This window comes from Cibotium barometz, chromosome 66 (assembly GCF_041138505.1).
Source record: "Cibotium barometz isolate CiBa-2024 chromosome 66, ASM4113850v1, whole genome shotgun sequence".
Taxonomy (NCBI): Eukaryota; Viridiplantae; Streptophyta; class Polypodiopsida; order Cyatheales; family Cibotiaceae; genus Cibotium; species Cibotium barometz.
Genome location: NC_141111.1, coordinates 6,461,118 through 6,605,296, shown reverse-complemented (window position 1 = coordinate 6,605,296; position 144,179 = coordinate 6,461,118). Strand labels below are relative to the sequence as shown.

Here is a 144,179-nt window from a genome sequence, read left to right as displayed (position 1 = left end):
CCTTGGCTTTGTCTTTTGGTGAATGACATATGCTCCCCTAATCATGCTCAACCACATAATCATCAACATACAGCTCTTCGTCAAACATAGAAGATTGATTTTCCTTGGAATGTGAAGATACTCTTTTGGGTTCTCCAAGGTTTGGTTCCAAATGTTTAGACCAAGATGTATATTGCTTTCCATGTAGTTGAGAGGGACTGGCTTGGAAAGATGTAGGCCTCATTTCTCTCATGAGAGGTCTTCTAGCCTCCACCATGAATCCACTTATGGAATTATTTGTAGGATTTTCATGGGTAACCCTTATAAAAGCCTCTTGCATATGTTTCTTACCTTCTCTTTGGTCTTCAAAAGAGATCCCATGAAATGGTTACTTGTCTCCTGAGGACGACCACCATGACCATCATCATGCTTAAGTTAATCCATTGGTTGGGATAACTTTTCTTTCAATAATCCAATTCTTCTAGCCATAGTGTCAAATTTTGCACTCATTTCCACCCTTGTAGCCATGGAATCAATCAAACTTTGCATTGATCTCCATCAAAATTTGGAGAAGAGTGTCATTTGAAATGGTATGTGAAGATTGGGGGGTATGCTTGTGGGCACTTCCAACATTCACTTCTTCTTCAACCTCTCTTAAAGGTTTCCCAAAAGTCTCCTCTAGTGCCTCCTTATTACCATGTTCCACCATCTCTTCACCCTCTATATCCTTTTAGCTCAATGCATTCTTCCTCGGCCTTCCTTTAGGCTTGGGTGCCATGAAAATTTAGTATTTTTGGAAAATTGGCTATAACTTGGGGTAGGGATTTCAAATTGGGGAGATCTAATGCTTGATAGAAAGCTTATGATATGCCCTATCCAATCGTGCAAAGACCCATCTACAATGAGGTGCCCTAATATCCTTTGTTTTTTAGGGTTCATAGGTGTATAGGCTGGAAATAGAAATTAGGCTATAGAATACTCAAAACTCACCGGATTTGGATGAAACTTCGTGTGTGAGTTTTTGATGATGAGTACTAACCATGCCTAATAGGGTTTTACCAAAGTCAAAGTCAAGGTATGCTCTATTTTGACTTTTTGGTCAAAGTCAATCACCTAGGTTTGACTACCCATACAATGTCGAAGTCAAGGTATGCTCTATTTTGACTTTTTGGTCAAAGTCAATCACCTAGGTTTGACTACCCATACAATGTCGAAAAACAGAGAGGGTAAGGGCTTGTTGTGTAGGTCTAAGGGAGTAATATGAGCTCATGTAAGCACCTAAACTTCAGGTCCTAATGTTCTTTGACTAAATTAGGGTTTAGTACCTATGCAAGAATTATCAAGAATGGCTCCATTGGGCTCATATTACACTCCAACTTGCGATGCATTGCCTCTTGCTCTCCCCCAAGTGCAGTGACCATTAAAATCAAATCCATTCACTAATTGTGTTCCATTAATTCACTCCATGCATTAGAATTTTTGGAGAAATTTTGCCATAGTCTCCTTTGTATTATGGACAAAATTTCAATTTCCCAAGAAATCAAAATGGCATTCCTACAATATCCTTTTCATTTGCCAATGCACTTATATCAAGGCATCATTGACCATCATTGTAAAATGCATTTGGCATCATTTCAATTGCAAAACCCCATTGATTGGCAATTGCATTCCAAATCACTTGTATGCATAATCATTGCTCAATTGAGTCGATGTAGCAAGTTGATGGGAGAGCTTTTGCTTTGCTGATATCCCGACCAAGCCTTCTCACCCCCTTACCAAAGTTTGAAATCCAATGGTAGGAGTTGAGGCCATGTCTTCACGCTGGGTACCTACTAATTCTCCGATGTACCACTTTCCCAAGGCGATCATGGCACACTAGATTCATGACACTCTCTCTTTGACCTCTCCACCAATTGCCAAGGTACCCTCACACATACACTCTCACCATGCAACACTAGATTCATGACACTCTCTCTTTGACCTCTCCACCAATTGCCAAGGTACCCTCACACATACATTCTCACCATGCAACACTAGATTCATGACACTCTCTCTTTGACCTCTCCACCAATTGCCAAGGTACCCTCACACATACATTCTCACCATGCAACATAATTGAAGTACAAAATTGATTTGCAAGGGATGGTGTAGGCTACTCACAATATGACACTTATAATTACATGCCTCAATCACTTGATACAAGAGGTTAATGCCGGTGGTGAGGTTTGGGTTAATGTCAAGTCTGCTTCTTCATGATTTTTGTCTCCAACACTTGAAGTTGCTATCTCCAATGGCTTATACACTCTCAAATCTTCACTTGATGCAAGATTAGGTCTTTATTTGATGCAAGCAATCTCCCAAATGTAACCTTAGTGTGGCATATATGCATACAAGATGTAAATGCAACCAAATGCAAAAGCACAATGCCTAAAAATAGAAGCTATACAATTGAAATGGGATTGGAAGAAGCTTGATCACATGCAAGGTATCAAGATTGCTCAAGGCTTAGTGATGAAGGAAACCATTCAAATCTAGATTATGGCCCTCAAAACCCTAATCCTTCAAGAAACCCCCAAAAGTATGAAGAAAATGAAGATTTAAACCAAATTTGATACATAGTGATTGCATATGATCATCATTGAACATGGAATAGCTCCCAATACATGTGAATGACATGAGGAATTGACCAATTATATGAAATTAGGGTTTCTCTTATGATAGCCCCAAATGCCTCACTAGAGATGGAGAAATTAGCTAATGTAGAAACTTGATCAAGCTTTTTCATGATTAGGAACTTAATAAGGAACTAATTAGTCTCCATTATGTTTTCTCATATCCATGGAACCCTAGAAGAAAAAAAAGCACATCCGTTTCCTCCCTTGTGAACAAGAAGTAGAATTAAAACCTTAAGTAGAATCTTACTAAGCTTATAATATGCGATTTAGAAAGCTAAATACCATGATTTATGGATCACAAACTAGAAAAAGAACATCCATGAAGCGATGTTGGGCGCGAATAGTTGTGAGGCTGCAGTCCACAAATTTGGCACTATTTCTCTCCATTGGACCATCAAATCAAGGCTAAATACCTTCCACAAGCCATTACAATCTTCAATGGTAGAGATTAAGCTCCAAGGTGAGAAAATGCATGCAACCGTCTAGCGCCCTCACGTGTAGATGCATTATATAATTTGACTAACATTAAACAAAAGCATGGTATTCAGTATAGTGCAATAAACAAGGTATATAATAATTAAAGCATGAGAAAGAGATCAAGGATGTACTTACTTAAAGGTCACATCCTCATGCATACTCTTGCTCTTCTGTCTCTCCATTTTTTGATGCCTTTGATATTGTCTTATGAAGCCATTCTATATTGGAGAGGTTCTAAGTTGGGTGGAAATGGCAAGCGCGTATTTCCTCTTCTAAAATCTCTTCTCTCATCCTTTCGTCTATTGATTGCATCCTTGTATCTCTAAACACTTCTCCATGATAGGATGCAAAATGCATAATGTATTCACCTTTTGGCATAATGCTTCATCCATTCTTCGTTGCCTTCCTTTCCCATCTCATGAGTCCGATAATAAATCTTGAGGGGAAGAATCTTCTTGATAAGCCTACAACATAACATAAGAAATAATATGTTAAAATAACTACAAGGAGAGTATAAAACAAGAGACATTTCAATTTAAGAGAATATATTGATTGTATCTTGCCTAAGAAGACTTGTAACACTCCATCCATAAGTTGTTTTCAATTTTAATAGCTCCAAGTTTGCTCGGAGTATAGAGTACGAACATCCTTCATACAAATGGGAGCTTACCTCTCTACACAAGGTTTGCTTCTCTTAGGACATTGGAGCTTGCTCTCCATCATCTATGATCTCCTGTTCAAAGAAATCATTCACCATGTCTTTAATGATGAGATCATCTTCCTCCTCATGTGGCAATGGTGGAGGCACCTCATTCATTGGTTGGAGAGGATGATTCTCAACCATGCTTTCCCTATGAAACCTCGCCACCTTTTGCAATCTACCCAATGTCTTGGAATGGTGTGGAATATTGTGTAACACTCTTCTATGGTTCTCCTCCATGTCATCATTTATAATTGGTCATGATAATGTCTTGTGAAGCCCATATGTACAGACATGATCAATTATTGTATAATGTAGCCGTATATATTGGCCCTTGCATCGATCACACATACAACTTATCTTCTCCTTTAACCATGCTTTGGAACCAACCACCAGTCCTTTATCAAAGTGAGAGATAGACATATGTAATTATACCATAAGAGAGTACATGTTAGCACAAACAATTACAAGAGCCTACAGCAGCAAAAAGGGTCTCAGTATGCCCAACAACATTTATAATCGCAAAATTTTGATGTTATCTGGCATTTTTTTGCCTAGTAGCAAAATCAACAGTAAATTTTCACTGCTCAGTAGTAGCGACCTGGGCAAAATGTACTCCCAGACTTGTAGTTATAATAACACTGCTTAAAATGTTGCTATACTATCATTCTATTGTTGTGGAGAATGTATACCCTATTGTATGTTGTTGATTATAATAACATAATTTTTACACTTTTTGAGGCATATCACGTACGTTTTGGGACTTATTTGCTACTATAAGGATTTTATAGATATGCCGGGAGAGTGTTAGTTCAAATTGTCTTTGTTTGATTTTAGGTTTTTTTTTTTCAACTTAGAAACATTTGTTAGTATGCAGACAGGGTTGTCATCATCATTTTACATCACATTTTTAGCTCATCATCATCAACTTCATTATTATTGTTATGGATTTTTATATTCCTACTAGAAATATTTCTGTATTCTACACTCTACCATTTTTCATACACTTTGTAGGTTTCCTTCTTCATTAGTGATCTACTGGGAAGGTCATCTTGGTTTCCTTCTTCATTAGTGATCTACTGGGAAGGTCATCTTGGTTGCATTTAGTGGGGATTGATAGTACTTGTAGTAGGTAATTGGAATATTTACATTTTATGTCAAAGATTCGTTATTTATAGGTTGAAATGGTAAGCAGTGATATATTTGGGATGCTTTCCATTGAGGGTAAGCTTGACGGGACTAACTACCCATTGTGGTCCTATATGATGTGTTATGTATTAGCTGCCAAAGGGATTTGGAATGTCCTTATTAGTATTGTGGCATGCCCTATTGTGGTCCTATATGATGTGTTATGTATTAGCTGCCAAAGGGATTTGGAATGTCCTTATTAGTATTGTGGCATGCCCTATCTTGATAGCACATGATATTGTAAGTACTTTGGATGGTGACACTAGTTTAGATGTAGCTATGGCATTTGCTTCCTCACCTCCCATAGTAGAACAAGCTAGGTGGGATGGCACAGGGATGCACAAGCACATGTATTGGTGGCAGTTTCTAGGAAAAGGAGAAATTATTCCTCATATTCACTCATGTAAAATTGCCAAAAGCAAGCTTGGGATGTACTTCTTTTGCTTTACTAGGTGCGTTAACAAGACACGAGTGGCCTACTTGTGCAGGTAGTTAAAGTCCAAGCATATGGACGAGGGAGATTTAATTAATGAGTTCCTCACAATTTCTCTATTTTGCAAAACTTTCTTCTCTTGAGCTCTTGCCTTATTGCTTGTTGCTTATAGGTTATATTCCTGTGTGTGTTGATGGTGTATGGAGCATGTATGCATGCTTGATTGAGTGAGAGAGTGATTGAGCGTGATTGTAGAAGAGGCTGGTTCACGCTTCCTAGGTTAACCATTACCTTCAAGAAGGATTGCATAGTTGATTAGTGAGTAGAGGAATAATTGCTTAGTTATTTAGTGAGAAGAGGAAGGGCTTAAATAAGAGGGATTAGCAAATCTCTTGGTTTCTTTGGCCTCTAGAGTGCCAAAGGGACTTTCATGATCCAAGATAAGTGGTCTAACCCACTAGCACTATGATTCCTTGTGCTAGAGAGCAAGAAGGTTCTTGGCATGACAACATGTATAAAGAAACTATGAGACTAGATAAAGGTTATAGTAGACACATGATGGTAGAAAGAACTAAGACACCAAACAAAGATTAAATAAAGAGACCAAATAAGATATATGTAGGCATATGCTCACTTATGGTAGTGCTATGTGTGAACAAGGCTTAACCAAGGGCACTTTTTCCCATGTGGTTTTTCTCCTTGGACATCAAGTGTGAAAGGACACTCTAACATATAATATTTTGTACTTCTATATTATATGGATGTGGCACACATGCAAGAGTTGACTTGCATTTTGTGGATACCACACTTTTGGCTCTCCCTCTCTCTCTCTCATTTTCTGTGTGTGAGCTTCTCTACCCTGCACCTAACTCTAATGTGTAGGTTTGTGTGTGTGAGTGTGTGAGTCCAACACCCAACATTTGGTATCAGAGCAGGGGGCTGACCCTGGAGTAGTGCCTGTGGGGAATCTACAGAAAAACCAACCAAATTCCGCCCAATTTTGAGCTTTGGGGCGTTCACTAGTTTTCGCCGCCCAGCCGTCTCGCCGCCGCCCAGCCATGCCAGCTCTTCTGCTGCACAGGGGGCCACCGGTGCTCAGCCCAGCCGACGACGGCAGTAGTGCATAGGCGCTGCTGCTCACGTCGCCCCTCTCGGCCGGCACCTCTGCTGCTCCGCCTCTGCGCAGAGCCGGCACCCGTCGCCGTTCCTGCTCCGACCGTCCTGCGCCGACGACTCCAAGCACCCTGTGCCTCTATTCGTGCCCAACGCTCCCTGCGTCCTCCGTGCTAGCACACGACTACCTCATCGCCTTTGTTTACCGCTAGCGACTCCAGCGCCTACCATTACCGGCTCCCGCCTGCTCGACTAGCCGACTCCAGCGCCGTGCTGCTTCCACCTGCTACTCGCCCGCCTTTGGCTGGGGCGGCCCAACACCTGCACACCTGGGCCCACCTGACTGGCCCGACACCTGCTGTGTCGCCGATAGCCTGCTGGCTCCCTCCAACGCCCGTCAAGCGTATTTGGCTGTATGCACTCCACCTTCACTTCCGCCTGGCTGCTGCCCGTCGACAAAAGCATCAAACTGCTACTGCTGGAACGCCTCTGCATGACCAGTGCCTCCCGTGGCCAGCAACGCTCTCAGCTGACTGTACTACAGGTAGAAATATACAAATTTACGTAGAATTCTGCTCACATAAAATTCTGCAGCCATTTCAGTGCAGGTCATATGCAAGTCAAATTGAAAGGAAAATTGTAGGTGCAATTTGGGGGATTTCTCATTTTCAGGACAAATTGAAAAAATTGGGCATTTTGCTTTGCCTGCAATTTGGAGGTTTTCAAAATTGAGGTCAAAATTAGCAAATTGAACCTCTTTCACTTGCATAAATTTGGGGCTTTTGTGAAAATTGGCCAATTAGATGCACATTGAAGCGATTGGAGTGCATAAAAATTGGGGATTTTTAGATTGGAGCATGTAATTGGACATTACAGCTGCGATTTGTCGCGTATGTATACACATTGTGTGTAATTGGACAATTTCATGCAGGTTTACACTTGCTTTGGTTTGCAAGCATACATTTGCACAGGACATTTGGTTGCCTCGCAGTGCACATTGGTGCTTGTTTTGCTTGCAAATATATTTTGTTGACATGGCACAGAATGCTACAGATGTATTTGGTGTGCTCACCCAGGAGGACAAGCTGGATGGATCTAACTACTCCCTCTGGAGTTTCATGATCCGTAATTTGCTGGTAGCCAAAGGCCTTTGGGGCATCGTGTGTGGTGATGACACACGCCCACTTACCATACAGCCAGCCACCATGCCTCAAAGGGGAGATACTCAAAGAGCTCCTGATGTAGAACCTGCTCCCACACAAGAGCAGAAGAGATGGGACTCCAAAGATGCACAGGCCATGTCATTGATAGCCCTTTCAGTGAAAAGGACTATTATTCCGCACATTCGTTCTTGCAAGACATCGAAGCTTGCATGGGACACATTGGAAGCAATGTATCAGGTACGCAAGGAGGCAAGAGTTGCCTACTTGAAGAGGCAATTGGATCTTCTTTCTATGGATGAGGGTGACTCTATGGCAGATCATCTCACCAAAGTGAAAGATTTGCAGGAACAATTGCTCAACATTGATGAGGTTATCCCAGACAGATAGATGGTCACCAACAGTCTTCATTCTTTACCGCCTTCCTACTTGGGCTTTCACACCTCTCTCAACCTCTCAATGAGAGGAGGTGGTGATCCCGTCACTTTTGAAGAGCTCGTGGGTTTACTCTTGCAAGAAGAGCAAACAAGAGCAAACTTATCGAGCAACTGTAGTGGAGAAAAGGCATTTACAGCTCGTGGGTTTACTCTTGCAAGAAGAGAAAACTTATCGAGCAATTTTGGTGGAGAAAAGGCATTTACAGCCAAGGATAAGGGTAAAGCAAAGAGCTTTAGGCATGGGGGACAACAATCTAGGAAGGCTGGTCATGGACAGCCCTCTTCTACTGGTGAAAAGTCTGACAAAGGGGATGCAAACAAGCCCAAAAAGAAGGGCAAATGTCACTACTGCCATAAGCCTGGACACTACATCAGTGAATGTAGAAAGCGGATTGCAAAAGAGAAAAGGAAAGAAGCAGGCAATGCAGTAGTAGCAGACTCTTCTGATGACAAAGCACAACAATCAGCTAATGTAGTCCAAGAAGAGTATACTTTTTTGGTCACATGCACTAGTGACACACCAAGTGCTTCAGACACTGATATGTCTTGCATTGCATCTGATAGACAGAATGCATCATGGTATTTTGATAGTGGTGCTTTGAGCCACATCACTTCATGCAAAGATGTATTTCAGCACTTGGTTTATGCTTCAAATGGCCGCACTGTATCATGTGCAGATCATACCACATATCCAGTAAAGGGAATTGGTAATTTCATACTTATTGCAGCCAATGGTGCCAATATATGTATGAAAAATGTATTGTATGTTCCAGGGATAAAGAAAAATCTGCTCTCCGTCTCAGCCATAAACGACCAAGGTTTAAAGGTTGAATTTGAAGATGGGAAGTGTTTGGTAAAAGACCCATCAAAGGGTTATGAAATAGTCACTTCTGGAACACAATACAAAGGCTTGTATAAGTTGGATAGCTTTGACAAGTGCACTTATGATGTAAATATAGTGGCTGCCCACACTCCTGCTATGCATGATGCAGAGCTATGGCATGCTCGTTTTGGGCATGTAAATTTTCAGAGTTTGATGCTTTTGCAGAAGCATCATATGGTTGATAATATGCCGCCCTTGAGTCTCCACCAAGACATGTATGTGCGGGGTGTATTTTGGGAAAGATGCAACGAGAACCATTCCCCAAAGATGGAGCTGTTAGAGAGCTGAAAGTAAATTACAGCTCATACATAGTGATGTATGTGGTCCAATGCGGACACCATCCATAGGGGGGCATCTTTACTTCATCACATTCATTGATGACTACTCCAAGTTTGCTTGGGCTTACCCTTTAAAAGCGAAAGCAGATGTGTTTACATGCTTTTGACACTTTGTAGCAATGGCTGAAAATATGTGTGGATGTAAAGTCCAAACACTCCGCTTAGATAGAGGTGGAGAATACATGTCAAATGCATTCAATGATTATATGCTTCAAAAGGGCATCAAACACCAATGTACTGTGCCTTATACACCACAGCAAAATCCGCAGCAGAATGGTGTAGCTGAAAGGAAAAATAGTTCTCTCATGGAGATGGCAAGATGCATGGTGAAAGCACAAAAGTTGCCTCACAAATTTTGGATGGAAGCTATAATGTGTGCAACTCATGTGTTGAACAGGTGTCCAACAAAAGCTTTGAAAACCATAACACCATTTGAGGCTTGGTATAGCCGAAAGCCAACAGTGGATTATATGCGTACATTTGGGTGTTTGGCATATGCACATGTGCCAGAACAACTCCGAACAAAGCTTGATGACAAAGCAATTAAATGCATTTTTGTGGGCTACAGCAATGAAAGCAAAGGATACCGTTTTTATAATCCAACTACACGAAGGATTTTTGTAAGTAGAGATGTGGAATTTGCTGAAAATTCAGAACAGCCCATGGTCAGCTTATATAAAAGCAATGATACAGGCATACAGGACATGTTTGATGGACTTTTACCCATTGCAATTAGGGGGGATTCAGATCAGCCAGTCCCTACACAAGAAAATCCACATGTAGAACATGTGGAACAGCCAGCCATTCAGCCCCCTTCTATGGAAGAAGTGGAAGATCTTGTCAGGGAAGAGCAAACAGCCATAGACACAGCCAAGTCAGTGCCAAGATGGTTGCTGAAAACTTTGCCAAGAAAGCAAACTTGCAGCTCCACTCACAGGTAGAACAAGGGCTAGTTCTAGCCATGCTTTGAATGTACATCGTGGGGAGTCTGCATTCGCAATGGGTGGTCTCTTTGATCCAGAAGAGCCTTCTTCTTATGAAGAAGCACATGAGAATGAGCATTGGTTGCAAGCTATGCAAGCTGAAATTTCTTCTATCATGAAGAACAATACATGGGATCTTGTGGAATTGCCTAAAGGCAAGCATGCCATTGGAACAAAGTGGGTGTACAAAGTCAAAAGAAAGTCTGATGGTACTATTGACAGGTACAAAGCAAGACTTGTGGCTAAAGGCTACTCCCAGAAAAAGGGAATAGATTATGAAGAGACTTTTGCTCCTACTTTGAGAATGACCACAATAAGATCAGTGATTGCATTGGCTACCCATAAAGGATGGAAAGTTCATCAATTGGACATCAAAACTGCATTCTTAAATGGGGATTTACAAGAGGAAGTATATGTAATACAGCCCATTGGTTTTGTAGTTCCTAGTGAGGAACATAAAGTATGTAGGTTGCACAAAGCATTGTATGGGTTAAAGCAAGCTCCAAGAGCTTGGTATGATAAGATACATGCTCATCTAAGGTTATGAGAATAGTCCAACTGAAAGCACATTGTATGTGAAGAAAACCGATGCCAATATTCTCATAGTCATCTTGTATGTAGATGACATGCTCATTATAGGTACAAGCAAAGCACAAATTTCAGATTTCAAAGCTGATTTGAAAGCTGAATTTGATATGTTAGATTTGGGGCCTTTACACTACTATCTCGGCATACAGTTTATGCATACAGATGATGGCATTGTTATGCAGCAAACTAAGTACATAAAAAGTTTGCTAAAAAGGTTTCACATGGATGAATGTAAGCCCATTTCTACTCCGGTAGAACCAAGTGTACGGCTTACTATGCATGATATTGGAGAGCCTTTTGAGGCCGGCATTTACAACCAGGCAGTGGAATGCCTCATTTACTTGTGTAACACGAGGCCAGACATATCTTTTGGGGTGTCTTTGTTGAGTAAATTCATGCACAGCCCAGGCACAAAGCATTGGCAAGCAGTCAAACGCATTTTTTGTTATCTTAAGGGTACCCTGGATCTTGGTTTGTTCTATCCCAGGGGGGCAGCTTGCAGCTTTATGCATACAGTGATTCAGATTGGGTTGGTGATTATGATACCAGACAATCCACCAGTGGGAATTGTTTTTTTCTTGGCAGTTCATGCATATCTTGGTTGAGTAAAAAGCAACCCACTGTTGCTACATCTACTTGTGAGGCTGAGTACAGGGCAATCTTTACAGCTACAGTAAATTGTGTATGGTTGAGGAGACTATTGGGAGCTGATCTTCTTGAGTGTCAGTAGACACCCACCACCATTCTCACTGATAGCCAGAGTGCTATGGCCGTGGCACAAAATCGAGTATTTCATGCACGTACCAAGCACATAGAGATTCATTATCACTACGTCAAAGAGAGGCTACATGCAGGGGAGATCAATTTATTTTATTGCCCTACACAGGATAATGTTGCAGATCTATTCACAAAGGCTTTACCTTGAGAAAAGTTTGAGGCTTTCCGCAAAGCTTTGGGCTTACTCTCATACAGAGAGTGATCTTCTACCTTGTACACGTTTGTACTTCCACTACAGGGGGGATTTGTAGGCATATGCTCACTTGTGGTAGTGCTATGTGAACAGGGCTTAACCAAGGGCACTTTTTCCCATGTGGTTTTTCCCCTTGGACATCAAGTGTGAAAGGACACTCTAACATATAATATTTTATACTTCTATATTATATGGATGTGGCACACATGCAAGAGTTGACTTGCATTTTGTGGATACCACACTTTTGGCTCTCCCTCTCTCTCTCTCTCTCTCTCATTTTCTGTGTGTGAGCTTCTCTACCCTGTACCTAACCCTAATGTGTAGGTTTGTGTGTGTGAGTGTGTGAGTCCAACACCCAACAATATGTACATGGTACATATAAGGAGATCAAAACTAAGTACACATAGATGAAACAATGTAAGTGCATCCATGGTGTACACATACAGTATGTGGATGGTAGTACACATGTAGATGCTGTTGAGATATCGAGCTCGTCTAGTGAGGCAGTGGACACTGATGACCCTGGGGGATAGGCCCCACACTTACACCACTGGCATGGTTGGTGAGATCTTGGGTGATATGCGGCCAGTGGGATGACAGGCTGTGTGACAGCCATTCTAGAGACTGGCATAGTTATAGCGCCAGCTCATTTAGTCGGGTTCACACTATAGAGAACCCGTGTATGTATTTGGTTGAGACCTTTCATATTATTGTGTACTCTTATCTTGTATATGGTGTGTTGAGTGTTGGGTAGAGAAGAAGAAGATTTTCAGCCTCTCACCTTGTGTGTTCTCTATTAGAGTTTTGTGAGTGTGTGTGTGTGCTTGCAAGAGCTCAAGCTCTCTTCCCCCCTGCATCTTTTCATGGTATCAGAGCCTGGTTCGTGCTAAGGGCTGAGCTGCAAGCAAGAGAACCACAGGAAGCGGTTACGTTGGATGTAGACATGCCTGAGATGAGTGCTACGATGTTTGCAAATGGTTCAGGAATTGTTGCAGACACAGACATTTGGCATAAAAGGATTGGACATGTAAATGTGCAGAGATTGAAGTCTATGCAGACAAAAGGAATTGTGACAGGGCTGCCAAAATTTAAAGTGGAAGGTATGCAGAAAATATGTGAAGCATGCCAATTTGGGAAGCAAACAAAGCATGTGTTTCCACGTAACAGATATTTGAGCAGAAATGCACTAGATGTTATGCATTCAGATGTATGGGGTCCTACGAAGACCATATCTATGGGAGGCTGCAGGTATTATGTGACTTTCATTGATGACCACACAAGGAAAGTGTGGGTATATTTCATGAAGGAGAAGAGTGAGGTGTTCACTCACTTTCAGAATTTCAGAGTTTTGGTTGAAAAGCAAACAAGGAAATATGTAAAGTGCCTAAGGTCAGATGGAGGGGGAGAGTACTTCTCCAATGAGTTCTCTGAATTTTTGAAGAAGAATGGTATTCGGAGACAGTTCACATGCAGATACACTCCGCAGCAAAATGGAGTTGCTGAGCGGAAAAACAGGCACATTGCTGAGATTGCGCGAGCATTGATGGAAGAGAAGAATATGCCGCATTGCTATTGGGCTGAGGCTGTTTCTACAGCAGTATACATCATGAACAGGACTCCAACTGCAGCCATACATGATGTAACTCTAGAGGAGAGGTTTACTGGCAGAAAACCAGATTTGTCTCATCTGAAAGTCTTTGGATGCATTGCATATGTGCATGTGCCAGATGAGCTGAGAACTAAGCTGGATCCGAAAGCTGAAAAATGTGTGTTTATTGGATATTCCCTTGAGCAAAAGGGATACAGGTGTTATAACCCTGCTACACGTGAGTTGAGGGTAAGCATGGATGTTGTCTTTGATGAGATGAGCAGCTGGTATGCTGCTGAAAAAGAAGCTGTCGGGGCTGATGTGAGTGGAAGTGTGGTTGCACAGAATGCAGGTCAGCAATCACAGTCTTTGAGTGGACTAGGAGAGTCCTCATCTAGTGGGTCTGTTGATAGACCATGGAGTGGCAGGCTGCGTCATAATACCAGTCCTGCAAATGTGATTACTACATCACGTAAAGGAAAAGAGAAAATGGTTGAGCCCCTTGGTATGCCTGACATTTCTGCAGGGCATTCTCATGTTGATGGAGAGTCTAGTGGCTCAGATATGAGCCTTGATGAGGAGCTTGGGATCCCAGCTATGAGAACACCTGGTGTAAAGAAGACTATGGAAGCCATGAATGAAAAGCTGCGAAGATCTGGTAGAGTGAAGAACCCTGTGGGTGCAGAGGTTTACTTATGATGGTTATGTGGCACATCACTATGCATATATGGCAAAGGTTGTGCAGGTTGTTGAGCCCACATGCATTGATGAGGCTATTGGAAAGGTGTGTTGGGAGAAAGCTATGGATGAGGAGATGGATGCACTATATGGAAATGAAACTTGGGATTTAGTGCAATTGCATGAAGGCAAGAAAGCCATTGGATGCAAGTGGGTGTACAAAGTTAAACATAACAGTGATGGAAGCATAAACAGGTACAAGGCTAGATTGGTAGCCAAAGGATATGCGCAGACATATGGGATTGATTATGAGGAAACTTTCAGCCCAGTTGCCAAAGATGGCAACGGTGAGAGTTGTGATAGCAGTGGGGCTGCGTCAAAGCAATGGTCTTTATATCAGATGGATGTAAAGAATGCATTCTTGCATGGGGATTTGCAAGAAGAGGTGTATATGTTGCAGCCACCTGGTTATGAGGATGTGGGTCACCCCGAGCATGTTTGCAGGTTGAAGAAAGCCTTGTATGGCTTAAAGCAAGCACCAAGAGCATGGTCTGACAAGATTTCTGAATATCTTGTCACTATTGGCTTTCATGTAGCCAATGCAGATTTCTCATTGTATGTGAGACATGGTGATAGAGGGGTTGTGCTTGTTGTCATCTATGTAGATGACTTGATCATTATGGGGGACCATGATGCAGAGATCTTTGATGTAAAGATCTTGCTTAGACAGAAGTTCGAGATGAAGGATCTGGGGGAGCTCAGATATTTCTTGGGCATTGAGGTGATTAGGTCACCACATGGTATTGGATTACTGCAGAGACAGTATGGCTTGGACATGTTGTCCAAGTATGGTATGACAGGCTGTAAGCCTATTTCGGTGCCATTAGATCAGAATGGCAAGTTGAGTGCAGATTCAGGAGAGATCTTGGAGGATCCTACTATGTACACACGCATAGTAGGAAGTTTGATCTACATGACGATCACCAGACCAGATTTGAGCTATGCTGTTGGGTTGGTGAGTCAGTTTATGCAGGTTCCACGGAAACCGCATTTGGATGCAGTGAGACGCATACTGAGGTATGTGAAGTCTACTTTGCATTGTGGACTATTCTATGAGACTGGGACAGAGATATGTGTACATGGGTACACAGATGCTGATTGGGCTGGTAGTATCTCAGACAGAAGATCTACTAGTGGCTTCATGTTTTCTTTGGGGAGTGCTGCTGTGACTTGGAGCAGTAAGAAGCAGCCTACGGTTGCTCTATCGAGTACAGAGGCCGAGTACAGAGGAGCTGCTATGGCAGCATGTGAGGTAGCTTGGTTGAGAAAGCTACTTGCAGATTTGGGTCTATCAGTGGATAGACAAGTTGTCATTTTCTGTGACAACATTAGCAGTATACAGTTGGCCAGGAACCCAGTCTTTCATGCTCGTACGAAGCACATAGAGGTCCACTGCCACTTCGTCAGAGAGAGAAGGTCTTGGCAGGAGATCTTGACCTTGTTTATGTCAGCACAGAGGATCAGGTAGCTGACATCTTCACCAAAGCATTGGGTACAGAGAAGCTCCGCAGATTCAGGGCTTCCCTTGGTGTACATGAGATGGAGTTGAGCTCGAGGGGGAGTGTTGAGATATCGAGCTCGTCTAGTGAGGCGGTGGACACTAATGACCCGCCTGGGGGATAGGCCCCACACTTACACCACTGGCATGGTTGGTGAGATCTTGGGTGATATGCGGCCAGTGGGATGACAGGCTGTGTGACAGCCATTCTAGAGACTGGCATAGTTATAGTGCCAGCTCATTTAGTCAGCTTCACACTATAGAGAACCCGTGTATGTATTTGGTTGAGTACCTTTCATATTATTGTGTACTCTTATCTTGTATATGGTGTGTTGAGTGTTGAGTAGAGAAGAAGAAGATTTTCAGCCTCTCACCTTGTGTGTTCTCTATTAGGGTTTTGTGAGTGTGTGTGTGTGCTTGCAAGAGCTCAAGCTCTCTTCCCCCCTGCATCTTTTCAGATGCATAGGATACACAATAATATATATACCAATGGTGCATAATCTAGTAAAAAACTAAAGAGTTTGGGTAGATTCTACCTCATAGCCATCAAGAAGAAGATCTTCAACATTTATACCATGATTCTTCTAATTTTTTGCTTCCATTATTAAATAATGTAGATGTTGATGAAGTTAATTGTTCCAAATATAGTAAACATGCTTATTTTGTTCATGTGTATGTGAGTGGGTGTTATCCACTCAGTAGGTTAACATGGTTTCACCTACTCAACCTACCGTAAGACACTTTGTGGTGCTTTGCCATCTTACCAGCTCAAACATGCACTTATCTTTTGTAGTGTTGGAACACATAAAGCGGCCTTACCTTGTGCTTAATGTCAAATAAGAAAAGTCTAAGGACTTCGCGTGTACAAACTTGCTTAAGATTAGTAATAGAAGTTGGTTCATTTTTTAGTTTGGTTGGCCTATGATTGCACTGCTATTGGAGCATTTTGAATGTAAGGGTATGTTATAAAAAATTCTATATTTACCATATCTTCAAATTTTGTTGGGAGGCAACAAAGATAAAGGTAGTAATATAACATGACCACTTCACTGGGCTCAATTTGTGTTGAGTTAAAGAATTTTGGAGTCATGGGCCTCGCAATGTTCCTTGGGGATTGGTCTCTTAGTGCCCCAATCAACTTCATGAATATGCTAAAATAGCTACTACCACCATTGGATTGGGTTATCCAAGCTCCAATTTAAAGGAGAATTTTATACCTCTATGTGGGCTAGCTAAAAGTAAAAGAAAATTATAAGAGAAATGTAAAACCTTTGCTTTTCCCCCCTAGAAAATTCTAGTGGTGTGTACCTTCTAACACATTCATTCTCTATACATCTCCTTACCAAGTCATCTTCACCAAGTTTATACAATTTTTTGGTTATCAATTGGTAAGGTGTAGCTAACTTAACAAGCCAACACATCTTATCCTTATTTAATGAGCATTTGCAAAAAACTATATGCAAGGTATTCTGATATCTCAACACTCCATTTAGGCTCCAAATCCAACTTGTATAAACAACATGAATACATAAGCATTTGGAAGATCTTCATCAACACCTATGGTGGGTTCACCATTAGTATGGTTAGTTAAATCATATTGAGATCCTTTTCTTACTATGGTCATAAATCCAAACTCAAAAAAGCAACCAGCATGTTAGGAGTCTATACAACGGTCTTGCAATTTTTACACATAATATAATGAACCTTTGATAATTCCCAAAATGGTCCATGAATGTTTGTATATCTTTGTAGTTTGTTGGGGGTGGTAATTCCAAGATAAGCTAGACTTTTTTTGATATGTGGAAATTCTATTCTTAGACACAATGAGTCCTAAAATGATCAAATACTTTACCAAAAAATGGCATTTCAATGTGTTTAAGGATATACGATACAATTGATACCTTAGAAACACCTTTCTTAGGCATGCCAAATGATCTTTCCATCTAGAGTAAACACGTAAGTTGTCTATGAAGACCTCCAACGACTTTTGCAAGTAGCCTTGAATACTATACTACACATTAATCATTGAAAAGTGACAAGAGCATTTGTTTAGTCCAAAGGGCATGTGACCTCATAGGTAAATGTTCCCCACTTTGTGGTAAATGTGGTATTGTGTTGGTATTTTGGGGCATTGGATCCTTGATTATAGCCTTAGAAACATCCAAGAAGGTATAATCTTCTTCTCTAGCAAATCATTCTAGGACACGTTCTGTGTAGGGCAAAGAATAATGTTATTGACGTGTTGTGACATTGACCTTATTCAATCTTTTTTTCCTCTCCAACTTGGTGATTCGATGTTTTATTTTTTCTTGGATTTGGCTATCATTAGTTACCCACCATCGGAACTTGGCTTGTTCACTTCTTCACCCCATTTATGAGGAATTACTAATGTACTTCAGTGGCTTCAATGTATGTTAACCACATTGATAAGAATTGGTAAAATTTGTCTATACAGTGTCATTGCACCTAGCATGATAGCACCTTTTCCTTCAACCATTTTCTGAGACACAAACCTTTGCGTTATGCCCCTCAATATTTTAATTGCTTGATCACACACTTTTGGAATCATCAATAAAGGTTCCAACACATCGCATGAATAATACTGAGGTCAAAGGACCTAGGTTAGCTCCATCCATTTCTGTGTATTCTATTCCTCATTGGCATCACATCAATAGTAGCAAGCATATGAATCCAATTTTCACTAAAATTTGGAGAGGGAGAGATGTGTAATTTTGGTTCAGACACTAGCTCATCAAAATCTAAGAAACACTACCATTATCCTATGGTGGGGTGGAACTTTAATTTTGTGCATAAAACCTATCATCATCTGCTTGATTCTACCTCTTGACTCCACATTGTTTAAGAGATTGTAGCACACATATCATTTCTACATTTTGGTGATGCTAGGTAACATTACACTTTGTTCTAATCATGCATTTTGTTGTAATAGGATTAGTTAATAGATGATCTTAGAGTATGATAAATAATTAATGGTCAGATTATGCTACATGTCAATAAATAAGCCCATGGTTCAAATGACGTGGAATTCGTTTGGTTCTAACCATGGCAAAACAATATGGATGTGGCATTGTAGTAAAATGGCCTCTCGGTAGGGGCTCAATCAATGTATAGCAAGAAGAGCCAAACAAATGGCTCAATACACAAAGTATTCCATAAGGTGAAAGGGGATGAGGTAGTAAGGAGAAACATATATGTGACATCATTCATGGAGGAACTTGAACTTTACATAGCATATGGAGCTTCTCAAATAACAACACCTAGACCTCAAACCATGACATCTTTTGTGTTTTTGTAGTATGTGCATCATAGGAGATCAGGACATGTGCAAGGAAATCAACATAGTGAAGCAATGGGGGTTGTGCCATATCTTCCTTGTCAATGGGGGTGAAGAAGTGGGAGCTGTGTCATATCTTCCTTGTCAATAGTGATACAATGGAATATGTTCTACATCTTCCATATTTTTAGGGGGATGTGTTCAATTACATTGGAAGTGGGGGACAAATCTATAGTCCTTACTACGCCTGAGGAGAATAGAAGGATAAGCCATACTTTGTGCTACAATGTACAAACATGAAACATAACTGTGAAGATGTTAACCCCATTAGTTTAGGTTAACAAGGTACTCTCTGCCACACATGAGAGTACTAGTAACTATCATGAAAAGGCACTATAAAGCTATAATCTTTATGAGAAAGCTATCCATGGCCAAGCTCAATTAGGTAGCTTATGAGTTTTGGACACGCAAGTGTGAATAAGGGCCAGTTGTATATAAAGTGTTTTCTCATACTGAAAGGACACAATCCCCCTTTGTGCTAATCAAGTTATATAGTTATCTATTTGAACTTTACTCTTTGTGTGTGTGTGTGTGTGTGTGTGTGTGTGTGTGTGTGTGTGAGAGAGAGAGAGAGAGAGAGAGAGAGAGAGAGAGAGAGAGAGAGAGAGAGAGAGAGGGAGAGAGAGTTTGGAATAGAGGCTAGATTAATTTTTAGTACATGTTCCTATCTATTTCGTATATATGAGAGAGACAGAGTAGATAGTGAGAGGAGAGTGAGTCCTTGTGAAGCAACTTTCTTGGAGATAGCTTGGAGGAGAAAGCTCAAAGGAGAGGAGCTAGCAACCACTAGGTAAGATTGGCTTCAAGAAATCCAATCGTAGAGGAAAAGTAAGTTCCCCCCATGATGATATTTGTTTCTTGTTTTAGTTATTAGTGTGAATGAGAGAGAGAGTTTTGGAGAGAGCCAAATCTGGCTATAAGATTTTTGGTGCCATTTTTAGGGAGGCAATCTTGGTTCCTCCACTTTTTTAGAGCCTCGCTCCCTAATGTAAGTAACTTTTCCATTAGCCATTGTTATATGAATAGTGTTGTGGTGGGTTGAAAAGTGGATAAGGTTGGTTGTGCTAAGTGAAAACGAAAGGTAAAATAGCTGTTTTTGTGTGTGAGTACTTAGGAGACCTTAAAGAAAGGAACTCAATTATTTTTGCTTTCATTATATGTTTTTTTGCACTAAAGTTTACAAAATGAAAGTGCACGATTTTGTTCTTTACAATCATAAAAAGGTGTAAAATTGAGTCTTTTTGATAGCAAAATTATAGAAGTCATGCTTAGGAGACTTGGTCTAGAAATTTTGTTAGGAGAAATTATGTGCTTATTGTCCTGATGTGCACTTTGTATTCTTTCTGCGCCCTATTTTTGATGCTAAACAACAACTCCTAAGATCACCAATTCCTTGCCAAGCCTTCTAGGGTTCAAGTACATCAATTATATTGCCCATTCCCTACTTCATTGGCCACCAATATGGCATTCTACACATAGCTCAAAACAGCCTTCACAAGCTTGCAAATTCTGATTTTTTTTCAACTTCCAAGTGTTTAATGCATGCCAAATCAAGTATTTGATTGACAAGTTCACTCCCAATGCTCATACATCAAGTACATATGACTCAGCTTCCAAACATGTGTATATACTTGCATCCAACTTCAATGGAAAGCTTCAAAAACCAGATTTTTCCTTTGCTTGGGTAGCCATTCTTTGGTTCCAATCTCATTGAAAACACTTGCAATCCGTAGAGGGAGGCTAGATCTTCTTACTAGATGTGCCAAGCTCTCAAATTTGATGCCGATGTGTGTGCTCCATCGCTTCTCTTTGATCCAAGCTCTAATGGTTTTCTTCTTCATAGCCTTTTTTTTCCTCCTCTCACTCACTCACAAAACCCAAATAGAGTATGCAAGGAGTCAAGATCTGGGGCCTTAGAGTTCAAACGAGCTCAACTCCTTTCAAAGCCATCAATAGCAGTTAGTCTAGTAGAGGATTAAGCCAAGAAACACAAGATTTGACCAAACATTGAATGCTTAATCTCTGTTTTATCAAAGTCACCTGCAGATTTGATGCAGAGCTTAATTCCACTTCTCCTTGACAAATTTCACAAATTTCACATCACCAACATGTAGAGCACCCTTGAAAACCCCTAGGGCCAAGAGGAATTAGACCAATTTCTTCAAGTGGAGAGAAGATCTCAGTTTGCTTCCAGAAATAGGCGCTTGAAAAATCGCAAAAATCTACAGTTGCAACCGGTTGTTTGACAATTTGAGAAGATGGGCTTATGCGTGGGGAGTATGGCTAGGTGGGGTTATAGGCTTGAAGCCTATTGTTAAGTCTGGAGGGAGATCAAGCCCCTCCACCAGCTGGGGGTACAGAAGCTATTTGAAAAAAGAGGTAAAAACTTGATTATTTCCTAGTCCCAATTAACTAGGTGATTAGTAAGATAATGAGCTCATAAATTTGATGGATTCTAAGCTAGGCTCTAATACCATGTTAAATTTACAGCAATGTGATGAGCTATGGTGGATCAAATGCAAGAATCAACATCATTAACAAAGAGATTAGACGATGATTAAGATGTAATTAGTGTTGATAGCTTAATGTAGGCATGGATAATAAAAAACCAACAAATTCTCATTAGGCCAATGCCTCAATTTATAGAGTTTACATCCAAGCATCTAATCCCACTGATCTCTCCTTGATTCACTCCACCTCTTTTCCTTGATTCTCTCCACCTCTTCCCAAAATATCTCCACACATCCTAAATCTTCTCATGCTACCCTTTATTCTCTCCCAGTAGATACCTCTCACCTTTTCACAGCTTCTCACTCTTATAGATTCTCTTTTTAGCCTCTTGCTAAGGGCTTGTTCTCGCACACACACCCTATTCACTTGTATATTTCAACGCATGATGCCATTGAAGTCCAATATCATTGAGAAGAAGCTTTCAAATGACCTGTAGAATTTCTCCAGAAAACTCCAACATGTATACTTCCTCATGAAACCCTTGTAAACCCAAAGAAAAGCATGCTACATGGTCAAGAAACACCCTCTATATATAAACCTTGTTTTTGCACATAATAGAGTGGTTGCTATATAGCCTCATCCAAGGGTAAGTGCCTCCATTTGATGAGGAATTATTCAATGCTCCTATTCCTTAATTCTCTTGTTCTCCTCCCAATAATCCTCTCTAGCTCATATATGATCTCCCCTTCTTCATCCATGGGTGGAAGCGCGTCCTTATCTTGAGGTATAGACCCCACAAATTTCAAGCTTGTAGGCCAAGTCGTCAACCTTCTTGAGCACCAAGTATGGCCCATAATATCTATGAGCAAAATTTGGGTTGGTAGAGCCTTTGAGAATGTTATGAAAGCTCTTTGGAAGCTTTGACAATACATAGTCACCCTCTTTACATTGAGTCTATGCTCATCCGCATTAGCCTTCATGACATCTTGAGCCTTCTTCATGTTGTCCTTGTTTGCAAAGTTGAAGAAGTTGTCTCATCCTTTCCAATTCATCTTTGGACAAATGATTAACAACCTTGTCCTCTTGAAAGGCTATGGATAGCATATGCACTTAATACCCATAAAGAGCCTCGAAATGCTTGCTTGAATTCTGATAAAATTTAGCAAGATGCAACCATTCATCCCATGACGCTTGTATATTAGGACAATAATGCCTTAAGTACACCTCAAGCCACCGACACGCTGTAGATGGAGTGATTTGTGTGCCCATGTTTGCATAAAAAGATCTCCAAAAAGTTCCCATAAACTTGGTGTGTCTATCACACACTATGTTGAGTGGCAACCCATGTAACTTGAATTCATGCTCCATGAATTGTTTGGAAATTTGAGATGCTCCATATGTGACCTTGGAAGAAATGAAATGGGCTGAAATAAAGACAAACAAGAATGGGGGCCAATGTAAAAAAATCTTTGAGCTCATTGAAGCTTTTGTCGAAAATAGAATCCCAAAATAAATCTTCCCCTTGAGAAGATTGGTAAGAGGTGCCGCTATTGATGCATAATGCTCCATGAGTCTTCTATAGAAAGAAGATAACTCCAAAAATCCTCTCAATTGAGTTGAATTGCTTGATGTTGGCCACCTTATTTGGATCCACTCTTATGCCATTCTCCCCCACCAAATTCCCAAGATATTCCACTTCATTGACCATGAGTGAGCATTTGCTCTCTTTTGCAAATAGCTTGTACTCCCTCATCACTTCAAACACTTGCTTCACATGAGATATGTGTTATTATTTTCTCTTGCTATATATCAATATATCATCGAAGAACACTAGCACAAACTTGAATAGAAAAGGTGCTAATACCCTATTCATCAATGCTTGGAAAGTGGCCAGTGCATTTGTAAGACCAAAGGGCATGACCATAAAGTGAAACAACCCTCTTTTAGTTCTAAATGTAGTCTTATCTTCATCACCCTCCTTCATCCTTATTTGATGGTGAAAAATCTTGCTCCCTTGATCTCATCTAGGAGATCATTGATGGTATCTTGATCTTAAATAAATCTTGGTGAAAAATCTTGCTCCCTTGATCTCATCTAGGAGATCATTGATGGTATCTTGATCTTAAATAAATCTTGGTGAAAAATCTTGCTCCCTTGATCTCATCTAGGAGATCATTAATGGGGTATGTATTCTTGATGGTGGTGACTTTGTTTAAGTCATGATAATCAATGCACATGCAAAAGGACCCATCCTTTTTCTTCACCAATAGTACGGGAGGAGTAAATGTAGATTGTTGTGAGGGTTGAATAAGACCCATGGAAATAAAATTTTAGACTTGCTTTGCCACTTCCTCTTTTTCCACCTTGGACAACGTCTTGTTGATAGCCTTTGCATTCGGTTCAAGTACAATAGCATGATCAATCTCTCTCTTAGGAGGAGGCAAACTCTTTGGCACATGAAAAATGTCTTTAAACTATTAAGAAGGGCTACCATATCTTTGTCCATATGCTATCCATTGCTTTCCATCCCTTCTTGAGCAAGATGCAACACATAAATAGTATAGCAAGAGTCTTGAGTTCCCCCTTAAGCTACTTTGGGGTGATCAAAAGAGAGCTTCTTTGAATGATTTCTAGCCAATAACACTTGTTGTCCATGATGCATGAAATTCATAATCCCTTGTTTAAGGTTCATGTGGAAATCCCCAAGTGATAATAACCATCACACCCCAAAATCACATCAATAGGATCCATCTCCAACACTACCAAGTCACCCTTCCAAGTTTGTGAAGGAGATAAAATCATTTCAATAGAAGGACATGCCAAGCTAGTCTTTTCATTTTCTCCATTGGCTACTTGCACTTGAAAGGTTATGGGTAGTTCCACTGAAGTAACCTCCTTGAGAGAGTTAATGGATTTGGAATTGATGAAGCTATGGGTAATTCTGGAATCCACTAATATATGCACAACTCTCCCATTGATGGATCCAACCAAACATAGGGTGTTTGGGGGCTCTTGCAACCCGCCATTAACTCTTGAGAAATAGAGCATACACTCACTGAAATTTTTACATTTTTGGATGTAACTTCATCTAACACATTCCCTTTGTCTCCTCCACTGGGATCAAAAGGATGTTGGGATAAAGGGCAGTGCCCAGTGTAGTGCCCGTGCTCGCCCTTAAGGGCTGGGCTGTACATGCATTATATACCTATCTAAAAGCTTATTAAGGTACTCTTTAGTACCACCAAATACTGTGTCTTTGTCTCTCCTCTCTCTCAACCTGCATCAACAATAACTTCACTCCATTGATCCTTGCTCTCAACAAAGTGGTATCAGAGCGCGGGTCTCGGGAGCTGGAGCTTGGCATTGTGAAGCTAGAACTTGGCAACAGGAAGAACAAGTCTATTTGAAACTTCACAAGTTGTGGTCAGCCATAGCTCATACTTCTTGGAGCTTTTCTCTCCCTATCTTACCTCTGCAACCTATCAAAGCTTGTTTAGGCTTTGTATGGGCCTTCTTTGGCCACCTCTGGTGCCTTCCTTGAGCCCCCCATCTTCAACACATGCAGCAGGACCCAGGACAGCATCACGCTGTTTGCGCCTACTGCTGTAGGCATCTGAACAGCAACATCTAATCATTGTCAGCATCATACTCCTTCAAGAAGCATCATTGGCATCATGTTTGGGCTCCCGAAACTACACCAAATGTCTGGCATTGAGCATTGAGGTGTTACATCTTCATTGGAGCTACTGAATATTCAGTACAGTGGCTGAAATACATTGTTCAATCACAAGTCTGAAATTACAGGGCAGCACATACCTCTATGGGGTTGATGCTTATGTGATGGTCTTTTGGATGTATTTTGATGCTGGATGTCTTAGGGATCATGTGGCATTGTCTCAAGGATCATGTGGCATTGTCTTGAGGCCATTTGGAGCTAATCTTGGCAAAGATTTGGCTCAGTTTGTAGACATATGTGTGGCTAGAATTGATTACAGCCTGCAATTTTACAGGGATTTGTTGGCTATAATGAATAGGGATGAATGCCATTTTGAGGATTTATGCATTATGTCCTGCTTCCAAACTTGATCTCGGGCATTTTAAATTATGTATTGATGCTGGACCTTGATGTCACATACCTGGAAATAACATTGGGAATGTCTTGTGCTTGTTTTGGGGGATTGAAATCTTGCTTCTAACTGTCATAAAATTACAGGTCACAGGGACAAATCTGAGAGAGTTTTACTTGAACTCTATGCTTCTCGATTGAGTCGGTTGACACTGTTTTGGTACTCGATCACCCGCATACACTCTGGGCAGTGATTGGACATGCTTTATGTGTCATCTTTGGTCTAAAATGCATCAGTTCTTGCAGACATTTTGAAGTTGTAAACAGTTGATAGCAGGTCTTGTCTGCAGACAGGTCATACATGAAACTGTCAAATGCTTGTTGGATATACACTGATGTATGTAACTGAGTCCATATGCCATTGATATGCTGGGATATGATCAGTAAACTGAATTGAATCAAAGACTTTGGAATCTCTTGCTGGTTGAAATTTACAGCTCTTCTTGGTCACTTGTCTTGACATTTTTTTGGCTTGAATCTATGTCATTTTGGGCTGCAACTATGGCTGGTAGCAGTGATAGCAGCAATCTACTGTACATCAAGAAGCTTGAAGGGGCACATAACTTTGCAATTTGGCAAAAGCAGTGCTACAACATCCTGGTGCAGAAGAAGCAGGTGAAGCCTATTAAGGTGAAGGGAATATGACCAGCCGACATAGCACAAGACGATTGGGATGATTTGGATGAGCTTGCATGCTCTACCATTGAACTGTCAGTTGTTGTTATTACATAGAGGGATTGGACACTGCCTATGCTATGTGGACGAGACTGGAAGAGTTGTATGCTCAGAAGAGTGCTAGAACAAGTAAAGTCTATTGGCTGAAGAAACTCATGGATTTGTGCATGAAAGAGGGCACTACCATGTCTACTCATCTCAGTGAGTTTAATTCTATTTTCAGCCAGCTGGCTGCCTTCTTGTTTGAAGTTCAATATCGATGATGAGTTCAAGGCTACCTTTCTGTTATGCACTCTACCTGAAGGCTAGGATACTTTCAGGACAGCTATGAGCAACTCAAATGCTATGCTGCTGTACTCTGATGTAGAGAGTTCTCTGCTCATGGAAGAAATGAATCGGCAGAACAATGCATCTAGTAAGTCTTCCAGTGCTTTGCATACTAGAGGCAGATCACAGCAGAAAGGAAAATCTGATAGCAAGGGACGCAGTAAATCTCGTGTGGTAAGGATGTTGAATGCCATCACTGTGGCAAGAAGGGTCACTTCAAACGTGACTGCTATAGATGGAAGAAAGAGAAAGGAAAGGGCAAGTAGACAGATGACAGCAAGGAAGAGAAGAAAGAGAGTCAGCCTGCTAAGAAGAGTAGTGTAAAGATCGAAGAAGTGAATGTAGTCAGCCATGAGAGCGACAGTGGGCGTGATGTACTCTTTGTCTCTTCTTGCTTTAGTGCACATGCCTTGATTGCAGATACGGATGATGACATGCACACTTGGATTTTAGATTCAGGTGCCTCTTTTCATGTCACCCCTCATCGTGAGTGGTTTTCAGACTACACTGGGGGGACAGACATGGTGTTGTCCATTTGGGGGACAATTATGCATGTGACATTGCAGGCATTGGCAGTGTGCAACTGCAGTTTCAGCATGGATCCGTCTTCACTCTTCAGCATGTAAGGCATGTACCACAGCTCAAGAAGAGCTTGATTAGTATTGGGCAGCTAGATGATGATGGTTTTCATACCACCTTTAGCAATGGGAAATGGAAGATCTGTAAGGGATCTAGGGTTATTGCCAGAGGTTGCAAGAGTGATACCTTATATCCACTTCATGTATCTAGTGTGCGTGACCATGTTGTTGCCGTGACCGAGTAGCCAAGTGTTTCCTTGTGGCATGGCAGGTTGGGACATATGAGTTAGACAGGAATGAAAGTACTTTCTCGTTTGGGTTACTTGCCTTGTCTTCGTTATGCTGCTTTTGAGCATTGTGATCATTGTGTTTATGGTAAGCATGCACAGACGTCTCATAAAAAGTCTCTTTCATTGAAATCTTTGCCTCTAGAGTTAGTACATTCAGATGTATGTCAGATGCTAGGGTTATCTCTAGGGGGAAAGAAATACTTTGTCACCTTTGTCGATGATGCTACACGGAAGGTATGGGTTTACCCTATTTGTAGCAAGAACAAAGTGCTTGACAAGTTTCAGAAATTCCTCGCATTGGTTGAGAACGAGAATGATAAGACACTTAAGTGTCTTCGCTTTGCATTAGGAAAATTCTGGACTCAAAAGAGGGCTGTTTCAACAATAATATAATAATAGACTCATAGATTGAGTGACATGTAATCTACGAACGAGATTCGCCGGTGGTGGGACCTCTGTACAAACCCACCCAAAACGTGGAGAAACTCTTATCTTCATGAAATATTAAAAAAAACCATCACCTTGTCTTAAAATATTTAAAACCATTTTTTTGTCAGAACCTAACACAATAAAAGAATGTTTTCCACATTCCTGTGTTAGGCGTGGAGCACTAAAAAATTCTTTCCACCACCCCTAGAACTAATGAAGCTTGAATGCTTGGAATAGATAGATACACATTCTCCTGGTTATTCCCTCAACTTGGTTCCACTTTTGAATTCGAAACATCTTTGGCGCCCAAAAGAACACACCGTTCCTCATTTCTTCTTCTCTCCTTGATCCACAAAAGCGGTTAGCTCAGTCATCCACTTTCTGCTACTTCTTCTTTCTCATACATCTGTTAATCTATCATGGCACCCGAAAGTGGACTGAAATGAGCAAGGAGCAGTATCTCATCTGTTGTGTTGTATAACATAAAAGATGAGAACGAAGAATGGATTCCCCAAGTATACAGGAAGTACTCTTGGGTCACTATGCAGCCAGGAAAACAAGGCCACTACCGAGTGAAGGGAAAGGCATCTGAAGACTTGGCCAAACATTGGAAAGGAAGGATCCTTGACTTTAAGATGGCACTAGGAGGGAAAACTGTCAAAGAAGTGTTGATCCAGCATGTATTCATGCAAAAGGAGATCAACGTGGGACCATTGGAAGGACTTCCAAGACATAGACCACATTGCAAGTGCTTGTGTTTTGTATTTCAATGTTGCAAATAAGGTGATTGATATACATTTTTCTACCTTGCACAGATTTGTACCCATATAATCTTCAGGAGTGGGAGCCTGCACAATGCTTGACGGGATTCTTGAATGTCGTACATGGTGAGGTGGGGGAACTTCAATACGAAGGTCGTGCACTAAGTGATCTCGCAAGAAGTAGAACATATTTCTATGACTCATTTTATACCTTGCCCACTCAATCGAGTCGACATGGAAAGTTGGAACGTATTCCGTTGCCCGCACTTGATAGTCCTGAGTGGCCATTGCTTGACATAGAAGTGATAGAGTCATACAAGACCAAAATGCTTAATGATATTAAATGTGCTATGAAGCCTAGCATTGGTGCAAGAAATGTCCACTTAAGTTTGTTTGTTCCAATTGCATGCTTTGTTCATTTATTTTTTGATTGTAAACAATTGAGAAAAACTAGAACAACTTTTGTGTGCAAAGATATAGATGAAGCTAGCTTGATCATTTGTTTGACAAAGGTTGGAGAGTGAAATCATCAAAGGGAGATGATTTGATCGAATGTCGATTGAACACCTCCGACATTGCATTTCGGTGAGTGTTATGACATTATAATGTATTTTTGTGAAACAGCTACAACGCTTATTTGATTATACTCGAAAAATTATCCTAATGATATTTTGGAATCAGATACTATATTGCCAGGCAACATCTGTGCATGTCATTTGCTTATAGAAGGTGGCGATGGATCAACAACAACTGGGAAAGCATGGACCAAGATACAAGAGATGGCAGCCACTCTTGCTTGATAGATATAGTTATGATTCGACAGGGTCACCCATCTTTGACATTGGAAGTGGAAGAGAATTGGACTCTCGAATATGTTAGGAAGGAATTAGAAGTAGCTATTCAGAATCCTCCAGATCAATTTTGCTTCAAGCTCGATGGTCGGAAGCTCAGTAAAAGAAGAGAGCATCAGATCATTTGTAAAGATGTTGCAGTCCCACATGAATTGGAGGCACTAGAAGATATATGATGTGACCATGTATATGGTGACAATGTATTTTCCATATGCAATAAACTTATCTATTCAGAACATTGCTTTTGTAATGCTTTATTGTCTAAAACAATGTAATGAAGGCAAAAATTTCCCAATTGAATTTTTATGTACACAAAAAAAGGCTTAAAGTAAGAAAACAAGCAGTGAGAAGGAACACAGTAGCAAATTTGATCCTCTGATTTTCAAATTAAAAGTGCATTTACAATTGATGTTCTCTCTCCAATAACACTAGATATGTGCAAAAAAATATAAATGTACATGTATAGCTGCATATTTACAAACGTACATTTGTTGGAAGAAGGAAAAAACTATTTATTACTAGAACCCATAGGTATCGGCTTCAAGATGGAGCCATGGCTCTTCTCCCAAGTATGGAGCCCATGTAAGAGGCTCAGGGGGGCCTATCCCCCCTCGTGGATTGGGCGAGATGAAGTCCACTGGGCCGTCTGGAGGCATAACTTCAGCGGCCTCGATCAATTTCGCAATCGTTTCCTCCCTAAACGTTTGGACGTCTAGGTCCACGTAGCGAGACATTGATGGAAACTGCCATCACAATTCATCAAGGCATAAATAAGATCAACATGACAATATACAAGAAGATAAACAAGAGTACGCATGCGTATGGGAGCTGAAAAATGCTTACATCCTCTGAAGGGAGCTGAAAAATGCTTTGTAGCAGCAACATTGCATTAAGTGCAACCCTCCACCCATAGCTGTAGCCATCTTCTTGTTTGGGGACACTAACCCTTCGGATGGTCGATCGATCCAGGGTGTCGATGTCCATGCTGAGGCTCTCGTAAGCTGCCATTAGTTTCTTGACACCACTGTAAACAAAGACCAATCATTATCCTGATCAATCCGGACTTCTAACTCAAACAATAATATGTATCTTAATGATTTTTACTTACAGCAAAACATTGCCATGGACACCAGATGTCGAATTTGCAAGGTAAATGACATTTTCTTGCACGTCGACTAGTACAAGACTCCAATGGGAACTGCATCACATCCAAATAGATTTCTATTAGTTTCAATCCAAAGGAAGCACTATATAACTCGTGTACGGTGATTCCTATAAACATCATGCAAGAGAGATAGAGAGACAAACTCACTTTTCATGATATGCCAAAAAAATACTCGAGCATCGTCCAGCTAGACCTCCCGAAACCAGTTCAGCACATCGAGGTACGGAACTGACTCTACTAGCAACAGTGTTGAGACCAGTGAATCAATCTGGAACACTCGTTTTGCTGTACATCCTCGGGCAATTGCGAAATAACAAAACTTCACAAGGAAACATATCAAGAGTGAGGCATAAACTTTAAGAGCCAAGAATGAAAAATTGTGGGAGGACAGAGAAAAGAGTATACCTTAAAACACATCTGAGCACTTTGTCATTGACTTCAGTTTTAGGATCAAACAAAATGTTGATTTCTTCAGCATGAATCGGGAAATAACATCTATGCCCTCTAATATTAAAGGGTACATAGAACTCCAGCAACAAAAATTGCAGCGCCTCCCGATTCATGGCGTGGAGTGTGCGAACATTTTTCCTTTTTGTTTGCAATGCAAGCATTGCAGCTTGATGTTCCCTTTGAGCGCTTGTCATTAAATTTGCCCGAGTCTGATGTTCATGATCTGGACCTCCCTCGGTCACCTCTTCAATTCTCACTTTTTGTATAGGATGGACATCCAAAATTTGTAACATTCGTTCATCAGTAAACGTAACTGGTCTAACTTATCGTATCTGAAACGAAGGGCTACTAGGCTGAAAAAATCTTTGTTCATTACTGTCACCCTGTGTGCATGGGCAACAAGAACGTAACTATCCAAAAAAAATTCGATCATCCAATCTTCTGTGGCCTCCTGCAAGCAAAACAGGGCCGATGCCTTCCACCTAAACAAAATTCCATTCTGCTCACAAATTCTCCTGGCAAGCCTCTAGAAAGGCAATCTGGGAATAGCAGCTGTCGGGTGCTTCATAAACTTTGTGATTTCTCGCAGAGCTGACGAATACTCTGCGAAACACCTTAGTCTAGGCTGCATTTTGGACAATCAGGAAGGACTGCTTGATTTCTTGGATCTTGAGGCTTTCAGAATGCCCATCTTCTTCCCAGTAGTAGATGAGGGAGCTGCATTGTCAATGGATCTAGTTGTATGTCTTACCACGAGCCATCTGAAAATGCAAGAAAGTGCAGAAAACTTAGCTATTCAGTAGTACACGATTAACAATTCACCATAAAGCGAGAGAGGGTGGCCAAGAAAGCAATATGCACGTCCTCGCGTTATGGTGAATCCATTCACCATAACGTGAGATGAAGGCCCACAGAAACACAATAATCCTCCTTGCATTATGGTGAATTAATTGACACCAATAAGAGGCGGATTATCGTGCATCCTTTGAGCTTTGATCTTGCGTTATAGTGATTTGATTCACCATAACGCGAGACTAAGAGCCAGTCAAAGCAAAACAATCCTCCTCGCGTTATAGTGAATCGATTTACTACAACGGGAGGAGGATTCTCGCGAATCTCTTACCATTCTGTCTTGCATTTTGGTGATTCGATTCACCATAACACATAGAGCAGTATTGAGATTCTAATGACTCGTCGTCTGCTTTACGGTGAATCGAATCACCATGACAGAGGGCAAACAGTCGAAGAGAAAACAATGGCAGAGGGCAAACACTCGAAGGAAAAACAAAACAATCAAGGATTATACAAGAAACTCACAAAACAATCAAGTAATACACTTTCATCACATTCTATGAGTGGGAATGGATGGAGACTCTCGTGTAGGAGGTGAATTAATTGACACCAATAAGAGGTGGATTATCGTGAATCCTTTGCCCTTTGGTCTTGCGTTATGGTAAATCGATTCACCATAACGTGAGACTAAGGGCCAGTCAAAGCAAAACAATCCTCCTCGCGTTATAGTGAATCGATTTACTACAACGGGAGGAGGATTATCGCGTGAATCTCTTACGTTTGCCTTCTGCCATGGTGATTCAATTCACCATAAGACATGGAGCGTATTGAGATTCTAATGGCCCGTCGTGTGCTTTAAGGTGAATCGAATCACCATGGCAGAAGGCAAACAGTCGAAGAAAAAACAATGGCACAGGGCAAACAGTCGAAGAAAAAACAAAACAAACAAGCAGTATACAAGAAACTTACAAAACAATCAAGTAATATACAAAAACTTACATTTCTTGCGTGAGAATGGATGGAGACAGTCATGCAGGAGGTGGAATATTGGTTCAGTACTGTGGCGGTAGTCGAAAGTCACCTGGAGGCAAGCAGGAGGACGGACAAGGCAAAATCGATAAGAGGACGAAAAGGTGGTGTGATTAATGGCTTTGATTAGTCTTTAGAGCGAACACACGTGCTGGTGCGCTGCCAGGGCAACTAGGCGACGCTGACGTGTTGCATAGCATTAAAAAGGGCTTTGATTAAACTTTATAGCTTGTACACATGCTAGGTACATGGCGGGCTGTCACGTGGCATTCATGGAATGGCGGGTGAAAACGTGGCGCTGACGTGTCGCATAGCATTAAAAACGGATTTTCTAGGATACTCATCTCATTTATTGCCTCTCTTGGAGTTCTTATTCTCATTTATCTCCCCACCAACGGCCTTCATCTCCATCAACGACTGACTATCTCCTCCAACCCTCCTTCATCAATCATCCTCCTTCATCCTCCTGTATCCAACGTCAAAGACAAACCTCCAACCTCCTTCATCTCCATCTCCTGCGACGTTTGTATACAATTCGTTTTCTTGGTATTTTTATCTCTTTTGTGCTTCCTTCTTCTTTTGTTATTTCGTTCTTTTGGTTTCATTCGTGCAGAACTCCTTGCTTTGTCTTTTCATCGCGTTAAGGTGAATTGAAAACCTATGACTCCTCGCCTTATGGTGAATTGACTGCGAAGAAGAGTATTTTAATTCGTTTGACACCTCCTCTCTCAGTATGGGTACTTGAGAACTATCTTTATTTGTAATTCACCATAACGTAAGAGGCGTTGCCAAAGGATGATAAAGTCATCATGTTGCGGTGAATCAATTCACCATACGCGAGCGAAGGTCCCATAGGAAGCACAATATTCCTCCTCGCATTATGGTGAATCGATTCACCACAACGCGAGAAGAGGTCCTTGACTAAGCTGCAATTTTATTTACGTTAGGGAAAATAGATTCACTACAACGCGAGGAGGAATACCTGGATTCCTCTGGCATCTCCTCTCGCGTTATGTTGAATCCATTCACACCACACAGAGATTTGTTGTTTAAGATCGACTATCTCTTGATTCATTGCATGAACTAATATTTTCCATGTCTTATCTACACCCTTGAATTCAGCCATGGCGCAAGTTCAAGTCGAGTTTGATGTGGACGAAGAGATTAAAGAAACTCCTGCAACTCTGTTGTATGACTTCCTCTACAAATGTCGACGTCATGATTTGCACCCTGCAATTTCGTTGATGTTCAATTGCGATTTTTCTCTGGAGGATACATTTTCTAGCCATCATGGATACTTTGAAGAGGCAAAGCAAGAGTTTGACGAGCTCACAAATGAAGAACCAATGATGATTGATGGGAAAAATCACATTCATTTTAATCTCAAGGTGTCGTCGGAGAAGAAGCAGAGGTTAAACAGGGATTGGCACCAGGTACCATGTGATAAGAAGAGAGCTTTGCTATGCCCTTTTCACAAAAGAAAATGTCGCTTGATGGAATACTCTTATGCCTTCTTATGCTTCTTGCACATGAACGTGCAATTAACAGATGAAGAATGTACAGAGCCGCATGCAACAAATGAAAGTGAAGACACGATTTCTCATCAGGCTAGTCCCACCGTTGAGGATGTTGCTGAAGAGGAGGACACTCCTCATGTGATTGAGGAGTTCAATGTTGAAGAAGAGAGGAAGCTTAGTTCGGCGGTTGATATTGAGGCAGTTAGAGAACAAAACAATGATACAGGTCAGCTTGTGATTGAATCAGATGACTCCTCCCCCATTCCAACGCCATTACTCCCCTCCTACCAAGTAGGAGATTCAGAGTATATATTGCTGACAGACATACAACATGTATTTAACTTAAGGGAGGACCATTGCATAGCTTTCATAGCCCAAAATCTGGAGGTCGATGATAATTTTGTAGATGATGATGGGATAGATAAGTACTTACTAGTGGATAGCCATGTGAAAGACACCGAGTTCCTATCTGCTGTAGCAACACTAAAGATGATCTATGCTGATGCCCTTAAATATGAAGGAAAAGATGCCACAGAGGAAGAGCTACAAGAAGCAAGGGAAGGACTGAATATTACCAACATGGGAGGGTTTAGGGATGTGCCAAATAAGTCAGTGGAAACCGTTCCTAGTTCGAGCACTAATTTATGGCAAGACGCCTTACTTGAAGCAGATGAGAACCAAGAGGTTAGTTTTTTTTTTTTTTGTTGTGGATTTGGCTTTATCAACTTTGTCCTGAAATGTTTGGTGATGTTGTTTCTAGCTAATGCTCCTTTATTTTTTCAGTTGGAAATATATGAAGACACATTCCTCAAACGTGCTTCAAGCAAGCGTATGGTGGGATTGGGCCACGATTCGACACTAGGAACATATATACATCGCCTAAAATTCCCTCAAATTGTGATATTTCATGCTAGCTTCTCCAAGGACAATGCAAGTTTTCCTCTGATGGCGATAAAGACTCTATCCAGGTATTTAGGTGGCTATCACTTAAGGCTAAATGCAAACAAGGAAAATTCCCTCAAATTGTGATATTTCATGCTAGCTTCTCCAAGGACAATGCAAGTTTTCCTCTGATGGCGATAAAGACTCTATCCAGGTATTTAGGTGGCTATCACTTAAGGCTAAATGCAAACAAGGCAATACTTCTGGAGCGGCAAGCAGCTGTTCAAATTTTTGGAGAGGGACCTGGAGTATATTCGTTGAGATGTAAATATTATTTAACAGATGCTGCTTATGGGTTGGCATGTGGAATCACAGATCCTAATCTATTGAGTGATTGCGGGAAGAAGCATCTTCTTAGAACAGCAAGGCCAAAGGTCCCTGTTGTGCCATTGATAGAGGATGAAGAAGATGATGCAGAAACTTCATCAAAAAAGGCTCGGTTGTTGGGGGAAGTCTACACTCCAGATTAACAGATTTAGATTGTTCCAGTTGCTAAGAAGTTTCTTCATATTTCTCAATACTCTTCTTGCTTACAATTAAAAACTATGAAATGTATATATATTGAAAACATTTATATGGGACATAGATGAAAGCCCTTGTTCTTTTAAAATCTTTCACAGTTACATCATTGTTTTATAATATGTATTTCAATGATCAATTTTCTTCCACACTCTGCCCTGTCTTTGTCGTTGTCTTAGCCATTCAACATGATTCTGCTTTCCCTGTGAGGAGACATATATTGAACGTCTCCGTTCAGCCTGAACCTTTCTTATTGCAAATGACACAGCTGATTCAGACTGTTTGATCTTCACACGAGCCCTCACTTGAATCCGCCTATACCACCACTGACATAGTTGCTTCATGGGATTACTTATTCCTCCTCCATGTTGAGTGGCCCTTTTGATAGGCACAACGTGCTTGCCAATGAGATCTTTCCATGCCTTGGGTAGACCAAATCCCAAGGCTTCCAAACTCTTCCGCAAAAAAGGTTCCATGTGCATGCAAAATGTGCTACAAATGCTTAACAACAACAAGACATTTAGTATCGTACAATATTTTTTGAACAACAAAAAAAACTCAAAGCTGTAGGTTTTCAAGTAATAACCATGTATTGTGTCAAGTTTGTCGCACCCCATGCCTTTTCATAGCTAGTGTAGAACTTTATCACAACTGCCTCAAATTTCTCAACATCCCCATCTTTAAACCTTGCTTTTTGCAATATAGGTGCTAGGCGATCAAGTGCCAACCACGCTTTGGCCTTTGCCACCCTTGCTTGTCCTGAAGAGGCTCGATCAGGTACAGCTGCATGAAGCTTCCTCCACACCTCAAAATCTGTACCCAGATGACCTCTCTGGGTATGATTAGATAAGAACTTTCTGGCTTTTGCACCTCCAAAACATGGTTTGCTAGGAACATTTCTGGTCTTCCCTGATCTTCTCAAGTCCTTCTCAATCTTCACTTGACCACAATGTAAACCTGCATCTGAAAGCACTTGCTCTATTTTTTTAATAGTTCTTTCACTCTCTACTGCTGGTTTCATATTCCATGAAAATTCGATGTACATGTAGACTAGTTTCTCAATTATTCTAACCAGCGCATGCAAAACACAAATATGAACTCTGATCAAAGGGATAGGAAGAATTGGATCCCAATTAGGATCCACTCCTGGAGCATCACGATTTGGGGCTTCACGCCTATTACTGATTGCATTTAGGCATTTCCATTCTCTCTCTTTTCCTCCTTTGGAGACACCTCGTTCGGTCATGCAATACAGGCAAGGATACTTGGCCATTGCTCCTTGGGAAATACCAAACATGCATTTCAAGGTTTTAAGATTTGCAGCCAGGTGCCATTCAACCTCATATTCACCATATCCTTCTACATAAAGCTTTTTGCCATTCGACTGCTGCTGGATAGTGGAAGGAAGCTCAGTCTGGTTGAAGTACCACTTTAGAATTTCATGGGTCTCTGTTGGAACCTGTTAACAACAACAGTTAAATTGTCTACAACATCATAACAAGAGGATAGCAACATAATATTCTTTTTTTAAAAATGGATAGCACGTCACCTCAAATGCAGCCAGCCACCAAATCTCATTTTCGGATTGTACACTAAAGTGCTTCTCATCAGCATTACTGATACTGGCATCCAAAGCTCTATTCATTAAAGTAATGCTAACCCTTTCCAGCTTCTGTCCTTTGATCACCTCACTCTCATCAAGTTTTAAAACAAATTTCAGCCTTCCATTGCACTCATGTGTGTACACTGATGTCATAAAATTTCACCATAGCCATTTGTAATTTCTGAACATCCATGATGAAATTTTTGAACTCTGTAAGCTCTATGATTTTCTGTTCCCCACTCTTTTTAGTCACTGTCAATGTACTAGACACGTGACAAGGCTCTCCAACAAGTTCGACCATTCCCAAGTTGAGAATATTTTGAGCTTTGTTCACGTGAAATGGTTTTGGAATGGGAATTACTGTTTTTTTTCCAAGCTTACAATTGAAACCCTCTTTAACTTTATTAAACAACATCCTGTAAGACTTTGTGCTTATACCAGCCATGTCACATATACCTTGTGCATCTGCAGGCGTGAATGCTTCACTCACCTCCTGCAAGGATTGCTTTGCTATGTCTGATCAAAGTCTTGCAAACTTAGGATGCTGTATTGCTGACTCCACAATGTCTTTTGTTAGAACTTTGCCAAATATATCAGAACCTTGCTCTTTTGGACCCACAACATCTGTGACCATCCTGAAGCAACAACGATAGCTATTTCAGTCCATCATTCATCTAACTATACCACCCCCACACCCAATCCCCCATCTCCAAAAAAGGAACTAAAGATGAAAATGAAAAGTGAGTGCTCAAAGAAATTTAAGCTCAAAGAAATTATAGATCCCAATACCTGCAAGCTTTTACACGACGTTTCCATTGGCCACCTCTAACATTGAGTTCTTCCAATGGTTTGATCTGTCTCTTGCGTAATCGAGCACCCAATGGCGTGTCTTTCAAATATTACAATTTTTTGTTGAACTTTTCAAGTTGTTTTCGAAGGTGTGCATTCTCACTCTCTAATGTGAAATTGTTGATTTCTCGAACTGCCAAAATTTCATTCTTCTCCTTAATAGTGTCCTGCATCTTACAAATAGTCTGCTGCAAATGATCAAACTCTTTTTATAACCCAGCACAAACTTTTGCTTTGTCCTCGTTTGAAGCTTGCAAAGCTGTTGTGATCGATGCCAAGTAAAAATTCGCACCTTCAAGCATTTTTATTTTGGCATCTCTATCACTCAAATGTCTTTCAAAGATACTTTGACATTGGCCAAACAGTCTTTTGCAATATCCAAGCAATCCATTTTCACCCTCACACACAAACTTGAAGAAACTTGTCAACCCAAAGAATGATGGAGATTGAGAGGAGGTTGGATCTGGTGGGTAAATACTACCATCCAACCATAGGTCCATATTTTTCTTTCCTTCATTTTGAAGCTCAGTAATGTGGGCTTCGCATGTTGGCCTAGACCAATTTCTCTTATAGCAGGGAGCATAATCGGGTTCTACTTGGAAGTGGATGTCCACCTTTTTCTTCTTTTGCTTCACAGGTTCCATTGCATTGTTTTGTGCTTTAACAACACCAAAAAGCATCATGAACTCACACTTTAACCAAAAAAAACCAAAGATATTACACTTATCTCCCGTGAAGAAGATTGCTTCATTAAAACCAAAAGACAACATCACTAAATAATACCTCCTTGTCCATCAAACAAACTTGTTGGTATCCTGGATGAACCAAAATGTACAGAGTACTTGTAAGCACAACCCTCACTTGAAAAAGGTAAGAAATGGGATTGTTATTCATGCACAAGCAGGTATGGCGCATGAAGAACAAATACTTTTCCATCCTTTTTCAAAACTTGCCGCCTTGAGAAGAAGAGAAAATCAAAAACCTCCCGCTCAAAACAATTCGAATTTGGAGTGGTTGTGGTTGTGGTTGTGGAGTCGGGAAGACAATGAGGGAGACAATGCAAGATGATGGGTTGCAGCGCAGGGACGAAGTTCGGTTAGCAAAGTTGGCTTTGTTACATTCAAAAGTGTAATGAAGAAAGAGAGTGGTGTCTTTTTTCAATAAAATAAGGCACCATAGTGGGAATAAAAAACTATACTTAAGAGGCATTGTTTTGAATTAAAAAGCACCCTACATGTCAGTTAATGGAATAAAGAACTCAAAAATGATGCACGTACCCTCCAATATTATATGTGGGTTTATTGGCTTGCTTTGTCCACATCACCATCCCAAGGGATCTCTTACAAGGCCCCTTTTTGAGTCCAAATTTTCCCTAATGACAATGGTGGGGAGTATGTGTCCAAAGCCTTTCAGGCATTTTGTGATAGTAAGGGGATAAAGAGGGAGCTCACTGCCCCTCTTAATCCACCCCAAAACAGAGTTGCAGAGCGCATGAATCAGACCATATAGGATAAGGTCCGTACGATGCTGTCTCATGCTACATTACCCCATGGCTTTTGGACAGAGGCTGTTATGACAACCGCCGTTCATCTGATCAATAGGTCACTGAACAGGTCTTTAGGGGGGAGAGTCCCTCAGGAAGAGTGGTCGGGAAAGCCACCTTCTTATGCTCATTGAGAGTTTTTGCTGCTGTGAGGCTTTTGTGCACATACGGAAAGAACGCAGCAAACTGGAACCAATCTTCAATCTTCGGTTCATCTACTCTTTGAGTTTTACTAAAGGTTTGGGGAGGCTTCTTGTTAAAGTTTTCCCCTTTATTTGCATCATAATAGGCTCCGCTCTTGGGTTTTCCACCCCCATAAACTATAGGAAAACTTGGAATGGATGATTGGGTTGAAGGAAGGGAACTTTTGCCAAAGTAGGAAGGAGTGATGGTTGGCTTAGAAGAGTCCTTTATGGTACCATAGGTTGGGATCTCCTATATTTGGGTTTATAGAGCTCTGCCAATCTCATGGCCTCTTTGATAGTACTTGGTCTTTGGGTTGAAACATCCACCTTGATATTGAAATCCAAACCATGCACAAACTTTTTCATCTTCATGTCTTCATTGAATCCTTCCACAATCATTGAAAGCTTCATAAAATTCTTGATATAGTCTCTCACCAATATCCCCTTTGGAGTTAGCTCATAACCACTCCTCATATGGTGCAATGAATGCCAAATTCATTTCCCTCTTCAACTCATCCCATGAGTGTGGCATCTTCCCTTGTTTGACCATGTGGGTCCACCATTGATGAGCATAGTCCTCCATATGTAATGATGCAAATTAAAGTTTGTCTTGCTCATCTTTTGGGTAGATATGAATGTATGTCTCCAATTTAGCAATCCATTTCTCCAAATTGTATAGGTTTGATCCATCACCTTTGAACTTTGAGATTGTGATCTTGTCTTTAACATCCTTCAAAGTATGGATTGAGTTCCCATGATGTGGTGAAGGCTTGAATTTATACATTTTGGAGTAAGATTCCAAGAATTGAGAAAAATCCTTGTACTCCAACTTGATGAGATTAGGTAGTTCCATCCATCTATCATGTGCATCCTCTTGCCTCTCTATGAAGGACATATGATCCCAATTTTTGAAAAGATGCAAGGGGGAAGAGAGCTTGAGCTCTTGCAAGCACACACACACACTCACAAAACCCTAATAGAGAACACACAAGGTGAGAGGCTGAAAATCTTCTTCTTCTCTACTCAACACTCAACACACCATATACGAGAATGAGAGTACACACAATATGAAAGGTACTCAACCAAATACATACACGGGTTCTCTATAGTGTGAACCCGACTAAATGAGCTGGCGCTATAACTATGCCAGTCTCTAGAGTGGCTGTCACACAGCCTGTCATCCCACTGGCCGCATATCACCCAAGATCTCACCAACCATGCCAGTGGTGTAAGTGCGGGGCCTATCCCCCAGGCGGGTCATCAGTGTCCACCGCCTCACTAGAGCTCGATATCTCAACACTCCCCCTCGAGCTCAACTCCATCTCATGTACACCAAGCAAAGCCCTGAATCTGCGGAGCTTTTCTGTACCCAATGCTTTGGTGAAGATGTCAGCTACCTGATCCTCTGTGCTGACATAAACAAGGTCAAGGTCTCCTGCCAAGACCTTCTCTCTGACGAAGTGGTAGTGGACCTCTATGTGCTTCGTACGAGCATGAAAGACTGGGTTCCTGGCCAACTGTATACTGCTAATGTTGTCACAGAAAATGACAACTTGTCTATCCACTGATAGACCCAAATCTCCAAGTAGCTTTCTCAACCAAGCTACCTCACATGCTGCCATAGCAGCTCCTCTGTACTCGGCCTCTGTACTCGATAGAGCAACCGTAGGCTGCTTCTTGCTGCTCCAAGTCACAGCAGCACTCCCCAAAGAAAACATGAATCCACTGGTAGATCTTCTGTCTGAGATAATACCAGCCCAATCAGCATCTGTGTACCCATGCACACATATCTCTGTCCCAGTCTCATAGAATAGTCCACAATGCAAAGTAGACCTCACATACCTCAGTATGCGTCTCACTGCATCCAAATGCGGTTTCCGTGGAACCTGCATAAACTGACTCACCAACCCAACAGCATAGCTCAAATCTGGTCTGGTGATCGTCATGTAGATCAAACTTCCTACTATGCTCCTGTACATAGTAGGATCCTCCAAGATCTCTCCTGAATCTGCACTCAACTTGCCATTCTGATCCAATGGCACAGAAATAGGCTTACAGCCTGTCATACCATACTTGGACAACATGTCCAAGCCATACTGTCTCTGCAGTAATCCAATACCATGTGGTGACCTAATCACCTCAATGCCCAAGAAATATCTGAGCTCCCCCAGATCCTTCATCTCAAACTTCTGTCTTAGCAAGGTCTTTACATCAAAGATCTCTGCATCATGGTCCCCCGTAATGATCAAGTCATCTACATAGATGACAACAAGCACAACCCCTCTATCACCATGTCTCACATACAATGAGAAATCTGCATTGGCTACATGAAAGCCAATAGTGCAAGATATTCAGAAATCTTGTCAGACCATGCTCTTGGTGCTTGCTTTAAGCCATACAAGGCTTTCTTCAACCTGCAAACATGCTCGGGGTGACCCACATCCTCATATCCAGGTGGCTGCAACATATACACCTCTTCTTGCAAATCCCCATGCAAGAATGCATTCTTTACATCCATCTGATGTAAAGACCATTTCTTTGACGCAGCCACTGCTATCACAACTCTCACCGTTGCCATCTTGGCAACTGGGCTGAAAGTTTCCTCATAATCAATCCCATATGTCTGCGCATATCCTTTGGCTACCAATCTAGCCTTGTACCTGTTTATGCTTCCATCACTGTTATGTTTAACTTTGTACACCCACTTGCATCCAATGGCTTTCTTGCCTTCTGGCAATTGCACTAAATCCCAAGTTTCATTTCCATATAGTGCATCCATCTCCTCATCCATGGCTTTCTCCCAATGCACATTTCCAACAGCCTCATCAATGCATGTGGGCTCAACAACCTGCACAACCTTTGCCATATATGCATAGTGATGTGCCACATAACCATCATAGGTGAATCTCTGCACAGGATTTCTCACTCTCCCAGATCTTCGCAGCTTCTCATTCATGGCTTCCATAGCCTTCTTTACACCAGGTGTTCTCATAGCTGGGATCCCAAGCTCCTCATCAAGGCTCATATCTGAGCCACTAGACTCTCCATCAACATGAGAATGCCCTGCAGAAATGTCAGGCATACCAAGGGGCTCAACCACTTTCTCTTTTCCTTTACATGATGTACTAATCACATTTGCAGGACTGGTATTATGACGCAGCCTGCCACTCCATGGTCTATCAACAGACCCACTAGATGAGGACTCTCCTGGTCCACTCAAAGACTGTGATTGCTGACCTGCATTCTGTGCAACCACACTTCCACTCAAATCAGCCCCAACAGCTTCTTTTTCAGCAGCATACCAACTGCTCATCTCATCAAAGACAACATCCCTACTTACCCTCAACTCACGTGTAGTAGGGTTATAACACCTGTATCCCTTTTGCTCAAGGGAATATCCAATAAACACACATTTTTCAGCTTTCGGATCCAGCTTGGTTCTCAGCTCATCTGGCACATGCACATATGCAATGCATCCAAAGACTTTCAGATGAGACAAATCTGGTTTCCTGCCAGTAAACCTCTCCTCTGGAGTTACATCATGTATGGCTGCAGTTGGAGTCCTGTTCATGATGTATACTGCTGTAGAAACAGCCTCAGCCCAATAGCAATGCGGCATATTCTTCTCTTCCATCAATGCTCGCGCAATCTCAGCAATGTGCCTGTTTTTCCGCTCAGCAACTCCATTTTGCTGTGGAGTGTATCTGCATGTATACTGTCTCCGAATACCATTCTTCTTCAAATATTCAGAGAACTCATTGGAGAAGTACTCTCCCCCTCCATCTGACCTTAGGCACTTGACATATTTTCCTGTTTGCTTTTCAACCAAAACTCTGAAATTCTGAAAGTGAGTGAACACCTCACTCTTCTCCTTCATGAAATATACCCACACTTTCCTTGTGTGGTCTTCAATGAAAGTCACATAGTACCTGCAGCCTCCCATAGATATGGTCTTCGTAGGACCCCATACATCTGAATGCACAACATCTAGTGCATTTCTGCTCACATATCTGTTACGTGGAAACACATGCTTTGTTTGCTTCCCAAATTGGCATGCTTCACATATTTTCTGCATACCTTCCACTTTAAATTTTGGCAGCCCTGTCACAATTCCTTTTGTTTGCATAGACTTCAATCTCTGCACATTCACATGACCAATCCTTTTATGCCATATGTCTGTGTCTGCAACAACTCCTGAACCATTTGCAAACATTGCAGCACTCATTTCAGGCATGTCTACATCCAACGTAAACATTCTGCCCACTCTGTTGCCTTTTGCAACCAACCTGCACTTGTCTTTAAAATCTTCAACATAACATCCATCAGGGTTAAACCGAACCTGCAAACCCTGCTCAATCATCTGGCCAACTGAAACCAGATTCTTTGTTATGTTTGGTACATGAAGTACATCTGCAAGGTACTTCACTTTGCCATCCTGCATAGACAATGGCACATCTCCAACGTGGGCAATTGGATGAGCAGTGTCATCCCCTGTTTCCACAAAACCTGGTCTTTCCGGGTTTTTCATCTCCTTGAACCACTCCCCATGACTTGTCATGTGGTTCGAAGCGCCTGAATCCACATACCAAACATTATCTTTTTGTGCTGCATCAACATTTTCAGACATGGCATTCACGACATGCTGCATAACAAACAACCTCTCATTATCCTCATTATTTCTGCTTGAGGATGCATAGTTGTTTTGCTGCACTTTCCCATTTTGCATGTCAGCCTGCTTTTTATAACATTCTGCCTGCACATGTCCAGGCTTACCACAATAATAGCATTCACGTGCATCATTGTACTGCCTTTGCCAATTTCCACGGCCTCTTTGGCTCCCCCTGCCTCTGAATTTGCCTCTTCCACCTGCGTGTTGTTGTTCTTGTTGATTCTGGGACTGTTGTTGCTGCTGTTGCTGCTTGTCATAATTTTGATTACCTGTTCGGCCACCTCCTTGACCGCGTCCACGGCCTCCTCTACCTCGTCCTCTTCCTGAACTCGTGTAGAAGGCCTGTTGCTCCGAACTGTTTTTGCTTTGTGAAGACTGTTGGTCTTCACCCAAGTTCTTCTCTTCGATAATCAGCATAGACACCAAATCTGTAAAGTTGGGAATGTTTTCCCGAGTCTGAATAGACGTCTTAAACGCCTTGTATTGTGGCCCGAGACCACGTAGACAGACTTCCACCTTGTCATCATCATCTACTGACACACCAATAGATGCAAGGGATTCCACAATGCCCTTTATCTTCAACGCATAGTCATTCACAGACATGCTCTTTTTCTCCACAGTATGAAGTTCATTCTTCAACTGTATCTTACGTGCCTTGGTATTTGTTTCATAAAGCTTTACCAAGGTGTCCCACGCCTCCTTGGGGGACTTGGCATCCTGAATGTGCCCAATCATGGTGTCCTGTATACTAATGGAAAGCCAATACATTACTTTCCTAGCTCCTTGGTTCCAGTCTTTAAACTCTTTCACATCTGCAGCAGTCGGATTTATATCCGGTATCTCCGGTGCCTCTTCATGCTCACCTTCTATGTAGTCCCAATAACCTTTTCCCATCAGGAAATTCGTCAACCTGAACCTCCAAGCATGGAAGTTATTCTTATCCAGCTTCTTAGCCACAATCTGTGTTATGCCATCATTAGACATCTTGCCAAACACACAATTTTACCAGAACCTGCACTCTGGTTTTTTCTGCACAAATGCTGTATTTTCTGCACAGCGGTACTGCAGTACTCTCAAATGTCACAACCAGTGACTTCAATGCACATACATACACCCAATGGCAACTGTAGACCTCTTTGCAGCACCCACAGTGTCTGCACAGTCAATCTGTCTTCCTGCAGTTCTTAAAACAGAGTTCTGCAGAGAATCGATGACTTACCCGCAGTGCTCGAAATCGCCTGCTTTCTGAAAAACGGAGGTCCAGACGCGCCCGAAACGCGTTTTCGGCCCGAAAATAAAGTCCGTAGGACTCAGTCCGTAGGACTGCAGTCCGTAGGACTGTATAGTTGCCCTATAGCTTCACTCCCGCGAAGAAAGCTCCTCAATCGGAGATCGTTTGCCGGTGCCTCCCGTAGAGCTCCCGACAAGGGTGTAGTCACCAACACAATAGAGAAGAGTAGTTGTAGCTCTTACCCTCGTACCGCTTCTTGTGGTTCTCTTGCTTGCAGCTCAGCCCTTAGCACGAACCAGGCTCTGATACCATGAAAAGATGCAAGGGGGAAGAGAGCTTGAGCTCTTGCAAGCACACACACACACTCACAAAACCCTAATAGAGAACACACAAGGTGAGAGGCTGAAAATCTTCTTCTTCTCTACTCAACACTCAACACACCATATACGAGAATGAGAGTACACACAATATGAAAGGTACTCAACCAAATACATACACGGGTTCTCTATAGTGTGAACCCGACTAAATGAGCTGGCGCTATAACTATGCCAGTCTCTAGAGTGGCTGTCACACAGCCTGTCATCCCACTGGCCGCATATCACCCAAGATCTCACCAACCATGCCAGTGGTGTAAGTGCGGGGCCTATCCCCCAGGCGGGTCATCAGTGTCCACCACCTCACTAGAGCTCGATATCTCAACAATTTTGTGTGTCATGCATTACCTCTTCTTCATCCAATACATCTCCTCTTCTGCAAAATCATAGATTGATTTACCTTTTGTTGGGTAAACACCCTCTTGGCATCACCATAAGATGTATCCATAGGTTTGAATGGTACTTGTGGTGCTTTCCCATTCAATTGAGATGAACTAGCATGGAATGAAGCTGGTCCCATATCCTTCAAAAATGGTTTTCTGTCTGGTTCAGGGAGCCTTAATGTTTGAATCATGGGTAACCTTCAAGGAAGCCTCTTGCCTAGCTTGATTTACTTCCCTATTGATTTCAACATAGATTTCTTGGAAGGTTTACTTACTAATGCCATCTTGATATCCACCATTCCTCCCTTGACGATCTTGAGGTTGACTTATGGGTTGGGTTGTTAAACCACTCTGGTTAACATGACCTATCACGACGTGGCTACACCCCTTGTGCTTTATCATTTTGTAACCACGCAATGCTCTGATTGTATATGAGACATGGGATGACTGAGCTTACTTTTGTAACGCCGGTCATCATGAGGAATTGATGTACATAGAGCTAGAGAACTAGGAAGACTAGTTTTGGGCCCCCACTTGTAAATGGGTAGCCGAACATTGTAAATACGAGCTTATGTATATAAGACATTTTATGGAATATGAAAGGGGGCAATCCCATTTGTCTCACTTGAGTTTGATCTCTCTCTCTCTCTCTCTCTCTCTCTCTCTCTCTCTCTCTCTCTCATTGTTGTGAGCTTGTGGTTGCATGCTTACTTGTATTCTTGCTTACTTTTATGTTTGATTGTTGGTGTATGTGAGTAGGAATGGTAATGCTCTCCTTTCTCTCCTTCTCTACCTTCTCTTTGCTATCTACCATGTCCTTTTTGCATACTTGTGGCATGAGGTAGAGGTTGATCTCTCTATAGATTCTTCCCTCTTACTCTCTACCTAGCATTGGATCTCTTCTTGGGTGACATAAGGAGAGGTGGAGTGAGCCCCTAGCGGCTTCACATATCGAGGAGTTAACCCTCGTTTGTAAGATTCCTCCTCAGCCTGAATAATGAATAAGATTTTACTTCAATCCCTTGTAATCGTTCCCTGTTTCTGAATATAAGAAAATATTATTTTTTCTTGTTTTTGTTTAGAGAGAAGAAAATTTCTAGAGAGTGGTAATTCAATATTGAGATATTTTTTGATATAAAAATTCTACAAATATCAAAAATATGTTTCCCTGAAATAAAAATTCAAAATAAATTCTCCAAGGTGCATTAGGAATTGATTAAAAATGATTTAAAAGGCCTTAGCCTAAGGGTCAAGATTTTCAAAAAAATTTGGATTATGGTCCAATTAAGGTTCCTATGGGCCAATAGGCTTAATCCAAGTGTTGGGATGAGATAAATCCAATGAATAAAAGAAAATACCAAAAAAGAGTAAATGCTCACATAAGATGAAGAGTTGAATGAGTACAAAGTTTATTAATTAAAAATTATGAGATATTACTAAAAAATGAGATATTTTGGAGGAATGATGAATTTTTGACACCTTGGTAAGGAAGGGGAGACCCTTGAGGTAGGCGCCTCCTTCACATGTGTGGGAGCGTTTTTAATTAAAAAATATTAAGATATTTTTATCTCTCCTCTCTCCAGAATCAAACTAGATCAAAATGGGAGCTAAACTGGTCCAAATCTTGTCCAAATTCAACCAAACTGAAGCTGGAAAATTCTAGAATGTAGTTGGACTCAGTTAGTGGCCTCCCTCAACTATAAATAGACCCTCATTCTTTTGTATTCTCATTTGTGATCTAGACCATGCCAGTATTATATTAAAATAAGCATATTTTCTATTATCCCTTAAAAATCCTCTACATTTTGGAGAGATTGGAGCTTCTCTCTCTCTTCAACCAACCTTGGAGATTTCCTCTCAACACACTAACCAATTGATTGGTTGGGGGCTTCTTCTAGGATAGAGAAGCAAGTAAAATCAAGAGGTAAGATGTAATTTAATGTTTTCACTTCTCAACCCCTCTCAAGCTTGAGAAGTTTCAATTGGATTGTTTTTCAATGCAAATTAAGATTTCTAAAGAATTCTAATGATTAATCACAAAAAGTTTATATTTATGCTTAATTTAGGATGTTTTTATGTATATCTCTCTCTCCCCAAAAGAATGGTCATTCCTATGACCAATTCTCTATTCAAATGATGCTTCTCATTGATAAATTCTCAATTCAAAAATCAAACTCTATGCTAGTTAAGCTAGAGGTTAAAGAAATGGCTTGCTTGTATGCTAGTAAAATTATGATTTAATTCCATAAATTGGATCTAGGTCCAAATGTAGTTATTCTATCATAAGAGTACTACAAAGTCTTATTCTTTCCAAAAATATTAAAAATTATCAGTAAAGCAGCAGAAGCAGCAGAGCGGAGCTATGGCAAAATTTTTAGAAATTAATACATAAATCATTTTTAGGACTTCCTACCATATTCTAGGATTAGTCATCCTATGTTAAAAGAATGATTTTCATCACATCCATGGAAAATTAATTTTTAGTGTTTATGCATAAATAATTAATTAGAGAAAAAGAGAAATTTTTGGTAATTTTATTTTTATGCAAAAAGAGGAATTCCCATGATAATGGAGATCCATGTAATTAAATGGAAAAAGAGAAATTTTGATATATTAAAATAATGAATATTTTTCTTTAAAATTAAAGAGAAATTTTAGATAAATTTATTTTTATGCATGATAAAATTTAAATGATAAAAGAGGAATTCCCATGACATTTGAAATTCAATCATTTAAATGGTAAAAGTGGAATTCTTGGCATAATTGAATTAATGGATATTTTTATTTAAAATTAAAAAGAAATTTTAGATAAATTTATTTTTATGCTTGAGAAAATTTATATGATAAAAGAGGAATTCCCATGACATTTGGAATTCAATCATTTAAATGGTAAAAGTGGATTTCTTGGCATAATTGAATTAATGGATATTTTTACTTAAAATTAAAGAGGAATTTTAGATAAATTTATTTTATGATAAAAGAGGAATTCCCATGACAATTAGAATCCAATCATTAAATGAGAAAAAGAGGAATTCTATCATTTAAATGGTAAAAGTGGAATTCTTGGCATAATTGAATTAATGGATATTTTTATTTAAAATTAAAGAGAAATTTTAGATAAATTTATTTTTATGCTTGAGATAATTTAAATGATAAAAGACGAATTCCCATGACATTTGGAATTCAATCATTTAAATGGTAAAAGTGGAATTCTTAGCATAATTAAATTAATGGATATTTTTATTCAAAATTAAAGAGAAATTTTAGATAAATTTATTTTATGATAAAAGAGGAATTCCCATGACAATTGGAATCCAATCATTAAATGAGAAAAAGAGGAATTTTAAGCTTATTAAAAAAAAGGATATTTGTATTTAGTTAAAAGAAGAATTTTAATGGTATTTAAGTAGAGAAAGAATTGAATTAATTTTTGGTGACAAAAGAGAAATTTTCACCATAATTCCACGTAGAGAAGTAGGGTTGATAAATTAAGTGGTAGAAAGAATATCTTTAGATATTTTATGTGGTTAAATCACTAAATTGGTATTTATCCAAAATTAGATTAAATGGAAGAAGAGTATTTTCATTAAAATCTGATATTCTTATATAAAACCAATTCTTAATCTATTATAGTTAAGAAGGAATGAAATTCACAAAGTTGGAATTTTCTTACGGTTAAAAGTTCAGTAGATGTTTATCTGAAGAAAATCCTTGGAATCAAAGCTAGAACTAAACCGAATGATTTTGGTTAGACCACGACTATGAGAGGGACAGTTAGTAAACTACTTGTCCATCTCTCGATCTAAATCAAGCAAAAACCTCGTGGACCGATTCTAGTTATTAATACAAAGAATAGACTACCATTGAATTAGCTAGTTTTTCCTTGACCGAAACCACCAAGAATCTAGTTAGACAGTCAGTCAAATGATGGGTAGATTACCCTAATGAGGGATCAAAGATTCTCATTATGAAATTATGGATTAAGGAAAAAGGGCTTTGTGGAACCAATCTCAAACTGGGAATTTTACTTGCATAGAACCTCTGTTTTCTTTTAAAGGACTGTTTTACGCCAGAATGCTGGAGGAAGCATTTGGTATGTGTTTAAATTAAGAAGAGGCTCGTTACAACAGTTGGCGGGGAGTTGTCGAGGGACGTCGCTCGTGGCAAAGCCTGCCGAGGTCTTGACCAGCCTCGGTATGGTTAAAATGGTGCACTTCTGGTATAATGGGCTAGGACCGACGAAGCGATTCCTAAGTGGAGTGCTAGGATACCTAAGTAGGATCCTAGAGGGTTCTGACTAGGTGATGCACGGGCTCAGGGTTGCTAGGACACCCATGCGTGCATCGAGGAAGATTCGAATGGACTAAAAAGAATGACTTTTGTGAATCAAATTTTGATATTGGATCTCGTTGGTTGGCCAGCTGGTCTTCAACAACGGAGAGTCCAGATGACATATTTTATAATACAATGGACTTAGAATTTTAGAGGATGATGATCAGTAATATTATGATTTTTAGTGAAGGATTGTTTTAAAGACAATCGAATCTATTATAAATGGCAATTTCATATTGGGTATGTGCGTGGTATGCCTACCTTAATTTTTGCATGAAACGCTGGCTAGGGGATCTGGGAACTCTTTTCCTCGGTACCTGGGCAAAACACAACCAAGTCTTTATAAATTAATCCCACCAATACAGTGGTCGGGCGGTTAAGATAAGATTAGTTGCATTAGTTAGATTAAGTCCTGAAAAGATCCTTGTTCTATGGAAGGGAATCAGTGGCGGCTGTGCCTCGTTAAAGGAGAAAAAAAGTAGTGATTCTATGGACCAAGTGCAAGTCTCTTCTTTGATATGACCATGTGACTTCAGGTTCGGTCGGATCAGTTTGAATAGTTAAGACTTTGACTCGTTAGATTAATTCTCCCGTTTCGAAGATTTTCCCTAGAGGAATCGTCCGTGCTCTTTCGGGCGAGGGAAGTTTTTTCGGGCTCGATTTCGGAGGAATCGCCGGGCTAGTCTCTTGTTTGGATATCTGCAGGCGAGGCCCCGAGTGTGGATCCTTGCCCCCCACGTGAGAGGCTAATGCTACTTCTGTCGCCAGCGCCCTCCTTGGAGGGGGCAACGCGCAGAGGGGGCGGGGGTCTCACAGCTGGTATCAGAGCTTTGTTGAAAGCTAATAAGGAGAAATGAATTCCTATCAGAAAATTGTAATAAAAACCAGAAAAGCATTTACATATTGTATTTTCATTCCTTAAGCTTCATTAATGAAGATTTTTAATCAAAGAATTTGATTTTATAGATGAAAGTTTCACACTTATCTGGTGTTCCTGACCTCACCCAGTCGCAAGACATGACTACGTTTGCCTTCGAGCATCTCATCTCTTCCGCTACAACTTGAACGAGTCGAGCTAGACTCGTAGGCCATTTTGAGGATCTATATTTCCCTACCAGCGGAGAGACGATAGCACAAGTGGTTTGTAGGGCAGTATGTCCACGCCTCTTACAACCAGCGTGCGATGCTGAGGCAGAATCTCTCATTAAACATGATTTTGATGAGGTTGAAAGTGATACATGGTGTTATTTCATATCACCCGATGTCTCAAAATTTCAGACTTTCCTGCCATATCTACAGACTCCTTAGTCGTTTTATTCCTAAGGAGAAGATAGTAGCTCCCTTGGCAGTAAGGGAATATTTGATTCAGGGCATGTCTATAGCCCAATATCGTTGTCTTATGCGTCTCCTGAGGAGATTTTGACTTCAGGAGCCGAACTGTCTATGTACATATTGCAACTTTTATATAAATAAAGAAATGTTTAGTGGAAAAATTTCCTGTTATATAAATGATTGTTTATTGACAAATTGATAAAGAAAAATCTGTTACCGGACATATGTCATAGATCTCCAATAAGATCATTTATCTTGTTTATGAAATTATTTTCCGAACCTCTTAAGTCTTAGGATCTCATCATGGACGATATCAAAATAAAAATTTAATAATATATCATAATTGGCAGAATCATGAGGCGAGGGAACCGTGGCCGTCAGCCAGACCCTCTCACTGATGAAGAAGAGCTTGACCCTGACGTTCGCAAGGCTCTTCATAGAACTTAGCCAAGACCCTTCAAAGGTGAAGGGGAGAACTTGGGTGAGGCTATAGAGAAATGGGTCGAGGCTATAGAGAAATGGGTCGAGGCAATGGAGGAGTATTTTGATGTCACCGGATACAACGAGAGGAGCAAAATGGCTCTTGCTAGGCTGAAAATTGTGGAAACAACCAGGGTGGCATGGAGAAACCATTGTGACACCAACCATCTTGACAGGAATACCCTGTCTTAGAATGATCTTAAAGCCTATCTAAGGAAAAGATTTTGTCCCCCGGATTTTTAAAAACCAAGATGAATGAATTCTTAGAGCTAAATTAGGGGAGAAAAACCATTGAAGAATATCACCAGGCATTTGCTCTTCTCCTCAAGTATTCACCACCTTTAGATGAAGAGCAACTTATGGCCAGGTTCATTCAGGGAGGAATGAACGAACTCTTAGACACACTGGTCAAGAATGCCAAGCTAGTGTCCATGGCAGAAGCGTCAGAATGGCAAAGGACTTCGCCAAATCTTTCATCCCCCAAAAGTCTTGCCAAAGCCAGCTCCCTCATCCTTCAAGAGATTTCAGACATTGGGAAGTTCTTCCAACTTTCCGCCTCCAAAGAGACACCAAGGTCCCAACCAGAATCTGGAGATGGGAAGCTTCAGGAATGAAGGAAGACCTTTCCCTCGAAGTACTTTATCAAGAACTCCGGCTCTCTCAAGAATGCAAAGGGAAGAGCTTCGAAACGAGAATAAATGCTTTGGATGTCGGGTTTGGGCACCAGCTCAAGGATTGCCCATCTCCTTCTTTGGGCCAAGGAAACCGAGGTCCCAGAATTTAGAGACAGACTCCTTTGTATGAGTCCCCAATCAGGGTCCCCCGTGTCAAAATCAGGGCAACCCCAGAAGAGTGCTAGCTCAGCCTGCAGCCTCCATGCAAAGTAGTCTCTGAACTCCCTCCCAGAATTTGGGTAACCAAAGAGAGAGAGTTCCACCTCAGACTGCAGCAGCTAGAGCCGTCACTATAGCTGAGGAAGTGGAGGAAGAAAAAGGACAGATCTATGCCACAATATAGAGCATCAAGGGAATAACCGTCAATTTTCAGTCCTCTAGACTCCAGCAGAGTACCAGGGTAAGAAATTCAAGCTTTTGATTGATTCAGGCAGTACTCATTCTTTTATTTCCCCAGGATGTCTGCGTAATTTAGTTCTAAATAAAAAATCAAGAAAACATATGCAAGTGGAATTGGCCAGTGGAAAGATTCTTTTCACACACCTTGAGACATACCTTATTCAGTTTAGTCTAGATGGGAATGTAACAGAGTGCCAGTTTAGAGTCCTACCCTTAGGAGTCTATGATGGAATCCTTGGAATGGACTTGCTCCATAAAAATTAGGCTGACATTCATTTTCTCACAAAGGAACCATCTCTTTCCTTGACCTTCACGGGAAGAAAGTTCAAGGAACTGGAATTTCCAGATCCCCAGTGCTGCAATTAGTCAAGGCTTCTAAATTGTTAAAAGGGCTTAGAAAGAGGCAAGTTGTTTATGTCGTTAAGATGAATCCAATAGACATAAAATGCAAGGCCGAAGAACTAGAGTGGTTAAGTGAGTATGCAAATGTGTTCCCTGAAGAGCTGACTGAGATGCCTCCATCTTGCGTGAAGTAGATCATGAGATCGAGTTAACCCCCGGAGCTCAGCCAGTAGCCCAACATGCATACAAAATGCCAGTCCCTGAAGCCATAGAACTTAAGGAGTAGTTAAGATAACTATTAGAGCAGGGATTTGTCAGACCCAGTGTCTCACCTTGGGGAGACTCTGTATTGAGTACACAGGATTGAATCAATTAACAATTGAAAATAAGTATCCTATCCCTAGGATTGATGAACTTCTAGATTGGTTAAGTGGGACCCAAATGTTCACAAAGATAGATCTCAAATCCGGGTACTACCAGATTAGAATCAAGGAGAAGGACATCCCAAAGACAGATTCAATACTCGCTATGGGTATTATGAGTTCACAGTCATGCCGTTTGGATTGACTAATGCCTCGGCGGCGATGTTTAATCGTCTTATGCAGGATATTCTCAGAGAATACTTGGATGATTTTGTTATTGTCTTCTTTGATGATATCTTGGTATACTCAAAGAATGCTGCACATCATTAAGATCATGTGCGCAAGGTCTTGGAAATCCCAAGGAAAAACCAACTCTTTGCAGAAAAGAGCAAGTGTTCTTTCTCTGTTGACCATGTGGAACACTTGGGATTCATAGTGTCAAAAGATGGGATTTCTCCTGACCTCGTAAAGATCCAAGCAGTCGTAGAATGGCCGAAACCCAAGATAGTAAAGGAAGTCAGAGGATTCCTAGGATTAATCGGATAGTATAGGATCTTTATACCTAGGTATGCTTAGATAGCATCCCCTTTAACTGACCTTCTCAAGAAGAGTACCCTTTTTCAGTGGACTGCAATGTGTCAGAGTGCCTTTGATAAACTGAAGATAGCCTTAGTAACCAACCTTGTCCTTAAGTTGCTAAATTTTACCAAACCCTTTGAGGTAGTTACTCATGCCAATGGGTTTGCCTTAGGCGGTGCTCTTATGCAGGAGGTCATGCAGTGGCCTATGAATCCAGAAAACTCAGAACACATGAGAGAAATTATGCCGTCCATGACTTGGAGTTACTCTCAGTAGTTTATACTCTAAAGTTATGGAGATATTATCTTTTGGGATAGAGGTTCACCTTGATGATAGATCATCAAAGTTTGAAGTGGATCTTCACCCAAAGGGATCGCAACATGCGTCAAAGGAGATGGATGCAGACCCTGCAAGAATTGGATTTTGAAATTAAGTATCGACTGGGGAAAGAAAATGTGGCGGCAGATGGGCTCAGCAAAAAAGCCTCCTTGCTTGTAATTACAGTGGTGTCAAATCCATTGATCAGTGAAGCAAAGGAGAAAATCATGCAGGACAAATTCTTTGCCCCTATTGCTACCCTTCTGATGTAGAAAAGCAAGACTCCTCAGGAAATGAGTCGAGTTCTTGGATACAAATTGGATGAAGGATGCATGTATTATAATAATCAGCTATGTATTCCCAATGATGAGGGAATAAAGGGAAGAATTCTGAGAGAAGCCCATGATAGCTTGATAGATGGACATCCAGGGTTTATAAAAACCTATATGTCTGTGAAGAAAAGCTTCTTCTGGCCAGGACTCAAAAAGGATGTACTTGATCATGTGCGAAAATGCTTAATGTGTTAGAGAGTCAAGGCAGAGAGAGTCAAGATGCCAGGGAAACTCTAGTCTCTAGACATTCCTCGGATGAAGTGGGAATGTATCAGTATGGACTTTGTCACACTGGATTACCTTCAGTGTAATCAGGTTACAACTCCATTTTTGTAGTAGTGACAGACTAACCAAAGTTGCCCATCTGCAGTGAAAGAAACATACACTACAGTGGATGTTGCTAGAGTTTTGCTTAAAGAGATCTTCAGATTGCATGGCTTACCCAAGAGGATAGTAAGTGACAGAGATCCCAAATTCACATCAAAATTCTAGACTGCATTCTTCAAAGTAATAGGAACTTTCTTGGATCTCAGCATAGCCTATCACCTCGAAATAGATGGCCAGACTGAAAGAGTGAACCAGGTAATAGAAGATATCCTTTGGTCATGCTGTGGTGGCAGGGAACCCAAGAAGTGGTTAAGCCATTTGCATTTGGTTGAATTTGCTTACAATGTTTCTTATCATTGAAGCATTGGGATGAGTCCTTTCAAAGCTTTGTATGGACAAGATTGCCTTACACCATTGACTTGGTCTTGACCCATTGATCAGAGTCGAGATGTCCAGACAAATGCTTGATGACATGGACTAGCAAATGCAATCAATCCGTAAAGATATAAAGGCAACCCAAGATAGGCAAAAGCAGTATGCAGATAAAACGAGTAGCCAAAAGCATAGGCATAGAGGATCCTCAAGAAATAGCCCAATCACTCCTCGGAGCACACTCTGCCCAATATTATGAATACAATACAGTTTTTACAAACTTATTTTCATCAAGTATATCATTGTTTTTTCTAGTTTGTACCATTAATTTTTTTGTAAATGCAACAGAAATGACCCTGGGAGCCTGGGGGAGCAGTGCCAGAACAGTGCGAATTTTGAGCCTGCACCGCTGCTGTAGAGCCTAAATTTGCACTGTTTTGGCATAGCTTTCCCAACCCTTCAGGAGCAATTCTGATGCATTCGATGAAAAATAATGTATTTTTACACATGATTAAAGGTGTTTTTATCTTGTAAATTACTGTTTTTCATAATCAATGTACTCAACTTCATTTATAAATGCATCAGAAATGATCTTGAGTGGCTGGGGGAGCAGTGCCAGAACAGTGCAAATTTTGAGCATGCAATGCATCAGAAATGATCTTGAGTGGCTAGGGAAGAAGTGCCAGAACAGCTTGCACCGCGGTTGTAGAGCCTGAATTCGCACTGTTCTGGCATAGCTTCCTCAATCCTCCAGGAGCAATTTTGATGCATTGGATGATAAACAATGTATTTTTACATATGATTAAAGGTGTTTTTATTTTTTAAACTACTGTTTCTCACAATTAGTGTACTCAACTTCATTATAAATGCATTAGAAATGATCCTGAGTGGGTAGGGGAGAAGTGCCAGAACACTGCAGATTTTTAGCCTACATCGCTTGCAGCAGAGACCAATTTTGCACTGTTCTGGCATAGCGTCCTTAGTCCTCCAGGAGCATTTCTGATGCCTTGGGTGATAAACTGGCACATTATAGACACTCCATGTTAAACAAACATGATGATACCGAGACATTGTAAGAGAAACTTAAAATTTTAATTATCAGAAGGTTACAAATAAAAGCCATATAGGCTTGTTTACAAAGGGGGGGTTTGAAACAAAAGAGTTGCTTCAAAAAGAAGGTTAACATCTAAGATCTCTAGATCGTGTCTCGCTCGCCTTGAATACGCTAAGCTAGTTGCATGTCCTTGGCAAAAATGGTAATCCTCTTTGCATGTATTGAAAGGAGGTTGGTGTCTTCAAAAAGCCCAACAAGGTAAGCCTCGGAGGCTTCTTGCAACGCTTCAAGGGTAATCCCTTGCACACGGAACTCTGTTCTATATTGTTGGAGAATCTCCTCCACTTTGCAAGCGAAAGGGGCTCTTCTTATCAGCAACTCAGTGTTCCTCTGATAAAACTTGATTTCTTGTAGAGCCCTAGGCGCATCCTTCTTCTAGGTTAAAACACCAGTTTATTTTTTTATTGTACAACTTACCATATAGTGTGTCACTTTACTCTCTCCCCAAGCACCTAGGACACTTTTGGTGAATTCTACGATATGTTGTTGGAATGATGCTCGTTCTTGGGCAGTTGTGCTACTTTGATTCATAATGCGAACCATGTTATTGAAATTTATCCAAAGTTGTTTGCGCATATTTACAAGAGCTGGCATTGGACAATCTACATTTGTGGTGATTGCACGCATGTCTCTCCAGAGTCCCCAAGTCTTCTTTGAATTCTCTATGTTTGCTGGCTTCTCCAAAAATCTCCTTGCCTTTGCTCCAGTCATGGAGACCTTTTGAGCAACCTCATATGACATACTAGAAGCCTGCTTATTCACTTCAATTTTCACGTTTCTGCCATGGCAGCTCAGAGAATTCAAAAGATGCTCTAATTTACCAAAGACTGTAACTTTCCTCTCTTGTGTAGGCATTGTGGTGAATGCATGATTGATATGGCACTTAAGCAATTGATCAAAGATTCTCATGAATCCTGTTTGATTCTCCTAACAAAATAGGAGTCATGACACCTTCCACCCATCTTGCATTTGGTTGTTCCTCATCTTCATCACTCATTTGTTGACTCGATTGGATCTATTGCATCTTCCTATTGCTTCTTCCCTTTCTTGGGACCTTTCGAGGCATCCTTCCCAATAGAACCAACCTTCTGCATACCTTTTCCATTTGTCTTTTTCTGCCTAGGAATATCAATCTGAGCATTGCAGTATTATGGACAAGGCCATCTTGATGTCGCGCCTTGAGCACAACCCATCATGCATTTAATTGTCTTCAAATCTCCCCCAAGATGCCAATCCACCTTGAACTTTCCTATGTTTTCTACATCTAAAAGTTGACCATCAATTTGCTTTTTGATTACATCTGTTATCCAAGGAGTCCTTTTAAACATCCATGTCAATACCTCATGTGTCTCCTTCGGTACCTCGAATAATGCACCAAGCCACCAGACCTCTTTCTTAGATTGCACACTAAAACTTGGTTTAGTTGTCTTTTCCCATGCACATATCATGGCCTCATTCATGAGCGTAATGCTCATACGTTCCAGCTTCCGACCTTTCACAATTTGGCACTCATCTAGCTTGAGCACAAATGAAAGTGTGCTCCCCAAAACTGCAAATAAACGGTAATTTACAATATTCAAAACAAAATAGTCGTCTTCATTTTCTATTAAAAAACATGAATAGTAGCAATTGCAAGTTCTCACCTTCTGTGAAAGACCATAGAACTTCACCATAGCTTGTTGTAGTCTCTCACTATGAACAAAGATGTTATTGTAAACATCATAGTGAAATTCTATACTTGTTGTCTTGATTTTCTTTTTGCTTGACCCTGTGTCTAATGTTAGTTTGTCCTCAACGTGATAAAACTGTCCATAGCTCGCTGCACATCATCATTATTGATATGCTTGACATTTTGAATCACCTTGAGTGTAGGAAATAAAGTGCCAGTGATTCCTTGTCTTAGAAATGCATCTTTTACAACCCGACCGGATTGCTTGTTGGTACCCTTTCATGCTGATTCCAGCCGCATCACAAGCATGTTGAATTAATGAAGAATCGATGGAGGTGGTAATCTCGCTCACCACATTGCTGACAATAGCTTGGCGTATTTTAGGAGGATGAGGGTCAGTAATAATTGAGAGAATATCCTTGGTATTCAGAATGGATATGACCAAATCCTTCCATCCCTCTTCGTTAGAACCACACACCTCTTGCAGAAAATTCCTAGTAGAACACAAATCATGACTATTTTGTTTGCTGCATAATGAAAGTTTATGTTGCTTACTTTGTTGTACGAATCCTTTTCTTCAATTCTCCACCTTTAAATGCAAGAGATTCTATACCAGCCAATGTCTTTTTGCATTCACGAGCACCATTTGGCGTTGCTTTGAGTCGTTCCTCTAGTCTTTGAATGTTTGCATCCTTCTCCACATTCTCTGCGAGGATCTCTTTCATTTTATCTGATGATGTTTTAAGTCCTTCTTGACATTGTAAAAGGCTGAATTGTGATGCTTGCGATTGAGATTGGAGAATATGGGTTTGCTAAGCTCCACTTGTAGTCAATCTTCTGCAGTATCCTGACAAGCCAAGACTCTCCTTCACCAACAAATTGCATAAAAGATGATAAATCACGGAAAGGAGGGTTTGCTCTTAATGGAGGGTCAAGCCCATCAACTCAAAGATCTACATTTTTCTCCTTAGCGCTATCCTACGAGCTTGGACAAATTGTGCATCAGTAGGACGGGTTTTTTTGGAGCTGCCATACTCTTCAGGTTTATGAATCTGTAAATCAACCTTTCGTTTTCTAGCTTCACAAGGGGCTACACACAGAGCTTGCAAAGGCTCCATAGCTAAGTAGAGGAAGAAGCTAAAGCAGAGAGATCCTTAGAGGGAGAGAGGAAGAGAGAGAGAGAGAGAGAGAGAGAGAGAGAGTGAGTGAGAGAGACTGTTAAAACTTTACTGTTGGAGGTTTAACACAAATCCGTTTTTCTAAGTATAAAATGATATTTTTGATATACAAATATACTAACATGGAGTTTTTCATCAATAAATTACATTTATGAGAAAAATTAAAAAATAATAATTTTTGGGGTCCCCACAATTTTGGGATCTTATGGATGTAGTGGTTCCTGACAGTTAGTTATGTTTATGGGGTTGTGGGGACATGACAATTAGTTATGGATGTATTGGTTCCTGACAGTTAGTTATGTTTATGGGGTTGTGGGGACATGACAGTTAGTTATGGATGTATTGGCTCCTGACAGGCTTCTGACGTGACCCTTGAATTACAAGCTTTTTGGAGGGAAAATTTTATTTTCATCATACATATTGGTTGGGTGGTATTATTTCCACCTCAAAATGTAAAAAATTAAAAATTAAAAATTTTCACTTTTTAGAGCCCACCTAAATACGAGAATGTTTTGCTGATGTGGAAGGGAGATATGGTGGGAGTTAATGAGAAAGGAGATTTCAAACTGACAAGAAAGATTCAATTTGTAGAGAGTGAAGATAAAAAATTCATACATATTGGTTGGGTGGTGTTTTTTCCACCTCAAAATGTAAAAAAATAAAAAATGTTCACTTTTTGGAGCCCACCTAAATACGAGAATGTTTTGCTGATGTGGAAGGGAGAAATGGTGGGAGTTAATGAGAAAGGATATTTCAAAGTGACAAGAAAGATTCAATTTGTAGAGAGTGAAGATAAAAAATTCAAAAAGTAAGTATGAGAAAAGTCAAAAAGTAAGAGAGAGAGTATGAGAATATTCCCTTTAAAAAGTGAAACTAGGGGGGTATGGCTGATGTGGCAAGGCAAAAAATAGGGGTCATCATAGCCTTTGTCTCCCTTAAGCCCAGCTTTTTTAGCTCTAATCCCTTAAAATTAGGAATCCTAAGGAGGCCCTTTTTGGGTCCAAAAAATTCCTAATGGAGTTCTAGCAAGAGCCAAATGGGATCTTTATTTCTTACAGAAAGCATTCATAGAGACATCATGAAGGCATTTGTCATGGCTAAGTACATTAGTGGTTGAATCCATGGAGGTTGATGTAAAGATATCTATGTGGAAGATTCCTAGACACCACCTGCAGATATGAAGAAGTATAAGAAGTTGGTGAAGATTTTGATCTTAATATGTAATACACGCCCTGACATCAGCTTTTGTAGTTGGTGTCCTTTTAGCAAGTTCTCAAATTAGCCTCAAGAGAACCACTAGAAGAGTGGGATGCATGTATTAAAGTATATCAAAGATATAATTGGTGATGGCATCACTTACACATCAAGCATATTAGCCTCAAGAGAACCACTAGAAGAGTTCTCAAATTAGCCTCAAGAGAACCACTAGAAGAGTGGGATGCATGTATTAAAGAGAACCACTAGAAGAGTGGGATGCATGTATTAAAGTATATCAAAGATATAATTGGTGATGGCATCACTTACACATCAAGCATATTGGATGCATACATGCATATTGGAGAGATCCTCTAGAGTTATTGGGAGGGATCCTGAGGAGCATTGACATCGACATATCTACATTGACCTTCACAACAACTATTGAGATGATAGAGGGTGTTGGATTTATTGCAAAATCTATGCGATGCACCTCATAGATCTGATACCCTTATGATAAATATCTAGATCCGCGTAGAAGGAGTGCCTAGGAGAGCATCTCCATACAACCAATGGAGAGCTGGAGAGCCTTGTCTTTTTAAGGAGCATTTCTTCTACCGATCTGATACCCTTATGATAAATATCTAGATCCGCGTAGAAGGAGTGCCTAGGAGAGCATCTCCATACAACCAATGGAGAGCTGGAGAGCCTTGTCTTTTTAAGGAGCATCTCCATACGGTTGCTTGACGGAGAGATAGAATAGTCAAAAGAACTGAGCTTAAGCATGATAAGCTTTGTGAATGAACCCTTCTACAACCATGACAATAGGACTCTTCAAAGATCAATTGCTAACGGAGCGGCATTGTTGACCTTGATACCATAAAAGTATTACAAAGTACTTTATGCAATTAAAAGAGACAACATATACAAGTTGGTGCCACTTGTTGGTGGATGTGTTCAAGCCTTTACATTTGTGACATTTGACTATAAGGTCGTGATCCTTGAATATTGACACAATAATTTAATTTATTTCTATTATGTCACTATGAGTGACAACAATGAGATTAAAATTAAGAAGGTCTAAAATTTGGCGGTTGCAGTGTGGGTTTCCAAGCCATTTTAACCTTGAAAAGAAAGCCACAATAAATTTCGGGTTTGACAAAAAGCCACCTCATTACTTGCCCCTTTATCACCATTGTACCAAGTCAGTGGGGAGATTGGATTTTAGGGAGATGGGCAGCTAGTGATGGAGCTTCTGATTTAATCTTCAACATAATCAGGTTGTGTTGTCTATGGGAGATATGGAAAAGCAGACACTATATAGTCTTTCAAAAAGAAACCAATCTAGGGTTTGATGAGGGTTTGATGTGACAGAGTTTGATCTGCACAAATGTATATACATGTGTTGGTCTGTATACTATGCGAATAAGCTAAATAACGATGAGATAGTACAGATAATTCAAGCATTGCAAGTTGGCATAGCTTGACCCCTATATCTCCTTGGGTGACTTTCATGCATATACTAGGTAAAACCTAACAGGCTCTCCTTATGTTTTAGGGATTTATAGGCCTAGATCTGAAGTGTAAAGCTGTGAAGTTTGGGCCAAAGACCAAAAGGTGGCACCCCAAAGAGAAGAAAATTGTATACACTTATGTGGCCTTCATTGAGAACCCTGTTGGAACCAGACTAGTGGTTAAAATATGGACCAATAAAGGGGAAGTCTTGGAGAAACAGTCTCCCAAAGGTTGCACAACTGAAGCTATGATTGAGGCTTGCATTCAGCTGGGATACCAGATTTCCTAGGGGCAGTCTTCCTTTGTGTTAGAAGATGATAGGTGGACTTTAATATGAAATTTGTCAACATGGAGATGCAGAATTTGAAGAGTTTTTTGGAGTTGGGTCTGAATGTAAAGATGTAAAGCTGTTTTCGGAAATAAATATATATATATCAAAATTGTTTCCAAAAAAAGCCACCTCATTATTGGGTTGGGCAAGGAACTATATTGTAGGCCTTCCGTCGCATTGAAGTCCAAGTTAAGGCAGGGTTGCAAATTTCAGCCTTAATTTAACGTGCTACCAGAGTGGAGTCGACTCGAACCCGCTACCCCACTTTGCGTGCGTAGTATAGCCGAGGAGGCGCCTATTTAATTTTCGCTGTTCAATTTTTTAAGTGGAAAAATATTAGTATTTGGTTTCAACCATATTCAAACAAAACTTATTGAAGAAATTAAGTACTGGCTCATGGTGCTCTAATTTGATTGTTGTGTATAACATGAATAACAAAAGTAATTACCATCTCAAAAGCATGGTTTTATTGATTTCCATGCAACAATCGCCATTACAATGCTCGTATAATGCTTGCATAGATCAGGGAGCAAGTGCTCTTATTCTTCCATAGGATTATCCATGAATATAATACTAATTGGCCCAGCACACTAAAATATTGAGTTCACAAAACAGTTATTGGAAATGGCAAGTTGATTCTGGGTGCAGGACTGAAATACACCATTTCTGAATATATAAAAACGTGCTCTGTCTTTGTTTGCCTCAGCTGCAGTCCATCGGTTTATGTTTGAGTGAGCCATATCTCACCGTTGATAAAACCAGTGTGAAGGAAAGGCTGAGCTTGTTTGGCGGTCAATACCCTTGACCAAGAAACCCGCCCAATTCTGTTAGCTCCAGGTCCAAAGCACTTGTACTCGGCATAGAACACCGTCCTGCTCACACCACGTTAATTTTATTAGATGAACAGTTTATCATATTTGCAAGTTATAATAATGAAGTGGAGTACACTGTATGAATTAATGACTCATGTTCCCAATACTCTTCACACCTTTGTAAGCCGGTTGGTGATGCAAGAAATGTTATGTGTCAAGATGAATATAGCTAATGGGGGTCTTTACACATGTTCAGTACTCTGCCTCTTACTTTTCACGCTGCGAAAGAATTAAATATAATGGTCCTTCCATCTTCTTGATCCAAGGACTCTCTCAACCGTGTCCATGAGCTGCGTTGTTTTATAACAGTACGCCCCTAACACATTTACACTTTACCTAATTGGGAACAAAAGGAAAAACATGTGTGTGCGCGCCTACCTTGATCATGTCAGGTGATAATCAAAATGCAAGGTGTAAACAAAGTGACCGTTTCTGAGTGTCTTGGTCGTTAATATATGAGAAGGCCAAAATGTTGTACTAGTGCATCTATCTGCACTAGCCCTAGACTATATACTGAAGAGTTTTCCCCGTGAGTATGCTTTTCCATTTTCTGTGTTTGCTTATCATGCACCATTTTGGTTACTGATACGTGGTAGTGTTTAACCTTTGCATGCAACAAGTAATAAAATTTGGACTCGTCTTGTTTAGGTGGTTTGGTATTCTTAACACTAGACGACTTACATCCTCTTTTTTCCTTTATGGGATTAAGTACAAAGTTGGTTGATACTTGCCTTTCTATTAGTAGATAAGGCGTACACTCTTATATGATGCAGCGTCACCTTACTTTGCACCCCCCCCCCCTCTTTTTGGCATTTTTTTCTTTTCTGTAGTTCATACATGGGGAGGTAATTAATTATATATCTCCCCTTGTTGGGATGGTTGATGCAACTAGTTTCACTTGTGAATAATTATAACAATAACACATGGGTTCTTCCATGGAGGTAGCACAATTAATTGCTTGCTTGCATGCATGCATGCTGGGGTGGGTGATCTCAGAACTAGTCTGGTACTTACTTTTGTCTGTTGGAGTCGCCCCAGTCGAACCATCCTTGGGGAAGGATGATGTCATCGAAGTAGGTCATGGAGAAGACGACACGCGATGCGGGGCCCCATGCGCGACCCAGGTAGATGGAGCCAGACCCCGTCACCACGCACTTCACGAAAGAGAAGCCCGTGTCTTCCGACGTGCTCATCCGCTTCTGCGCCGTTAGAGACCCAATCGGATTCGCAATCGAATGAAGCCGGCATTGCTGTTATACGTAGAAGTACAATTCAAGCAATATTATTACAAAACTACTCCACACCGCTTAATCAGATGAACGTCTGCATGATGAAGATGCAGCTCCTTACCAGAAACCCAATTCTTAATACTGGATGATGATGCATTATTATTACGATTAGACGTTTCGATACACATAAAGTATTCAAATGATCGTTCTAACTCGAATAAGTCTTGGTGAAGCTGACTTATCGTGCAGTATTAGTTGCCACACAGACGAAATAGTGATCCTAGTGCATCTATATCTATATATATTAAAACTATTAGTTGCCACACGTTATCAGATGCAATAGTCCTAGTGCACCTAGATACATTAAAACTGTATCATGGCGATGCACAATTTTATTGTGAAGCAGTGATGAACGTCAATTGAAACGACCCTTTAATATAGAACGTAATGCTACGTGTACTTATAACATTCTCATGATTTAAGGATTTGTGATCATTATAATCTGCAAGTATATTTATCATCCTGTGATCATCCATGAGTCGCTCTGGAGCCCATTGGTTGATTTGACATACATAATATTGCAGTGAGTGTTTGATAATAAGATGATGATACGTACCAGGTAGAAAGAACGGCCATTCCCGAAGATGAAATCGATGGAGCCCTCAATATAGCAGCGGTAGAAGTAGTGGCGTCCTTTGTGGTCGTATAGGGTGTCCTGCGCACCGTAGATGTTGACGTTGAAGAAGGCCTCGAAATCCCCGCTCACGCGCAGCGCCACCGCTTGCCTCCCTACAGCCCCACCGGGAGGAGGGGGTGCAGTGTTCTGCAAAATAAATCGTCTGTAAGTTGAGCTTAATTATTGTTGAGAGGAACAAGACATTAATTATATATATGGTCCAATACAAAGAAATGTAGACGCTGACGATCATGATTAAGGTTTATCCACGACGCAGGCTGCCCGACTAGCTAGGGTTGTTACCCTGAAGGAGATGTCTTTGGCTGTGAAGTGATCCCCATTGATGGCAACGGATGCGGAGCCGAAGGTGCTTAACTGCTTGCCGTCGGGTCCCTTGGTGGATGCCGTGTCACCCCATTGGATCTCTGTGAGCCTCGGGCCAGCTCCTTGGAATGTGATCCAAGGTGCGTCCACCTTCACCTTCTCTCTGCACACAATTTCACACATTTCCATATTTATTTAGGCATTTTAATCGACCCCAAGGAGGTAGAACCTATAGAGACGAGACTATGTATTAAGATAATAAGATCCAAATAGATTTTTAAAGATTCTATAAACAATTTTGTATTCATTTCCATTGTCATCTAGTGATGGTAGATCCGGGTTAGATTGTCACTAAAATGAGGGAGACTTGCCTATTTTAGGCGTTCATTCACGAATAAGAAATGAGTTAATATTTTAAATCGACTCATTGGAATCCTTCTGACAATTGGATCTGATTTCTAATGGGGCAATAACTATTGATATTAATAATCTGGGGAAGGATTTATCACTATAATGTATGTATGGATGTATTCTATAGAGCGTACACGTCACACATATACAAATGCATTGTATATAATTCACTCACTTGTAGATTCCTTCCTTGATGTAGATGATGACACGCTTTTTGTTGGTCTTGGGGATGCTATTCACAGCAGCTTGGACGGTTTTGAAGTTGCCGGATCCATCCTTGGCCACAACTATTTTGGCAGGGGTGCTCGCAGCAGCAGCAGCACTGATCATAGTTACAATATCAATATCCTCTTCCTCTAAAGCATGGCGGCCATGCGCCTGCTTATGATGAGTTTTGTGTTTGGGGTGGGATTTCTTCTTCCCATTCATATTGTACTCTCCTGGCTGAACGTCATAAGGACTCGAGCTTTTGTACACGTTGTCCAGCCATGCGTCGTAGCTATCATCCACCTCTCCTTCGACTGCTGATACCACTCTTGTATCCAGAGGATTCAATTCCAACAACACCAGTACTATGCTTACTAGCTGGAGAAAGCTGGCTAAGGACCTCATCTTCGGAAAGAAACCTCAGTCTAGTTGGGTGACCACGCTGTAATGGTGGATACGTTCTCCGACTCCAGCAATACAATTACTATATCTCTCACACACCCCCCAATGGAATTTCTTAAAACTCCACTATAGCATGATTAGCCGCCATGAAGGCTAACCCACACCCTTTAATTGCAGCTTGAAGCTCCTCCTCCTCTTGCAGCAGGCTTCGGTATGAAGGCCTCTCTCCTTGAGAGAGATCCCACATATATATATATATATACACATATGCAAGCTATAGCTATTATCATGGGATGTGCTTATTCGCATGCACTAATAATATACCTGACACTCACAAAAGTCCACGGTTGGGGGGGAGACACACGGTCTGATCTCTTCCTAAGCGAGAGCTACATACATACATCAGCTAAGGAAGGACACACACACCACTATAATATTACAGCTAGCATGAGTGTTATAATCGCTGATCGCGAGTGGCTCAACACGAAACCCGAAGCTGCGGCACGAAGCTAGCAAAGAATATATTTATATTGGAGGAGTTATTGATAAAGGGGGGGGGGGGGGGGGGGGGCAAATCAAAATCAATAGTAAAATGGAATGTTGTTATATATCAACTGTAGCAGTCATAGTTGTATAAGAAATTAATCAATCACAGAGTCAGCCGGATCAAGATATTTCCAGTAGTCGGTGGAGGGGGGTGGGTTGTGAATAATCTACTGGCGTCGTCCAACATGAGCGGGGGTTAACTTTTTCCCCCGAGAGCTCGAGCCAGCTGGCCATATATAGAGCGCGCTGCTGGTGCGGGGTTGCCTGCTGCACGTAGGACGTGCGGGTGACGTGGTCGTCGCCTCTTTTGATTCTTGAGCAGTAATGTAGCGTAATTTGCATACACGTCGTCGTAGTACTGGTTTCATATCTCATTAGATAATCCTAATCAAGGAGACCGTTCAAAGTCGTCAACGTTACACATCAGGTGGTATACAATAGAATTGGGCCATATCCTTTTTCGTCCAAGCTGGCTATCGAGCATCCTTACTAAATACAAGAGTTTCACAATTTTAATCGTAGGATCACGAAGGTAAAACTTATTATTATGTTTTGATTAACGTCGTGGTGGTGGTCACGTGTGGTGGTTTGATTAAAATTATGTAAGGAATTCAACAAGGAGAGCCTTTTATTTTTCATAGAATTACAACAATGTACAAACAATAAGGATATTTAAGGAATTTCAAAAACAGCTATACCTACAGAAAGGGATACTTTTATTGGCATTAAATCCACCAAAGAAGGCGTCTTTCAAATCTTAAGGTCTTGCACTAAAAACGATTTTTAGATACCCCTCGAATGCATGTAGCAATATGCAAGGTTTCTATTTAGTGGGCCCCTTGTTGCGACTAGCTTCTATAAGAGGGTCAACACTTCTCTTGTACACTTTTTGTGCGTTTACAAGCTTTTTAAGAGAATTATCAATGCAGCTTATAAACTAATAGTTTGAAATAAAATCCTTGTACAAAAATATTCTTGACTTGGGATAGTGGTTAATTAGACCTTGCCATGCCTAGCTAAGCGTAATCAAGAAACCTTTGGTTCAATTAGCTTAGAGCTTGCTTTTGATAAATTTGTAAATATGTTTTGAGTCATTTAGTTCGAAGATGAAGCTAATATATTATATTACATGAACTAGCAGATTGCATAAAACTAATAAACGATGAACTACTTTTTGTAGATATTTTCAAATGAACAATGCTTAAGAAAATGCCATTAGTATTTGATGTTAATAATAATTTTTAGCTTGTTGAAATACTTCTCTGCATTGCCAAATGAATAGTGCTCAAGGAAATAACATTAGTATTTCAGGTTAATAATTTTTAACTTGTCGCAATACTTAATTGCATTGCCAAATAAATTAGCATATGAGAACCATGAAACTCCAAACCACTAGTTATGAATTTTTCAACACACCCAAAAAAGTGTGCTAATAATTAATCTAAAAGCTATACTTAGTTATTACGAGATTTGTTACTACTATTATGGATAACAACTATACCACATACAAATCATGTAAATAGATATACGAACTAGAAAGAAGAAAGAAGAAAGAAGAACCAACAAGATGTTTCTCAATTTGAAAAGATGGTATAGAAATAAGTAGGCTTGTCTAGTTTGTATAATAAAAACTAAAATGTAGAGTTACAATGCCCTTACCTTGCTTTGGAAATTCCTTATGATTAAAAACTCTTTTTTTTAATGAATGTGTGTACTACCAATCTAGCTTAGTCAGCTAGAGGGAAGCTCTAGCTAACTAAGGTATTATTACTTTGGATGTTACTTATGATTAGAAACTATTAAATATTTTAAATGAGTGTGAGCACTAGAAATCTCAATTTCTCAATTCGGATGTTACTTATGATTAGAAACTATTAAATATTTTAAGTGAGTGTGAGCACTAGAAATCTAGCTTAGTTAGCTAGAGGAGAGCTCTCTCTCTCTCTCTCTCTCTCTCTCTCTCTCTCTCTCTCTCTCTCTCATATTGAAAGCATGATTATGTAATCCTACAAAGATGGGGAATGTAAATGGTTTTAGAAGAAAATATATATGAGGCCTTGAATCCTAAGGTTTCTTATTTAGTTGGGGAATGTAAATGGAAGAAGTTGAAGATGACATTTACGAGGCACATGTTTGGTGCTGAGCACATGGTGTGTATGTGCAGTCACATGATTTGTATTTGTCACATGAGTTGTATAATGGAGTGCAAAAATCATTATTTCTCTATTGGATTTAGTGTTGTTCTTGTGCGTCACTTTGGTAAAAGAAATGATGTAATGCATGACTTGATTTTGAGTCTCTTTATTGTCTGTTAAACATTGTTTTTATGATTAGTTATTGATTATATTACTTGATCAATCATGTGTTTAATCATGATTTTCAACTCTCCTTAGGTTTTTTTAAACCTCTCTCTGTGTGTGGTTGCAAGATCAACGTGCTCAACTTTGGAGACTCTCTCAAAAAATCGGATAAGCATTGGAAATCATAACTTGTGGGCAAGCTACCTCAGTCAAGGTATGTGGTGGGGCTGAATGTGAATCTCATACCTGTCCATCAAACCTTGGGCACATGTAACTCGATCGAGGTCTAGTGTCCACCTAAAATGGCTTCTTGGACCTTGATCGAGGTCCATAGAAGCACCACGATAGACCTCAATCAAGGTCTATGTGTCGTACCCTATGGCATGCATGGATGGAGCTGATCAATTTAAGACATTCTCAAATACCCAAAAGATCTATGTTGCATACGTACCTCAATCGAGGTACATTGATGGAATCTACACCATCCATACATCAATCGAGGCCTTGATTGAGATATATGCATATCACATCTACATGGCCCATACCTCAATCGAGGCACCATCCATACCTGGATCGAGTCAGATCACATTTATAGCATACATACCTTGATCGAGGTATGGAGATCTCAACTCTACTGTAGATACCTGGATTAAGGTTAGCTAAGATCATCGTCTATATTTAAGAGATCTCAGTAGAGAGGAAAAAACCCTAACACTAAACCTTGATCGAGGTAGTATAAAATTTTCTCACACTTTGTTTTCACCATTTCACTTCTAGAGCTCTCTTGTTTAGTGGATTTATCAGTTCTCTATCTTATTTAGGCAATTGCTTAAGCCTAATTATCATACTTCAACAAACACCCAAAAAGTGTGCTGATAATTAATCTAAAAGCTATACTTAGTTACGAGATTTATTACTACTATTATGGATAACAACTATACCACATACAAATCATGTAAATAGATATATGAACTAGAAAGAAGAAAGAAGAACCAACAAGATGTTTCTCAATTTGAAAAGATGGTATAGAAATAAGTAGGCTTGTCTAGTCTGTATAATAAAAACTAAAATGTAGAGTTACAATGCCCTTACCTTGCTTTGGAAATTCCTTATGATTAAAAACTCTTTTTTTTAATGAATGTGTGTACTACCAATCGGGCTTAGTTAGCTAGGGAAGCTCTAGCTAACTAAGGTATTATTACTTTGGATGTTCCTTATGATTAGAAACTATTAAATATTTTAAATGAGTGTGAGCACTAGAAATCTAGCTTAGTTAGCTAGAGGGGAGCTCTCTCTCTCTCTCTCTCTCTCTCTCTCTCTCTCTCTCTCTCTCTCTCTCTCATATTGAAAGCATGATCATGTAATCCTACAAAGATGAGGAATGTAAATGGTTTTAGAAGAAAATATATATGAGGCCTTGAATCCTAAGGTTTCTTATCTAGTTGGGGAATGTAAATGGAAGAAGTTGAACATGACATTTACGAGGCATGTGTTTGGTGCTAAGCACATGGTGTGTATGTGCGGTCACATGATTTGTATTCATCACATGAGTTGTATAATGGAGTGCAAAAGTCATTATTTCTCTATTGGATTTAGTGTTGTTCTTGTGCGTCACTTTGGCAAAAGAAATGATGTAATGCATGACTTGATTTTGAGTCTCTTTATTGTCTGTTAAACATTGTTTTTATGATTAGTTATTATTGATTATATTACTTGATCAATCATGTCTCTAATCATGATTTTCGACTCTCCTCCTTAGGTTTAATTTTTAACCCCTCTCTCTCTTTCTCTCTGCGTGGTTGCAAGATCAACGTGCTCAACTTTGGAGACTCTTCTCACAAAAAATCGGGTAAGCATCGGGAAACCACAACTTGTGGTGGGCCATGTGGTGGAGCTGAATGTGAATCGAACCTCATGTGGCTCAATCGAGTTCTGGTGTCCACCGAACAACAGCTTCTTGGTCCACAGAAGCATTACATCACGATAGACCTCAATTGAGGTCTATGCATCATGCCCTATGACATGCAAAGCGCCGCAGACCCGCATGCACAAAAATAACACGTCAAATCCAATTAATATATAATATGTAGAGTAATTTGCATACACATCATCGTAGTACTAGTTCCATCATTATATAATCCGAACTAATAGTAATACTAATCAAGGAGCTTCAATGACCATTCAAAGTCAATGTACACATCAGACAATAAAATGGGGACCGGATGACCAAGCTATATCCTTTTTTGTCCAAGTATGCTATTGAGCATCCTTACTAATACTATATTTTCACTCTAAGAAAATCTCACACAATTTTAATTGAATTAACGTAAGATAAAAAAGGTAAAATTTATTATTATATTTTTCAAAGGGATCTCAAATAAGATGGGGGAAGGTGAAAGGCACGTGGTGGTCACGTGTGGTGGTTTGATTAAATTATGTAGGTATAGAAGTTCAACAATATACAAATATAAGGATATTTAAGGAATTTTAAAAACATCTACAAAAGGGATACTTTTATTGACATTAAATTGCAAATGTCTTTGAAATCTTACAGTCTTGCATTTTTTTAAGAAGACTTTTTTTATACCCCTTGAATCCATATGCTATATGTAAGGTTTCTATTTAGTATTACATGAACTAGCAGATTGCATAAAACCACAAAACTATGCACTACTTTTTGTGAAAATTTTCAAATTAATAGTGCTCAAGAAAATGGCATTAGTATTTAATGTTAATAATTTTTAACTTGTTGCAATACTTAAGTGCATTGACAAATGAGCTAGCATGAGAACCATGCATGAAATTGCAAACCACTAATTACATGAATTTTTCAACAAACACCCAAGAGAGTGTGCCGATAATTAATTTAAAGTTTTACCTCATTACTATACTTAGTTATAAGATTTGTTACTGCTATGGACATAAACTATACCACATACAAATCATATAAATAGATATATGAACTAGAAAGAAGAAAGAAGAACCAACAAGATTTTTCTCAATTTGAAAAGATGGTATAGAAATAAGTAGGCGTGTCTAATTTGTATAGTAAAAATTAAAATGTAGAGTTACAATACCCTATCTTACTTTGGACATTCCTTATGATTAAAAACTATTATTTTAAATGAATGTGTGCACTACCAATCTAGCTCAGTTAGCTAGAGGGGAGCTCTAGCTAACTAAGCTATTATTACTTTGGATGTTCCTTATGATTCAAACTATTATTTTAAATGAATGTGTGGACTAGCAATCTAGCTTAGTTAGCAAGAGGGGAGCTCTCTCTCTCTCTCTCTCTCTCTCTCTCTCTCTCTCTCTCTCTCTCTCACACACACACACACACACACACACATTAAAAACGTGATCTTTTAATCCTAAAAAGATGAAAGGAGAGAACAACTCTTGGTGTAATGATTGTAGAAACAATATATATATATAAGGCATTGAATCCTAAGGTTGTTTATTTAGTTAGTGAATGTAAATGGAAGAAGGTGAAGATAACATTTACAAGGCACATGTGTATGTGCGGTCACATGCGTTTTTATCACATCAGTTGTATATAATGGAGTGCAAAAATCATTATTGCTCTATTACACTTAATGTTGTACTTGTACATCACTTTGGCAAGAGAAATGATGTAATGCATCACTTGATTTTGAGTCTCTTTATTGTCTATTAAACATTGTTTTATGATCATGATTTTTGACCCTCCTAAGGTTTAATTTTCAACCATTCTCTAGGTGGTTGCAAGATCAGTGTGCTCAACTTTGGAGACTCTCCAAAAAAATGGGATAGACATTGGGAACCACAACTTGTGGGTAGGGTACCTCGATCTAGGTACATGGTGGCTGAATGTGAATCTCATACATGTCCATCGAACCTCAGGCTCATGTAACTCAATCGAGGTCTAGGTACCTCGATCTAGGTACATGGTGGCTGAATGTGAATCTCATACAAGTCCATCGAACCTCGAGCTCATGTAACTCAATCGAGGTCTAGTTTCCACCAAACTTGGCTTCTCAAACCTCGATCGAGGTCTATGCGTTGTGCCCTAGACATGCATAAGTGCATGCATGGATGGGCCTTGATCAATGTATGCAAGTGGTAAACATTCTCAAATAGTTGAAAGATCTACGCTCCATCCATACCTCAATCGAGGTATGGCAATGGCATCTAAACCATCCATACCTCCATTGAGGCCTTGATCGAGGTATGCAAATCACATCTACATCATCCATACCTCGATCGAGGCACCATCCAAACCCTAATCAAGTCAGATCACATTTACAGTATACATACGCAAGCATGCAAGCATCACAAGAAAGCAAGAAAACTACCATAAGCTCAAGAGAGAGTGAGAGGGACAATCCCATTTATCTCAAATGGGATTGTCCCTCTCACTCTCTCTTGAGCTTATGGTGGTTTGCTTGCTTGTGATGCTTGCATGCTTGTGATTGTTGGTGTATGTGAATAGGAATGGTGTTGCTCTCCCTTCTCTCCTTTCTCATTGCTCTCCTCCTTGTCTTGTTTGCATATACGATTGGCATGAGAGGCAGAGGTAGAGCTCTCCATAGCTCCTTCCCTCTTGCTCCTACCTAGCTTACTTGGATCTCTCTTTGGGTGACACAAAGAGAGTGTAGAGTAAGCCCCTAGTGGCCTCACATTATTGGGGAGTTAACCCTCATAGGGTTGGCCAAGTGCAAATCACTGGATTCGACCCTTGCGAGCACTCTCTTCTTCTTCTCTCTTGTGTTTGTGAGGTAGCATGTTAAACCATTAACACCTTTGGCACCGCTGCCGGGGATTGGTATTTGTCTTAGGGTTCTCTACTTGATTTAGCTAGAGCTTGATTTTGCCCGGTTGGGATGCAAATCCACCGGTTAGTTGATTAACATTGTTTGTTTTGTGTTTTGTTGGAGATTACCCAAAGGCCGGATCGTTGATTGAGCATCGGAGCATTCGAGTCTTCACAAGTAAGTGCCCCTAATTTCCCTCAACATTCAAAATTTTTTTAATTTATGTGTTTTTCATCATGTTTGCATCTTTATTTAATCATTCAATTAATCTCAATCCATTAGCTTAAACCATGCATTGTAGTTATCAATAAGTAGCTAGAGACTAGCTCTAGCTCTCCTTGTAAAAACAAAAAAATCAAAAGATCCTAGGAAGGTGCCTGAATCAGCCTGCTGATTGGAGAGGTTCTCAGACAAAAATCCATTCTGTCAAGCATCTCTGAGAGTCAAACGTCCATGGGTGTGGCAAGTTCAGGGAACGCCCATTCCAACTCTCCCATGCTCATTCCTTTTGCTGCCTGTAACCTAAATCTGGTAGATTTGCTGCCTAAATATGGTAGGAGCATTAAAATTAGTTTAATTGCATTTAATTAGGCCTTATGTGCATTGAAGTGCAATTAAATAAGAAGAATTTTGTGCTGTCAGGTTGGCTATCAGACCTGCAAAAGCCAGTCCAATTTGAAAAAATCTTTGTCTAACAATGCCACGGTCGTATGCTTGTGAGCGTACGTCCGTTCCAAGCCTTGCCACGCTCGTTCGCCCCTTAGCTTTGAGCAAACACCCGTTCGAGTTCCTTTTTCCACCTTGCCATCATGTCCATTTCTAATCGGCTCTTAAACTCGCATGGCTATTCCTTCTCTCACCAGAAGCGAACGCCCGTGCTGTGTTGACCTTGAAGTGAACCCTGCGGCACTAGCTTGCCACACAATCGGATTCATTCAAAGCGCCCGTTCCATTTGGAATTCCTCTCGGAGCGCACGCCGTGCGCCAGTAGAGAAGTAATACCTTCTTTTTTAGCAGCATACCAGCTGCTCATCTCATCAAAAACAACATCCCTGCTTACCCTTAACTCACGTGTAACAAGGTTATAACACCTGTATCCCTTTTGCTCAAGATGGGAGCGCTTGCCAAGGCTTTGTTCAGAGGGTATCGTATGCCTTTTGGCACTCCTCTTTCCATTCAAAGATTATTAGGAGTCCATAGAGGGATGTTCAAGAAAGGAGATGTGGACCTCACTAGTCTTCACCAACAGAATGAACTTCTTGATGAGGTACTGAAAGGGAGAATCACTTAAAAATGTTGGATGGATTTCCTAACCTTTTTGCAAACAGCTACTCACAAGTATGCCAAGCTACCCTAGTAGAAGTGAACGTCCGTTCCTTCTCTCACTAAGGAGTGTACCCCCGTTTGCTCATAAGCGTACGACCATTCTATAAAAAAAAACTTCTTCTTTTAAGGGGGTTCAGAGCAGTGAGTCTATATTCTCATGCACCTACGCTCTAGTTGGTTGGTGAGAAATAACCCTCTCTTCGACGAAGTGAGATCTTTAGACGTCCCTTGGCAAAAATCAGATAGGACCCATGGATAAATATCACATGGAGTCAAACGGTGCTTGTCTTTGACAGAACTAGCGAGAGTGAAGACCTCCATAATCGTGGATGAGGGACCTAAGACCCAAAGGCAAGAGCCTGAACCACAGTGCATGGACAGACCATCTGTCTAGGAACCTGCTCCTATCTCTCCAACTCACTCTTAGGCAAAGCCTTGCATCAAAGCTTCGCAATTTTATCTTGGGAAACACACAGTCCGTAGAACCGCAACCCAGGGTGAGAAATATGGATCAACCTCAAGAAAGTGGGCCCACTCTAGCTCTAGACCATAGAGTGAAAGACGGACAAGGCGGGGGCCATCAAACCCATGTCCAACTACTAGACTGGAGAGCTATACCCATCGCGGGGGCAACAGACTCATTCAGAGCTCCAAAAACCTTGACAAAGCAAGAACCAGGTCCATCTTCCCCAGAGGGCTGAGATATTATACTAGAGAGAATGGGTCTACCTAGGCCCATCACCATAACAGGGCCCTCTAGCCTATCAGGAGTACTCACCTCAAGGGGCACACCCAGTGTACCATGCAGGACCTCGTGGGCCACAACTTGGTCCTCCTAGAGGGCAAGGACCCCCGCCCGGTCCCGCTCCTCCACAACCTTTTACCCAAGCTACACCACCTGCACTTACAATGATAGGGCTAACACCTAAAATGTTAAGGATTGCCATGGAAATAGGGAGGGGGATAGCCGTTGGCATTAATCAATCCCCTTGCACCAATTCAACCTCGGCAAAACAAACCAAACATCTCGAAGCGGATCGCAAAGTTTGATGGGACAGGTGATCCCATTACTCACCTGGAGATGTTTAATCAGATCTTTGAAGCATTTGGCCACATAGATGATCAGACCAAGATAAGCGCCTTTGGCCTCACCTTGGATAGCAAAGCTGGCCAATGGTTCAGATCTCTGAAAGAGAAAGATAAAGCTTCCTTCGAGGCTCTAAAAGAAGCTTTCAAGGTAGGGTACTCACGTCAAGGTACACGATGGAGTCTTGTTGAACAGCTCAATAATGTCAAATAAAATGAGGGCAAAACCATCAAAGATTACATAAACAGAGTCAAATATCTCCACTCACGTTGTAATACTGCAGACAAGTTCTCTGATGAGAGACTAATTGAGATATTTTTGGAGGGACTCAAAGATATTCCCCTGCACAACTCCTTATTTTCTTTAGGTCACACCTCCTTTGAACAATGCTGCAGGAGTGCTCTGAAGTTTGAGGATAACTTCAAGGGAACACATTTTCTCGACAACTCCACAAAGGTGCATTAGGAGTAGAAGCCTCCTTCTTCAAGACCACAAGCACAAAGCCTCATAAAAAGGGTAAGGAGTCCACGTCTAGATAAAGTGTAGAGCAACTGGCCGCTGCCCTAATGCAATAGATGACCCAGTAATGGAGAATCAACCAAGGCCGGGATCGAGGGGGGCATCCACATCTTTATCCTAGAAGGGAACTTGTATGGTGCCCGACCTATCAAGAAAACCATAGTGGAACCGAATGTCCTCATCTGAGACCCCTTCCAAGCCTCTATTGTACCTACTGTGTAAAATGGGGCAATCACGAGATCTCTAACTATTACCATCACAAGGTTGCCTTGGCTCAAGCTATGCCTCAGGTACTACCTGTAAACCCCAGGTAACCGCTAGCTTTGCTAGCTCCTGCGCATCACAATGCTCCCCAACCTAGCCAAGAAGTGGCCCAAAGAGGAATCCTTAGGGTCCCTGAGATGCCCCTACCACCCCCAATTCTCCCACACAGCCCTTGTTACCCAGAGTCGCACTAGTTCATCAAATAACCCTGACAGAACTCTCGAGGATAGGAATGACGGAGAAATCCTGGATACTCCCACTTATGAAACCCAAGAGCCCCCATGAGCCTGCCCTCACAAATTCTCAGTCACACTATGTTATGGAGGGTGATCAAATGTACCCTGTGTACTTACCAGCCCGGTGTCACGGGCTAGGGATATGAATCAAACAAAAAAAAAGACTGCCCATACAGTGTTATGATTGTGGTGGACCTCACCGAGTGGCTAAGTGTCCCAACAGGCATGGAGCGGCGAGCGCCGTCCCAGCAGGTGCTCTAGCCTTGACTCCACTGTGCATTAGATGTGGCATCAACCATATGTACAAAGACTTCTCGAAGACCAGGAACAATTGGAAGAAAGGCTCACAAAGCTAATCCCAGTACCAGCCTTAACCTACTAAGTATTAGAGATGGTTTTATTCAAGCAGTCCCCCTCAACGTGGTAACCAGGCACTACAGAACAGGAAAAGGGCCACGCCGCATACTGCTACAGAGGCATCACCCTCTCAAAACCAAGATCAAGCAAGAGACTCTGAACAAGCCCGAATAACTCGGCGCTCATGAAAGAAACCCACCAAGGTTGGGAAGGGAGAAAGCCGAGTGATTATCAAAAAGGCAATTTTGATTCAGGCGCACAACAACTCATCCTTCGACTTCTTCATCTAAAGAAGAAGATATGCTATGCATAGTCGCCCACACACCCAAGCACCCATTGACCCCCGTCAGCTAACTAAAAAGCTTAAGGAATATCCAAATCCTATTGAGGAAAAAGAGAGGCTCCTAGCCGCCTAAAAGTTAGTTCGTGAGTGCCAAGCTCGGATGGAAGATGATCTTCCTACTGAACCATGCCCGTCAGTCTCAAACCAAAGACATGCGCATGATGCTCAGCCACCATAAGGGACCACTATCCTTTACCATCATTCACTGAACACGGTTAGAAAGAGTAGCAGGAAAGGAAGCCTACAACTTCCTAGATGGATTCTTAGGATACAACTAGGTGCTGTGATTGACCCTAAGGACTAGCACAAAACTACTTTTGCTACTGAATGGAGTACTTACGCATACAAATTCATGCCCTTTGGGTTGACCAATGCCTCGAAACCTTCCAATGCTTAAGTGTACGGCCTTCAAGGAATATCTTCAAAAATTCCTAGAAGTCTTCATGGATGACCTATGTGTCAATTCTTCTTGGAAGGAGCACCTCGCATGTTTGTGTAAGGTGTTAGAGGAGCGATGTAGACTATATCGCATCTCGCTAAACCCTCTAAAATGCCAATTTTGGGTTCAAGACGGAGTGATCTTGGGACACATCATCTCCAGGCAAGGAATATCAACTAACGACAGCAAAGTGCAACTTATTCTCAAGATGTCGTCACTTACCAACTTCAAGGGTGTCCAGCGCTTGATGGGGCATGTTGGCAATTATTGGCGATTCATTTTTATGTATGATGATATTGCTAGACCCCTTTACGGACTCCTTATAGTTTTCAAGTGGACAAAAGAATGCCACACAAAGCTTACACTACACTCAAAAAAGCCTTGGCAAGCGCTCCAATCCTTAGATCCCCCAACTGGGATCTCATCTTCCATGTCCATATTTACGCCTCAGCATTTTCTATAGGATGCGTGCTGGCCCAGCCCGGCAAACACTAGACGGACTTTCACATTAGTTTTACTAGCCACCAACTCAACGAAGCTAAGAGGAATTACACCACAATTGAGAGAAAAGGATTAGCTATGGTTTACACGGTTGAGAAGTTTCGCCCCATTATCTTTTGGCGACCAAGTTCGTCTTCTTCGTAGACCATCATGCCCTCTTGTACCTGGTTAATAAGCCCTACATGACATGCAGAATCACTAGGTGGCTGCTTATCTTGCTAGAGTTTAATTTCACTATTTTACGATGAGAAAAGGCTCTCAGCATGTTCTAGTAGACCACATGTCAAGGATCCCTAATGGCGAACTGCCAATGGGAGTAGACAATGATTTACCAGATGCTTCGGTGTTCCAACTTTGCCTATTCCTAAGAATGGGACGAAGAAGTGGCTCACTTTTTAGCCTGGCTTACCAATTAATTCTCTCCTCAACAAGGATCGCGCCCGCCGCGCTTAATCAAAAAAACCAGCCCCATACCAGGTCAACTTAACAAGCAGGGCAAGGACAAAATCCTAAGACGTGTTCGGGAAGACAAATATGTATTCCTCCTTGAACAAGCTCACTCTTCCTATGCTAGCGGGGTTGGAGACATTAGTGCTCATAAGGTTCTCACAGTTGGGTTATGGTGGCCCACTTTAATGGCTGACGCTACTGAGTATGTCAAACGATGTCACGAATGCCAGCGCATATCAATCCCTCATTTCAAGGATCACATGCCCCTCAACCCCATCATGTCCTTACAACCATTTGAAAAATGGGGCATAAACTTCATAGGACCCACCATCAATCCGGCAACCAAATACACTCAAGAGCCAGATATATAGTTGCCTGCCATGAACTACTGCACCAATTGGGTAGAAGCTCGCACAACCTCCAAAGCTGATGCTCGATCAACGGTCAAACTCCTCTATGAGTCTGTAATCACACACTTTGGGTGTCCTCTCGAGATTGTCAGTGATTGATAATGGAACACATTTCATCGACAAAGTAATCAAATTTCTTTTACAAGAATTTCTTGTCACTCCCACAGGAAGTTCTCCCCTTACTATCCTCAAGCAAATGGCCAAGCCGAAAGTACAAACAAAATCCTCTGTGCCGTAACAACTAGGAACAGAAATTATCGGATGCACTTTGGGCTTATAGAACTTCATATAATGCAGCAACTACCGCTACCCCCTTTAGTTTAACCTATGGCACTAAAGCAGTCATGCCCAAGGAGTTCTTAGTTCCCAAGCCTACGTGTCGCGGTGCACGAAAAACTCACCAAAAGTGCTTTAAGTTGTCACCTATTCAAACTTGAAAAGCTCGATGAAACCCGCCTCCTTGTAGTCTACAGCATGATTGTCGAAAAGCTAAGGCGTAAACAGTGGTTTGATGACCAACTCAAGGACAAACACACGAATGAGGGTGACATGGTCCTCTTATTCAGCACAAAAACACATAAGAAAAATCTTAAACTCCATGGGTTAGGATGTTTTCTGGTATCTAAAATCACACAAGGCATTGTGCGCATCGAAACCCTTGATGGTGTCAAGATGGAAGGATATTTCAACAGTAGCAAACTTAAGTTCGTCTTAGTTGTGCCATGATATTAGCCACTTTGGATTGATTTGAACCGAAGATAATAAGATCGTCGACATACAACACTAGGTAGCACACCATCCCCTTATCTGTATGGATATAGATATTGGGATCACAGTGGGATGGTTGAAAACCTTGGCTACGTAGAAATTTGTCGATGCGATGATACCACCCTCGGGGGGCTTGCTTAAGCCCGTAGAGAGCTTTATGCAGGCAGAAGACTTTGTCCTCATGCATGGGGAACGGGAATCCTGGAGCTTGGTCAACATAGACTTCCTCCTCCAGAATGTCATTTAGGAAGGCACTCTTGACATCCATCTAGTAAACTGGCGTGCCGCCAGATTGAGTAAGCAATGGAGTAAGCAACGGATGGTCATCATTCGAGCTGTAAGTGAGAAGGTCTGGTCGAAATCAATGCCTTTTTTTGGCAAAATCTTTGTACTACAAGCTGGGCTTTGTACTTGTCCAAGGTACCATCGGCTTTAAATTTGTTGTGGAAAATCCATCTGGTTACAATGAACACCATATTAGTGAATTTGGGAATTTCCCAATTCCCATTTTTGAATACTTAAAAAAGGGGACATGGATAACATGTTTGTAAGTTTCTCAAAACCCTATCATATGACCTATCGTTGGAAAGCACTTGAAAAATGGAATCTAAAGAGCTATAAAGCACTCATTTTGGATTAGTGGTGTTCAAGTTATGGTTAATCCAAACTTTTGACCACGTGTCCCAAACTTATGGGAAATTCCCATATTCCCCAATATGGTGTTAATGACCTTATGACGAGGGCAAACCACCAGGGACCACGTGCCATTACGGTCAATGCTTTCAAGTTCGTGTTCCATAGCCTGTTTCTAGGCTGTTGGGCTATTTGATTGCCTCTTTCCACGATGTTGTCTCATCATGCTTCACAAAGTCTACTGAAAAAACAGAGGCAAATGAGGCACGAGGATTGAGCCTGGTGGACTGACAAGGATAGTCCAAGGGGGTATCGCAGGAGGGAAGCATGCCTGAATCCCGCATGGTATGTTGGTACTAGCGAGGTAAAGGGACCCTAGGTGGCTAATCAGGAGGAGGAAGGCTCCTCAAGTGATGGAGTATTTAATAGTCGACCGATTAGGTTCATGTGGCACAGTCAGAGATTCTTGCTCAGGTGGTATGGGAAACGAAAGGCAAAGTCCCGTTCATCAAAGAGAATGTCTCGACGAACGAAGACTTCGTTCGATCTTGGATCAAAAACTTTGTAAGCCTTTGATTCAAAAGAGTAGCCCATAAAAATGACCAACTCACTCCTTGGCTCAAGCTTGCCCCTTGTGTCCTTTAGAGTGTGTGTAAGCACGACACCGAAAGACGCGAAGATAGAAAACAGTCGATTTTTCGCCGTAAAATGCCTCAAAAAAAATCATGTGAAGGGACACCAATGGTAGGACACCGATTCAGAAGGTACACCACCGTAGTGTTGACCGATTATGGCCAAAGGTGTTCATGCTCAACTACAAAGAACATGGAGCATGCCATATCCATAATGGTATAGTTATTACGCTCAACTACTCCATTTTGTGAGGGAGAGTTGGTGGAGGTGAGCTGGCATCATTGAATGCCCTGATCTTGCAAGAACTCAACGAATTGATGGGAGAGAAACTCACCACCGTTATCTCACTACAAGAAATCCTTATCAAGATGCCCTTTTGGTTAGTGACTAACCGAAACCAAGTGGTAACGTATCTAATTTATGCTTCAACAAATACACCCATATGTACCTCAAATAGTCATTTATAATCAACATGTAATAGAGTGATCTATTCAAGGAGGGGGTTGGGCATTGCCCACTCAAATCGAAGTGAATCAACTCGAGAATACCCTAAGCACGATGAGTCACATGCCATGGGAACGGTGTAAGATGTTGCTTACCCGTTTGACATGGCTGGTAGATATCCTTGGTCAGTTTAAGGTGGGGTATGCCTTCAACCAACTGGTCCCTAGACAACTCATAGAGCATGTCATAGGCAAGGTGACCATAGCGATATTACCATAGTCGTTTAGTGTCTAAAGGAGGTCGGATCACATAGGTTGGTAGTTTTCCTTGGTCAGTTTAAGGTGGGGTATGCCTTCAACCAATTGGTCCCTAGACAACTCATAGAGCATGTCATAGGCAAGGTGACCATAGCGATATTACCATAGTCGTTTAGTGTCTAAAGGAGGTCTAATCACATAGGCACAAACCTTATGAAACTTAGAACCCTCGAAAGATGGCTCAGATAAAAAGGTGGACATCCAATATAAACCATCCTTCTGTGCTTGACCTTGGGCAGTAGCAACAACGAGACCGATAGTCTCATCAATCACCTTGACAACTTTCTTGCTGAAGCACACTCTACGATCGAGTTGGGTCAGCTAGGATACAAAAAGTAGGTTGAGGCCCAAGTTAGGAACAAGATAGACATTGTCCAAATTTGCCTCATTGGAACCTGTGTTTGTGTCAAATAAGATAGTGCCAACAGATTTAATGGGCATCAATGTATTGTTGCCACATCAAACTTTACCCTTAGCAAGACACTGAGAGATGAAAATGATGGTATTGCATGCCATATGGTGAGTAGCTCCACTGTCAAAACTATCCAAGTGACCGAATGGCCACAGGGAAGAGTTGGGTGGGCTTCAAGGATTGGCACAGATGGATTATCAAGTAATTGATAGATCTAAACAAGGGTAGAAGCTTCCGCAGGCACTGACTGCCTCATCTAGCCTGATGTTTCTTCTTCCTTTCAGAAGAGTGGCCAGAGTCAAACTCAGATATGGCTTGCGCGACATTGGCCGAGGGGCCGAGATGTGGTGTAAGAGAAGACCAATCAAACATCCCTTCCGAGGTGGCAAAGGATATTAAAAGGGGAGTGGACCTTGAGCAACCTGATCAATGGTGCGCCACTGAGAAGATCTAGGCCAATTTGTACCAGTGCCCTATGCTGCTGGTTCCCTGGTGGGGAACCCTACAAAGTAGGTGCTTGAGAATTACCCCCTTCAACCGCCAACTTGGGGCATTGCTGCCACCTTGGTTGTTTTGGCAATTCAAGTTGGTGGTGTTGGGGTTGTTAACTCTGTTTTCTCTGGCTTTAATGCCACACTCACCATCAACATGTCCAGACATCTAGCAATGAGTGCAGTGTCTATTCTTTTTGGGAATATTTTGCCAATAGCGGTGAGTGTCAAGGAAAAGTTAATGGATCATTGTTGTTACCTTGGGGTTTGTCTTAATTACCTAGATTTATGCTCCCCTTCCGGGTTGTTGCAAGATCAGGATGTCCAGTTTTGTCCAGTTTATGCTAGACTCGGACAATGCTTGGAGAGTAAATTTGGAGGGGCCAGGTACTTCAAATGAGATCAAGAAGCTAATAGAAAATACATATGCACTCAAATTAATCCAATATAACTTAAATTAATATAAATTAGTCTAATTAACCAAAACTAATAAAAAATATGATGAAATGATTAAAAAATGATCTTTCCATACTTAGAGTGATCCAAATTTTTTTCCATCGATGCACCATTACAAGTACACTAGTCCCTATAGGTTTTAGATGATTTACATCAAAAATATAATTTTACTAATTAGATTATTAATATTTGCAGACCTTTTGACAGCTTGGAAGAATTTCGGAAAAGAGATCATTAAAAATCCAACCATTGGATTTGTAATTTTGACTAACCACCACATTCTACTAATGTCTCACTATCTACCACTCTTTTTATCTACAAGATTGGGCATTTTAAGTGGTAGTTATTGTGGGTACAACGGATGACTTCAGGAGGTGCTAGTGAGGAGTGGGGTTTCGGTTCAAGTCCCTTCACTAAGTTCCAAGAACCTTGGGAAGTGAAAACGTATTCCATAAGGTTAACCTAGGTGGTGTAATTAGACCCATTGAAACAAGTCTTTTCTATGAAAGCATTTCTGGACATAGAAATATGAAGAGGAGGTGGTGGAGTCCAAGATGGCTAATACCCATATCTGGAGTGTAGAGGGTTAGGTGGAACTCCAGAATAACCACTAATACCTGGCACATGTGTAGGACCTGGCAAGGATACTCCATAAGATGGGATAGGAATATACAGCTGAGGCAAAAATCCTTGAGTAGGCACATAGGCTAGTATTTGTGTGGTGCCGATGATGGGTTGGTAAACTACGTGATACCTTTGAATGTTGGGTGGCAACATAGTGCATGTGGGCATAGTGCCAAGATATCCATGTGTTGGGTAAAACCCATACGCATGTCTCTATGGAGGTGCAACCGAAAATGGTTGCATGCTAATGCCAGCAGGAAGAAACATGGGTTGCGTGGGAGGGTTTTGTGCTTGTGATTGTGCAGTATTCCAAAACACATTAGGAGCAGGAATAGAAGGTGAACCAGAACAGAAAACAGGGTTGCCTCCTTGTACACCAATAGTCTAGGAGCATACTCTGCTCCTAGACCCTCCTCTATTCGGATTCACATTACTCTAGGGAGGATCGAGGATAATTGTTGGTACGATATGCTAAATGTGTGCTGCAGAAGAAGACACCCAGGTAATCTTAGGCACATAAGCACTCAAAGGTACATACGATATGCTAAACGTGTGCTGCAGAAGAAGACACCCAGGTAATCTTAGGCACATAAGCACATAAGCACTCAAAGGTACATACGAACCTAACACGATCTCTGACTGAGTTGTCTAGACGACCATGGTGGTACCTGTCATCCTTGAGAGAAAGTCCCAAACCAAAGACCAGGCTGTCGGCTAGACTACGCAGCAGGGCTCGCCAAATGAGGCTAGATACCCGGGTCGAGTACTGGCACAGTAGTTGTAGGCATGTATCCCCCTCTGGAAGCGAAGTCTGATAAGCTCGGAGAGGAAGGACGAGATGCCAAAGGTGTAGAGGGTGAGTAGGTGTAGATAGGCTGGTCGTCTCCCAATGTAAGACCTCGAACGGGGTTCTCCAATGAGTAAAAGTCCCATCCTCCGTGTGGTCTAGATTTGAGTAAGGAGAATCAACATCTAGTGACAAAGGATGGTCCTCCAGAATCATGGGTAGACGATCCATGTTGTGTGCTCTCAAGGTCTTCGTTGCCTATGCTCATGATAGCTTTGATACCATGTGAGGGAAAAAGGATGAAAGAACCAAATGTACAAGAGATCAGAGCAAATCAACACAACATGAAATGTATGAATGAGTATGTATAATGGTGAAGTAATCCAATACAAGAGGCCCTCTGATGTGAGGTGACTCTGAGAAAGTCGACCAGCAAAGGAGCAAGGACGAAGTCCAGGAAAAAAGCATGGTCGATGACAAAGGCTCCCGTTGAAGACAGTGGTGGCACTCCGTGAGAAAGTAGAGGCTGGTTGTGTGTTGCTGAATACAGAGGGAGCAGACACGCTGCAGTGGTAGAGCCGTTGAAGAAGATGTTTGTGTTTGATGAGGTACAACCGAGCGACTGCAGTGTGCAAGGGGTAGAGCCGATAGCGGGTTAGTGTGGATGATAAAGGAGGGTTGCTGTACGTTGCTAACCAGGGAGTAGACCAGATGAAAATGATGTGTGTTGCACAGGTGGTAGAGGCGCTGACTGAATGCAGGTTGATGTAGCCAGGCTGCTGGAGGTGTGCCGGCTAGTTGACGTGTTGGTTGATAATACACGATGATGAAACGCTGCAGTTGGATGATGAAGCACCGGCTGGTGTATATTGATGCACAATGATGGCCGGGCTGCTGTGAGTACTGGAGCCGACGACTGCTTGTGTACGCAAGTAGTAGAGCGACAACTGGATGGTGTTGTTGAAGAAGCACCGCTGGTGCTGTGAGGATTGGTTGATGATCATGTACTGAAGGCGGCTGCGCTGCAGTCCTGGAGTCGATGCCTACTGTTTGACGTTGAGTTGGTGAACACGATGGTTGACGTGTGTTGATGCTGTGTGGCACGTTTATATAATGCTTGGAGCAGTAATCGGCCCAGCATAAACCAACCAGTAAAAAAGGTTGTTTAGGTAATAAAATGGGCGCCCTTTTGAGCACCCCTTGGGGCTGGTTGTCACACATGCTTCCCTACTAGTAGCAGAAAAACGGAGGCTTTAATAAAAGAGTGAAAGAAGAACGAATACACCGTGGTAGCAAAGGTTATGACCTATTTTTACCCTCTCCAGAAGTCTCAACCATTCTCGGAGAAATGCATAAACAAGCAACAACAATCGTGGGGTATCCAAGGCTAACTGCCCGGTGGTTGCCTTACCCTCTCTTCTTCTTTGTCACAAAGAAAGCTACTTCACCTTGCGAGAAAGACTCACGCACCTCTCACTATCTACTCTCGCTCACACACATTGAATGGATAGGAACATGTGCATAGTACTAACCTAAGTTTTCTCTTTCTCTCCCCTCACACACACCAAGCAACAAAGACCAAGTAGGAAACTAGTAGATATGTTTAACATAAATGGGGATTGTCTCTACTCATTCTGAGATAATGCATTATATACAATTTATTTAGCCCTTATTTTTATTAAGATCTCCTATTTGGAGCCTCATATTTGGAGCATAAGAGTTCATGTTCCATCGGCAAGTTCTTATTGTAACAATACATATTCTAGATTGTATTCTTATGTTTCTACCAACTTTTCCTTGCCCTTGGAGCAAGCTCCTATTAGGATTCACTGTTTTAAACCATGTTTGTGAGGCCAGTACGATTTTTCCTAAGAAGGTTCTTGTGGCTTCATCATTGGTTCTTTTGGCTTCTTACAGATATTACACACACACACACACACACACACACACACACACACACGTGTGTGTATACATACATATATACATACATATATATAACAAAATAAATGAAAGAATTCAAATACTATGAACAGAACATTAAACCTTACACCAAGCGTAAACACATAAGATAATAACCAAATACATGAGATTGAGTTCAATCTCTCTCTCTCTCTCTCTCTCTCTCTCAAAGTACATTCCCATTAGGAAAAATGAAAGCTCATTTTGGGGCCCTGTAAGAAATTCACTATTTTCTCTTTTCTCTCTCTACAAAAGCAAGAAAATATGGATACTTGCGTCAGAAATGTCAGTGTGAAAAGGAATAAATATATTCTTTCACATGCTTTACATTCAATGTTCATATAAGAGCAACACTTTTCTGTGCAAAATTTGGTGATTCTGACAACGCAAACACGTCCGGAACGGCCCAAAACCCCAAAAACGGCACTGGAAACGCTGGAATCGTACATCCGGAGGCCCGAAATCGGCCAAAAAAGGTCCCAAAAGTGGATTTGTTGAAAAACGCGATTTGGTACCTTCTTCCCGGAGAGGGAAGAAGGTACCAAATCGCGTTTTTCAGCAAATCCAAAAGGTACCAAATCGCATTTTTTAGCAAATTCACTTTTGGGGCCTTTTTTGGCCATTTCCAAGCCTCCGGATGTACGATTCCAGCGTTTCTAGTGCCGTCATCATCCAAGACTACATCTGTGTATATCTATCCTCAACTTTGAACTCACAAATTGGTATAGTCACAAAATCTCTAACAAAAGGGCCATACACATGAGCACCCATAGTTGACCAACTAGATACTCATGCACATGATCAAACTGAACCCACATTTTTTGCAATTCTTCTTTTTGGCCTCATCTTGTTCACCAAATCCAAACCACTTCCACATCCCAAAACACACATCTTAAATACATGAGGCTGATGCTTTGCCTCAAGCTAACCAGGGAAAATAATACTATGAACAAATGGGTATTTTAGTTTGTTCTTGAGGTCGAGTATGACCTCGAGACCCTTTGCACTATATCGTGGACATCTCTTTGCCTCTTCCATACATCTCTAGATGCTTTTTCTATTAGATAATGGCATGAACAACTTCAAAAGATCCAACATCTCCATGTCACCAAATTCAGATGCACAGTTCTCTGATTCTTTAAGGAGCATGTCCATCACCAATTCCTGGGCCACTAATACTTCAACCTACTTGGGTGTCGCAAAGGGTGTAGCTCTAGTAGTATGAGACATTACCTTATCCTCCACCATTCTTTTGATCTCCCGAGATGTTCCCTCTCTAAGAGGGTGATCATGGCTCCCCAAATAAATGGCAAATCTTGTAGTGAAGTCATGACTTGGAATGTAGTATTAAATAACCGCACGCATTGACATACACACTCTGGTGTTTGCTTGCAATGTATCCACACAAGGTTTCCATTTCAAATCTAATAACCCTAGTTGGTGGTTTTTTTCTGAGCTTTTCAACCCACTATTACCATAGAGGCACAAGTGAAATAAGGGTATTCAAGATTATAACATCTCAAAAGACCATGTCTACTAAGACGCACTATTCCTAGAAAGCAGTCAAAAGAGCAACTAACATAATCAGCCCATACACGCCATCATTCTTGTGCTTCATTCCCACCATTGGGAACTCAACTCACCCCTACAAGGAGGGAACACAACAAAAACATAGCCATCAAGGTTGTAGGGAGTTGTTCAACCTTTGTTATCTGTTGTGAACATTTGCCAAAGCTGTGTGTAGGCTACTGTCCATTTTCCATCATCGACAACCTATACTCGTAAAATCCACAGTGTTAAAGCACAATTAAATTGAAATCACTCAACAAAATAATACTAATATGTGGTAGCAATTAATTAGACTAACTCACAAGTAATTAATATGTGGTAGCAATTAATTAGACTCACTCACAAGTAATTACTCTTATGTGAACACATAATTGTTTGGACTTGCTCAACAAATCAACGACACATTGTATAAGCACAAACATAACCACCTAAATCCATGCAAGTACATATTCAACCTCAAGTATTAATTAAAATCACCCACGATACTAAGCTAAATATAACAACACACCGACCGTCCGCAGTGCATCACATGTAACATTTTCTCTTGCTTGGATTACAAATGACCTCAATTGCATGTTTGCTATAATATGAGCAAATAAGATCAGGATATTGACGAAAAAACCATTAAGACATCTACCTAGCATCTTCAATTGGATAGTTCTTGAAAGTCATAAGATACTTGATATGTACATCACATGTTCTTGTGGTAGTGTGCTGATAGTCACTAATAATAAAGATTAGAACCAGAGTTGACAAACAAGATGAACAAGGGTAACGAGAAAGTTTGTACTCATCGTAGAAAGCAGCTAGTCTAGGGCCTTACCAGTCCCAACTCGGGTCCTCTAGTTTGGCTTGCGTGAGGCCAAGATTAGCAACCTAGGAGTACTCAAGCTCACTGGCAAGATGCCCTCATGCGAACTGTCCCCATGGTGATGATGTTTCCTAGCTAGGTTGACCCCATAGTCCAAGCATCGTGGAGTAAGACATGAATAAGGGAGCACGATGGCTGACGTATTGGCCTACAGTTGGGTGGGCCGAATGAGTCTAGCGCTTTCCTTTTCCAAATTATATGATATTTCAAAGTTCTCATAAGAACCTTACATGAGCATGTTATACAAAATATAGCATACTTGCATCGTTGTTTGATTTTTCCTGTTTGTATTCTATTGTATAATGAGAATGAATGAAATCAATGCTATCTAAGTTTTTGGATATATGTCCATGAAAGTTCTTACACACTGTGTTACCCCCTTGGATTTGGTAATGAAATTTTGAGACCCAAGTGGAAGCAACCCACACATCCCAAGTGGTTGTGGATCCAAGGGAAAGCAAGTAAGAGCCTCGCTATTTAGTAACATATAGGGGTATGTCAAGTGAAGAGGATCTCTCTTCTCCTCTCTACTGCTTTGTGTCAATTTTACGCATGTGATTAGCGTTATCTTTGTAGCTTTACGTTAATTAAATCTCCACACAAGTATGCATACTTATGTTGGTACATGGCATTTAGGTAAATCATAAGTCGCAATTATGCACATTGACTTAGGATTTTTTAAATTGGAGTTTATATTTTAGGGTTTTGTAAACCAAGTGTAGGGCTTGTGTTTTCGGGTTTGCAAACCAAAATTAGGGTTTCTATATGTTGCATTAACACAAACCTTGCATGAATGGTTTCACCTATCGTTTCAACTTGCATAGCAAATTAGGGTTTGCATATTAGCGCACACAACCAAATTACAATTTACGAATTTGCATCTTCAATTAGCTTTGGACTTGTACAATAGGATTCTATGCACAGGTCACAATAGTTCTACATGTAGATTTAGTCAAGTGTAGGTCTTAGTAGGTAATCAACCCATCACATCTTTTTTTCATGACAACTTGGGGAATTCCAAGTTTCCACAGCAAAATGCCAAATTTTGTATTGCTCCAATTCACGAAATGAAAAAGCAAGGAATCAACCAGGATGCTTTCTTCTGGGTGAGCCAACTAGCAATTAAAAATACAAGTATGAGGAGCCAAGTTGATGACCAAAGAGCTTGTGGTTGGAGAAAGGCACGAAAGCGAAAAATTTACCATAGCAAAAACTTGTCAAAAGAAAGGAGAGCTTTCAAGAGCGAAAATGGCTAAGGAGACAATTTCCTCACGTAAGGAATGTAGACCGATGGAAGATCATGAGGATGTGCCAATGTCAATGGTAGAAGAGTAAAACAAAGTACCAAAGCTCATCTTACATTCCCAAGGAGGCAATAACGCTAAGCACTCATGTAGATCTCACTAAAGAGGGGGATGAGACAAGTGATGCAAAGGTGCTAGCAATAATAGAGCAATTTACCATGTTGAAAGAGAAGAAGCCAAAAGAAGAGCCAATAGTTCCAATGGAGGTAACAATGATAGAGATGCTGGTGATAATGGAGGAGAATCCCATATCAAAAGATCAACCATTGGTAAAGAAGCCAAAAGAGCTAGTAGTTCCAATGGAGGCAAGGAGCCAAAGAGTTGAAAGATGAGCCTGTCGAAAGACGAAGTCAAGAAAGGAGCCATGGTGCATGGTGTGTCCTAAAGCTCCAAGTTTAGCAAGAGGAAATGTCATGTGCACACCTTAATTTCATGTCACATAGACATGATTATTCTTTGTAACCGCCTAAAGAGCAAAGTTAGGCGCATATGGACAATTTAGAGTTGTTTTGACAATCCTATAGATGGCCAAGACCTCCACCAATGGTAGGGACAAGTATTAAGTACAATATAATACATTTTATAACATTAATGCTAACTTTTTATGAGGTTGTCTGACCTCCTACAAAATCCCCTATATAAAGGCAAGTCATGGGTCATTTGTAAGCATTCAAAGATAAAGGTTAGAGAGCCAAGACCAAGACAAGAAAGCCAAAACTAAGGGCATGCAACCACAGCATTTGGATCAACATTTTTCATAAACATACATGTAAGGACGGTAAGCTTCAATTCACGCATAACATTCAAGGCAAAGATCTCATATGAATCTTTACCAATCAAAAGTAATCACGATTCCTGATAGATATACATGTCACATACACACACACACACATTATCTGTATATATACAATATGTGTGTGTGTGCACGCATGCGCACGAGCGCGTGTAGCTATATATGTATGTATGTAATTTTTATATACATATTTGTATGTACATACATACATAAAAATACATATATTTATATATGTATGTATGTATGTATGTATATATGTGTGTGTGTATGTGTGTGTGTGTGTGTGTGTACATATGTTGGAACCAAGTCTACGGATCACCCTCGAAGCTTGAGGCTAGCCAAGCACCAAGCCATGTCCTCAGCCATGACCACTACATACATACCAAAAGGGTCCACCAAGCCAAGCATTCGGCTGGACTAGGCATAGGCCTGCTCTAGGTCCCGGTGTCCCAACAATTTACTCTAGTGGGAACCCTCCAAATGAGCTAATAACTCGTATATATAGACCCACCTGAGGTGTCCCACACTGATGGGTGTTTCACATTGGTTTGAACTATAAAGTCACTTTAGACAATTGATAAAATGTCCATGCTTGAACCTAGCCTCATCATAATGCCAACATCAGTTAGCAATACTCTAACAGCACATAGAGCAATGTCTGTTGTAGTGTGAAAACACGTGACAATTGTTTTCAATACCAAAGCATGTTTGATTTTCAAGGGCATACAAGTACTATTTACAGGCTTTCATCATGGGCTATCTTGCTTCTATCCCATGTTACTCTTTGATGAGACAGCTTGTGAAAGGTTTGAACAAGGGCCATGAGGGGGGGAAAAAAAAAATCAAACCACGCATTTGAGAATTTAGCCCATCACGCAAGTAGTACGCTTCGGATGGTAATACACTAGAGAATTCTCTAAAGTCTTAAGGGTTTTTTGTCTTACCATCGCTATTTATATCCAGCTTTAATGCAGCCAATAACCTAGACCACGTTTGGGGTATGCCACCAGCCACATCAAAATCCAACAGCTTACCTTGCCGCCTATAATAATCCTCCACTGGCTTGCTCTGTAAATGTAATCAGCCAAAGTAAGACATGGTAGCTTCCTTTCAAAGCTCGCAGCAAGCAAATCATGGACTTACCTCTTGAGCATAAATACGAAGTCTTTCCCTTACAACCTCTTCTGTGTCATCTTCACGGACCATTAGCTTTGATAGACATGCAGGGGGAGGTAGCATAGCCGGCATTAGAACCCTTGGGCTACAATCTGTGCCTTTTAGATCTATGTCTGCAAGGTTGAAGTTGTTGCCGCATCCACTACAAATCCTTCTCCCCAAGCATTTTAGGATCAATACATCCTCCCTCAACCGCAAATTCAAAACAAGGTCAATTTCAGTGAGCTGATCCAGAATCTCCTACACAAAAACTTCAATACCTCAATATAAGAGGCAGAAAGCCTAGTAGTGTACTGAAAATCCTGAAAGCCCCACACACTTACTTGTACATGTAAAACTTACCGCCTGACTGCAATTGCGAGGAAACCCATCCAAGATGAACCCTTTCTCCTCGTTTTCTGATGCTTTCAAAAGCCGGCTAGACAAGAGGTCAAGTACAATATCATCTGAAACTAGTTTGCCTTGATTCACTGTATTTTTCAACTGATTAAACCAAGAAGGCAAGGTTGAAAAATAAGGCCCACTTAGTTCAGGCACCATAGCATGGAGATCATGTGAAATCAAGTTATGCTATGAAGTGGAGAGAATCAAGGTATACCTTTTGTGCCACCGGAGTTGACTTAGAAAGCTCCTCCCTTACAAGATCACCCATGGCAATGTGGGGGACACCCAGGCGTGTCGACAGCATGCTGGCATATGTTCCCTTGCCAACACCAGGGCAGCCTAGGAAGACCAATTTTGCACACTTTAGCTCACGCTCCAAAGGCCCTGTCACACGTGAGATGTTCCAGGACTCTCCAGAAATGCCAGCCGATGACTTCAGAGTCCCACGGTGCCACCACACCGTGCGGGTGACGGCAGCACCCACTACCCTCATTTCTCCCCAAGGTTATCTAGGGTTTCAAGTAAGGGAGATTTAGCGTTTGCTATGATATTTCATACAGGTTCTGGAACGCAATAAGGATGATGGTGTCAGGGTTTCAGAGGAGAAAATTTTTAAAAACAGCTGAGATTCTAGGGCTGCAAATGGGCAGCCTTAATTATCAAAACGAATCTAGGCTTTTAGTCTCTTTAATCATGAAAAATCGAAAGCTAAATATATCTCTACCAGGACGATATGGTATTGAGCAAAAGTTTGGGCATCACGGATTGAATCGACCTCACCACCACTGTCGTTGTTGTTGGTCTTTGACGACAGCAGCAGCAGCGGCGGACAAAGCAAATTACATCCCAGGTCACTTGGTGGTGGCCTGCTTGTACCCACTGTCCACCTTCCATCACGTCCGGGCGAGGCCAGTTCACACGGTGCCGCCTGTATTCCTGCAATGTTAAAATCAAAAAATACACTACAAACTCTAGTTTTGATTGAGCAAGCCCCAAAAAGTACGAAAAGAGATTGAGTGAAAACCCCACTTTTTTTTATGTGAGTGGGTAATACCGAAATAGCCGCCATTCAAGTAGATTCAACCCATTGACTCTTGTTTGAGAGGCGTGGGCGCTACCCCAATTCTTATGAAGCGTACTACAAATAGTCAGTCTTTGGACTTATCGACCGCCGGTGGCGGGCAGGGGGGGGAGGGAGGGCCAAGCTTTGTGGACACACAAAATAGTCAATAATGGCTATGAACTGAAGGTCGCATGGTAGATTTATTAGGAGATAAATGGGTTATCATTCAAAAAATGAGAGTAAAGCCTTTGCCTATGTTGGAGAGAGAGAGAGAGTAAGCTTGCCTTTCATGGTAGGCATGTGTGTGTGTGTGTGTGTGTCCACTTGTTGAAAACGACAAGCTACATGACTGGAAAGTGAAAGGGCAAACTAACAATGCTCGAGGATTACATTTAGATAAGATAACTGCAACTAGCATCGATGGTAAATGCTATGCAGCAGATTTTCACATGAGCAGTGCCCTCATGGGGTTTTCACTGACTCGTGCACCCTTTTACAACAATGATAAATGATCTAAACGGTGAGGATGGTCAGATGCGCAGGTTGATGGTGGAGGACCAAACCCGTAATGGGGTGCTAGCTACATAGCCTTAGGGTACAAAACCTGTTTACAGGGTGCCCAAAAAAAAATTTGTGATGAAGACACAGCCGTACCATCACGATGCCACGGCTATTCACTCATGAAGATAAGGTCTTACCCTCACGAAGCCACAACCATACCTTCTTCCTCTGCTAAGACATGGTTGTTCTCTTGTCAAAGGCAAATCCACGGCCGTTCCTTTTCAACTGAGAAGTCACGGCCGTTCTCTTGTCAAAAATCTAAGACACGCCCGTACGCTCCCAAAGCCACGGTCATACCTTCCTCACTATGCTTAGCCACAACCGTACCTTCCTAAAGCCATGGCCATACTTTCCTAAAGCCACGGCCATTCCTTTCTTGGAAATCTATAAGGGACCCACCATTTCCATTTCACTCACTTTTCTCTCTCTCCCCTAGCCAAACTATTGTAGTTTTTTCTCCCGAGCTTTCACCCTTGCCTACCAGCCTTCTACCCTTCTCTGAAACCCTAGGCCCAAACCTCCTTTAGCTGCCTATACTTCACCGAAATGTATGATGCCAACGAGGCTACAGGTAGGTACTCAACAAAGAGGGCCACTCCCAGATGATCCACCTTATTCTGCATCTCATTCGGGAGGCAATTCATCTCCTGCACATGGAGTAACCACATGTTCAACTAGCCACCTAATGCAGCACCTACCAGGAGTCCACCACCAAGGACGGGGTGGAGTGGCAAAACATTTTCCAGTTGGAGCTCATCATGCCAGCTTGCGCTCTGTCCTTCCTCCTCACCACCCGTCCCACCACCCGCTGGACTTCAATTGGTGCCACGTGTCCACCCCCGCTCGTGTCCATCAAGGGGTACAAGTTAACTGGGTCGAATATCTCCATAAAGAGCTCCATGTGTTCTACGCAAATCCCCAGGGCAAACTTGCGGGGTAGCCTCTCTCCTCACTAAGGTCTTATACCATGCGCCGCCCCCATTCCCACACCTCTGCCCAACACCCTGCCCTCTCCAACCTCTCCACCCCCCAAACGCCATCATCCTGACACCCACGAACAGGCACCTTCGAAACCAGTGAATCTAACTCCAGTGGAATTGTACTGCCTGCACACATTCTGTCCCCCATAGATGAATAACTCAGATGGGATGCTAAAGATGCGTAGGCACATGCCTTGATTGCTCTTTCCTGTAAGGGCAAGTCATTCCTCACATTTGTTCATGTACTTTTGCTAAGGGTGCATGGGATATACGTGCCTCTCTGTATCAAATCCACAATGAAGCTCGAATTGCCTATCTCTGGAAAGAGCTTGACTTAGAGCATCTAACTGAGAGTGAATCTATGTATGCATTTTTAACCCATGTCAAGGACCTGAGAGAGTGGTTGATCAATATTGATGAACTCATTCCCGATAGTCTGCTTGTCTCTATAGTTCTCAATGGCCTGCTTGAATTATATCAAGGATTTACTAGCACTCTTTGCCTCCTTACACAAAGGAATTCAGATTTGTATACCTTTTGATGATTTGGTAGCTCTCTTGTTGCCCCAGAAGAGCAGTCTTGCTCCAATCAAAACAACATTCTTGCTTTTGATCAGGCTTTTGTTGTCTCTCCCACTATGGCAAAGGGAAATATAGGGCTCCTTCTCGTGCTAAACCTAAGGGTAAGGCACCAGCCCATTCAGATTCTTCTGATTGCGAAGGGGAGAAAATTGAGAAGAAGAGATGCAACTATTGCCGGAAACTTGGTCATGTCATTGAGGACTGCTGGAATCTGAAAAAGAGTGAGGAGAAAAAGAAGCCGCAAGGTCTTGCTGGTACCACCACAACTAATAATGCAGAGGAGGCCAATTTCGCATGTGATGGCTATGCTTTAAAAGTGCAGTGATTTGCCTCCTTGCCCTTATCAAATATCATTGATACCTCGAGTTTAAATCAGGATTGTTAGCTGGTGCAATACCTGACATTGATCTTGATGATGATCAGTCCTTAGCAGCAACAGCTGACTATGCTTTATAGCAATGAGGGAGGACACCCGTTGATGGATATATGTGGTCACTTATGCATTCGACCCCTTAGTTATGCTATGTCTTGGATATATACTTGTATACAATGATGTTTTACTTGTTGTTGAGAGGCTGAATTAGCTCCTTGTTTGACTCACCTCACCTTTGCACCTCATTGACATGGATGCTAATGGAGTCAGACTGTTACATTGTCTTCAGCTTGGTTGCCTTATCACTATGCATAATTCAGGGTTCCTCTACCTCAATCTATGTGGGTGAGGATAATGAAAGGTTGTTTGTTATGCAGCATGTCGTGAATGCCATGTCTGAAAATGTTGATGCAGCACAAAAAGATAATGTATGGTATGTGGATTCAGGCGCTTCGAACCACATGACGAGTCATGGGGAGTGGTTCAAGGAGATGAAAAACCCGGAAAGACCAGGTTTTGTGGAAACAGGGGATGACACTGCTCATCCAATTGCCCATGTTGGAGATGTGCTATTGTCTATGCAGGATGGCAAAGTGAAATACCTTGCAGATGTACTTCATGTACCAAACATAACAAAGAATCTGGTTTCAGTTGGCCAGATGATTGAGCAGGGTTTGCAGGTTCGGTTTAACCCTGATGGTTGTTATGTTGAAGACTTTAAAGACAAGTGCAGGTTGGTTGCAAAAGGTAACAGAGTGGGCAGAATGTTTACATTGAATGTAGACATGCCTGAAATGAGTGCTGAGATGTTTGCAAATGGTTCAGGAATTGTTGCAAACACAGACATTTGGCATAAAAGGATTGGACATGTAAATGTGCAGAGATTGAAGTCTATGCAGACAAAAGGAATTGTGACAGGGCTGCCAAAATTCAAAGTGGAAGGTATGCAGAAAATATGTGAAGCATGCCAATTTGGGAAGCAAACAAAGCATGTTATTCCACGTAACAGATATGTGAGCAGAAATGCACTAGATGTTGTGCATTCAGATGTATGGGGTCCTACGAAGACCATATCTATGGGAGGCTGCAGGTATTATGTGACTTTCATTGATGACCACACAAGGAAAGTGTGGGTATATTTCATGAAGGAGAAGAGTGAGGTGTTCACTCACTTTCAGAATTTCAGAGTTTTGGTTGAAAAGCAAACAGGGAAATATGTAAAGTGCCTGAGGTCAGATGGAGGGGGAGAGTACTTCTCCAATGAGTTCTCTGATTTTTTGAAGAAGAATGGTATTCGGAGACAGTTTACATGCAGATACACTCCGCAGCAAAATGGAGTTGCTGAGCGGAAAAACAGGCACATTGCTGAGATTGCGCGAGCATTGATGGAAGAGAAGAATATGCCGCATAGCTATTGGGCTGAGGCTGTTTCTACAGCAGTATATATCATGAACAAGACTCCAACTGCAGCCATACATGATGTAACTCCAGAGGAGAGGTTTACTGGCAGAAAACTAGATTTGTCTCATTTGAAAGTCTTTGGATGCATTGCATATGTGCATGTGCCAGATGAGCTGAGAACTAAGCTGGATCCAAAAGCTGAAAAATGTGTGTTTATTGGATACTCCCTTGAGCAAAAGGGATACAGGTGTTATAACCCTGCTACACGTGAGTTGAGGGTAAGCAGGGATGTTGTCTTTGATGAGATGAGCAGCTGGTATGCTGCTGAAAAAGAAGCTGTTGGGGCTGATGTGAGTGGAAGTGTGGTTGCACAGAATGCAGGTCAGCAATCACAGTCTTTGAGTGGACCAAGAGAGTCCTCTTCTAGTGGGTCTATTGATAGACCATGGAGTGGCAGGCTGCGTCAGAATACCAGTCCTGCAAATGTGATTAGTACATCATGTAAAGGAAAAGAGAAAGTGGTTGAGCCCCTTGGTATGCCTGACATTTCTGCAAGGCATTCTCATGTCGATAGAGAATCTAGTGGCTCAGATATGAGCCTTGATGAGGAGCTTGGGATCCCAGCTATGAGAACACCTGGTGTAAAGAAGGCTATGGAAGCCATGAATGAAAAGCTGCGAAGATCAGGGAGAGTGAAGAACCCTGTGCAGAGATTTACATATGATGGTTATGTGGCACATCACTATGCATATATGACAAAGGTTGTGCAGGTTGTAGAGCCCACATGCATTGATGAGGCTGTTGGAAATGTGTGTTGGGAGAAAGCTATGGATGAGGAAATGGATGCACTATATGGAAATGAAACTTGGGATTTAGTGCAATTGCCTGAAGGCAAGAAAGCCATTGGATGCAAGTGGGTGTACAAAGTTAAACATAACAGTGATGGAAGCATAAACAGGTACAAGGCTAGATTGGTAGCCAAAGGATATGCGCAGACATATGGGATTGATTATGAGGAAACTTTCAGCCCAGTTGCCAAGATGGCAACGGTGAGAGTTGTGATAGCAGTGGCTGCGTCAAAGCAATGGTCTTTACATCAGATGGATGTAAAGAATGCATTCTTGCATGGGGATTTGCAAGAAGAGGTGTATATGTTGCAGCCACCTGGTTATGAGGATGTGGGTCACCCCGAGCATGTTTGCAGGTTGAAGAAAGCCTTGTATGGCTTAAAGCAAGCACCAAGAGCATGGTCTGACAAGATTTTTGAATATCTTGTCACTATTGGCTTTCATGTAGCCAATGCAGATTTCTCGTTGTATGTGAGACATGGTGATAGAGGAGTTGTGCTTGTTGTCATCTATGTAGATGACTTGATCATTACGGGGGACCATGATGCAGAGATCTTTGATGTAAAGATCTTGCTTAGACAGAAGTTTGAGATGAAGGGTCTGGGGGAGCTCAGATATTTCTTGGGCATTGAGGTGATTAGGTCACCACATGGTATTGGATTACTGCAGAGACAGTATGGCTTGGACATGTTGTCCAAGTATGGTATGACAGGCTGTAAGCCTATTTCCGTGCCATTGGATCAGAATGGCAAGTTGAGTGCAGATTTAGGAGACATCTTGGAGGATCCTACTATGTACAGGCGCATAGTAGGAAGTTTGATCTACATGACGATCACCAGACCAGATTTGAGCTATGCTGTTGGGTTGGTGAGTCAGTTTATGCAGGTTCCACGGAAACCGCATTTGGATGCAGTGAGACGCATACTGAGGTATGTGAAGTCTACTTTGCATTGTGGACTATTCTATGAGACTGGGACAGAGATATGTGTACATGGGTACACAGATGCTGATTGGGCTGGTAGTATCTCAGATAGAAGATCTACCAGTGGATTCATGTTTTCTTTGGGGAGTGCTGCTGTGACTTGGAGCAGCAAGAAGCAGCCTACGGTTGCTCTATCGAGTACAGAGGAGCTGCTATGGCAGCATGTGAGGTAGCTTGGTTGAGAAAGCTACTTGCAGATTTGGGTCTATCAGTGGATAGAGAAGTTGTCATTTTCTGTGACAACATTAGCAGTATACAGTTGGCCAGGAACCCAGTCTTTCATGCTCGTACGAAGCATATAGAGGTCCACTACCATTTCGTCAGAGAGAAGGTCTTGGCAGGAGATCTTGACCTTGTTTATGTCAGCACAGAGGATCAGGTAGCTGACATCTTCACCAAAGCATTGGGTACAGAGAAGCTCCGCAGATTCAGGGCTTCGCTTGGTGTACATGAGATGGAGTTGAGCTCGAGGGGGAGTGTTGAGATATCGAGCTCGTCTAGTGAGGCGGTGGACACTGATGACCCGCCTGGGGGATAGGCCCCACACTTACACCACTGGCATGGTTGGTGAGATCTTGGGTGATATGCGGCCAGTGGGATGACAGGCTGTGTGACAGCCATTCTAGAGACTGGCATAGTTATAGCGCCAGCTCATTTAGTCGGGTTCACACTATAGAGAACCCGTGTATGTATTTGGTTAAGTACCTTTCATATTGTGTGTACTCTTATTCTTGTATATGGTGTGTTGAGTGTTGAGTAAAGGAGAAGAAGATTTCAGTCTCTCACCTTGTGTGTTCTCTATTAGGGTTTTGTGAGTGTGTGTGTGCTTGCAAGAGCTCAAGCTCTCTTCCCCCCTGCATCTTTTCAGTATTGCGAGAGCAAGAAGGGCTATAATAGCCAAATGAGATGCATGTCCAGAGGCAGTGTGTGTCCAAATGCTGTCAGAGCAGGAAATAACAATGGCTACATGATCTTCAAGTAATGCATGATCCATGGCAATAGAGCAATATGGGTCAGCAGAGGACTGATTTAGAGCCAAAATAGGCTCAGCTCAGTCAGAGCAATAAACAGAGAATGTGAGCACTACAAATAATAATAATGTATAAATTGTCAAGGTCCATTGAATGTCAATATATATAAAGAATAACATGTGTCAATATATATAAAGAATAACATGTGTCAATAGACAAGCCAACAAGGTGGAATCAGCAATGAAAGTGGGCTGATTTAGTAAATCTAGCTAAAAATGCTAATATAACAATATGTCAATTGGGAGCAGCAATGCACACATCTAGCCAGACAATGAGAGTGTAACGCAACCTCTCAGTATGGCATTTTGCTGCAGCCATCAAGCTCGCACTCAAAGGTGACAGTGTGCTCCATAGGGAAGGCAATACGAAGATGCAAAAAGTACAGGAGAGACGAAAATGTGAAATGAAAATATAAAAACGAAGGAACAGGTGGAGCAATCACGATTGAGAATGTAGGCAGTTGAAATGATAAAACAAGGTGGAACAATCACAATTGAGAATGTAGGCGGTTGAAATGATAAAACAAGGTGGAGCAATCACGATTGAGAATGGTCACGATAAATTTTTTTTATAAAAAATATACAAATATATAAAAAATATATATATAAATATTTATTGGTTCTAAGTATTATTTTTATAAAAGGCTAGTCTATTTGTAAATACACACACACACACATGTCTATATTTATATATTATATTGTATATATTTTAGGCTAAGAATCTATTAGGATATATGTATTTTAGTGTGTGTGTGTGTGTGTGTTTACAAAGAGACTAGCCTTTTATCTATTTTAGGATCTATAGATATATTAGACTATATATCTATTAGGCTACACACACACACACCACACACATTTATTAAAATACATATAGCTTAATATATGTGTGTGTGTGTGTGTGTGTGTAACCTAATAAATACCTAGACTAATATATATATATATATATACACCAATATATATATATATATATGTACATATATACATAGTCTAAACTATATTCTCTCTCTCTTTTGAGCCTAAATGTTTTAAAAAGTTTTAAAAGATCATGAGTTTTCTCTTTTTTGTAAATCACATATTCTTCTACAGACCTCTCTCTTATGAACAACTAGAAGCCCTCCACCTAAAAGTTCTACAGACCTCTCTCTTATGAACAACTAGAAGCCATCCACCTAAACGTTCTACAGACCTCTCTCTTATGAACAACTAGAAGCCAGCCACCTAGCTGAGGACAAAAGAAAAAAGGAATTTAAAATGAAGAAACAAGCTCAGCAAAAAGCCAAGACTCACGAGGAAAAAGCTAAACATAGTAGAGAGGCATTCAACCTATACACATGGCTATAGTAAACAATGACAACAAAGAAGAAGAACCCTTGCACTGGTGGTGGATCCGTGTCCACTTCTGCTAGAAAGATGGTATCAATCACTTCAGGATGCAAGGACAACCCTGTACAAAAATCGGCCTCTGGAGAAGGTGGTAGAGGAAGGAGTGCTTCCTCGCTAAAATATGGCATTGGTTCTATGGGAAGGCTAAGTAGACAATTCCAATTTTGGAACTGCTCAATATAGGTACTCATAGTGATCCAAAATTGACATGTTGAGGCTGGGGGAAGGAGGGCTTGCAAGATAGGTGGTTGCAAGTCATTTATGCATGTATCCCTCCATTGTTGTGCTTGAACCTCCTCAGGTAATCTACGTATTCAAAAAAACAAGTAAATATGAAAAACATAAAATACACCAAACATCTTCTACAAGAGGTCCCATATCCTTTGCAATATTGGAAACATCTCCTTCCCCAAAATATTTAGATGTTCCATTCTCTCACATGAAAGTGGTGTGTAGCTTGAAACAGAGCCCCCAACTCAAGAAGACTCTAGAATACCTTCCCCGCAGCCAACAAACTTGACCCAGTCTCCAGTAGTTGGATCCTCGCGCGTGGCCCCAAAACCATCCACACCACTGTCACGAGTGCCACAATCACACCAAGAGCATACATCTACATCATCTCAAGTGCAACGTGAGAGGCAAACAAAGAGACGTCTTGACATTATGCATGATGTTCAAGAGGGAGACCCCACAAATGAAGATCAAGAGAGAGACCCTCCAGAGCATCTTCAAGAGGGGGAGGTGTCAGGACAACGTGACATCATGGACATGACTAGTAAGAGTACTTTCCATCGCAAATTTATTTTGAGAAGTGTGTGCTTTCGAAATGCATCTCATTTTTTGTCTTGTTTACTTTTGCAGGTGAGAGATGTTTTTCACACATATTGCTGGTAGACATCCACACTCTTTTGGAGGGCTCAGATAGGTAAAAAGAATAATTTCACCATATAATTAGTTTTCCAAGTTATACTTACCAAAACCAAACATCATAAATCTTTTATGTAGTGTGGAAGAATTCTTGATGAAGATTCCCAAGGCTCTATCTCATAGAGGTGCTCCCTCAGATACAGTGGCTCACCTCGTATGGGCTGACTTTCCTACAGGTTTACAGGTTGTTGATGTAGATACAGATAGGTGTCCCTCATGGAATCAAGTTTCTTCATCATTGATATGTACCACACTCAGCTTTGTTGGTTTGTTTGGCTGATGAGGGTTGGTTTGTGTGTTTGAGTCTAATGGATCAACTTCCTAAAATATATTCCATGGGAAAGAAAGTTGGATTGGTCATGCATTGAACAATGTCTGTTCATGTGGAATCAAGTTATTTGTATGAGAATGGAGAACGGGTAAGTCATAATCTCTCAAATATGTCCCTTTATGTATACATGTTATGTGGTATGGATATCCAAACATAATGTTTTCTCGTTATGGTAGGTGGATACATTGGCGCTTAGTATGTTCTATCGAGTAAATTGCCATGTCCCTATTATTGATCGTGAGGCTCGGCAAAATGTTTCAAAGAAGTTATTCAACGCTCAACAAAATTTCATTTTTGAGAAGAATAAGAAGCATCCATTCCAACACATGATGGTCTTGGAGCGCTACATTCAAGGTGGTGCAGAAAGATCTCCTATGTTCTTTAGGTGAGATAATTTTCATTCTATTCATTTTCATAGCTACTTTTTCAAAATACTTAGATGCACGTTTATGATTGTATTTCATTGTAGGTGGCTAGTGGAGACCTTCTCAAGTGAAGGAGATGGTGTCTTGGACGTTTTTGCGGGATGTGGAGGCTTGGGACGTGCATGCCACCAAGAGTTAAAAAGGCACTATATGGGGATAGAGAATGACATGGAGGTAGCCAAAGCATGTCTGGGAGATTTCTCACTCATTAGGTCGGGATGACACGTAGAAGAATGCTATAATTTGTGGATCAAAAGACTTTGTAATCGAGATTGTCATGGTTTGGAAGTTTAAAGATCAATATATACATTTTTGATCTTTAAAAGATTGTGTTATATATTTAAGTAAGTAAGAAAGTATGTATGTAATGTATGTATATATGTTAGTGCTGCGTAGGTAGCTCTTGTATGTATGTATGTATATGTATATGTATGAGGTGTATGAATTTAGGTAGATATATAAATATATATAATTATATCAATAAGTATGATGTGGATCAAAAGACTTTGTAATCGAGATTTTCATGGTTTGGAACTTTAAAGTTCGATATATACATTTTTTATCTTTAAAGGATTGTTTTTTATATTTAAATAAGAAAGTATGTATGTATGTATGTATGTATATATGTTAGTATGTAGGTAGCTCTTGCATGTATGCATGTATATGTATATTTTGTATGTATATATGTATGATGTGCATGAATTTAGATAGGTATATGAATATATGTAATTATATCAATAAGTATGATGTGGATCAAAAGACTGAAATTTATATTGTTGATCTTTCAAAGCTTGTTATTTATATGTAAGTAAGTTCTTGGTCCTTTACAAAGCTCATAGTAAGTTCATGGTCCTTTGCAAAGCTCGGACTCCTTGTTCATCATTGCTCCAAAAAGCTCGCAAAAAAAATCCCCCAAACTATTGAAGTGCATCACTAAGCGTTCACTCTCCTCCCCAAATACTCGCCACCGCTGGATGAAGAACAGCTGCTGGTGGCCAGGTTCATTCGGGGACTGAAAAAACCTTTGAATGCCAAGCCAGTTTCCATGGCCAAAGCAGTGCGGATGGCGAAGGATTTCACCAAGGCCTTTGATGTCAAGGTCTCACCGAAGCCAGCACCATCATCTTTCAAAAGATTTCTAACTCCAGAAGGTGATTCCAACCTTCCCGCCTAAGAGACAACAAGGTCAGGCTCAGAATATGGAAAGTTCCAGAATGGAAGAAATGTCCTTTTCCCGGAACTCAATCCCCTAGAATTCAACTTCAGAAGTTCCACCCTTGAAACAAGAAAGTGAAATGCTATAACTGTCAAGGATTTGGCCATCGCAGTATGGATTTCCCAACTCCTTTTGGATCAAGGTTTTTAGGGCAGGGAAATTAGGGACCAAGATTCTAAACTCTAGCTCCTTCCTTCCAGAGTAATCAGGTTCCTTTTTGCCAAAATCAAGGAAATCCTAGAGGTAGACCCTCTAACTAACCTGCAGTTTCAATTCAAAGTAATGCAAGACCTCCGCCTCAGAATAGGGGAAGTCAAAGAGAGATGTTCCCAAATCAGCTATCCACTTCCAAGGCACTAACGCTGGAAGCGATTGAAGAAGAAGAAGAAGATGAAAGAGATCATACCCCACCTGCGAGATGAGGACATCTTGCGTTTTTTAAGTGGGGTAGGATGTAAGATTCCTCCCTCCAGCTTTGAGGTGTAAAGGTGTAAGAACCTGCCCTTCTATTCTTGTAATTATTCCCCTATCTAAAATAAAAGAAAGATCTTGTTTTACCCTGTTTTGGCTTGGAGAGATAAAATGTCTAGCGAGAGGTAATCCAAAATTGAGATATTTTTGGATATAAAAATCATCCTAGTGTCTAAAATGGTTTCCCTTGAAACAAAAATTCAAAAAGAACTTTCCAATGTGCAATTGGAATAAATTAAAAATGTGTATAAAGGACCTTAGCCTAAGGGTCAAGATTTTCAAAAAAAATTAGATTATGGTCTAATTAAGGTTCCTATGGACCAATAAGATTAATCCAAGTGTGGGGATAAGATAAATCCAAAGAATAAAAGAAAATACCCAAAAATGAGTAAGTGCTCACATAAGATGAAGAGTTGATTGAGTACAAGGTTTATTAGTTAAAAACTATGAGATATTACTAAAAAAATGAGATATTTTGGTGTAATGATACATTTTTGACACCTTGGTAAGGAGGGGGGGAGACTTCAAGGAGGCACCTATTTCACACATGTGAATGAGTTTTTAATTCCAAAATATTAAGATATTTTTATCTCTCCTCTCTCCTAGATCAAACCAAATCAAAAGGGACCCAAACTAGGTCCAAATCTTGTCCAAATTCAGGTAAACTGAACCTGGAAAATTCTAGAACCCAGTTGGACTTGGTTAGAGGCCTCCCTCACCTATAAATAGATCCTTAGTCTTTTGTAAAAAAATCTGTGAACTATACCATGCCAGTATTACATTAAAATAATGATATTCTCTATTATCGCTTAAAAATCCTCTACATTTTGGAGAGATTGGAGCTTCTCTCTCTCTCTTCAACCTTCTTTGGAGCTTTCCTCTCAACACACTAACCAATTAATTGGTTGGGGGATTCTTCTAAGAGAGAAGCAAGCAAGCAAAATCAAGAGGTAAGGTGTAATTTTATGGTTTTTCTCTACTATTCTCAATGATTGCACTTCTCAACTCCTCTCAAGCTTGAGAAGTTTATAAATTAAGTGTTTATAATGCAAATCAAGCTTTTCTTAAGAGTTGTAATGAATAGTTAAGAAAAGTTTACATTTATGCTTAATTAGGATGCTTTTTATGCTTATCTCTCTCTCCCCAAAAGAATGGTGATTCCTATGACCAATTCTCTATTCAAATGATGCTTCTCATTGATAAATTCTCAATTCACAAATCAAACTCTAGGCTTGTGAAGCTAGAGGTTAAGAAAGTGGCTTTTTATACTTTTATGCTTCTAAAATTATGATAATCTTATGATTTAAATCCATAAATTGGATTTAAGTTTAGAAGATAGTTATACTATCATAATTGTATTACTAAGTTTATTCTTTTCAAAAATATTAAAAATTATCAGTAATAGCAGCGAAGCTATGGCAAAATTTTGAAGAAATTTATACATAATTTATTCTTATGCATAACATGAAAAGAGGACTTCCTACCATATTCTAGGATTGGTCATCCTATGTTAAAAGAATGATTTTCATCACATTCAATGGAAAACTAATTTTTAAGGTTTATGCATAATTAAATAATTAAGAAAAGAGAAAATCATGGGGGATAATGATGAGAAAAAGGCACCTATTCTCAATCCAAATGAAGCTTTTCATAAAGCTTTTCCTTAATCCAAGATTAATCTATGCTTGAGGCCAAATTAATGGCTTTTTTCTATGCTTTTAGTTTATGTATTCCATGAATATTGATGATTCAATCCATTATGGGTTAATGATCCAATTAGGGATCATTCTAATCATTCCCTTAATGATAAGCTTTATCCTTTAAAATAATTGAGATTTATCAGTCATAGCAGCGGAGCTATGGCAAAAATTTCTGTAAAAATTACACATAAAATAATTTCATTCAAAGCATGAAAAGAGGACTTCCTACCATATTTTAGGAATTATCATCCTAGATTAATTGAAAGAACTTCATTGTAATCATGGAGAATTTGATTTTTATGTTATGCATAATTGATGAATTAAGAAAAAGAGGATTTCAAGTAATTAAATTTTATGTTAAAAAGAGTAATCTCCATCGTATGAGTATTCTTAAAGGGTTATTTTCATTCTAGACATAGAAAAATGTATACTATAAATATTTATTTATAAAAGTGTGATTTTCATCATAATTGATTTTTATGCATAAGTAGATGCATAAAAGAATTTTAAGATGCATAAAGAAATTATTTTAACCCAAAAGTGTTATTCTCATCAATTTTGATTTTATGCATAGAAAGATGCATAAAGAATTTTATTTTTAATTCAAAAGAGTTATTCTTATCAATTTTGATTTTATGCATAGAAAGATGCATAAAGAATTTTATTTTTAATTCAAAAGAGTTATTCTTATCAATTTTGATTTAATGCATAGATAGATGCATAAAAGATTTATTCTAAAAGTGTTAATTTCATTAAGATGGAAATTTATGCCTTGAAAGATGTATAAAAGATTTATTTTTATTTTGAAAGTATTATTCTCATTAAATTAGAATTTATGCATAGTAAAATGCATAAAAGGATTATTATAAAAGTGTTATTCCTACTAAAGTTGTCTTTATGCCTAATAAGATGCGTATGAGAAGTGATAGGATTTGATAAGATGTGTATGAGATGTGCTAGGATGTGATAAGATGTGTATGAGAAGTGATAGGATGTGATAGGATGTGTATGAGAAGTGATAGGATGTGATAAGATGCGTATGAGATGTGCTAGGATGTGATAAGATGTGTATGAGAAGTGATAGGATGTGATAAGATGCGTATGGAATGTGGATATGGATGTATGAATATGGATGTGTATGTATGGAAGTGGATGTATGAATGTAAAAGTGGATGTATGAATGTAGATATGGAATGTGGATAAGGATATGGATGTGGATATGGATGTAAGAATGTGGATGTATGTGAATGTGAATGTGGATATGGATGTACGGATGTGGATGTATGAATGTGAACGCGGATGTGAATGTATGATATAGATGTATGGATGTGGATGTATTGATGTATATGTGAATGTGGATGTAGATGTGAAAATGGATGTATGGGTGTAGATGTGGATGGATGTGAATGTGGATATGGATGTATGAATATGGATGTATATGTATGGAAGTGGATGTATGAATGTAGATATGGAATGTGGATAAGGGTATGGATGTGGATATGGATGTAAGAATGTGGATGTATGTGAATGTGAATGTGGATATGGATGTATGGATGTGGATGTATGAATGTGAATGCGGATGTGAATGTATGATATAGATGTATGGATGTGGATATGGATGTGGATGTATGGATGTAGATGTGAATGTGGATGTATGAATGTGGATGTAGATGTGAAAATGGATGTATGGATGTAGATGTGGATGTGGATGTGAATGTGGATGTGGATGGATGTGGATGTGGATGTGGAAATGGATGCATGGATGTAGATGTGGATGTGGATGTGGATGTATGAATATGGATGTGGATGTATGAATATGGATGTGGAAATGGATGTATGGATGTGGATGTGGATGTATGAATGTGAATGGCGATGTGGATATATGAATGTGGATGTAGATATGGATGTATGAATGTGGATGTGGATGTGGATGTATGAATATAGATGTGGATGTATGGATGTGGATATAGATGTGTATGTATGAATGTGGATGTAAGAATGTGGATGTAGATGTGAAAATGGATGTATGGATGTAGATGTGGATGTGGAGGTGGATGTATGAATATGGATGTGGAAATGGATGGATCGATGTGGATGTGAAAATGGATGTATGGATGTAGATGTGAATGTGGATGTACAAATGTGGATGTGTATGTGGAATAATGAATGTAAAAATGTATGTGAATGGATATGAAGTCGATATGAGCGAATGGATGAGATGAGATGTCATGTGAATCAGAATGTGAATGAATAATATAAGATGTGAACGAATGAGATGTAATGATAAATGGATGTGATGAGACGTAATGTAAATTAAGAAAGATAGGAATGGATGTTATGTGAAGTGAATGAATCTGATGTGATGGGATGGAAAATGATGTATTTGGTCAAGAATGGATACACATATGATTTGGAATTGGGTTAAGTGATATGGATTGATGTGGAACAATCTGCAAAGACATGAGTTCATTATAGAAACTGTATTTATGACCTGTTTGTAAATGAATGTTTTATGTCAAGAATGCTGGGGAAGCATTTTGACCGTCTTATGATTAAGGTCGTGGAGACCTAACTGATAAAGTTGCAACTACTGATGACGGAGAGTCAATGGAGGACGTCTTGCGTAGCAAGGTCGGCCGAGGTCTTGACCAGCCTCGGTTCAATTTAAATGGTGAGCTCCGGTACGGTGGATGAGGGACCAAGGAAGCGGCCTATGAGTGAAGCGCTAGGTGACCTGCGAAGGATCCTAGAGGGTGCTGACCATACGGTGCTCGGGCTCTGGGTCACCGAAGATACCCACACGTGTGTTGTGGAAGATATTGGAACAAGGAGTAAGAGTTGTTTTCTGAAACCGAGTATGGATCTAGTTGATTGACCTTGCTGGTCATCAATTGATGAGTCTATAGCTCTCTTATATGGATCTGTTGGTTGATCTTGCTGATCTTCAACGAGGATTCCATCTTGATTTTTATAAGTGATTATCTGCCGGGTACTATGAGCTAAGAACTATAGAAAAGGCCCATGAGTGAACAGGTGGTGAGCGTTCTGGTTGCCTATGATGCCATAGATACTCCGATGAAGGAATGATTGGAAATTAAGATTCAACCGGATACTTGGAAGTTTATGATCAATAACACTATGATTTCATTAAATGACTGAATTAAATACATTTGAATCTAGGAAAAAGGCAATTTCATATTGGGTGTGTAAGTGGTGTGACTGGAGTTAAATTTGCTTGAAAATCCGGCTAGGGAGCTTGGGAAATCTTTTCCCTGGTACCCGGGACAAAACCTAACCAAATTCCTAATTGGATCCCATCACTACAGTGGTTGGGCGGTTGGCTAACCCATGGGATTGGATGGGGTTATGCTGGACTGATGGATCCGTAAATCGAGACTCAATTTCTGTTTAGTTCGATAGATGAAGTAAATTCCGGACAAAAATTATTCTATGGAAAAGAATCAACGGCTGTGCCTCTCAATGAGGAAAAAAGCGTTGATCTCTATGATCCAAGTACAGTCTTTTTTCCCTGATCTGACTATGGGACTTACAGGTTCGGTCAGATGAGCTTAGTTAGTTAAGGCTTTTGACTACATTAGGGAAAAGTTATCCTGGTGGAATCGCCCGTGCTTTCCGAGCAAGAGAAGTTTTTCCGAGTTCGGGTTGGAAGAATCAAGGAATTAGTCACTTGTCCGGATATCCGTGGTGGGTGAGGCCCCGAGTGTGGGACCCTGCCCCGCGCAAGATGTGCTACTTCCGCTGCTAGCACCTCGAATCCATTGCGCAGTGGGGACAGGGATCTTACAACTGTGTTTCAACACGTGGTGCTCTTCACACCACACTCCACACTCCACACTCCACACTCCTTTCTTGAAATTCTTTTTTTTCATGCAAAATGATGTTATTATATTAGTATCAGTGAAAGATACATCACCCACAGGTTAGACTTTGAGCTTCAGTAGGTTCCTAAAATATTGTGGAGTCAGGTGAATGTCATGTTTATTCCAGCTCCACTTGAAAAGTCATGTTCATGTTCAATCCACTTGTCAGATCTGGCAGTGTTTTTAAGTCTTTTATTAATTCTTACTCCCTTAACCTTTCATTCTCTGATGCATTTCTCCAGAGAGAGAAATCTAGCAGTGGGCCAAGAGTCTTTAGTCCTATTGATTAGGTCTATCAAGAAGAGCTACTCATTCCTAGTCAATCTCTGCCAAATATGGCACTTCCCACTGTTGAGCACTAATATTCCACAAATCCTTGAAGATTTTTAGCCCTTTGTTATTTAGCCTATTAGCAATATTTTTATTCCCGAGTTAGTTGATCTAGCTGATCCCCCAATAGTCCTCCCAGGTCAGCACAGGTCACCAAAAGCTTTCATCATTAACCTAAAATCCCCTCCTAACCACAACTGACGTCTAGTTGACCAAACTCACCTCCAACTATCATAGAAAGGGTTGATTATGCCTCCGAAATCCTTCCTCTTGTCCCCATGCAGAAACAAGTCCTCCAGGCTCCTCTACTGTCCTTTTTGGCCAACTGACCTTATATCCACAACTGTAATGGCTTCATGCTCCTTTTGCTAACCCTCTTCTGACCCCTTTTCTGACTGAACCCAACAGAATTCTTCCTCAAAAGTCTGGCATAGAATTCTGACTTAGAATCCTTCACAAAAATAGAAAACTTCCTCAGGTATCCTTTGATCTTCCCCAGCCCTCATGCAACACTTGTCAGGTCATGATGTCATATCAATGGCTTCCAAAATTGACTACAGGTGACCCATAGATACCTTCAAACTGCCTGTCCTCAATGATGGCCTAAACTAATCTAGATTAAGCAAATTCTCTCTCCTCTGGGTCAACTGACACCTCTAAACCCACTAGACATTCAAACCAATCTAGGATCTAGCCGTATAACCACTCTGCTTCTGAGAGACCAACTACACCTAGTTGACTCTGGATCAACTCTTATCCCACTATCCCATTTGATTGATGTCAGCTGACTACTCTACCTATTAGAGTTGAGACCCAAAGAGAGAAATCTTGCCTTAACTTTTCATTCTTTGATGCATTGCTCTAGAGAGAGAAATCCACTTGTCAAATCTGATAGTGTTTTTAAGCCTTTTATTAATTCTCACTCCCTTAACCTTTCATTCTCTGATGCATTGCTCTAGAGAGAGAAATCTACCAGTGGGCCAAGAGTCTTTAGTCCTATTGATTAGGTCTTCCAAGAGGAGCTTCCCACTCCTGGTTAATCTTTTCCAAATATCAGTTGTTGGTACTTTCCATTGTTGAGTACTACTATTCCACAAATCCTTGAAGACTCTCAGCCATTTATTATGTAGCCTATTAGAAATCTCTTTTATTCACATGAGTCAGCTGATCCAACTGATCCCCCAATAGTCCTCTTAGGTCAGCACTTAGGTCACCAAAAGCTTTCATCACTCACCTAGAAGTCCCTCTTAGGTCAGCACTTAGGTCACCAAAAGCTTTCATCACTCACCTAGAAGTCCCTCTTAACCACAGTTGACTTCTAGCTGACCAAAATTACCTCCAACTGACACAAAAAGGGCTGATTCTGCCTCTGAACTCCTTTCTCTTGTCCCTAGGCAGAAACAGGTCCTCCAAGATCCTATGCTGTTCTCTAAGGTCATCTGACCTTATATCCACAACCCCAATGGCTTCTTGCTCCCTTTGCTGACCATCTTCAGACCCCTTTCTAAATAAACCCAGCAGAATCCTACCTCTGAAATCTGACTCATAATCCTTTGCATAAATAAAAAACTTCCTTAGGTGTCCTCTGATCTTCCCCAACCCTCAGGCAACACTTGTTTGGTCAAGATATCACATAAATGGCTTCGAGCTGACTACTTCAGGTGGCTGTAGTTGCCTCCAAATTGCCTATCCTCTCAATGATGGCCTAAATTAATCCAGCTGAAGCAGATAGCTGACACCTCTAAACCCACCAGGCATTCAAACCAAGCTAGGATCTGGCCTTATAATCACTCTTCTTGTGCTGACACCTGAGTTAGCCGGTGCTAATTTCGACTACTGAGTTAGTTTTCAGTGTCAATATAGGGTCGGTTGAGATCCTGTGAGTATCTAGAGAGTTTGGCATTGTGTATGAAGCAATGGAGAGCATCGCATATCGTGCCATGTGCCTAATGGTTTTGTATCATGGACAACGTTGATAGGGGGTGTTCCCAAATGCAGTCACACTTGCTAGATATGTTTTTGAACTTTTCATCATCATCCATCATCGCTGTGAGCATCGACCACCATGGAACACATGCTTGGCAGTGTGTATGAAGAAGTGGAGAGCACCACATTTTGATACGCGGTGTTGTGTGCCTCATGGTTTTGTATCATGGACAACGTTGATAGGGGAAGTTCCCAAATGTAGTCACACTTGTTTGTATGGTGTTTCAATTGTATTGAGTTACGTGAAAGTTTTTGACGACTCTATGCTCATATAACAGCTTATTCTCTATGTTTGCATGTAGGTCAATACTTTCATCACATATTTCTAATAGCCCATGGTTTATGTGTTTAGTTTCATCAAGCCAGTACAGCAATATGACAATATTAATCCTTAATATGTGGTGCCGAGTATATTTTTAAATTATGTATACGAACTGTCAATTGCTTCACTAATTACTCTTTTTTATTGTCATTTGCAGGATGAGTACTAAATTTTTTAAAAAAAGGCCCAAAAGGCTACACCAGAGAAGGGGAGAGGGACACTAGTTGTAACACCACAAAGGAGAAGAAAGAGGTCTCGCCGCCTACACCCTCTTCAAGAGATTGGTGAGTAAGATTAGGAGGAAATATGTGATGAGCCTCCAGCTGCTGGTGTTGGGCAAGGATTAGGGTGCCCGAATAATATAGGTATTAGCAAGGACAAACCAATTGAGCAGGGTTCATGTATTCAAGTAGTGAGGGTTTGAGAAGTTGAACATCATAATGTAGAACATGAAAATCTTTCTTCCAACACGAGGAAGATAGGCCCAGGTGATGATAAGGAGGCGAGCAGCCAGGTTACTGATATTGACATGCAAATGGCTGGTTGTGGGGATGCGATTTCTTAGTGTAGGGTATTGTCTCATGACATATGCCCCGAAATTCTATTATGTCGCTTGATACCCCATGTTGTAAGAGGCATTGGCATCTTTGAAGAGTGCTTTCCAATATGAGGGGTATTTTCCAAAGAAGGGTTCATTTGTGGTGTCAATTTGTAAATATGATGGAGAGGAATCAAATGTCACACCAACAATTAGGGCATCTTGGACACCGTTGTGGAAGGAGGTGGATTCTAAATTTGAGAGGGAACTTTCCAAGAGGCGAGATTGCAAATTTCTCTAGGGCAAGATGTTCTTTGTGTGGGAAGGAAATCTGCATGGATGCAATTAATATCTGAAAGTTACCATAATAAAAAAGCTCGACATGTCAGAGTAGTTTGTTTAGTAATTGATCCTGGAAGAACAACAGCGATTGCCTTACTTGATGGGCTACAAAGAATTAATGTGTACATTATATTTTTTGTTTTTTTAGTTGTTGAATAATGGATTTTAGTTGTGCAGTTTCGTGACTACTAAACTTTATCACTTTAGTATGAATGAACATGAAATTATGAAGCCTTGAATATGGTATATTCTATGGAACTGCAATAATATTTGCAAGTGTGACTATGCCAAATTTATGAGCACCTTGCCTCTTGAACAAGTCAAGGTTGTACAATCCATTAGAGCCAAGGATGCCACTAACGGAAACAAACAATGGTACCCTTTGACAATGTGATTTCTTGCGTGGCTTATATTTCACGTGGAGTTCAACTCTCTTTTGTTGGTTCAATTGTTGTCTGTGACTGTTCATGTTGGTGTTTGAGATTTTATGTGGTTACCTCCTTAGTTTGAGTACACAACAGAATTGAAGAAAGCTAAAGAATTAGTGCATGACATTGCAACACTTGAGGCATTAGAGGAGGCCATGCGGAATGAAAAGACCAAGATTCACAAGAGACTTTTAGATTGTATGGGCATGGTATGAATGCTCTCCTTTACTACTTTCTTGTTTTGATGGGCATGAAATTGGATATGACTCTAAACTTTATCTCAGGTTCTTAATGTTCTTGGCCCTAAGCTGGGAGATCAATGGGTGTCCAAGGTGCTAGCCTTGAAGTATGATAGTCCTGACTCTATGATCACTTTGCGAAAATTGAAGATGCTAGCTAACACAGAGCTATGAGACCCAAAGAGAATGATGTTGATTTCTCTCTTGGACTAAAACAAGAGGCTCAAGGATATGTATGGAACGCCATCAAGTGACAATGATTATCTAGTGTGAGTCTCCTAGCATTACATGTTATGTTTCAAATGGCAATGTAAGTTGTTTACAAGTAATTCAATCCTATGAAGGTTTTTTGCTTTAATAATCTAGGTGGTTGGTGGCTCGAGAGTGCTTCCTTGAGAAAGTGGAATTGGAGGCAATTAGCACATTGGAAGAGCTACAAGGTCTATAATTTTGGGTATTCCGCTTGAACTCCCTAGAGACTATACTTTGCAAAGCTACTTGTTGGAGGGTGTGAATTTAGAGGGTAGGAATCATGTGTTTGCTGCACTGTAGGCACGAGAACAAGCCCTAGAGACAAAGGGTCCTAAGAAAGGAGAAGGGCCCAAGAAACTGAAGAAAAATGAGTTGGCATTGGCTGCTAAATCCCTCAAGAGGCCTATGGGACTTGTTGTGGTGGCTCCATCATCAAGTTTCAAGAGGTAAAGTTGTGTCATCCATGGCAGGTGCTCCCCATTTTTCCTAGCATTGTTTAGTAACAGTGCTCACTCCCGCCCCTTCATCCAGGATGGCAGTGACCTGAAGCCCATCCAAAGGTTATGGGTAGTATTGCGTTGAGCTCATCTTCTTCAAAGTATTGCCCTAGTTTGTTAACTCTAATAGTGGGGGCGCTAGTGATTTCTCGGGGATCTATAAATTCATCCTCATCTGTCTCATTAGAGCTGTCTAGCTCTGCGAGCTCTTGCATTCCTACTCCTAGGCATCCTTTCATCCAATCTTTCAAATCTTTCTATAGGCTCGAGCTACCTTGGAGTAAGGTGCCAATGGGGATTTGGATTTGAGAAGAGAGGAAGGAGGAGAGACATGTAATGTCTCTAGGAATGGATGCAGTTTCCTGAGGTGGACCACCCTTGTCCCATTTCTAGGCTCTTTTGTAGGTGTAGGGTATTGGTACCTTTACTTTTGTGTCTGTCCTTTTTGGGTGATCATCTCCTAGGTTTTTGAGATATTTTGTAACCGGGTTTCCGTGGTGGGGGTATCTACAGCTGTTGGTGCTACCACGCGAGGGGGTCTTTGAGAGGGTTGCTTAGTAATGGAAACCTTTGTTATATTCTTGAGCTTTCTCAGTTGGTTTTATGTCAAAGATCGAGGAACATGGTTCAAGGTATGCCATTGGAGGCTCATCCTCTAGTTAAGCTTGACAATCCCTGACCAACTCTTGAGGTGCTTTTAGCCTTTACTTTTCTTCAATGGGGTTAGGATATTTAGGCTAACTTCCGGGGGTGACTGGTTGGGATCTATCGGTCCTTTGGCTAAAGGGTATGAAGGTATCCTTTTCTTCTCTTTGGATGAGGAGGTTAACACATTGGTGGGTTGTTGCGTCTTCAGACCCACTCTAATGATCACGCAACTATCCCCTTTGCCTATCTTTGTGGCCTCCTTCTTCTGCGTGCCTTAACACGCGTGCTTGTTCTGGGACATCCTTATGGGCTAGAACTTTCATGAGTCCAGGGTGGCCCTAATTTTGCGAGGTCAATTCCTCTACTCTAAGCAGCGTGAGCTGTAGCCCTTCTTCTACTTTGCATCTTGGTAATTGCATCATTAAGAGGGACTGCATGGATGAAGCCATCTCTTACACTTAGCAAATTAATGTTGGCGCTAGGATTAGCTTCATGTGCCTTTCCCATTATGCCTACTCTTAGTGGATAGTCCTTGTAAATATGGTCAGTTCTACACCATGTACATAAAGGAGTTAAGGTGGAAGTACTCACATGAGTAATTTCCATCCCTTTCTTGACCGAACATTCAGCTACTCGGTGAGGCCTAACACAATGATAGCATTGCATGGTTGGTTGTTTAGCCATGTTATTCAAGTCACGTCCCCATGGAGTTGGGGTTTTTGCTAGGTACACGGGGTACATCTGGTCTCCCTCCATCACACAATAACTTAGGATTTGGGAGGGTGGACTATTTGATGTAAAGGGCTTGAAGGTGGTCCCTTTAGTAGCTTTCCCCTCATCACCTTGACAAGGTCAACTGATGAACATGGGTGATTCGAGGTAGTGGGGACTTAGGGGGGGTGGCAGAGGCACTTGTGGTACCCTAAGAATTCCTCGTTGAGCCACTTCATGGCTTGATTGAGGTGCATTATGTAATGCTAGTGCTAGTAAGGCCAATGATTGTCTAGGGTTTATGTAACATGCCATCTTCAATAACAATATATGTCCATTTAATAGATGAAATTATGGTCCTTTTTATAGTATAAAATCATCAATTTTAATAATTGAGTTATTTTCACTTGGAATATTAAAATTTTGAGTCTAAATTAGAAATTTACGTGTGATTTTACTTTAATATAGGATTTAACAGTACTCAAAATGGACACTGAAATAAGCCTTTACGTAATTTTTTAGTTAAAGTACGATAAACTTTTGACCTTAATAAATGTATATTTGGGTGTCCGATTAACGAATGGATTGCACCCCTGTGACCACGAAAACACCCCAGACAATTTCACCCAAAAAAATTAGGCAATTGCGTCGGGCACGCCGTCACATATATTGAGGTCGGTGCCCCAAAAAAGATGCCTCCTTGGACCGTGCACATACCAGGGCACCTGTACAAATGGTCACCCTAGCGTATGGCCTCCACTGTTCACCATCTGGACACCCATGTGACCACTGCCCTGGAAGGTACATCGTACCCCACCTTTGGCCTACGTACAAACACCATCCCTTTCCTCAAACTCATGTAGCCATAGACCAATGTACTTTCACTGTACACCATCCTTTGCACCCCTCTTTGCTCTCTCCTTACCTGTACTCGTACTCATACTAGCTCCTATAGACACCCTCTAGCACCCCCTACACAACTACCTTTGTGCGTGTAGGCTCTCCCCGATGCCTCTCTGTAGCCAAGCTCTATTCAGCAGCAGCCCTCTCTAGCCAAGCTCTCTCCAGCAGTCCTCTCTAGCCAAGTCTCATAGCCATCCCTCTAGTCATGTGGAGGGGGTGTCCTACACTGCTCTGCCCCTCGGGTGTGCATCATAGACTTAGGGAACCCTCCTCCCCCCCTCTATGTCTTGTCTCCAGTAGAGTCAACCTTGCTCTAAAAGTAAGGACACTCTACTTTTTGGCCCCCATATAAAGAGACTTAAGCAAGCACACTTTTGCTCTAAGAGGTGGTTTCCACACAGAAGAGTCTTTTGCTCATAAAGTGAGCAAAACAAATTCCGAATCATAATCTGTCTGGAGGATTGAGTTCCACACAGAAGAGTCTTTTGCTCATAAAGTGAGCAAACAAATTCCAAATCATAATCTGTCTGGAGGATTGAGTTCGCGATCGTGCAAGCTACGAGAGGGTGGGTAGTACGGCTCCTCCTCAAAGATGCCAAAATGCTACCTCGAGAAGCATGCATGACAATGACGCAAGAGATAATGCTCCGAACGTGGCCCCAACTCTTCCCTTGGTATTCTCTCAAGGAGGAAATGGCTAGGTTAGCTTAAAAACATTTAAAAAGAGGTTTTTGGATTAATCCTTGATGTAAGCATTAAGAAAGATAAAGGATGCCATTTTTTTTCCTTGTTTTGAAAATATCAAATCTCTTGTAGGGTGATGTTAGCGAGGCCCGGAGTCGGCCCAAGGTATCCCTCATACCATTGGGAAGTTGAAAGTTGCCGATTGGGTGAGAATTATGGATGCTGCCTAGTTTTACGGACCCAAGCTAGTGCAATAAATAAGCCCACCCTAGCATGTAGACATCCCTTTGAGGAGCAGGAGAACCAAGCGACAGAGCCTGAGAGGGTAACGGGCCAGCTTGAGTCGCTAGCTACCAAATGACAAGGTGTATGATCCCGTAGGGATTGCCTAGTCTATGGAGACTGGAAGGGCAAATTCTAGATTAATAAAACATGGAATAAGAGAGCCTGGATTTGTTGGCTATAGTTGGTGGACTTGAATTAATTTTAATTAAGTTCTTTGTTTCTAGTATTTTTGTATCATTGTTTTAAGTCAAATGGCTGTTTTGATGAACATCGTGTAAGATTCCTAGTTAATGAACTTATCTATATATGTCATATTATGTGGTAGGATTAATTAGAAAATAAAATTATGGGTGAGTTGGGTGGAAAGTGGGAGAGTGGATTGCCTTGATGGCACCATCCTATGGGCGGTGCCAATTAGTCAGGTAGGTTTCCAACGAAGCTAGTCAATCACACTACGTTAAGTAAATACGTCCTTGGGCAATTCTATTTTAAAGGGCTATGGTCGTGCCTTGCATAGATGGGGAAAAAGGTGTTGCTTCTAGGAATCAAGGATAGAGTTTGCCCAAGATATGTTGATCACTTTGTGAGTGAATTGATTTTTAGAATCATTTAGGAGACCACAGTCCCCTTGCGAGATAGATCTGTCTTACCTGCTAGTAGTTGTATCTTTGTATCTCTACACGGTCGAGGTGTCGATGACTAGGAAATTCATTTAAAGGCTTAGTAGACTATCCAAGGATTCCCCTTTTAGGTTGGAGGACCTTACAATTGGTATTAGAGCAAAGTTTTAGTTCCCTGGATTTGTTATTTAGGGTGGTTTTGAAGTATATGTTTTACCTCAATTAGATGTTGCTTGACAAAATACCTTAATAGTACAACTTGATTTGGTGAATAAATGATTGTAGGTGGAGGAAGACACTTACTCCAAATTCCTAGTCTTCCAATGCATCTTCAAGATAACTTGTCATTCCTCGAGTTTTAAATTTTGCAATACGATGATGCAAATACTCGAGAAGTTGTCCCTCCCTCATCCCTCTCGTATCCAAAGAGGGTGGGGTAGAGACCACTTTTGGAATCGTGGGTTGAGATACTTTATCATCCGAGCAGACCGAATTGGGAATCTCACATCAATTTGAAGCGGGTTCGTTGGATCGAGAAGCTGAAGATGGTTTGCTTATTCTAGTTAGATAGGGTTATTTGGTGTGTGAACACAGCACATGTAGTGTGTGGTTGTGTAGCCTTCTTTTATTATGCATTGTCTAAGAGTGGATATGGCTTCCCTGAAAAGATGCAGGGGAGAAGAGAGCTTGAGCTCTTGCAAGCACACACACACTCACAGAACCCTAATAGAGAACACACAAGGTGAGAGGCTGAAAAATCTTCTTCTTCTTCACTTAACACTCAACACACCATATACAAAGATAAGAGTACACACATGAAAAGGTACTCAACCAAATACATACTAGGGTTCTCTATAGTGTGAACCCAACTAAATGCGCTAGTGCTATAACTATGCCAGTCTCTAGAATGGCTGTCACACAGCCTGTCATCCCACTAGCCGCATATCACCCATGATCTCACCAACCATGCCAGTGGTGTAAGTGTGGGGCCTATCCCCCAGGCGGGTCGTCAATGTCCACCGCCTCACTAGATAAGCTCGATATCTCAACACTCCCCCTCGATCTCAACTCCATCTCATGTACACCAAGCAAAGCCCTGAATCTGCGCAGCTTCTCTGTACCCAATGCTTTGGTGAATATGTCAGCTACCTGATCCTGTGTGCTGACATAAACAAGGTCAACATCTCTTGCCAAGACCTTCTCTTTGACAAAATGGTAGTGGACCTCTATATGCTTTGTGTGAGCATGAAAAACTGGGTTCCTGGCCAACTGTATAATGCTAATGTTGTCACAGAAAATGACTTGTCTATCCACTGATAGACCCAAATCTGCAAGTAGCTTTCTCAACCAAGCTACCTCACATGCTGCCATAGCAGCACCTCTGTACTCGGCCTTTGTAGTACTGGATAGAGCAACCGTAGGCTGCTTCTTGCTGCTCCAAGTCACAGCAGCACTCCCCAAAGGAAACATGAAGCCACTAGTAGATCTTCTATTTGAGATACTACCAGCCCAATCAGCATGTGTACCCATGTACACATATCTCTATCCCAGTTTCATAAAATAGTCCACAATGCAAAGTAGACCTCACATACCTCAGTATGCATCTCAATGCATCCAAATGCGGCTTCCGAGGAACGTGCATAAATTGACTCACCAACCCAGCAGTATAGCTCAAATCTGGCATGGTGGTCGTCATGTAGATCAAGCTTCCTACTATGCGCCTATACATAGTAGGATCCTCCAAATCTCTCATGAATCTGCACTCAACTTGCCATTCTGATCCAATGGCACTGAGATAGGCTTACAGTCTGTCATACCGTACTTGGACAACATGTCCAAGCCATACTGTCTCTTTGCAGTAATCCAATACCATGTGGTGACCTAATCACCTCAATGTCCAAGAAATAGCTGAGCTCCCCCAGATCCTTCATCTCAAACTTTGGTCTAAGCAAGATCTTTACATCAAAGATCTCTACATCATGGTCCCCCGTAATGATCAAGTCATCTACATAGATGACAACAAGCACAATCCCTCTATCACTGTGTCTCACATACAACGAGAAATCTGCATTGGCTACATGTAAGCCAATAGTGACAAGATATTCAGAAATCTTGTCGGACCATGCTCTTGGTGCTTGTTTTAAGCCATATAAGGCTTTCTTCAACCTACAAACATGCTCGGGGTGACTCACATCCTCATAACTAGGTGGACATATGTTGAAATTTGAGCATAATGATGAGCTATGGTGGATCAAACACTAGAATCAACATCATTAACAAAGTGATTAAGAAATAATTAAGACGTAATTAGTGGGTAATTAGCAAATAGATTAATGTAGGCATGGATACTCAAAAACCAGCAAATTCTCATTAGGGCAATGCCTCAATTTATAGAGTTTACATCAAGCATCAAATCCCATTGATTTCTCCATGATTCACTCCCAGAATATCTCCACCTTTTGCCTGATTCTCTCCACCTCTTCTCTTTTCCCTGAATATCTCCCAGAATAACTCCACACTCCTAAATTCTCTCATGCTACCCTTTATTCTCTCCCAGTAGATTCTTCTCACCTTTTCACAGGTTCTTTCACATTTACATCTTCTCTTTTACAGCCTCTAACCAAGAGCTTGTTCCCACACACACCCTATTCACTTGTATATTTCAACACCTCCCCTCAAGTGAATACTCCTAGTACACCTAGACCCTCTACCAAGTTTGCCTCCCCTTACTCGATAGTCCGCGACCAGTGTCTACTCCTCCCCTCAAGTTATCTTAGCACACCTGCACCCTGTATCAAGTTTCTTTCTTACTTGACAGTCCGCGACCAGTGCCTCAAGTCCCTAAAATCCATAGTCCTTGACACTCTCTCTCTCTATGTGTCCAAGGCTACTATAAGTGCCCGCGACCTTGACTAAAGTGCTCACACATACATCTACCACGTGGCCTACATCATCTGTGGCTCAGAGGTGGTTTTACTTTGTTGGGGCAGGTTACATTGGTTTGTGGGGTCTCTCTCTCTCTCTCTCTCAGAGATTTTCACACGGCTCCTCACTCTTTGGAGCCTCACATCTTCTCTTGTCTTCAGTCTTCTTGTCGTGGCAGCTTCTCTCCACGCGTCCGTCTCTTCTTTCAATCTTCTTGGGGCAGCTTCTCTTCTCGTGGCATCTTCTCTTCTCGTGTCCATGTCTTCCTTTAATTCTTCCTTTAGATCTTCTTGGTGTGGATCCTCTTCTTGGAAAGAGATATTCTTCTTCTTTCATGGCTGGGGCCATGAGCTCGTCCGTCAGGTCATTTTGCTCCATGTGAGCAACATGTTTCAATGTTTTGCTGACAGTTCCTTTGGGCTTTTTATGTTTATTTTGTATCATTATGCAATGAAAATCCAAAATTATGCGGGAGGTCTTACCTCTTGCCTTATTCTAGACAAGGGCAGTGTCTGATCCCATTTTTACACTGATGCAATGTGCCCAATACATAATGCGTATAGCATTCATTCTCATGCACATTCCAAATGCAACTTTGGCTGTGAATAATCTTGAATTTGAGTGAGATTTATAGGCATTAACCAAGGGTTAAATGCAAAATGATGATTATCACAATTTTATCAGCACAATTTTCCCAGAAATTACATTAAATTAAGGGTAACCAATTTGTACGGGATGGTTGGAGTATCAAACCAACTCTGATTTGTAATCTGAAGTTTTAGGGATCTGTATTAGATACCTAATGGTTAATTTGAACCCTCAATTGCACCAAAATATAGTGATTAGCACTGATTAATCACTGATTAACAAATTAATACTCTGTTTTGTGTGCAAAAAACAGAGTATGCGGGGAGTCCAGATCTGGTGCCTTCCACTTCAAATGAGCTCAAATGCTTTCAAAGGCATCAATAGCAATGAGTCTAGTAGAGGATTAAGCCAAGAAACACAAGATTTGACCAAATATTGAAAGCTTAATCTCTGTTTTACCAAAGTCACCTACAGATTTGATGAAGAGCTTGGATCTTACTGTAGACTTGATGAAACTCAATTCTGTCTTCACCAGCATGTAGAGCATGCTTGAAAACCCCCGGGGCTAAGAGGAATTGAAGCAAGTTGACTTGATGAGCACAAGATCTGCAAAACTGTCAGAAAAAATTGCGTTGGAAAAAACGTGGAGTTCTCCTGAATGCGTCGGCGGTTTGCTGTGTTTTCTTGATGGGCTTGAAGCCAAGGATGTTAGCTAGCTATGGTTAGAAGCTTTTTTCCTAATTTGATGTGTGCAAGGTGCTAGAGATCCTCCACTGGCTGGGGGTGAAGGGGAGAAGTGAAAACTCACTAAAAATTTGATCTTTTGCTAATCATCTACTAATCCTAATTATTTAACTAATGGGCTCATAAATCTGATTGATTCTAGGCATGGCTCTGATACCATGTTGAAATTTGAGCATAATGATGAGCTATGGTGGATCAAACACTAGAATCAACATCATTAACAAAGTGATTAAGAAATAATTAAGACGTAATTAGTGGGTAATTAGCAAATAGATTAATGTAGGCATGGATACTCAAAAACCAGCAAATTCTCATTAGGGCAATGCCTCAATTTATAGAGTTTACATCAAGCATCAAATCCCATTGATTTCTCCATGATTCACTCCCAGAATATCTCCACCTTTTGCCTGATTCTCTCCACCTCTTCTCTTTTCCCTGAATATCTCCCAGAATAACTCCACACTCCTAAATTCTCTCATGCTACCCTTTATTCTCTCCCAGTAGATTCTTCTCACCTTTTCACAGGTTCTTTCACATTTACATCTTCTCTTTTACAGCCTCTAACCAAGAGCTTGTTCCCACACACACCCTATTCACTTGTAATTTCAACAACATATACACCTATTCCTGCAAATCCCCATGCAAGAATGCATTCTTTACATCCATTTGATGTAAAGACCATTTCTTTACATCCATCTGATGTAAAGACCATTTCTTTGACGCAGCCACTGCTATCAGAACTCTCACTGTTGCCATCTTGGCAACTGGGCTGAAAGTTTCCTCATAATCAATGCCATATGTCTGCGCATATCCTTTGGCTACCAATCTAGCCTTGTACCTGCTTATGCTTCCATCACTGTTATGTTTTACTTTTTGTACACCCACTTGCATCCAATGGCTTTCTTGCCTTCAGGCAATTGCACTAAATCCCAAGTCTCATTTCCATATAGTGCATCCATCTCCTCATCCATAGCTTTCTCCCAACACACATTTCCAACAGCCTCATCAATGCATGTGGGCTCTACAACCTGCACAACCTTTGCCATGTATGCATAGTGATGTGCCACATAACCATTATAGGTAAACCTCTGCACAAGATTCTTCACTCTCCCAAATTTTCACAGCTTTGCATTCATGGCTTCCATAGCCTTCTTTACACCAGGTGTTCGCATAGTAGCTGGGATCCCAAGCTCCTCATCAAGGCTCATCTCTGAGCCACTAGATTCTCCATCAACATGAGAATGCCCTACAAAAATGTCAGGCATACTAAGGGGCTCAACCACTTTCTCTTTGCCTTTATGTGATGTACTAATCACATTTGCAGGACTGGTATTATGATGCAACCTGCCACTCCATGGTCTATCAACAACTGAACCACTAGATGAGGACTCTCCTAGTCCACTCAAAGACTGTGATTGCTGACTTGCATTCTATGCAACCACACTTCCACTCACATCAGCCCTAATAGCTTCTTTTTCAGCAGCATACCAGCTGCTCATCTCATCAAAAACAACATCCCTGCTTACCCTCAACTCACGTGCAGCAGGGTTATAACACCTGTATCCCTTTTGCTCAAGGGAATATCCAATAAACACACATTTTTCAGATTTTGGATCTAGCTTAGTTCTCAGCTCATCTGGCACACGCACATATGCAATGCATCCAAAAACTTTTATATGAGACAAATCAGGTTTTCTGCCAGTAAACCTCTCCTCTGAAGTTACATCATGTATGGCTGCAGTTGGAGTCCTGTTCATGATGTAAACTACTATAGAAACAGCCTCAGCCCAATAGCTATGCGGCATATTCTTCTCTTCCATCAATGCTTGCGCAATCTCAGCAATGTGCCTGTTTTTTTGCTCAGCAACTCCATTTTGCTGCGGAGTGTATCTGCATGTAAACTGTCCTCCGAATACCATTTTTCTTCAAAAATTCTGAGAACTCATTGGAGAAGTACTCTCCCCCTCCATCTAACCTTAGGCACTTTACATATTTCCTTGTTTGCTTTTCAACCATAACTCTGAAATTCTGAAAGTGAGTGAACACCTCACCCTTCTCCTTCATGAAGTATACCCACACTTTTCTTGTGTGGTCATCAATAAATGTCACATAATACCTGCAGCCTCCCATAGACATGGTCTTTGTAGGACCCCATACATCTGAATGCACAACATCTAGTGCATTTCTGCTCACATATGTGTTATGTGGAAATACATGCTTTGTTTGCTTTCCAAATTGGCATGCTTCACATATTCTCTGCATACCTTCAACTTTAAACTTTGGCAGCCCTCGGTTGTGGCTAGGAATGACCACCCCAACGAGCTTTGCCCAAATATTAGCTCTTGTAGACACATGGGCTAATTACAATTTGATGTATCACAAAACATGGCATCCCCTTGGGGAACCTTCACTAAAAGATACTCCCGCCATATTCACAACAGTGGCATCTCAGGAAGTTCACTGCTTAGGCATAGTCACACTTTTGTTCCACATTGGAAATAATCCCTTGGAAGGGAAGTTCTATGTGATTCCTGTAGGAACAATGTGCAAAGAGATCCTCCTTGGAAGGGGTTGGATGAGGTGTAACATTGATTGGGATGTGAGGACGGCTTATAGCTAGCCTCTGGCCAAGTTACTGTCCTGATGACGAATGAAGAGCTCGTACCCGCTACTCCCCCATACCAAGAAGTCCCTCCTCCAACCCCCACCATCATTCCATCTTCACACCCACAAAAATCCATCCCACTCAAAAAGAGGTTGCTCATCATCATCTAAACACCCCACTGCCTCTCATACCCTCCCCACCACCACACTTGGCTAGTAGCCCACTCCCACATCTCAAAAACCACACAAGCTATTGACCCACCACAAAAAACTAACCACACTAACACTTCTTAACAACAATAACAAAAGCACACATGGCATACCTTCTCCCAACTGGTTACCTAGACGGCTCCTAAAAGTGCAAGGCTATTATGAGGGCACTTCAACTTTGTGGATCCCTTGAAGATCCATCTCTCACCCTCATACACCGGCACCCCAAGCTCCTCATCCCTCTCGTCGACAACTAATTCAACAACCACAAGCCCATAGGGACCAGGACAAACACTGGCTAAAACGCCCTCCAATGCCCCACTATCCTCAATCACACCCTCACTTGTACCCAAAACCAACCTCTAGGTGGATCCCAAAACCTCTACTACAAGCCCAACATTTCTATGAGGGCAATTGCCACATATGGATCCCAAAATCGCCACACGATCCCCACTCCCTACTCTTGTCACTTTGCAATCACCCACTTTTCAATGGAAACCCATGGTGGCCTCCGCCAAAACGACTACCCAAGAAAAAGGGAAGCAAAAGCTTCACGATGACACTCTGACCCCCTCCTTCACTCGGTTATTGTTAGGCTACCTCGGAGTACTTCTAAGAAACCATCAACCTCTCCAGTTTCATGTACGCCCTTGTCACCAGCCTCTGAATACCCAAGTAGTTGAAACCTTCCACCTTTCCATCACCTAATTAGAATCGACTCCTCACCTTGGTGAATTAGGCACACAATCAGTACAAAACCCGTAATGGGGTGCTGGCAGCATAGCCCAAGGATACAAAACCTAACTCGAGGTGCCAAAAAAAAAGAGAAAAAGAAAAAGAAAAGGTGTGCCATAGCCGTACCAGATGCCCCGAATGTACCATTCACATCCCCCTTTTCCACGGCCATACTAGATTTGCCATGGCTGTACCATTCCTCTCCATCTTTGCTCATGGTTGACCATTTAGAGCTTTAAAGTTGCCACGGCTATACGAGCTTTTTCACGGCTATACTAACATTCTAGATGCCCCGGCCATACCAACCCACAAGTGAAGTGCCATGACTGTACCAACATTCACTTAAACTACCATGGCCATTTCGAATGTGCCCTGCCAATTTTAACTCTTGCTCCAGTTGCCCCGGTTGTTCCTTCTTCAATTCAAGCTGCCACGACCATACCAAAGCAAAACCCAACTACCATGCCCATTTGCTGGGAATGTCATGCGCATACCATCTTGGTTGCCACGGTCGTGTCCTTCTGGAAAACTATATATGGGCCCCACCCCCTCATTTCCTCACTTTTAGCTTTCAGTGTAACCAAACTCTTGTAAATTTTTCTTGCAAGCCTTACTTTACTCCCATCCTCTATCACCCATGGCCAACACCTCGGAATCCTCCATGGAGGTCCTCCACCACCATACCCTCTTAGGAAGAAGCACCCGGAGGGGGGGACACTTAGAGGAATACACCCAGCCCACACAACTTTCACATTTGGGGGAGTCGCTCATGAAGTAGGTCAGTGGCCATACCGTGCACTCCTTGATGAAGAACAACAATAAAGTAGAGCACAAGCTCCTTTATTTCACAGAGCCATGCTATAGGGCCATTTTTTGCTAACCCAATCATAACACGTTTGCAACAGTTGGGGCTAGGAGGTTTGCCAACAATGGAGCTGGGAGGTCTGCCAAAAATTGAGCCGTGGGGTCTGGATCTATACAGCTGCCTATATTTTATAGAAACCTATGATGCCAACCTGCACACAAGCGAGGTGTGTGCAGGTTGACAATGAGGGGAAGCCGCAGAGAGTACACTTGAGTGTGGTTTTGATCAGAGATGCCCTCCATGTCCCCCACCTGGACCAGCCTTACGTGTGGCTAACCAATGCCCCCAAGTTGACCTAGGTCAGTTACAGAGGTGCAACAAACAAAGATGGAGTTGAATGGGCCAGCATCACACAGGAGGAGCTAGTAATGCCAGCAAGGGCGCTGCAGTTTCTTTTGACCACCCAATGGACAAATAGATTCAGTTGTTGTAGCATGTCTACATTGGCCAGGGTGCACCAAGGGCAGCCCATGAATTGGGCCAAATATCTACATAAAGAGCTCCATGCAGTTTGCTTAAACCCACAAGGAAATCTCTCAATAGCCACGCTCCTAACTAAAGTTCTCTACCATGCTGCCAGGTGGGAGGAGCTTCCTAGGGCCATCTAGCTCAGTGGGCCAGATGCCATACCAATTTCCACATCTCCACTGCCATCCTCTCCCCAACCACCACCCGCAAAGTGCCATAAACTAGAACCCAAAGGCAAGGAGAGAGTTCCCTCGCCGCCCAGTCAAGGCCCTAAATAAGATGCGTGGGAAGCTCAAGAAGCTAGACGCAAGGCTACCTGAGGAGAGGAGAGGCAGAAAGAGGAATTCCTTAATCAAAATATTTATGAAACCCCGCCCTCGGCCAGCTCAACATATTTTCCTCCTCACTACACAGAAGCAAGAGGACCTATTTACCGCCAATAGGAGGTGGCAACCATGGCCCAAAGAGAGATGTTGCTAGTGAAAGCTCAGGAGAGTTAGATGGTTGAAGATTTGTACACCACTAATCTCAACAACCTCCAGCTCCAGAACATGATCGATGAAAAGGAGCAGCAACTTGTGTAGGCCATCTTCACTATCATAGAGCTCTAGCAAGCTCAAGACACCACACAAAGGGCCCACCATGACCTCTCTTTAGCATATGCCATCATCGTCAGTGACTCCGAGCAGAAGAGGCCCTTAGAAAGACACAAATTGATTTCCAACGCTACATGGAAATCTCAAAGGAGACACTTGATGAGAAGGAGGCCTGTGAGACCCCGCCCCCTGCGAGGGCTCTGGTGGCGGAAGCAACGTCAGCCTCTCACGTGGGGTAGGGATCCACACTCGGGGCCTTGCCCACGGATGTCCAGACAAGAGGCTAGCCCGGCGGTTCCTCCAAAACCGACGGACCCAGAAAAACTTCCCTCACTCGGAAGGCACAAGCGATTCCACCAAGAAGATCATCTAACGGGAGAATTGATCTAACGAGTCAAAGTCTTAGCTAACCAAACTAATCCAACCGAACCTGAAAGTCACATGGTCAGATCAAGGAAGAGACTTGCACTTGGTCCATAGAATCACCGCTTTTTTCCCCCTAGTTGTATCGCAGGAATCCCCTGATCCAGCAGCCTAACCCCAACCGGCGGCCCATGGGTTAGCCAGCCAACCGCCCAACCAGTGTATTGGTGGGATTCCTTTATAAAAATTTGGTTATGTTTTGCCCGAGTACCAAGGAAAAGAGTTCCCAAGCCCCCTAGCCGACGCTTTAAGCAAAATTTAAGGTAGGCATACCACTTACACACCCAATCTGAAATTGCCATTATAACATATTCGGCTATCTTTAAAAAAATCTTTCAATGAAATCATAGTATTACTGATCATAATCCTCCAAAATATTGAGTCCGTTGATTTACAAAGATTTATCATCTGGACTCTTCCTTGAAGACCAGCTAGTCAACCAACGAGACCCAATATTTGGCTATCTTTAAAACAATCTTTCAATGAAATCATAGTATTATTGATCATAATCCTCCAAAATACTGAGTCTGTTGATTTACAAAGATTTATCATCTGGACTCTTCCTTGAAGACCAGCTGGTCAACCAACGAGATCCAATATCAAAATTCAGTTCACAAAAGCTTTTTGCTTTAAATTTCTAAACCTACAATATGGTAGGAGTTCCTCTTTTAGTATTATGCATAAAAATAAGATATGTATTTTTTTTTGAAAAAGTTTGCCATAGCTTCGTTGTTTGCTATCACTGATAATTTTTAAATTTCCTAAAAGAATAAAAGCTTGTAATGAAAATATGATAGAAGTTCTACTTTTAAGCTTAAATTTAAACTATGAATTTGAATCATAATTTTAACCATAATTATAAGCATAATTATAAACTTATGATTATCTCACTAGATTAAGCCTTAATTAAACATTAAGACTCTTAGAGAAAGCTTGATTTGAATTAAAATAGTCATTTAGAAAGCTTCTCAAGCTTGAGAGGGGTTGAGAAGAAGAAAGTCATTGAGAAAAATTGGAAAAAACCATAAAAATCATTCTTACCTCTAAGATTGGCTTGATTATTTCCTTAGGAGTGAAGCCCCCAACCAATCAATTGGTTATCAAGAGGAGAAGAGAACTCCAAGAGTTGTTGAAGAGAGAGAGAAGCTCCAAGCTCCCCAAAAGTAGAGGAAAATTAAGGGGGTAATAGAAAATATGATTATTTTAATGTAATACTGGCATGGTATAGCTCAAAGATGAGAATACAAAGGAATTAGGGTCTATTTATAGGTGAGGGAGGCCACTAACCAAGTCCAACTGAGTTCTAGAATATTCCAACTTCAGTTTGACTCAATTTGGATAAGATTTGGACCAGTTTGTCTCTCTTTTTTATCCAGTTTGGTCCAGGAGAGAGGAGAGAGAAAAATATCCCATTTTTTTGAATTAAAAAACTTAAGTAATCATGAAGAAAAAGGCACTTCCTTTATGTGGCATTCTCTCCGTTACTGAGGTGTCAAAAATGCATCATTTCCTCTAAATATCTCATTTTTTTAAACTAATATCTCTTAATTTTTAACTAATAAACCTTGTACTCAGTCAACTCTTCATCTTATGTGAGCATTTACTCATTTTTGGGTATTTTTATTTTTTTCTTTGGATTTATCTCATCCCAACACTTGGATTAATCCTATTGGCCCATAGGAACCTTAATTGAACCATAATCCAAAAATTTCTGAAAATCTGGACCCTTAGGGCTAAGGCCTTTAATACACTTTTTTAATTGATTCCTAATGCACATTAGAGAATTTATTTTGAATTTATGTTTCAAGGAATTATATTTTAGACATTAGGAGAATTTTTATATCCAAAAATATCTCAATATTGAATTATCTCTCTCTAGAATTCTTCTTCTCTCTAGGCAAAAACAAGGAAAAATAATATTTTCTTGCATTCAAAAATAGGGAATGATTACAGGGGATTGAAGTAAAAGCTTATTCATTATTCAGGCTGAGGAGGAATCTTACATCCTCTCCCACTTGAAAAACACGAGATGCCCTCATCTCGCAAAGTGGGGGTAATCTTTTTCCAACACTTCTTCTTTCTCCCAGGTGGCGTCTTCTAGAGGGAAGAACTTTCACTTGACTAAAAACTCTCTGAGGACTCTGCTCTTGTGAGAACCTTCTCCCAAATGTCAAGGATTTCTTCAAGTTGGAGTGCCATCTGGCCTTGAGTCGAAGAAATCAATTGTTCATCACAAGCACATGAATCGGGTTGGATACATATTTCTTAAGCAAACTGACATGGAATACATTATGTACCTTGAGATGGGGAGGCAGAAGAAGTTTATAAGCTAAATCACCTACTTTCTTTATAAGAGCATATGGTCCACAGTATCTGGGAGAGAGCTTCTTGTACTTCCCTAAGATAAGGAACTTCTTTTGGGTCGTACTCGAATGAAGACCATATCTGATTCTTCAAACACTCTCTCTGATCTCTTTTTATCTACATACTGCTTTTGCCTATCCTGGGCCGCCTTAATATCTTTACGAATTGATTGCATTTTCTAGTCCATGTCATCAAGCATCTGTCTAGACATCTTGACTCTGATCAATGGGTTGGACCAAGTCAATGGTGTAAGGCAATCTTGTCCATACAGAGCTTTGAAAGGGCTCATCCCAATGCTTCGATGATAAGAAGCATTGTAAGCAAATTCAACCACGTGCAAATGGCTTAACCACTTCTTGGGTTCCTTGCCACAGCATGACCGAAGGATATCTTCTATAACCTCATTCACTCTTTCAGTCTGGCCATATGTTTTCGGGTGATAGGCTGTATTGAGATCCAAGAAAGTTCCTACTGCTTCGAAGAATGCAGTCCAAAATTTTGATGTGAACTTGGGATCTCTGTCACTTACTATCCTCCTGGGTAAGCCATGCAATCTGAAGATCTCTTTAAGGAAAACTTTGGCAACATCCACTACAATGTAGGTTTCTTTCACTGGAATCAGATGGGCAACTTTGGTTAGTCTGTCAACTACCACAAAAATAGAGTCGTAACCTAATTGCACTGAAGGTAGTCCAGTTACAAAGTCCATACTGATACATTCCAACTTCATCTATGGAATGTCTAGGGGCTGCAGTTTTCCTGGCATCTTGACTCTCTCTGCCTTGACTCTCAGACACATTAAGAATTGCCGCACATGATCAAGTACATCTTTTTTGAGTCCTGGCCAGAAGAAGCTTTTCTTCATAGCAGACACATAGGTTTTTATAAACCCTTGATGTCCAGCTATCAGGCTATCTTGGCCTTCTCTCAGAATCCTTCCCTTCATTCCCTCATCATTGGGAATGCATAGCCTAGTATTATAATACATGCATCCTCTTTCCAATTTGTACCCAAGAACTTGACTCATTTCCTGAGGAGTCTTGCTTTCCTACATCAAAAGTGTAACAATAGGGGCAAAGAATTTGTCCTACATGATTCTCTCCCTTGCTTCACGGATTGATGGATTTGACACCACTGTAATTGCAAGCAAGGAGGCTTTTCTGCTAAGCACATCTGCTACCACATTTTCTTCCCCTGGCCGATACTTGATTTCAAAATCGAATTCTTGCAGGGTCTACATCCATCTCCTTTGACGCACGTTGAGATCCCTTTGGGTGAAGATCGACTTCAGACTTTGATGATCTGTCTCATCAAGGTAAACCTCTGTCCCAAAAGATAATGTCTCCACAACTTCAGAGCATAAACTACTGAGAGTAACTCCAAGTCATGGACGGCATAATTTCTCTCATGTGTTCTGAGATTTCTGGATTCATAGGCCACTACATGACCTTCCTGGCATAAGAGCACCACCTAAGGAGGTGAAACCACTGGCATCGGTAACTACTTCAAAAGGTTTGGTAAAACTTGGCAATTTAAGGACAGGGCTGGTTACTAAGGTTGTCTTTAGCTTATCAAAGGTACTCTGACACGTAGCAGTCCACTGAAATAGGGTACTCTTCTTGAGAAGGTTAGTTAAAGGGGATGATATCTGAGCATACCTGGGCATAAAGATTCTATACCATCCGGTTAATCCTAGAAATCCTCTAACTTCTTTTATCGTCTTGGGTTCTAGCCACTCTACAACTGCTTGGATCTTTGCGGGGTGAGGAGAGAGTCCCATCTTTAGACACTATGAATCCCAGGTATTCCACTTGGTCAACAGAGAAAGAGCACTTGCTCTTTTTTGCAAAGAGTTGGTGCTTCCTTAGAATTTCCAGGACCTTGCACACATGATCTTCATGATCTGCAGCATTCTTCCAGTACACCAAGATGTCATCAAAGAAGACAAGAACAAAATCATCCAAGTATTCTCTGAGAATATCCTACATAAGATTATTAAATGTCACCGGGGCATTAGTCAATCCAAACGGCATGACTATGAGCTCATAATGCCCATAGCGAGTCTTGAATGCTGTCTTTGGGATGTCCTATTTTGATTCTGATTTGATAGTATCCGGACTTGAGATCTATCTTTGTGAACATTTGGGTTCCACTTAACCAATCCAGAAGCTCATTGATCCTAGGGATAGGATACTTATTCTTGATTGTTAATTGATTCAATCCTTTGTTAGTCAATACAGAGTCTTAACGTTCCATCTTTCTTCTTCTAAAAGAGAACGGGTGCACCCCAAGGTGAAACACTGGGTCTGATGAATCCCTGCTCTAACAGTTATCTTAATTGCTCCTTAAGTTCTATGGCTTTAGGGACTGGCATTTTGTATGCACGTTGGGCTACTGGCTGAGCTCCAAGGGTTAACTTGATCTCATGATATACTTTGGAAGTTGGAGACATCTCAGTTAGCTCTTTTGGGAACACATCTGCATACTCACTTAACCACTCTGGTCCTTTAGCCTTGCATTTTATGTCTATTGGATTCATCTTAACGACATAAACAGCTTGCCTCTTTCTAAGCCCTTTTACCAATTTAGAAGCCTTGACTAATTACAGCACTGGGGATCTAGAAATTCCAACTCCTCGAACTTTATTCCCGTGAAGGTCAAGGAAAGTGTAAGATTCCTCCCCATCCCCTCAAGATGTCCAGTTTCTTCCCCTGTAATCAATCCCCTTTTCAGAATAATAAAAGATCTTATTTCTACCTGTTTTAGCCTAGAGAGAGGTAATTCAGTTTTTAGATATCTTTGGATGGAAAAATATCCCTTCTTATTAAAAGAAATTTCCCCAAAATAGAAGTTTAAAAAGAAATTCTTAAGGTGCATTACAAATAAATTAAAATGTGCACAAAAGACCTTAGCCTAAGGGCCCCTGTTTTCAAAAAATTTTGGATTAAGGTCCAAACAAAGGTTTGATAGGCCAATGAGATTAATCCAAATGTAGGGAGGAGATAAATTAAAGAATAAAAGAAAAACCCCCCAAAAATGAGTAAATGCTCACATAAGATGAAGAGTGGACTAAGGACCAAAGAAAAGAATTAAAAAACTCAATTTTGACACCTCAATGTGGGGATCTCCCCTCATGAAGTAGGTGCCTTTTTCTCATCATTACCCCCAATTTTTAATCAATAAAATGAGATATTTTCATCTCTCCTCTCTCGTGTTTCAAATCTAGATCCAAAAAGTAAGCTGAACTCACCCAAAAATAGTCAAAAATTGACCAAACTGATTTGGAAAATTCTAGAATCAGTTTGCTTGGTTAGAGGCTTAATTTTTCCTATAAATAGAAGCCTCCCCCTTTTGTAAAAGCTTAATGGTGTTTATACACTGTTACTCTACTCCTGTCCTAAGCTATCTACATTGAATTTTTTAATAATTCAATTGTTTTTGGCCTAATCCTCTCCAAAGTGAATTGGTGGCCACTATTGCTTCAAACAAGAGTAGAACCCTCAATCCCTCAAGCCAAAGGAGAGCTTACAAGCTCCATGTAAGCTAATTTTCTTACTTTATTTACGAATTTTAATAAAAAATCTATGGTTTTCTTGATTTTTATGTTTTGGAAATGATTGAATTAAATTCAAATGCTATGCCTTTGATGAAAAGGCCACCCCCTTCTCTTCTTTACATTCCAACCTTTCTTAATCCTAGAAAGATTAACTAAGTGATTAATTAAACTCTTCTTATTGTTTACTCTCTTGAATTTAGAAAATTGTGTAGGTTAGAGTTCTATAATTCTAAATTGGGTTAATTAAGTTAAGTGAAGAAAGATAAAAATGAGAAATGGTCAGCCATACAAAGGAGGTTATGGCAAACTTTTCCAGAATTCTGTGAAAAAGAAAGTTTGTTTTTATGTTATTCCAAAAGAGTAATTCCCACCATTTTTGCATCTAAAAGAAATATTCTAATTACTCCATGTACATATTCACCTATGAATATGCATGAATATCATTGATATTAATTATTAAATTTGATTTCTATGCATAGAAAGATGCATAAAGGAATTATTTTATTATAAAATTGTTATTCTTATTAAATTTGATTTCTATGCATAGAAAGATGCATAAAGGAATTATTTTATTATAAAAGTGTTATTCTTATTAAATTTGATTTTTATGCATAGAAAGATGCATAAAGGAATTTTTTTATTACAAAAGTGTTATTCTTATTAAATTTGATTTTCATGCATAGAAAAATGCATAAAGGATTTTTTTAATTATAAAAGCGTTATTCTTATAAAAATTGATTTTTATGCATAAATAGATTCTTTTTATTTTAAAAGTGTTATTCCTATTAAATTTGATTTTATGCATAAATAGATGCAGAAAAGGATTTTTTTAAAATAAAAGTGTTATTCTCATTGAAGTTGATTTTTATGCATAAATAGATGCATAAAGAATTTTTACATCAAAATTAGAATTCTCTTAAATTCTATGTTTAAATTCTTTAAATTCTATGAGTATTTGATAAATGAATAATTAAATACTCAGAGAGAAATTTTTATCATTTTATATTCACATGGATTGTAAAAGAAAATTTAGAAAATCTATCGAGATCAAAATATTCCTCATTGAAATTAGTAACTAATTTAGAAATCAATTAAGTTAATATTCAAAGAGAGAAATTTAGTAAAATAGTAACTGAATTATCAAACCTTTTCGAGAAAGACAGTTCAGGAAAAATCATATTCGACTCGAACCTTGAATCAGACTATGACCAAGACCAAACACTTTCGTCAATTTTGAGGAAAGAAGGTGTGACCAGTTTAGAAAAATACACTCAAAACTCCCGCCAAATCTGAAATTAAGTTTGAGACCCTTCGAATTGATCTGTGGATCAAGCTTGGTTATAGAAGTCGAGGAATTCTGGTATGAAATTCAAAATTCCGATCAAGAAGTTTTGGGGATACTGATTCAAGAAATACTCCTTGTATTCAAAAGAAAATCAAACTGAAAACTTGCTTAGAAACCCTATTTTCTTAAAGGAGTGTCTTACGCCAAAATGCTGGAGGGAGCATTTGGTATATGTTTTTCTAAGGGAAGTTCGGTTATAACAGCTGGCGGGGAGTGTTCAAAGGATGGCTTGCGTGGCAAAGTCTGCTGTCTAGGTCTTGACCAGCCTCGGTATGGTTGAAAAATGGTGCACTTCCGGTACGATGGGCGAGGGTCGACGAAGCGGTCCCTGAGTGAAGTGCCAAGACACCTAAGTAGAATCCTGGAGGGTTCTGACCAGGAGATGCATGGGCTCACGGTGCCTATGACACCCCTGCGTATATCATGGAAGATATGTATGATGGACGAAATCATTATCGTAATCTATTACTGGATCTCGTTGTGGTCTCAACGGAGAGTCCAGAGTGATACTATTTTTTGAGAAACAAGGGACTCGATGGAATTTTTGAGTTATGACATCTGTAACACCAATAACTGTTTGTCAATGGATTATTTTATATGTTAAAGTTTTAAAGAGGAGTGTGTGCGTATCTGTATTTGAAAGCAAAAGTTAAGAAAGGCATTCAATTATGGGTGGGTGAGTAATTGTCTGGTTCTACCGATTCCAGTGGTTGGGTGGTGGCTAACCCATGGGCCGGATGGGGTTAGGCTGGAATCAGTGGAGTTTTAATAATTAAATTAAAATAATAGGAATACGCTTAGAATTTGAGTAGTTAAATAAAAACTTGAAGAATTTCTCAAATGAGTAGATCAATGGCTGTGCCTAACTTCGGTTAGGAAAAAAGCATTGATTTTCTCAAATGATTAGATCAATGACTGTGCCTGATTTTGGTTAGGAAAAATGCGTTGATTTCTTCAAACTAAGTCAGTGATAATTTTCCTTCTATTTGGTTTAATCAAGTGAAGGATAGTTTAGTCTCTTGACCCCATTAGAAAATTTCTTAAGAAAATCAAAAAGGTGGAATCGTCCCCGTTTTCTGGGCAAGGGAAATTTTCTCGATTTCGGTTTCAGAATGACCACCAGATTAGTCTCATGTCCAGACATTCGAGGGCGAGGCCCCGAGTGGAAACCCCTGCCCCGTGTAAGAGGAAGCTACTTCTACCTGCTGCCAGGCAACCAGGAATCCTATGCGCAGAGGGGGCAGAGGGGTCTCACAGAAAGAGATGGTTCCATTGTGATAATGAATGTTAGCCTAATTCTTATGGAGCTGATCCATTCCAAGGATTCCATCATAGATTCCCAACAAGGGTAGGACTCTGAACTGGCAATCTATTATGTTCCCATCTAGACTAAACTGAATAGGGTCTGTCTCAAGGTGTGTGAAAAGAATCTTTCCACTGGCCAATTCCACTTGCATAGGTTTTCCTGATTTTTGATTTAGGACTAACTTATGCAGGCATCCTCGAGAAATAAAAGAATGAGTATTGCCTGAATTAATCAAACATTTTAATTGCTTACCCTAGTACTCTGCTAGAGGTTGGAGGGCCGAGAATTGATGATTCTGCCACCACTGATGCTCAATTGCGACATAGATCTATCCTTTTTCTTCCTCCACTTCCTCAGCTATAGTGATGGCTCTAGCTGCTACAATCTGAGGTGGAACTCTCTATCTTTGGTTTCCCCAATTCTGGGAGGGATTTCAGAGACTACTTTTGCATGGAGGCTGAAGGCTGAGTTGGCACTCTTCTGGGGTTACCCTGGGGTTACCCTGATTTTGTGTGCGGGGGACCTTGATTGGACTGATATGAAGGAGTCTGTCTCTGAACTCTGGGACCCTAGCTTCCTTGGCCCACAGAAGGAGATGGGCAATCCTTGAGCTTGTGCCCAATCCCCTAGCAACCAAAACACATGTTCTCACCTCGAAGCTCTTCCCTTTGCATTCTTGAAAGAGCCAGAGTTCCTGAAAAAGAGCTTCGAGGAAAAGGTCTTCCTTCATTCCTGAAACTTCTTGTCTCCTGATTCTGATTGGGACCTTGGTGTCTCTTTGGAGGCAGAAGGTTGAAAGAACTTCCCGGTGTTTGGAATCTCTTGAAGGATGAGGGAGCTGGCTTTGGCGGGACTTTAACGATAAAGGCTTTGGTGAAGTCCTTCGCCATCCTTACAGCTTCAGCCATGGAAACTGGCTTGGCATTCTTGACCAGGGTGTCTAAAGGCTCATTCATTCTCCAAATGAACCTATCCATGAGTTGCTCTTTGTCTAGCAGTGGTGAGTACTTGAGTCTTCAATAGTTTTGTTCCCCTGGTTTAACTCTAAGAATTCATTCATCTTGGTTTCTAAAAATCCGGGGGGACAAAATCTCTTCCTTAGATAAGCTTTGAGATCATTCGAAGACTGGGTGTTCCTATCCAACTGGTTGGTGTCGCAATGGTTTCTCCATGCCACCCTGGCTGTTTCCACTATCTTCAGCTTTGCAAGAGCTATTTTGCTCCTCTCGTCCTGTAATCGGTGACATCAAAATATTCCTCCATGGCCTCGACCCACTTCTCCATAGCCTTGCCCAAGTTCTCCCCTTCACCCTTGAAGGGACCTGGCTAAGTTCTGTGAAGGGTTTTGCAAACATCGGGGTCAAGCTCTTCCTCATCTGTGAGAGGATCTGGCTATCGGCCACCACGGTTCGCGCTCACCTCATGATTCTACCAAAAATGATACATTATTAAATTTTTATTTTGATTTTGTCAACGAGATCCTAAGACTTAAGAGGTTCGAAAAATAATTGCTTAAACAAGATAAACGATCTTATTGACATATGTCCGAGGAACAGATCTTGTTTCTTCAATTCATCGTATAATAAACAATCACTTATATAACAGGGAATTTTTCACAAAAAAAAAATATTTATATAAAGGTTGCAATATGTACATAGAGCATCTCGACTCTAGAAAGTCAAAACCTCCGTGGGCAGGAAATGCATAAGACGGCAATATTGGTGGGCTACAGACATGCCCCGATACAAATGTTCCCTCACTGCCAAAGGAGCTACTATCTTACTACTTGGGATAAAACATCTAAGAAGTCTATAGATATGACAGGAAAGTCTGAAATCTCGAGGTGTGGGGTGATACAGAATAACACCATAGAATCACTCCATTTTCCTCCCTTTTGTGAGGCACAACTTGTTGATTCCCTCCCATAGAACAAGGGTCTTCCTAGGACTTAATCTAACTAACGTAATTTAATCATAACTAGTTGTATCACAAGAATCGCCCAATCCAGCCCAACCGGGTTAGCCAACTGCCCAACCATTGTATTGGTGGGATTCCTTTATAAAAATTTGGTTATGTTTTGGTCGGGTACCGAGGAAAAGAGTTCCTAGGCCCCCTAGCCGATGCTTCAAGCAAAATTTAAGGTAGGAATACCACTTACACACCCAATATGAAATTGCCATTATAACATATTTGGCTGTCTTTAAAATAATATTTCAATGAAATCATAGTATTACTAATCATAATCCTCCAAAATATTGAGTTCGTTCAAAGATTCATCATCTGGACTCTCCGTTGAAGACCAGCTCGTCAACCAACGATATCAAACATCAAAATTCAATTCACAAAAGTAATTCCTTCTAGTTCATTCATATTTTCCTCGACGTACGAATGGGTGTCCTAGCAACCACGCAACCCTCTAGGATCCTACATACCGAGGCTGGTCAAGACCTTGGCAGGCTTTGTCGAGCGACGTCCCTTGATGACGCCCCGCCAGTTGTTGCAACGAGTCTCTCCTTAGTTAATCACATACCAAATGCATTCTGGCGTAAAAGAGTCCTTTTAAAGAAAACAGAGGTTCTATGTAAGTAGAATTTCTGGCTCGAGTTTGGTTCCACAAAAACCTTTTCCCATAATCCAGATTTTATCATTGATCCCTTATCAAGGTAATCTACCCATTATTTGACTAAATTTCCAACTTAATTCTTGGTGATTTCGTTAAGGGAAAACTACACTAATTCAACGGTAGTCTATTCTTTATGTCAAGATTTGGAATTGGTCTTCTCAAGGTTTCTGCTTGATTCAAATTTGAAAGATGGGAAAGTAGTTTACTGGCCGCCATTCTCACAGTCGTGGTCTAACCAAAATTATTCGGTTTACTTCTAACTTTGATTTCTAAGGATAAAAATCTATTGAACTTCTAACCGGTAATTGGAATTTTAACTTTATGAATTTCATTCCATCCTAACCACAATAGAATTAAGAAGTAGTTCTATACGAGAATATTGGGTTTTTATAAAAATAGTCTTCTTCCACTAATCCAATTTTGGGTATATATCAATTTGGTGATTTATCCACATAAAAATATCTAAGAATATTCTTTTCACCAATTTAATTATCAACATTAATATACCCTAATTTTCTAGGTGGAATTATGGTTAAAATTCCTCTTTTTTCATCAAAATTAATTTAAACCTTTTTTTACTTAAAATACCATGAAAATTTCTCTTTTTAATTAAATACAAATATCCATTTTTTTGAATATGCCAAAAATTCCTCTTGTTGTATTTAAATGATTGAATTCCAAATGTCATGGGAATTCCTCCTTTATCATATGCATAAAATAAATTTATCAAAAAAAATCTCTTTTTAAATTAAATAAAAATATCCATTATTTTGAATATGCAAAAAATTCATCTTTTTGTATTTAAATGATTGAATTCCGAATGTCATGGGAATTCCTCTTTTATCATTTAAAAATTCTTATGCATAAAATAATTTATCACAATT

General features: G+C 40.8%; 2 protein-coding genes across 4 annotated transcripts; both read right to left on the bottom strand.

Moving 5' to 3' along the window:
• Positions 1-64,084: 64,084 nt before the first annotated feature.
• LOC147602698 (putative pectinesterase 53) lies at positions 64,085-68,036 on the bottom strand. Its single transcript, XM_086797557.1, has 5 exons — positions 67,380-68,036; positions 66,773-66,956; positions 66,410-66,616; positions 65,579-65,814; positions 64,085-64,564 (listed from the first exon to the last, which is right to left on the bottom strand). Exons 1-5 carry the CDS (start codon positions 67,814-67,816, stop codon positions 64,414-64,416), a joined length of 1,215 nt encoding a protein of 404 aa, XP_086653683.1. The 5' UTR covers positions 67,817-68,036; the 3' UTR covers positions 64,085-64,413.
• A 26,094-nt stretch (positions 68,037-94,130) lies between these two features.
• On the bottom strand, positions 94,131-95,853 carry LOC147602697 (putative adenylate kinase 1, chloroplastic). 3 transcript variants are annotated; one of them, XM_086797705.1, is made up of 5 exons: positions 95,730-95,853; positions 95,220-95,568; positions 94,964-95,104; positions 94,589-94,861; positions 94,131-94,513 (listed from the first exon to the last, which is right to left on the bottom strand). In XM_086797705.1, the coding sequence occupies exons 2-5, from the start codon at positions 95,496-95,498 to the stop codon at positions 94,370-94,372; spliced, it is 837 nt and encodes a 278-aa protein (XP_086653831.1). In that variant the 5' UTR covers positions 95,499-95,568; positions 95,730-95,853; the 3' UTR covers positions 94,131-94,369. The 3 variants fall into 3 exon arrangements, with proteins under 3 accessions (XP_086653831.1, XP_086653832.1, XP_086653830.1); XM_086797706.1 differs by having other exon boundaries at positions 94,589-94,858; positions 95,220-95,849; XM_086797704.1 differs by having other exon boundaries at positions 95,220-95,846.
• Positions 95,854-144,179: the final 48,326 nt, after the last annotated feature.

Coding starts and splice junctions, on each gene's coding strand:
- LOC147602698 (XM_086797557.1), bottom strand. CDS start 67,816: ATGAGGTCCTTAGCCAGCTTTCTCCAGCTAGTAAGCATAGTACTGGTG. Junction 66,957..67,379: donor ATCAAGGAAGGAATCTACAA/GTGAGTGAATTA, acceptor AATTGTGTGCAG/AGAGAAGGTGAAGGTGGACG. Junction 65,815..66,409: donor ATGGCCGTTCTTTCTACCTG/GTACGTATCATC, acceptor TACGTATAACAG/CAATGCCGGCTTCATTCGAT.
- LOC147602697 (XM_086797705.1), bottom strand. CDS start 95,498: ATGAGGGTAGTGGGTGCTGCCGTCACCCGCACGGTGTGGTGGCACCGT. Junction 94,862..94,963: donor CTCGCAATTGCAGTCAGGCG/GTAAGTTTTACA, acceptor GTTTTTGTGTAG/GAGATTCTGGATCAGCTCAC. Junction 94,514..94,588: donor TTCGTATTTATGCTCAAGAG/GTAAGTCCATGA, acceptor TTACATTTACAG/AGCAAGCCAGTGGAGGATTA.